This window comes from Ostrinia furnacalis, unplaced genomic scaffold (assembly GCF_004193835.3).
Source record: "Ostrinia furnacalis isolate ACB-3 unplaced genomic scaffold, ASM419383v2 OfSCF0577, whole genome shotgun sequence".
NCBI classification, from domain to species: domain Eukaryota; kingdom Metazoa; phylum Arthropoda; class Insecta; order Lepidoptera; family Crambidae; genus Ostrinia; species Ostrinia furnacalis.
Genome location: NW_021130816.1, coordinates 198,252 through 320,587, shown reverse-complemented (window position 1 = coordinate 320,587; position 122,336 = coordinate 198,252). Strand labels below are relative to the sequence as shown.

Genomic DNA, 122,336 nt, shown 5'->3' with positions numbered 1-122,336 from the left:
TGTATATCACCAGCCCTATAAAATAAACGAGCATTTGTTTTAACAAAATTACAGATTTCAAAAATGTAAAGGCCTGGCAAGGTCAACAGCTTAAGTTCCTTAAAGAAGGAGAGGTCATCTAGAAGTGGTTAGAATTTGGTCTATAGGTCAGACAGGTAGATTTTTGGACGTCAATATCTAAAGAACCGTTTGAGGCATATTTATGAAATTTGAAACTGATGTATATCTTGTAAGTCTCAACACATGAGCCAAATTTGAAGTGTTAATGCACAGTCGTTTTTGAGTGATGAGGATTCAAAAGTGGCTCAAAGTGATTCGTCTAAATATACGCACGGTGTAGTCCCCTCGCTGGAACTAGGCTTAACATGCTCCCGCATGTCTAGAATGATTGCTCAATGTTGATTTAGTCGATTTTCTCCTGATGGGAACATGTAAGACAAAAATAAAATTTCCAATATTACAGACTTTCTAGAGCAGATGCCACGAAAACTATACAATTTATAGAAAAACTTGTCGATCTCATCTGTAGCAAATTGAATATGCTTTTTTTGGTTCAAAGTAGTCATGTCACTAGGACGCATAGTTTCCGAGGATTAAGCGAAAAACCGAAAAGTGGCAAAAAGCGGCTCGCGTTACTTGGTGCGTCAGAACTCTCGGGAGATTACATGCAGGATCCTCAAATGCTGTATACAACATCGTATCAGGTGACGAATCATGGATATACGCGTACGAACCCGAAACAAAAAACCAGTCACGAGTTTGGGTGTTCGAAAATGAATTAAAGCCAACAAAAATTTTTCGTTCACGGAGTGTTGCAAAAAAATGGTGGCCACGTTTGTCTCCAAAACCAGCCATGTTGCGACTATTCCTCTTGGGGGACAAAGAACGGTTAATGCAGATTAGTATGCTAGCATTTGTTTGCCACAGGTCGTTTCTGAACTCCGTAAAGAGAACTGCAACCGCCGCATCATCCTCCATCACGACAATGCGAGTTCTCACACCGCGCACTGAACAAAAGAGTTTTTAGAGCAAGAAAACATTGAATTATTAGTCCATCCGCCGTACAGCCCCGACCTAAGCCCTAATGATTTCTATACATTCCCTAAAATTAAGAATAAATTGCGTGGTCAGAGATTTTCATCACCTGAAGAAGCTGTGGAAGCCTACAAAACGGCCATTTTGGAGACCCAAACTTCCGAATGCAATGGTTGCTTCAATGATTGGTTTCGTGTATGGAAAAATGTGTCAATGTTCGCGGTGAATACTTTAAAAAGCAATAAATACATTTTTAAATAGTAACGTTGTTTCACTTCCTTGATTCCCGAAATTTTCAGTGCCGCCCTCGTATCCTGTTGTAACTAAGCTTTAAGTTTACTAAGGTACCTGCATGCCAAATTTCAAGCGTCTACTTAAGCGGTTTAGATTTTTCATACAAAAGGATTTTCCCGCTAGTTCCCGTTCCGTTAAATATTTTTTCCTGTCTTATTTATACCTGTTGATGAGCTTGTACTCGTAGTTACTATTGTTATGCACATAGATAATATTGCTCAGGTTATGAATTTCTACGAACTATTCGTATGCAATATTGAAATATTTGTCTCATTGAATGAATACATACCTACTTAGGTATATGAATAATACGCATAAATTCATTTTCCCCATTGGTGACTGTTCCTAAAAATCGCACGGCGTGTCGGCTTGTCACCATGGTAGAAATTTGATTGAAGTGAATCACCACATAAACATTAGGACATTATTAGTCTTCACTGCAGGAGTGGAAAACCTTGGGGGAGGCCTTTGTCCAGAAGTTGACGTCATTTGGCTGAAACTAACTAACTAACTGCAGGAGTACTCACTACCTTCTCTAATGGTGTTTTAGTGGTATCCTGAATGCTGTAAAAAAAAATTGTCTGTAATTTTATTTACTAAATAAATGAAAAAAAAAAAACCAGAAGATGTTGGATTTGGCCTATGCAATTGAGGCGCCTCTATGCCAGGGTTTTTATGTTCCTGGTCAGGCTATACATAGGGTGTTCGGCGTCATTTTTTGAGGATAGCTCTCCTGGCGCTTCCATTTTGGTCACCGCAGAATAACAGCGTCATGTTCTGGGTTTTATTTACTACTCCAGAGCATGACACATGCTGAGCGGTGGCCAATTTTGGTTCTAACTTGTTCTTGCTTTTTGTTATCTATGTGTTATATTTTAAGTTGGAACCAAATAAATGTTTCTCTTTCTTACTTTCTTTCATTTTTTTCAGACAATACTTTTTCAGATTTACTCATACCAATGTAAGTCTGCTACATTTTACCTACCTACTTGTTAGCGTGTTTATTCGCACGTCTACGCGAGGTGCTAATTTACAGTTTACACATCACTCGTTACAGCAGATGGGTTGCCTTCGTGACGAATTACACGCGACCAGTCAAGTTCAATGACAAATGTATTTCGGACAAATAGATGGGTTTGAATGTTGTTTTTAGATTCGCAATATTTGATTTTGTAGCTTTTTCGCTCTGATTTTCATTCTGAAACAGAAAAAAAACTGCTCACAAGTCCATAAGGAGTGTTTTTTCTTTTTCAATTTCAGTTTTTTTCTCGAGTTTTATTTTTCTAGCGGCCACCCGCGACTTCGTACGCGTGGGTCCCGTTTTACCCCCTTCATATATCTTACGCGGTTTTGATTTTTTCATACAAATGTTTTTTCCCGCTAACTCCCGTTCCCGTGGGAATTTTGCAATACGAGGGCTGCACTAAAAGTATCGGGAATGGAATAGTTCCACTGTTCCAGTCATATTAAAATCTATTTAATTGCAANCTCCGGTGTTTTTTGTATGGAGTTACATCGCTCCGTGAACGGATTCGATTTTTGATTCGATCAAAAATTGCCACTAGACCTGCAAATTGCCACTGGTCTAGACCTACAGGGCTCTTTATTCATAGTGATTGACCGCGATGGCCTTACGTAATAGCTACGGCAGCCGGAACGGCATGCATCGCGACCGCGACCGTTGGGCGCACGCCAGCGAGCCCAGACGCACGCCGTCACTCGCCTGTATTCTGCAGCATAGCTTCAACGTTATAGGCGATTAGGCGACATGACCTGTTCCAATCCAGACTATGTCAACTATTACCACCCTTTGTAACGTTATGGATGCAACAAATTATTAAGTATACTAGCTTTCCACCCGCGGCTTCGCCTGCGTGGAATTTTGTCTGTCATTGAAAAACTTTATCGCGCTCGTCCCTGTTTCAAAAACCGGGATAAAAACTATCCTATGTCCTTTTCCGGGACTCAAAACTCAAACTATATACCAAATTTCATCAAAATTGGTTTAGTGGTTTAAGCGTGAAAGCGAGACAGACAGACAGAGTTACTTTCGCATTTATAAATTAGTATAGAGTATAGATTCGACAATTATTCGTGTACTTGTACAACATAGGCACATAGCATAGCAACTTCTCTGTAGGTTTTGTTTTACCTTTTTTGCACATAAGTTTTAAAATTAAATCTTCTTCTATTGTCGTCACTCGTCTCTAATCTGCAGCATAGATTCAGCCTTCAGCTTTATGCGAGATAATCTGTTCCAATCCAGACCATGTCATCAATTTGACAATCATTTGTGAGCACAGCAACTTCTCTGTGTTATTATAATACGTTTTGTTTTGTTTTACTATCTCCCTTACGTTTACGAATAAAAATTCAAGGTTTCTTTTCTATGTTAAATTCACATTACGAACAGCTTATTATCGGAAGGTCATATTTGGTACTTCCAATTTGTTGTTAGGTTACCATCTTCTATGCCTATCTCGTCAATATTTTTCCTTGATGTGTCTTTATTTACGATTTGACTGCAAATATTGTATAGCGTTACATATATCCAGTACAAATACTGAGACTCGTACAAATCCCATCAATACATCGCATGGTTAAACATTGCACATTGCAATATTATCGTTCGTTACGCATCCAGCAGGAGTTATTTCAGCGATGCAGTTGCTGTTGCTACGTGGGTGCTGGCTCCAGAGATGTTCTGGGCAGATTTAATGCTGCTACAGTCTACTGCATATAAATCATTTTTGACTACATTTCTTTCTTATCTTTCAGATTTCTCTGTACTTACCATCCCTCATAGTACGAGAGCCCACGACCAAAACCATGTCTCATAGCAATACGGCAAAAACCCTATAAAATCGTTAGATTGTATGATTCTGAACCCGACTAGGTGTGTAGTAACGGTCGAAAGTGTAGCAACTGCGTGGGAGGCCATTTCTGCTGTGTCAAAAAAAAAAGACAGTCTGTATTATAGCAATACGTCTGATAGTGAAAATGTACATAGATTTTATAATTGTATTACGAAAAAGTTGGTTTTCAGACATTTTGCGCGTAGCATATAGCCTGAGCGCATTTTTGAAAATGTCAACAAATTTAGCCGACCTGTATCATAGCAATACGGATAATTATTTTTTTCAACTTTTCGTATTGCTGCCATGATTACCAAAAACCTGTTTTCAGACACTTTAAGTGTATCAAAAAGTTGTATGATAGAGAAGGTGCTACACTTAATTTGTCTGATATAAATTTTTTGCACATGTGGACAACTTATTTTATCATGTCCAACAATTTTCAGACATATTGCTATGATACCGATCGGTAAAATTTGTTAACATTTTCAAAACGGTCTCAAAATTTAATGCGTTCACATTTCCGTCTGAAAATTGTTTTGTTCGCATCAAATAACCAAAATTTACTAATAAAAAAGATTTTCAGACGTATTGCTATGAGACATTTTTTTTGTCTCATTTTTAATTTTTTTAAGTGATTTTACGGGTTTGCGCTACACCACTAACGTCTGAAAATAATGTTTCCGGTATCTCAGAACTATCATTCAACTACAGTCTGCAAATCAGACATATTGCTATGATGCAGTTCGGTAAAATTCTTTGACAATTTTGAAAATTCGGTCAGATCAAACGCTACGCGGAAAATGTCTGATATTGGTATTTTCGAGTTCAGGATAATCGTATCTATCGATTTGATGCGGTTTTGGCCGTATTGCTATGAGACAAAAATTTTGGTCGCGGGCTCTCGTACTATCAATATTATTCCGCGTCACCGAAATATTGTGCAGCTGTAGCCGCCACAGTAACAAATTACTGTTCATTGCTTTGTCTTCTGTTTGATATTTATCTAACGTTATGCTGTCAAAGCCTATTTCAAAATTTTGACAGTTATAAAACATTTATTCTGCAATTTCAATATGTATAGGGCTTTTTTGCAGCTGACTGTATCTTAGATTCAATGCCCAGGCTCGCAGTTTTAACCTATGTAATTTAGCAAAGTTAGCGCGCTGGATAGGGGCTACAGGACTTGTGCTGTCCACCCACGCAAAATGCTCAGCAGGGATAAAACATTGGAATTGCTTCAGAAATTATTGAGCTCTGCTTACTATTGTTGAAACTTGAACTATTGATGAAATGATATACGATATCGAACGAATAACAGAAATATCCTACTTCAAAGTGACCTGATGCCCTGAATCAAAACATCTGATTCACACAAGAATGTTGAAACGACCTTACACCTAACAGAACCAATACTGATTTGAAAACCTGAAAAAATACGCTTCATTTACAAATATACGTATAAAATTTTCCGTACTTCAATATTGCAAACAAATAACGCTCAAAAGCTAACAGTTTAAAACTCACAAGCAAATAATAATCGAAATCATGGCGGAAAACTCGAAAACAATATCGGACGAACTGACATGAAGCCGGCCAATATTAGAAAAGCAAATCGCTTTGGTCTGGTTCCGTCGGGCATCGCATTATCGACGCACAATGGTTCTCGAAATCTCGACTCATATTCAAATTGGACAATATCCAACTGTAACGGACTTCAAAATGAGATAATAGTTAGTCGCTAGGACGCAGCCGCGAGCGCAGACAGATCAGCCAATTTGTGTAATATGGTCTAAGAATCAGTAATTCTAGCTACGTATGGGGCAGTTCCACGGTCACCATATTCATATCCTCACAGAGATAACGAAGACAATTAGAAATAATACGAGTATATTTACGGCTTAAGAAATATATTTTTGGTAGGCATATTTAAACCAGTTAGCGCAAAATTTGAGGAGCTTTAAAGTCCGGAGTCGCTTTTTAAAATTAACACTAAGTACCTATAGTTAAGAGCATCACCTATTGGCATATCATTCGTTGTACTCGTATATTTTTTCTGGAAGATTCGTTTATGTACCAATTTCTTATTTTACGTCGTTATTCTTCACATTTACTATTTAAAGTCTTTGAATTTGAAGTATGCTCAAGTCTAGAGTTTCTGTTTAACAACTGATTTTATCAAACTGTTCTAGCAATAAAATAACGCTACGGCCTGCGGAGTGGATTACTACATTATGCTTACTGCCAATGCCATTTGGCATTATAAAATACGTTTTCTCATTGTAAACAGTATATTTTTATCACGGCACCTCCTCTCCCGAGAAAACAACATGAATCTGTGGTCCAATGTTTTTACGGTATGGTTTATTTTTATTTTGTTTTGATTATTTTTATTTTATAGCCGATTTTGTTTTTTTTAAATCTTCCAATTTAAAATAAGACGTCACTATTATTATTTATCTGTATTTTCTTTTCAGAGAATGGAAATCTCATCGCGATACAGACGAAGGGACGCAAACGAATACGTCGTCAGCTAAGGGATCTAACACGTCAAACGATGTTTGTCTAGAACCTGATACTCCTTTAGTAACCATTGCTCCAGCGAAGGATGAATCTCCAGTGCCAAGTCCTAATCCAGCGAGTCCTGAACCAGCGAGTCCCGAACCAGCGAGTCCCGAACCAGCGAGTCCTGGACCCGCCAGTCCTGAGCCTGCAACCTCTGATGTAGACATCTTTGAGGAAACTGATCCTACTGATCCGGCTGGTGGTGATGGAGAAGAGTGCTGATTATTACATACATTTTTTTAACTTTATATTTATACTTTTTAGCGTTTGTAAGCTCTTGTGAGCGGTTTTGTAATGTCCTATATGATTTTAGTATTAAATTATTGAGTTATTATTAGAGAAGATATTTTTGTTAATGAAAAGTCCTATGCTATGCCAGGGAATCATGATTCTAGTGAAATGAAAATGAAATATGATGAATTAGGAAGGAATGATGGCGAGTCGATTGTTGATAGTTTTAAGACAGAATAGCTGAGGGCCAGGTGCAGCGTCTATTTTGGGACTTGGGAGATACCTACATCCAGTAATGAAGTGAGGCAGGCAAATAATGATAACGGATGAACGTCACGTCAACGTTAAGTCTAGAATCAATACTTAATAAGGGATTTACAATATTTAATTTCAGCCATAGGGCGTCCACTGCTGGACATAGGCTTCCCACAATGATTTCCACATCGCCCGGTTGATAGCGGCCTGCATCCAGCACCTTCCTGTTACCTATATGAGGTTGTCAGTCAACCTTGTGGGTGATCCTGTGGCTGAAAAAATGATGACGATGAATATTTAATTATTTGATTTCTCTAAAACCAACTTGACATTGTTCAACGTAAACAGATATCCGAAGGAGAATTGGCGACAATAACATAAAAATAATGAATACGACTCCGTCTGTTATGCATTATTACCATATGCCCGCTGCATTGAGATCAACAAGACTACATAAACGATATAATGTCAGCTGAATTCACGTCGAATGTAACAATAAACTGAAAAATCATATAGTCCTTAAGAATCGTTTCATGTGATCTAATTTCCAATAGCCATGCCTACTGAAACTAAGGATATTACAGATAATATTGAGCAGGGTTGTCTGTCATCTTGACTTCGTTTTATTGGTAAGTATGATTTCTTTTTCTCTATTTTGAAATTGAAACACATTTACTATTTTATTCTTTAATCTCATACACCAATGAAAATAATCTGAAAGTTAGCTTTTTCTCTACTCATTAATAGATGATGATAGCGATAACTTAATAACTCGAGCCTAATGTGAATAAATCATCAGCACATAAGAGAATACATTTTGAAGTTCTCTATTTTTCAGTTAATCAGAAAAAGATTATTTTATATATAATCTTATTAGATTAAAGATAAGATAAGATTTTATATATATATATATATATATATATATATATATATATATATATATTATTTCTCCTTTCTTAGGTACCTACTATTTTTCTCTGTCTTCGTAGTCGGGCACGTCAGAGTGGTCTTGTTTGCTCTGATGAGGTACATGGGGTGTTCGGTATCATTTCCGAGGATAGCTCTCCTGACACTGTGCTTCTATTTTTTCAGACAGTACTTTTTCAGTTTTACTCATACCAATGTAAGTCTGCTACATTTTACCTACCTACTTGTTAGCGTGTTTATTCGCACGTCTACGCGAGGTGCTAATTTACTTACACATCACTCGTTACAGCGCGTTGGGTTGCCTTCATGACGAATTACGCGACCAGTCAAGTTCAATGACAAATGTATTTCGGACAAATAGATGTTTGAATGTTGTTTTTAGATTCGCAATAGTTGATTTTGTAGCTTTTTCGCTCTGATTTTCGTTCGTGAAAAAAAACTTGCTGACAAGTCCATAAGAGGTGTTTTTTCTTTTTCAATTTCAGTTTGTTTCTCGAGTTTTATTTTTAATTTCGTCCCTAAATAGGAACAGATCTACCAACAAATATTTTTTCCTGCCTGTCTTATTTATACCTGTTGATGAGCTTGTACTCGTAGTTACTATTGTTATGCGCATAGGTAATATTGCTCAGGTTATGAATTTCTACGAACTATTCGTATGCAATACCGAAATATTTGTCTCATTGAATTAATAAATACCTACTTAGGTATATGAATAATACGTATAAATTCATTTTCCCCATTGGTGACTGTTCCTAAAAATCGCACGGCGTGTCACCATGGTAGAAACGTGATTGGAGTGAATTACCACATCAACATTAGGACATTAATTATTTATTAGTCTTCCTTCACTGCAGGAGTACTCACAACCTTCTCTAATGGTTTCTTAGTGGTTTCCTGAATGCCGTCAAAACAAATTGTCTGTAATTTTATTTACTAAATAAATGAAAAAAAATAATACCAGAAGATGTTGGATTCGGCCTACACTCCCCCCCCACGCTGGGCAAAAAAGTTGGGAAGCCTGCTGAGTGCTGGTGTTTGCATTCTTCTTCACCTTTTACAAAAGATATCTGAAAAGATTGAAAATTATTAATTCTCCTCTGCCAAAACTCCTATTATCACTTTAAACCTAAAGAGATTGATGGACTGATAGACAGAACTCCAGATTAGCCGGTTGGTAGCGGTCTGCAAACTGCGCATACCTGCTACCTTTATAGAGTCATCTGACATTGTGGGTGGACGTCCAACGCTGCGGTTGCTGGTACAGTCAGCGTCAAATAGTTCGTGACTCCCAAAGTGGTCAAATTGACCACACACCTTTTTTCAAGACGTGTTGCGAACTGTTTTGTCTACTTTGGGTGTCACAAATTATTTGAGGCTGACTGTACGTGGACTCTCCAGAACCTTGCTGACCTATCGGCCAATCTGGAAATCATTGGGGAAGGCCTATGTTCACCAGTGGACGCCCTGTGGCTGGGATGATGATGGGACAGAACTGTTTTGTTGCATTTTTGAGTGGGCATCCTTTTGTTGCCGCGCAGGACCGGTCGTTTTGGAAATTCTTGGAGGATGCCTTTGTCCAGCACTGGACGTCATTTGGCTGAAACGAACCTTTTGTTGCAGGGGCTACATGCCAAGCCCGGAATACGTGCAGGCGATGGAAGCGCAGCGCGCAGCGGAGGCGGCTAAGGCGCCGGCGGCGGCCCCGCAACCGCCGCCGCCGCCACCGCCGCCGCCGCCTCTGTAACCAACAGCTGTTGGTAGGTATTGTCTGCTTAGATCAGGGTTCCCCAAACTATGGGTCGCGACCCAGTAGGTAGGTCGCGAGCGAACATTGAGTGGGCCCTGCCTGTAGAACGACACACCACCCTACAGATCCGAGTCCTTTATTTAGGCATATTGGTAACGTTTAAATTTCCTTAAGTGGGTCCCGAGTTTGGGGACTTGTATTAGATGAGTCGTAGCCCAGACAACTTTGGGAGCCACTGGCTTAGATGCTTCTTAAGGCGAGAGTGAATAGGCACTTACAAGACAGATATGTACCATCCTAGACTGCATCTAACTTAACACCAGGTGCGATTGCGGTCAAATACCCGCCTTGTTATGCATAAAAAAGATCCCTTCTATGATCTGAGGGTATAATCCAAATAGCTGCTGTATCTGAAGTAGCTGATACGTAAACAGATCTGCTTCTTTCGCAAATGGCAAACGTATGTAATGCAACTAATTCGGTTTTGCATAGCTGATTATGATTTTCACAAATGGGAAGAATACTACATTGACGATAAAGAATTCTGGTAGAAGCGACGATGTAGAACCTTGCGTGATCGCGTCAAGCACAGAGCATGGAATCGTCGATTCCATGCTCTGTGGCGTCAAGCTATTATGTAGAATGGAAAATAGTATAAATAACGCCAGATTTTGTTAAGTCCACCGAAACAACAAGATAATGAAGAATGTTCACTAATTTTGTTTTTTAGCTTTCTGTATTCTCTGTTAAAAATAAAAAATACACGTGAAAGAATTATTTCGATACGTTAATTAGTTTCCAAGATATTGAATTATAAAAGTGCGGGCGGCGGCCGGCCCGCCATTTTATGCGCGTGACGTCATATTACAACGACTGGCTCATATTTGTATGGGTGGAATCTTGCAAACTGAATTATGACCCACTTGCAGGCAACCGATTAAGCTGAAATTTCGCAAACACATGTGATTTGGATGACCATGCAATATTATGATGACATGGAGCTGATCTGATGATGGAGCTGGAAGGTGGCCATAGGAACTCTATAATAAAACGACTTAAATGCATCGAGTTTGGGCTCGTTCGTTTTGTATTGATGAGTATTTTAATTCTATATAGTAATCGGGGTCTAATGATGGAGCTGGAAGGTAATTCGCAATAAAACGACACAATCGCATCAAGTTTGGGTTTGGTTCAATTTTAATTTCTGTGATGGGTCTGGGTGTTAATATGTATAATAAGTTTGTATTTACAAAAAAAATTTTATAGGTCCATGTGTCAGCTGAATTCACGTCGAATGTAGCAATAAACTGAAAAATCATTTAGTCCTTAAGAATCGTTTTATGCTATCTAATTTCCAGTGGCAATGCCTACTGAAACTAATGAAACTGATAAGTATTACAGCCCCCTTAGACAAAACCCACTTTTTGATCGAATCGAAAATCGAATCCGTCAAAACTCCATATAAAAAAGGGGCTTTTCGACCATTTTTCGACTAGTTTGCGATTATAATTTGCACTTTGTCTAGACCCACAGTAGTCCAGTCAATGAATGCCTTAACGACGGTGTAGAGAGAAATCCGTGGAACACAATTTCTGACCTTGGGACTTTATTTAGCCTAGTTAGGTGGTGNTAATTCTCCTCTGCCAAAACTCCTATTATCACTTCAAATCATTGGTTCCCAAACTTATTTGAGACGCGCCCCCTTTTAACCGTACAAAAATTTCCGCGCCCCCCCTCCTCCAGTCAAGATTATTTATTGGTCGTATCGAGCAATCTGGAATGCATTCTCTCAGTGGTCGCAGGTTTTTTATACTTAAGTACACGATGGCCCGCGCACCCCTTTAAAGGTCTTTGCGCCCCCCACTTTCGGACTCAATACTTTAAACCTAAAGACATTGATGGACTGATAGACAGAACTCCAGATTGGCAGGTTGGTAGCGGTCTGCAAACTGCGCCTTCCTGCTACCTTTATAGTCATCTGTCATTGTGGATGGACGTCCAACGCTGCGGTTGCTGGTGGTACAGTCAGCGTCAAATAGTTCGTGGCACCAAAGTGGCCAAAAAGTTGACAACATACCTTTTTCCAGTTGTAACAAAGATGTGTTGCGAACTTTTTGTCTACTTTGGGTGTCACGAACTTGCTATCTTATCGGCCAATCTGGAAATCATTGGGGAAGGCCTATGTTCACCAGTGGACGCCCTGTGGCTGGGATGATGATGGGGCAGAACTGTACTGTTGCATTTTTGAGTGGGCATTCTTTTGTTGGACCTGTCGTTATGCAAATCCTTGGAGGATGCCTTTGCCCAGCAGTGGACGTCATTTGGCTGAAACGAACCTTTTGTTGCAGGGGCTACATGCCAAGCCCGGAATACGTGCAGGCGATGGAAGCGCAGCGCGCGGCGGAGGCGGCTAAGGCGCCGGCGGCGGCACCGCAGCCACCGCCGCCGCCACCGCCGCCGCCGCCTCTGTAACCATCAGCTGTTGGTAGGTATTGTCTGCTTAGATCAGGGTTCCCCAAACTATGGGTCGCGACCCAGTAGGTAGGTCGCGAGCGAACATTGAGTGGGCCCTGCCTGTAGAACGACACACCACCCTACAGATCCGAGTCCTTTATTTAGGCATATTGGTAACGTTTCAATTTCCTTAAGTGGGTCCCGAGTTTGGGGACTTGTATTAGATGAGTCGTAGCCCAGACAACTTTGGGAGTCACTGGCTTAGATGCTTCTTAAGGCTAACTTAACACCAGGTGCGATTGCGGTCAAATACCCGCCTTGTTATGCATAAAAAAGATCCCTTCTATGATCTAGGGGTATATTCCAAATAGCTGCTGTATCTGAAGTAGCTGATACGTAAACAGATCTGCTTCCTTCGCAAATGGCAAACGTATGTAATGCAACTAATTCGGTTTTGCATAGCTGATTATGATTTTCACAAATGGGAAGAATACTACATTGACGATAAAGAATTCTGGTAGAAGCGACGATGTAGAACCTTGCATGATCGCGTCAACGATTCCATGCTCTGTGGCGTCAAGCTATTATGTAGAATGGAAAATAGTATAAATAACGCCAGATTTTGGGTGCAGTCCTGTTGTCCCCCCTGCTTGGCCCCCCTGGGGGAGCCAACAGGATTTCGAAATCCTGTTGTCCCCCCCTGGCTAGGGGAGACAACAGGACTAGATTTTCAATCAAGGATTTGAGGACTGTTGTCCCCCCTGGCAAACATTATTTAAAAGCCATGTATTTTTATAACATAATTTGTGAAATACTGAAGTACTTGACTGAATGTCAAATTCCCAAAATGAGTGAATACCTAAACGTTTGTTAAATAATAATTACCATTTTGATAACGAAAAAAATAAGGTTGGTGCCGGTACTGAGTCTGACACCTACAAACTTGAAATTTAGCAGGTAGGTTCCTTATAGGGTGTAAACATCTGCCAAGAACGAATTTTATTTATCTATTTATTTAAGGATAGGAAATAATACGAAACATATTATTATTTTACGAAATTCCACACATAAGGGGGTAAAACGGAGTCCACGCGTAGGTACGAAGATGCGGGCGGCCGCTAGTTGAATGATGAATCACTGAGCAATTAATTTGTTAAATATTATGACTAATTTCAAATTATGCAGTTTTAGCGTCTTACCTACTAATATTACAAATGGGAGTATGGAATAGTATCGATGTTTGATACTCTTTCACGTAAAAACTACCTAATAAACGGATTTTTAGTCAACTTTACAGAAGACAATATTTTTTATACATGAGAATAAAAAATATTGTCAAGCTTTATACTTAGCTTTTGCCCACGGCTTTGTCCGCGTAAAATTTTGTCTGTCACAGAAAAAAAATATAGAGCGCATTCCTGTTTAAAAAACCGGGACCCGGCACTCAAAAATATCTTTACCAAATATCAAAATCGGTTCAATGGTTTATGCGTGAATTCGTAACAGACAGACAGATAAAATACTGTAGCATTTACGAGTATAATATTATTTAGTAGGGATAATTTAAAAGCAAGAGATCTTGGAATAGTCAGAAATATTACCGGTACCAACAACTTATATTTCTTTCGTTAATAGAATAGAATAGAATAGAATAGAATAGAATAACAAGATGTTAATTATTATTTGACATACGATTAGGTATTTAGTTTGTCAATATGGCATTTAGTCAGGTAGGTACTCCAGTACTTCTTAAATGTTACAAAAATATGTGGCTTCTAAATACCCAATGTTTGCCAGGGGGGACAACAGTCCTCAAATCATTGATTGAACATCTAGTCCTGTTGTCTCCCCTAGCCAGGGGGGACAACAGGATTTCGAAATCCTGTTGGCTCCCCCAGGGGGGCCAAGCAGGGGGGACAACAGGACTGCACCAGATTTTGTCAAGTCCACCGAAACAACAAGATAATTACTGCTATCATAAAAATAACTGAAATGAAACTTCTCAAAACCCCTACATTTTCTTATCATCGGCTTTACCAATGGAACAAAACAAGCTAATTTTATGCTCCTAGAACAATGTGTTACATATTCATCAGTTCTATTACACCTCTGTCCATTCGCGTGGAAGTTCTGAACCATTGGTAAATCACCATAATCAATTGTCCAGTCTTGTTAGTATAGTAACTCACAAACAAGCTGCTTCCATAGAATAATGTAACATAGTTACGACACTTACGACTATAGCCACCAGTGACGCACGCGCATGAGAAGAGGCGCGGCCGCAGAATAAACAATGTTACGAATACGATGATCTATTTTGCCCACAGCGCTCTATAGGCTATGAAAAATTATGGCTCGCAATATTTTCAAGCACGTTTTTGTATATTGTAGTGGGTTAGCTAGGAGTTAAACACTATGGAAACTGTTTGTTTTACTTTGGAGTTAACATGTTATGAAATCACTCCATATTAATTTTAGGCCAAATATTTTGACATACAAATCAATATATGCCTAGGCACAGACCACCGACTTTTAGTTGGCCGATAGTTGAGTCGGGCTCTTAATCAGTATGGAGATGTATGAAAGTGCGCACATTACACCGATTTGGTATCAGCCAATTCTTCATACAAATTAAAATTGGGCCCAACTATATCGACCAACTAAAAATCGGTGATCTGCGCCGGATCTGTGGAATAATTTTGCAAAATGAAAATTTACTTTCTCGATACTTAAATAAATTCGAAGTCAAATCTCATATCCTAAAATCAGCTACTAAAAATGCAATTTAACTGCAATCCATTGTAGATAGAAGTTAATCGAGTCTGCCACCCGTGACTGATAGGGTTTTTGTATGAAACGCAGTCGAGTGTGAACATACTGATGGTTCCGTAACGTAAGGTTGTCAAAAAACGCTTCTGAAAAAAACAAAAAACTGTATGTAAATATTTTGACAAAAGAGTTTATTGAATCGCAGATACTCAGACTCACTACATCTCCGGACTTCTTGCTAGTTATCACTAGGTATATTAAGTAGGAACCTCAGATCATACTGAGGTAGAAACGAAACGAAATAGCAACCAATAACCAACCTGGGCCATGCAATGAACCATTACTTATCTTCTTGGAAATAAATTGCACTCGAAAAGATAGCAGTGGACAGTAAAAGTATAAACAATAGTAAGCAGGCGACAACTTTTAGATTTAACTAAATGTTTTGCAATAAAGCAATTCTGAGGTAGGACCTTCGTAAAAAGGATTCTAAGTATGAAATCCCTTCCAACAGCATTATGATCCAAGAAGGCATTGAAAATGGATTTTTCAATCCAGCCGTTAAATACTGAAGCCTTATAAGTACTTTCCGATGTCGGTGTAAAAACTCACCGAGGAAATGCCTTTGATAATGATAATCTAAAAAAGATCATGGCGTATGTAGCAGAATATAATAATTCTGAAAGCACACAAAAATCTAGTTACGTACGATCAATTGCCTACAAGCTTAATGATACGAGAGTCCTAATAGCAATACAAATGACATTTCCAATTAATTATTTATTGTTATCCTTTTACTTTTCTTTGAACCTGCTTACATATTACAAATACGTTTTACATACTACATTACATTTACATGGTATGGCAGCTTAGATCTTTGATCATTTCCATAGAACTGGCTTCATAAATCCACAGAACCCTAAGTGCCTGCTCTCAAAGGAATCAATAAATTTCAATAGGCTTATTCATTGTCAAAAGCGAATAGGCAATTTTCTGCGACAAGGCCCGGACAGAATCGGATTCCGCGAAACTCGACCGCCGCGACTTACAGCCTTTCCCCGCCCAGATGCAGAATGCGGTTTGGAGATGGCGCAGTTCCATTGCACTTGGAAACAAGAATAATTTGAATTGATAAATATTTTTAGTATAAAATTAACAAATATGATGTTTCTAGGATTCGCCAAATTTTTATTTGTAACTTAACAACTGCACGCTGGAAGATTTAATGAAGACTACTGACAACGCCACTTTTGTGGCGGAGTTTTGGGCTGACCTGACACTGTGTAGGCTTTGTTTTCGACACGACAAAAAGATCAGGTATTAACGCGATAGATAGGAGTATTTAAATCGTGCAACGCCAAATTTTAAAAATAATTCAACACATTTTACTAGTTGGTAATGCTAGTCTAATCTTTTTTAATCACACTAACAGAGACTATAATTATTATTTTTTAAAGATGTAGGAAATTTTAACTTGTATGATTTCAAAAGGATCTCGTAGGTAAATGCCATACAAACTAACCAATCAACATTAAATCATGTTGGTACAGTTACAATTACATCTCACTAAGTAGCTTTTGTTAAGTTTGAGTATAAATTGCCTCCAAACATTTTCCCTTTTAAATACGACCTTGTAGTTTGCCCCTAATGAAAATGGTTGCATAATGATTGTTTATAAACACTGCTAAGATTCCTTGCGATAATGGAGTAGATATTTGGCACGAACACAATTTTGGGCTAGTTACCTACATTATGTTTGCTCCTAATTTAGCACTTCCATAAATAAAATTACAATGAAGTCTGCTCTATCGACGAAAACAAGCGTTGGTAATTTTCAGTATTCTTTCAAGGTTTTGGTTAAATGATCCATTAGATATGTAAATACGTAAATAAATTATGATGGTTGTTAAAATGTTGAGTTGATCAAACTGCTACTCAACATTTTAACAACCATCATAATTTATTATTACATCCAAATCACATTCAGACGCATTTTCAAGAATTATCTTATTCTAACCTGACCAAACTCATCTTGTTTCAAAGCACCATTCTTACCAGTAACTAAATTCTTATTAAAATATTGTATCTACTCACTGTATTCCCCTTTCCCAAACTTCAATCAGAATCAGATTCAAAAACTTATCTGTAACATGTGCCGCATACAGTACCTATGCTTACGAGTATGTCAAGATCACCTACCTCACTTTAATCTCTGCAGCCATCGTTTCCAAACGGCCGGCTCCACTGCTCTCATTACATGTGAAGCATTTTAATCACATTTTAATGGCATGTCAATTTCCGTGGTAGTGTGGAGTCGGACTCGGGTCGTCGGCCGCTGAGTCACGCCTCCTATTACAGCGCTCGGATGTCGCGGCGATTGCTATTCTATAAGCACGGCACTTCCTAAGTGAGTGCACCGAAATGTACTTGCTATGTGCTTTTTGTTTTGGACGCGAGCCCGTCACTCCTGAACTCTAGGTTTCCAGCTATTTATATAATTTTTGATGAAAAGCACAAGACAAAAGTTCTTAAAATCAGTAGTTACGAATGTTACTCCATATACGCGCGCGTATTCACAAACATCTCTTTCACTTCATTATAAAGATCTGTGATCGGCTTACGATAATATTTCTTTGAAGATTTAAACGCAGCTGCCTTGTCTAAAAGATAACTGAGCACTTACAATGCTTAATGGCTGTCAATACATAATTGCATCGAAGGATTTAACGCATTAGTGCATTCTACCAACGGACCGTGCAATATCGCGGCGTCCTGCAAGGAACAGTTTTATGACCAAGACAATTCAACAATTGCTTCGTAAGCCAGGCTTCGAGACGCTAATTTCCTGCCTGTCCTCATATATCCTAGTTAGAATACTCGAGGACTATAGTAAATCACTGCCCTGTTGTGGGTGCCTTTTATCACACGACGAGAGTAATGAAGATTAAAATAAATCAAAAGGAATAATGCTAATTTATTTGAAAACGATTTCATTGTTTTTTTTTACAGTTTTTGTGAATACAAATGCATTTGAAAATATAGTGATTTTTACCATAGTAATACTACTTATTATCGTTTTCACAGGACACAGGAAAGTCTTCGTATGGACGGTCAGCACAGCAAGAGCTAATACTGCAATGCATTTTAGGAGCTCAATCTAAATTGGACTTAAGTCCCTACTTCATCTAGAAAATACAGCAAAGAAGAAGAAATAAAGAAGAGCTAAAATGAAAAAAAAAACCTTTTTTTATTGACTTTATCATATATACATAATGAAATAAATCATGATGTTACACTTACCAAACTTCTTTTACTTGTGAAAGTTTGAAGAAATGTCCTTATTTGAAACTGATTAATATTTGTTTTTCTTCCAAAATGACACATTTGAATGAACTGAGACTTACTATTTAACTTCAAGAAAATAGGAATGGACTCATTTCTATGGCCACACATGTCAACACCTAAAACTACGACAATCATGTCATAAGTTTCATTGAAGATGATTGCGCTAATGAAGTTATAAATCATTTCTTTACATGAATAGCAGTATTTTTGTCTCAAAAGCGTAGTACTGCGCAATTTAAACAGCGATGCCGGATGTGCCCCGCGGAGCCCCGTTGATTGTCCATCCTACAGCAATACNTACAGCAATAGTTCATCACCTGATCTGGATAAAGCTGGCTTACCAGTTAGATAAGAAAATCTTTATTTGAAACAAAAACAAAATAAAACAGTGAACTAAGAAATTGAAAACTATATTTATTCGAGCGAGACATGCGTGCACGCACTGCTTCTGAGTTGATTTTCGGGAGGACAGGGGAGCCATCAATCGAGGGCTGACTCCATCCTTTGTAGGGCCTGTATCCTGCCAGCTCGTCTGCATCTATCGCGTTTACAGTGTTTTAGCTTAACTTAAGAGGTTTGGTACGGACGATAGTTGACCATCAAGTTAAAGTTTAACAACGACCCCCTGGGGGGTCGCGAAGCCTCTATAGGGGGGTCGCGAGAGGTCGTAAAAACTACCTCCTTCTTATAAAGACAGATTAATCCGAAATCTAATTATGCAAATGTTGTATGAATTGAAGTAGGTATTCGGTCCTTACAAACATCTTTACAACATTATAAAATGCATGAAAAAAAACGCGAACGGTCGGGGGGTCGCCAAAAATTTTTTCATACTAGGGGGGTCGTGTCATGAAAAGGTTGAAAAACACCGAGTTAAACTGTAGCATCTTAAGTGACCTTCCTTCTATTTTTGCTTCAGATTTCTGCTATGATATAACTAAATAAGTCATTATTAGTGGGCCGTTCACCGTCCTTAACATTATCAGTCAACACCTTAGTTAGTGCACCAGTTTGCAAAAGGCGTCAAGATAAAGGTAGCCGCGATTAGATAATAACTGTCGCCACTTGTTTGTAGTCAATTGAAATTTCAAATTGTTGCTAAGCTATTTGTCTTACGTGGCTTTTTATCTAATACTAGCGGCCGCCCGCGACTTAGTACGCGTGGACACGGGCGTGGACCCCGTTTTACCCCCTTAGGGGTTGAATTTTGCTCGGAAATTATTCGAATTTTTTCTCGCCGTAAAAACCACCCTTGGACTTCACCGAACATTATGCAATTACCAACACATTTTGCGATTCATTTTTATATTATAGATTTTAGGAGTAGATGTGGCACAGTGTCGCTGATTGGCAAATTGAAAACCGAAGGATGGTCAATGGCTCACGCGATTCCAATACCGCTATCGAAAGCAGCAAATCGATGAAACGAACATCTCGTATTATCTCATCTTTTTTTAACGTTTATTACAATAATAATTTATTGATTGACTGCTATTTCCTACTAACTATAATAAAACTTATCAGAATGATGTTGTCTCCGTATATTTAGGGGTGTTTTCGAGTATACTTTCCCTTTTGTATTTTAGAAAGCTTTTAAGTAAAACTGTATTGCTGAATGAATGGATTATTTAAATCTAAGTATTTTGGTTTATTTATACAATTAAAAAAAGTGATCATAATCTATACTTATAATAAATCTGTAGAGAGGTCAATTCTGTACATGAAATATATTTTCAAAATAACTATCAGGGTGTGATTAGTGATCGATACTGATGCCAAAAATGCAATCAGTAAAATTTTTGTCTGTCTGTCTGTCTGTCTGTCTGTATGTTCCTTATAGAAACAAAAACTACTCGACGGATTTTAACGAAACTTGGTACAATTATTCTTCATACTCCTGGGCAGGTTATAGGATACTTAGGAATTCCCACGGTAACGGGAATCAGCGGGAAAATCCTTTTGTATGAAAAATCTAAACCGCTTAAGTTAGACGCGTGAAATTTGGCATGCAGGTACCTCAGTAAACTTAAAGCTTAGTTACAACAGGATATTGCAAAATTCCCACGGGAACGGGAGTTCGCGGGAAAAAACATTTGTATGAAAAATCTAAACCGCTTAAGTTAGACGCTTGAATTTTGGCATGCAGGTACCTTAGTTAACTTAAAGCTTAGTTACAACAGGATATTGCAAAATTCCCACGGGAACGGGAGTTAGCGGGAAAAAACATTTTTATGAAAAAATCTGAACCGCGTAAGATATATGAAGGGGGCGTAAAACGAGATCCACTCGTACGAAGTCGCGGGCGGCCGCTAGTAAATATTAAAATGTCTCCCAAGCATTAATAAAATTAATTAGAATCGGTCGTTATCTCATTTCAGCGTCAGTTTATGAATGAGAGAGATTTGTCATTATTATGTCTCGGTGGAAAATGAAAACGACCCAATAGGTACATAATGTGGGTAGGAAGGAAATTAATGGATTGCAACTCGAGACTGGCACATTGTAAAGCATCTCATCATATTGATCACAAATGAATAGGGATGATGACTGGGTAATGAAATCGAAATTCTATTTAGTCCGTAAGACAGATAATTAGAAAATATTAGACTCATATTTTTTTATTTTTTCCATAATCGAATAATTTATTACAGTATTATATCGAGTTGAAATGTCGCGTGACGTCAGTTTTGAGTAAAAATTCTACTCAAGCGTGACGTATCGCGCCATTTCAACTCGATGTAGCACTGTTATTATTTAATTATGAAAGAAAATAAAAAATATGAGTCTAATATTTTCTAATTATCTGTCTGACGGACTAATAATTGAAATTTTGTCATCTAGCCTATTGTGATTCACAGTGATAAGAATTGTATAGGTAGTGATGGAACATTGCGAAATCGTTAAAAAACTACAAATGTACCGTCGGATTGATAAAAATTGTCATTCGCTACTTTGATAAGTCCTGCCTTGTACCTGCCTTTATCTTTTGATAAGGATAATCTCGACAACATGGACATGGTAATCTCGATCGTGAAACTTCCACAATGTTTTCATGGGTTTTTAAAGTGATTTCAAGAAGATGGGCACGGTTGTGCTATGTCGTAACAATTTCGCTACTCGTGGGCCTGTCTCTGAACGTTGTCGTCAGTCGGTGAGTTTTTTATCCTTTTTGTGATAAATCGTTTCGTTTCAGGCGGGCAAAATCATATTAGACAGGTGATTCACTATCGCCGAACTGTCAAGATAAAATTAATCATTCGATTTCATTGAATATGGTTAGGGACATTTGTATGAACATTTTTAAATCAAATTAAAAATCGTTCTGTTTCTATCAGCTGTTAAGTATGATGCAAGGGAGCCTTAATAATGGTAGCTACTTATTGTTTTTAGAAATCATATGAAAATATCTGCCTTCCTTAATTTTTCCTTTGCGTTGCAATACTGAGTTCTCTACACATATATGTTTGGTATAATAATCAGTTCGTTGTACGACTGACGACTGTAGGTCATGATTAATTACTTAATGATTCCATAGTCATCATACGTGGAACTCGTAAACAGGTTCGTTGGCTTGAGTCACGCGCGTGAATGGACTCATTCAGTTGGAGTAGCAGGAAAGTTTTAGGATTCAAGTGTACGCCATACTAAAGCTAAATTAAGTAAATTTAATTGTTATGAATGGGAATTATTATGTGCTGTTTATGGCGGGGACTTACTAGTAAACAAGTAGATAACTGTTTCCCTATTTACTGAAGTAGATTTATTGAAGTCTTGCCATTAATGACACACATAGTTAATAGGCATTGTCTGATTCAGTCAGAGCACATTTAAAATAGAAAAATGAATTTATTCTTATGTAGGTACCTACCTACACTTAGAAAATTGCGTGGACCAACGTGTTGCGTTGCGGAGTGATTTTACGTCATTATCATCATCATTCGAACAGAGCCATCCACTGCTGGATATCGGTCTCCCCCAATACGCGCCTTTTTACCATGTCTTAGAAAATCTTAAAAAGGTCATTTCCAGTTCTTTTCTTCTTCCCAGGCGTTATACTCTTTCTTGACAGTCTCATGGTCGTTACGATTTATCTATTGTTTTTTTACGGAACCCCAAAAATACCCACGCCGTTCTTTTTTGTTTGGCGAAGCTCTCCAGAGCATCTGGCAAGTTGTCCCGAGTTGCCTTGAACCGAACTCTGGCGAGGTCTTTCGGCAGCCGGCCATGTTGTGGGTGGCCCGGCCTCCCGTGACAATGACATTGCGACCATCCGTGACGTAACAAGGCTATCTATGGTGAGCAAGGCCAGCCTTCCAAGAGGCCAACGATGCCCCGGTGAATGAGAAAAGTGAATGAAGTACGAGACGAAAGTGGACGAAAATAGCGATTTGGGTGTGGCACTGAAGGAATTTTTGGAAATTGTATTGTTTCGCGTAATCCATTTCAAAATACGCACGAAATTTAGTTTAGGAATTATATCTATTTTCAAATGCCGATACCTACTTATGACTAGCTTATGCCCGCGTCTTCAAATGCAAGGAGTTTGGTCTTTAGTAAAAAAGCTTTACCGCCCATCTCACAATTGTAATATCTACATACTTTTCCAGACAATGTAGTGTTTAAGGAGAGATCTTATTCAATTTAAAACCGATTACAACTTCCATAATTTAAATATCTTTGCAATAATGAAAGGCCAACCCTCGTAGACATAGCATTCATCATTGAAACCATAACGCGCTCCTGTGGACCGTGTAATAGCGTTCTTTGTTCCTGGAATAATGCGTCGTTTCTTCGTCCTACTAGGCATAAATAATCTAGATGAAAGCTGGTATTTGTATTAACATGCGCTTGACAATATGACTGAGTTGTCGAATGAAATAATAGCTAATTCTCCATCATCATCATTAGCAGTAGTTTCAAGATATGGTCCGAAGACATTGTACCATTCGAAATCAAGGCGGTAGCTTATTAGGGGTTCCCTCTGGCGATTAGCCTCATTTCAAAATCTAACGCAGCAAAGCTAAACGAAACTTCTAAAGGGTAAGGAGCGTTTATGATCGTATTTAGTTTTTTTATCACCTTTTCTAAGACATACCAAGCGTCTGGCGCGGGCGCCTCGCAAGTTAGATTTTTTAGGTCAGAGCTTTTAGATCTTGCTCACTGCGGGGTTTTTTCAAAAGTTATAATAGATTTACACTATGATTTATGATTAGGCAAGTTTATAATTTTCTGCGAGAGTTCCAGGGGGCTGCCCTAGTAATTTAATCAATATTTTGTGATTAGCTACAAAACACTTTATCAGACCATAATTTAGTTACCTAATATTTTTAATATTTTGCATCATCCGCTCCAACTTATACTTAGCTATGATGACTCATATTCTAATATGTAAAGCAAGCAGTTTGCCTTGTAAAGGTTATTGTCATTGAGGACTACTATTTTTTAAATTTTCCCTCAGTTGAACTTTGTTAGATATTTCGTTGATATCAAGGTAGATTTAATCAATAAGAACTATCTCCGGTAAAATTGTATCATCATTATCATTTAAATTAACTTCTTGCGTAGCTGTTCTTAGCTCTGAAAATAACTCAGCAAGTAGGTACAACAAAAATAACTTGTTTGATTGTAAGTATTGTAACTTCGTTTCTAGTGCGCTCTTAAGTGAAATTTATGACAAAATCGCCGGAAAGCGCGGGAGCTCCCTTGCTTCGCAGTGACAGGCACTAATGGCACTACGGTAACCGACGTCATCAAAGTGGGAGATTTTTCTCTAATACAGTTCTAATCTACTATAAACCTACCTATCTAAGGCTGAGTTGCACCACCTAACTTTGACCGTAACTTTAACGATAACCGGTGTTTTTTGTATGGATTTTGACATACTTCTGAGGTTTGTCAAAGTTAAAGTAATGGTGCAACCCAGCCTAAGGGTGGATTCGACCAAACAAGAGTAAATATTAATATCAGAATAAATCGTCAGTTTTGATACTGAAACTGTCAATGTGATAGTTTTATACCAGGAGTTATTCTCGGATAAAATTTTGGTTGAATCGGGCCTAATTAGGTAGAATTAATTACCGGCGCAGCACTGCTGTAGATTTTTATCGGAATTCGTGCTTGGCTTATCTAAAAACCATCATTTTTTGTAGACTTAAAGTTGTTTTTCTCATATTCCAAAGTTGGAACTTGCTCACCTGTACCTACTACCACCTCTGAGAGTTTATCCTATTACCTCTGACCGTTACTGCTTTTGCCTTTTTGTCAACTACATAAGGGCTATCGATGATCTTGCCTTATGTATTTAACAGAGATTTGTAATTCCCATTAACCCAGCCGAACGTTTTCGCAACCACTTCGCGATTCGCACTTAATTTCATACGCGATCCGCTAGCCGAAGGCCGCGCTGTCATTGCCAAGGCCCGCACACTCCCACGACCGGTTTTTGTTAACGTGGAGCCAATAATAAATATCATTAAAGACGTAGTTGAGCAGTAGGTCCACTCAACAAAACATCACGGTGAAAATAACTCAGCAGACCTGAGAACAAAGTAGGTATTTTCATTTGAGCTGAAAGTCATTCATTTATTTCTTTTTACATAGTACTTACTTAATCCGGTAAAGTAACTGCGTTTGTAGGTACCAGCGTCTTCTTAGAATTACCACACGATTGTCTCAAAATGATGTGTCATAAAGAGCCCCAAATGCCACCAGACATCCTTATTTTGTAATTGTGTAGTAGGTAAATAATAGTGGTCCATATTCTATTTTTTTTTTTAAATAAGCTCTGTACAATATTATTTTGCAGCAGCTATAAGTACCTACCTACTTGGAGGTAGGTACATAATTCATCGGTGAATCATTAAGATCAAGTTTAACCGAATGAGCATGCTGTTAGGTTTAAAATTAATTTCCTTTATTATCATTTAGTAAGACTACTTTATTGTTCTGTATTGTGATGCTGGGGATCGCAGATATGGAGACATATTCATGCATCGCTGAGCTGGAAAACGGCGGCAGAAGATTGAAAAGAATTAATACCAGCCCTACCTACTTATACTTATAATCATGGTATTAAGTTTGGCCTAGTAAACGGTAAGTCTGGCAGCTAAATACTTAGGTACCTACCTAGCTATGATTGATGGGACCCGCAAAACGTAGGTAGGTATTTCTCCCGATTGCAGAAGACGTATTATGTATTTTAGACTAAAGAATTTATTCATTTAAGAAGAATCAGCCAACTTCAAAGAATATAAAATAAATCTTCTTTCAAGCCTCCAGCGGATCACACATATCATGGTCTTCCTATCCTTTTATTAGGTCACAAGCCACATTTAACTGTCTACATCTGGCAAGTTCAAGTTCACAGGTCGTTACACCGCTGCACCGTCAAGCGGGGTTGCCCGGAGCGTTTTTATGGTTTCCCTCTTATGTAGGTACTCGTCGCCACGCAACCCTGACGAGGGCAAGGACGAACCCGGCCAAGGGCAACCCTACGCGTGCCAAGCACGGCTTTTACTTTTTAATTCAAAGAAATTAGGTCGATGTGCCATTCAACCCCTTGAAACAAAATTTTGGCTAAACCTAAACAGTTTTAACCTCAAATCATAGACTGACCTTCTATGATCTGAGGTTTTAACCAAGGATGGTAAAATTCACCTTTCAAGCTGTAGAGAATTCAATAAATGATTTTCACATACCTAGGTCTTGAAACTCCATATTAAAGCTTGTCTCTTTGGTGCAATAAGGGCACTTAGTTCGGGCCTTTGCTTTTAATAACCTACTTAGGTACAATAAGTAAGAATAATAATTTAAGAATCCATTCCAACAAGGCTCAAGTAGTTAGGACGCAACAATCAAATATTATGCTGTGCCGACTCGCCTGCTGTAATTATGAAGTCTGTAAATCTAAATTATGTAAATACAACGATTAGATAAAATATGACCCTATTTTTAGTTACACAAAGTAAAACATCGCTATGAAAATAGACAATTATCATTATGGATAAGCAGGCCATATCAAAAAATGGTTCAGGGCAGCCAGAGTTATGCAATGAAAGTGAAAAATAACAAACTTGACATTGGCATCGTCGTGATACGGCTTACGTTGATGCGGTCTTGGCCCTGATCCAGACAGAAAAAAGAACCAGCAACACTCTAATTTTAAATTTTCCCACCAAAAATCCTATAACGTTGCGACGCGTGTAAATTAATCTAATCGAAAACAATCGATTATGATTCAAAAAATAAATAAATATTATTAGGAATTTCTAAAACTTAAGAATTATAAAAATACTACATTTACCTATAGTTTTTATAAAACTAAATATTATGTTTTCACAATATGGGAAAATATAAAAATATTTGATAAATTAGTACAATATAATAAATCATAACTTAATAAAATGTAATCAATTTCAAAGATATTGAAAATTAACCTATAGTTTTTAAAACCAATAATCAACTAACGAGTGATAATTTTCTATACCTACCTATGTAAATTATTACATTATCGGTGCTGAGTGTGAACAATGACAATTAATATGATTATTCCTGTGACTGTGATCAATATCTATGCAGTCGTGCCAGGTTTAGTAATTAACTGCATAGCAATAATCCTTGGATCGGCTTCATTTGAAATAGCACTTTGATGATAGTCAAAATCCAAAGTCAATGTGAAAAACTGGCGGGCAGTTTGCCGGCCAGGCGAGCATCACGGCAAGGCCAAGGTTGGCAGAGGAAGGGCTGCGGTGCGGGCGCGGGGCGACGCGGGCTTAACGCTACGAGCGCTCCGGCTCTCAGACCATTCTGCACCTCGCAGTCGACTCTGACGGTTGTTCAAGTGCCAGGTAAGCCTCGGCCACTTTCAATTTTAATCTACCGTCGAAGCACATACGTATCTACCGCCGCTGTCGTGCCCCTGTCACTTTTCCAATCGGTTTTCTATTTGATGTGTGACAACGTAAACCATTCGAGATGTGAAAGATAACGTTAAGTGGTGCATTTCACCTTATCAGTGGTTAGTGGAAGAAATAGGTGCAACATTCAAACATCGCCCGCTAAGGTAACCGGTAGCGCTAGCCGAGGGAAGTTTCCCTCCGAAAAGTTTTAAAGCGGTTCCCGAAGGGCGGGAAGCGTGAGGCGTGCGTGCTGCGTGCCGCGCATCGATCGGCCCGACCCTCGCCCTCACCACTCCCGGCTCCGATACATTCATTTGGACAAAATATCATTCCATCATTGCATTTAGTATTCTCCATTCCTTTTATTTATTTGCAGTAGTTTTTCGTGATTTAGTGCATGTTTTAGGGGCTAGATAAATATAAATCGTATTTGTGAAAATGGGTGGCTGTGCAACGAAAGAAAACAAGGAAAACAAACCGGCAGAGGATGCCGACGGGTGCGTATTGTCTGCGGCCGGCATTTATCTCGCGTGTCGAATGCATAAATTACTTGATTATGACCTCTTAAACCGCTTATTGTAGTTAAAACTGTGTGTGTTACCCATCTTATGACTTACCTTATTCAAAAATTACAAAATGTAATTAAATTATTTCATCTGTGTAAATTGAAAGCTATTGGGTTGCGAACAGCCACATTTTTAGTAATACCTACCTCGTCAAAATATTTTAGTAAGTTTTTATATTTTATCTCAATTATTATGTAGGTATTGATTAGAGTGCTATCGCATTAGGAATAGATTTAAATTCGTGATCTCAGTATTATCTCAGTACACCGAGATTAATTCACACATTAATATGTGAAAATAGTGTGCCTAATGTTGTGCGGTGAATTCATTCAATTTGGTTTTAGAGTATCCTACCCTTGGTCTTGTAAAATTATTAAGTACAATCGCCCATGAATGCACTTTAGTGATTTTCTATACCGGTGTTTTGCATTCATGCTGGTACCTATAGGTACGTTATCATGTTCGGTATCATTCGTGGAACGATAAGTGGATACCGTAAAACCGTAATCCGACGATGGCTAATTATTATTGCAGCACCTTCTCGAATACAAGTTATTGGAAATAAGTAACAAGAAACTCGCGATAACACGTTCGTTCACTGCTAGCGAGTGGGAGGTACGGCTGCGCTCTGTGAAACAGCACCGGTGCGCAGTGAGCTGACACATCCGTTCGACTTGCGCGTGTCGGTCAAGGCGACCTCTGGCTAAATTACGTAATTCCACCACAAATTCAAGTGAATTCTTGGGTGTGTTCGAAAATAATCCCAGAACCAGACAGTCCGCGAAGCACCCTCCTTAGCTATAGCTGTAAAATCCTCCCGTACCCCTAACAAGTGGCATTTGCAATACATTTACTATGAATTATAAACTCAAAGTAACAATCCCAGTGGTCGTTTGCGGTGGCGCTGTTCTTGCATATTACCTCATCAAGAGGTTTGTGAATTAGTTTCTTGCATAAGTGTCTTTTTTTTTTTAATTTAACTAGTTGTTTCAATTTTCTTTATCAAATTATAAAGTACCGTCAATTTTCTAATTGCTTTTTCCATAAATGATTTTTTAATTATTAGGAAAACATTGAATCGAATGTTTCAAATTTTAGTTTATTTTTTTGTTTTTATTTATTTAGTTCGTCGACTCCACAACTCGATTCAGGGAGTGAAGGGTACGTCCCTATTTTTTTCATTTAAAAAAAATATTTACCGTTGACGTAATCGAACGAAACCGCCGCGATTTTGTCGAGTTTTGAAAATTTTTTGTTTATTGCAAGAAGAAAGAAAACTTTCATTCTTTCGAGGAAAATGTGTACCCGAGCAACATGTGCAGCTCTAAAAGCGTTAGAACCAGTTAATAATTAGGTTTAGTGCAGTTTACATAATTGTCAAAATGTTGTGTAACATAAGCCGATTTATTTGCAGGAAAGCCGCAGCAATGGTGGACGCAGCAACCCTCGAGAAGTTGGAGGCTGGCTTCAGCAAGCTGGCCGCCTCTGACTCCAAGTCACTGCTGAAGAAGTACCTGACCAGGGAAGTCTTCGATGCTCTCAAGAACAAGAAGACCTCCTTCGGCTCGACGCTCTTAGACTGCATCCAGTCGGGTAAATATATTTTACATAATATTTAAAAGATGAAATAAGCAACAAATTGGCATAGATATAAAATTATGATAAAATCTAGATACCGGCTACAGTCCATTATTTATCAATTTTTGATAAGACTTGTTATCTGAAATTCAGTCAATTGTTTCATTAGATAGGTTTATATTAGAACAATGAGCTCAAATGAATTTCATTAAACAAAAAATAATTTAAACGGTTCCCCAATAAACTTTATAATGACCGATTCGTTTATCATCTTTCAGGTGTTGAGAACTTGGACTCTGGTGTCGGAATCTACGCCCCTGACGCTGAGGCGTACGTAGTCTTCGCCGACCTGTTCGACCCCATCATCGAGGACTACCACAACGGCTTCAAGAAGACAGACAAGCACCCCGCCAAGAACTGGGGAGACGTCGAGACCCTCGGCAACCTGGACCCCGCCTCCGAGTTCGTGGTCTCAACTCGCGTGCGCTGCGGACGCTCCATGGAGGGCTACCCCTTCAACCCCTGCCTGACCGAGGCCCAGTACAAGGAGATGGAAGACAAAGTCTCCTCCACCCTCTCCGGCCTCGAGGGCGAGCTCAAGGGCACCTTCTACCCGCTCACCGGCATGTCCAAGGAGACCCAGCAGCAGCTCATCGACGACCACTTCCTCTTCAAGGAGGGCGACCGCTTCCTGCAGGCCGCCAACGCCTGCCGCTTCTGGCCCACCGGCCGCGGCATCTACCACAACGAGAACAAGACCTTCCTGGTGTGGTGCAACGAGGAGGACCACCTGCGTCTGATCTCGATGCAGATGGGCGGCGACCTGAAGCAGGTGTACAAGAGGCTGGTGACCGCCGTTAACGATATCGAGAAGAGGATCCCGTTCTCGCACAACGACCGGCTGGGTTTCCTGACCTTCTGCCCGACCAACCTGGGCACGACCGTGCGTGCGTCGGTGCACATCAAGCTTCCCAAGCTGGCGGCCGACAAGGCCAAGCTGGAGGAGGTGGCGTCGAAGTACCACTTGCAGGTGCGCGGCACCCGCGGCGAGCACACCGAGGCCGAGGGCGGCGTGTATGACATCTCCAACAAACGCCGCATGGGACTCACCGAGTACGAGGCCGTCAAGGAAATGTACGACGGCATCGCTGAACTGATCAAAATCGAGAAGTCGTTGTAAGGAGTCTTTCGATCTCGCGCTATCAGTATTTTTTGTATTATTTATCGTTTCATGTAAGGAGTTAAAGTATCGGATGGGAGGGTCGGCGGACTAGTCAGGCGCTCCGCGCGCCCGGGCACGCAGGCGGCCCTATATTATACTGTTTTCGTAAAAGTATTTTCTATAAGGAAATGGAAAATAAAGACAGCTAGCATTAAGACCAATACGGTTTATTATTTTGTAGAAACCTAGTCCCCTAGTTCCTAAAGTCCGATCCTGTAGAACACAGACAGAAGAGTAGGTATTCAAAACTCTTATATTCAAGTATGTATTTCAAATCTAGAGCACCTACAATAAATAATTTATACTGGGTGTGATACATAATTTTGATATTGATGAACATCCTACATCAAGGATTATACCTAAAAGTAATGGACTGTCCTATTCATTACATTAGATCCTATTTTTATGCTATTTTTATTTAAATCTTTGGTGAATCTGCAAAACAATCGACGCACATCCTATTTATATTGCTGGACACCAATAAGTATCACATGATATATTTCACTGTTATAAATACTTTCTTCAATCACTTAACATGATCAGTGGGGTTTGGTTTCCGCCCGGACCACCGCTAGCACCATCTGTGGAAAGCTTTGCGTCAAAGTTTAGAAAACGCTTCTTCTGTGCGTCTAGACAAAGTGCACATTAATCACATTATAAATAATCGCAAACCATATTAACCACTCGAAAGGCCTTTTTTTGTATGGAGTTATGACTGATTCGATTTTCAATTCGATCAAAAAGTGCAACTTGATCAACTTATGTAGGGGGGCTGTTAGATAATAGCAGTTAATATTTATTTATATTAATTATGTTGCAAACACCAGTAATTTACCTGAGTGTTTTTGACGAAAATTAGATTTTTGGGAATAGATGAATGATCAGTCAGTCACAGACACGAATCAAGCAAGATGTTTCAAAAGATGATTAAAAATGCAAATAATTGTGTCATTTGCTACCTATAATGATTTATGGAATCACAATCAAATAGCATCAAAAAGAATAATAAGTTGTATTGTAACAAAAATATTGTACCTGTGATAAATACTAGCCATGAAGTATTAAGTAGCAGTTTATCAAATTGTCACATCACTTCAAGCTGTCAACAATTGACGTTTTGTTTTGATTTGACGGGGGTTGATGTCATTTAAAAAACGTAAACAATAGAAATTCACGATGTCGACGCCGAAAGTTGAAAAAGACTTGCATTTACCATTATCTAGAGTGAAAACTATTATGAAAAGTTCTCCAGATGTTGAAGCTGTTGGTCCTGAACCTTTATATTTAGTTACCAAAGTCACAGTAAGTGTTTTTGGGCCAAACATAACCTAACCTTTTAATTGATGTTTTCGTTACTAAAAACTAATTGGTTTGCATTTAACTCGTCTATTACGATCTGTATTCTCTATTTACACGTTTTCACTGCTTAAACACATCCAATTTTAAATGACCCTAGATTTTTTCAATAATTACGAGTTGTTTCCAGGAACTCTTCGTAACGGATTTAGCTAAGAGAGCATTTAAAAATAGTAAGAACAACTTCTTGGAGTACAAACACATTGCAGAAGTAGTGCAAGAAGACGATACGTTAGATTTTTTACGGGAAATAATGCCTAGAAAGATAACCGTGAGGCAGTTTAAAGAGATGATGGCGAAAAAGGCGGCAAAAGGCGATCTATCTGACGAGGAGTCGAGCGAGCAATCGAGTGAAGAGTACAGCACTGATGAGAGCACGAGTGGGAAGGAGACAAATGATCAAGACTGACGAAGGAGTAGTTTATTTAGGTAATGTTTTGCATGATCTGGAATATGTATGTCAATAATTGTCACTGTTTTTGCCGAAGTTTTGTGTATTTCTTAGACTAGAATACATTGGATCTTTGTCATCATTTTAATGTACATGAGATGTATCTCTATCCATTGTTGATGTATGAATTCTCATTAGTTAAATACTTTGGTGAAATTTTTAAGTGATTGTTTACATTGATGAAGTGAGTATAAATGAAATGATTTGATTCTGTAATATTTAATTAAAACATACTTATGCCCACTCCACATTCATTCTTTATCATTCCAGGTAATTTTTAAGGTAGGTCACTTGCCATTACCCTACTTAAAAGCACTAAACCAAACTTATGATTTATTTATAAAATTGTGAGAGTAGCGATCCAACTAAATATTATTTCGCTTGGTAATCAAAGTTGTTTTTATGTAGTGGATCCATAAAAAGCTTAATGTCTATCATTGCTGGCGCAGTCTGTAGTACTTTAATCAAATGTGACTTTTGTCACTTAGATTTCATGGTACTGTAACAATGAATTTTAAAGGATCTTACGTTTTAAATAAAATTACACATACGAGTACCTACAACATGTTTTCTTCATATTTTTTTAAAAACTCAATGTAATGTTACTTCAAATGTATTTTATTGTATGAAGTACTCCAAATATTATCAATTGTTTAATGAATTATTATTACATGCATTTAAATAAATTTTCTTCTAAACAAAGAAGTTATGCCCATCCTCTTTTTATTATTCAAACAATATCCCTTCACCCGCTTTGTCTGGTAGAATAGTTTAATTGTCTTTAAATACCTACTCTAAATTCTGAAGCTTTATTTAGCTTTTTGTTTTTATTCAGAAATAATAGTTAATTTTTCCTATTAGTAACGACATCTGTTGACATTTTGATGAACTAAGATGGTAGCTCTAGTAAATAACACGACGACTAGATGGCAGCACCTGTGTGATTCATCTATAAATTAAATTACTTTATTTTTAACTAATAATGCTAATTATTTTAAAATCATATTACCTATGATAATCGAGCAATGTATTTATTACTGGCAATAATGTGAATAAATTAAATAACTTTAAAACCATAATGATCGCATCAATACTACTAACAAATTATTACGTTAAGCATTGGTTTAAAATCAGCGCAAAAACATCATGTAGGTAGGTATAATATGAACCATGATAAACAAAAACTGTTTTTGCTTAACATTTTTGTAAACTAACCAGTAATTTGTAAATGTACTGACTACTTTTAGTTAAAAGCAAAAACCTTTGCTGGGTAATAGGTAAATGGGCCATTCTTAAATTTGTGCCAAATTTTTTTTAAAAATTAAAGATTTTTTTTTTAAACTTTTTGCGATGTGTATCGAAAGTATACACCAAAAGCATACTTTTGATGTATATAGACAACCTTAAAGCCCTCGGAAAGGAAACAAATAGCCTACGTAAACACGGCTGTGACACTGCATGACACGGATGTGACAGTTTTACATTTTTACTGTAAATAATAATATTTATGTTGTTTAATTTATATCATAATAGTTTAAATTGATTAACAATAAAATACACTAAATTCGTTTCATCAACAAAGGTGTTATTTGGTAATATGTACTTTTTTCTGAACATCCAAAAATTTAATTAAAATTGAGATCAAAAATACCGTCAGGTAGTTAATATATCTACTAGATAATTAAAAAATAGACTTTTTACTATTGGCACTATCTGATCATGCTTCCGATATGCTACCTACATGGTTTCGATATGATAATATGCTTAACAAATTAGTAAATCTTAAACACAGTAGGTACCTAATTGAGTATCAAATGAGATTTCTGTAGGATTCACATAACAGTTGGTTTTGACAACTTAAACATGTTTCATAGTCACCGTACTACTAAAAATATGGTTAATAGCAATTCCTTTTAAAACAACTCCGACCACCTCTGCAGGGCCTTTACCGGGAGCTGTCTCAGTAAAATTTGATATTATTGCAGAAATGAGAAAGTGCAATAATTTTTCCTTCGTGGCATCTAGAAAATCATACAAGCGAAAAATAAGTACACTTACTAAAAGGCTACTCCTAAAAATTGCACAATACACAAAATATTTTAGCAAAACAACAAAAACTATTAAAATAATAAAAATAGAATGTCACAACCACGCGTTGTAATGTCACGACCATGTACTTAAATAGTTTGCGGTAGTGACACATTTTTAATACCATGGCCGTGACAATTTGGAACGTGTCCGATATATCCAAAAAACTATCTGTGAATTAGCAGATCTTGTGCAATTATCTGAAACTATACTGCATGAGGTACATAATTATGTTTTATACAATAGCGTGACTAGGGCTTGAATACCGGAATTCCGGAATTTCGTAACTCCGGAATTTCGGATACATTTTTTCCGATATTTCAATTCCGGAACTGAAGCCAATATCGTATTCCGATATTGAAATTTTTCATAAATTATTTTAAGTTTTCAAAACGTTTAAGTATCAAAATAGGTTCTAGTCCTTGAGATATGTATTCGCAACTTTATTAGTAATAATATTAAAGAGGCAATAGGGCGAAACCAAAGCTCCAAAATGTTCGCTAGAGACAACTCTAATGGGCGAAGCCAGCTGAAGAGAGCGGATGATAGAGTAAAACCTGTTAATAGCTCAGCCACAGAACAGTTCCGAAACAGCTAAGCTAACTCGACACTATACCGAAGATTAGCCGGACATCAGTCCTTACGTGATTAGGATGGCTCTCAAACAGCTAAAGAACAACAAGGCACCGGGTGATGACGGAATAACCTCGGAGCTTCTGAACGCGGCAGGTGATAAGCCGATACTGAAAGTCCTTCATAGACTGTAAGTCCGTCTTACTCCAGGGAATAATGCCAGAGGCACGGAACAAATGCTTGGTGGTGTTTTTCTTCAAGAAAGGGGTAAAAGCCTTACTAAGGAGAAAGGAGAATTACAGACCCATCTGAGTCATGTCTACAAGCTGTTTTTGAGAGCCATCATGAATAGTCTCGCGCGTAGGTTCGATGACTTAGTCTCTCGAGGAAGCCAGTTATCGAAACGTTTACACTACCATATACCGCATCTATACGCTACGGCAGGTTATACAGAAGACCGAAGAGTCTAACTTGCCTATATGCTTGGCGTTCTTAGACTATGAGAAGGTCTTTGAGCCTGGCTGAACACGAGGGCGATTCCTCTGCAGCGAGCTGTGAGGCAAGGAGATGTAATAATACGTCGAATTCAACTCGGCTGGGCAGCGTTCGGGAAACTACATAACATCTTTTCGTACATAACACTTCAGTGCCTAAAGAAGAAAGTCTACAATCAGTGTGTGTTACCAGTAGTGATGACACACGGTTCGGAAACGTGGCCTCTTACTATCAGGCCTTATAATAAGCTCAAAGTTGCACACCATGGTATGGAGAGTGCTATGCTCGATGTTTCTTTTCGAGATCGAACCAGAGAATGAGGAGATTCGTAAAAGAACTAAAGTTTCCTGACATATAGCGATCTGATTACCAAGCTAAAGTGGCAATGGGCAGGGCACATAGTACGTAGAACAGACGGTCGATGAGGCAAGGTTCTAAAGTGGAGGCCACATACGTGTACGTGTTTGTCGGGAGGCGCTTTCTTTTTTCAACCAACTCCGGAATTAGAACCGGAATTCCGGAGTTGAGTGCCCAATATCGGAACTCAGTTCCGGAGTTGAAAACTATCCGATATTGCAAGCCCTAAGCGTGACATTGATACCTACCTTTAAAAACCGTACACGGGATGGACGTGTTATGGTTGTCCCTTTTTTCAAATAAATAGGAAATAATTTTTTGCGGCTCACTCACTACGTTCAGCCATTTGCAAATCTAATAAGATGTCAATGTTACTGTTCTAAAAAAACTTAGCAAGGGATGTCAATATCAAAGATAGTTTTTTACCGAGTTACGCATATTTAAAGTGGCGCACGTGGTTGTGGTGACACAAAAACTGCTCACACAATGTTTGGTGTTCAAAATCAAAAATGGTAATTATTATTGATATAAAATTTTAACAGACTTATATAACATGTATTAATCTTGCATTATTACTGTAATATTTATCAAAATAACATAACATCTCTTCAAAAAAAATTATTGTATGTCCAAATCCGGGAATCTCACACTACACGGTCCGTGACATTTTGGACTTGTAACTTTTTTTTAATATTCTTCTAATAGTTTTATGATAAAAATGATATTGGGCCTAGATAATAGAGGTATTTTACTAAGTAAATTAATATACAGTGCACTGATTTTCTTTAAAAATATATGCTATTCTTACATCTCACACAAAAATGCGTAAGAATAAGAATGGCCCAAATACGTCGCATTTACATTTTTTACTACGAGGATCCTCTAGACCTTCATCTCAAATGACGGAAATTGATGATCATCAGCTGGAAGCGAGCTTCACCCGGCCGTTATCCTCAACCAAGTGGAACTGGCTATCCTATTATTCTTATTTTATTTAGGCCCCATTGGGAATCGAACCCGGCTCCTCTGGCTCTAAGACAGGACCTCTGTAACATTATTATTATTATACCTCGATCATAATCTTACCACAGATCTTACCATTAAAGCATCATGGTAGGCCTTGACCATATCGTACTGTACTTTAGACTGATGTTAAGTGTTTTTAGTGGGAATGTTAGGGACCGATTACAGATAATATTTTCGACCTGGGTAAATGCTCCGAGAACGGCCACGGGACTAATCCTACCTCTCGTTCCCTCCCACCAATGCAAGACTAAAACTCCTGTATAACCAAGATCTACAGTTTGGCCCCAATAAAGCCTAACCATTAAAAGTTGTTGTCTTTTGTAAACTGCATTAACCAGAACTTCAGAAAGAATATAAGAAGAGTTACAGAATGGGCATATAATGGAGAGGGTCGCGCAAAAAGCTAATGTAACATAGTTACAAAATCTAAATAAAACATGGAAATAATAACCAACTACATAATGTACGATATAATTGCCTAAAATGTTGCAATCCACATAGTAACCCACTGGGCGTATATTTTGGCAATCGCAATTCCACTGACAAACTTCCACCACTTCATTTGAACGTTAGAAGGTGAACGAAACATACATAGAAATGATCTGATTAGAATATGGTACGAATTTAACGTAACTACCTATATCTGTCACCTTTATAACCCATTTTTTTCAAAAAAAATCTTATTATTCACAGGAAGGAGGAACAACCAGGTTATTAACTGCTGCTCAAAGTTAAATCAGTGAAAACTAAGGAAAAAGGCCCGGTTTTCGCCAAAGCGGAAAGAAAAGGAAAGAAGAAGAGATGTGTTTAAAAAACCGATTAGATTTCCGAACCGGTTGAAAGACATGGTGTGGAAATAACTAAATCCGAATGGTTAATTCAAAAACATCTCTCTTCTTCGGTTTGGTGACTGATTTCCACTCCTAATCGCCATCCTTAGCTTTTCAATGAAGCGTGTAGCTTTCCACAAAAGCATCGAATAATCTTAAAAAATCCTTCAGAACGTTTTCCCCATACAAATACCGAGTATTCATGCAGTGTTTGCGTGATTCTTCTGAGCTTTTTCCATTCTCGGTCACACTGCTGGCCAATTCTTTTCTAAGTGATCTTGTTTTTTTCCACTCACCTTGCTACATAGGCTGTTATGTTTTATTTTTACAGGCTTTTATTTAACTTGCAATATTTTTACGTTACCTTACGCGATGATAAAATCATTACCTATTCATCATATTTATGAACTCTCGTACTATGTATGAGTAATTATCGACATGCCCATCAAGGCTTGGTTGAGCAAGTATATATTATGTACTAGGTACATTGAAATGTGCTATCTATATGTTACGGCTAAAGATAGGTGTGAACATAAACTTAAGATTAGCCGGCTAAACTTAAGTTTATCTTCGAAGAGGTGTTAATGCTAGTTTCTTCTATCTTTAGCCGGCTAAACTTAAGTGTAACCGCAGGCCCTTGGCTAAAAATGTAGAAGGAAATGGAAAAGGAAACAATGTAATAATGTTTACTATTTTGACACGAAATTCACGAAAACTTTATTAAAAAATAATCACTTTCATTACACATAGTACTTTTATGTACATAGGTTCATAAATTTTGAATACCTACATAGGTAGGTATTCAAAATTACAATTATTACAATAACAAATATTAATTACTTAGAACAATATCTACCTAATCATTAAAATAAAATAATAAGGTAAACCATTTGGTCATTACAAAATCTTCTGTCGTTATTTAAAATTACAAAACTGCGCACGCGTTGTCTCCCCACCGTCCCCTTAAGCCCTCCGCCGGCCTGGCGCGCCGATCGAATACATTTTTAGCCGTTTCGTTTTGGCTAATGTGCACATTAGCCGGCTAAAGATAGAATATCACGACGCAAACTAACATGTTATCGAACTTTAGCTGCTTCTCGAAGATAAACTTAAGTTTAGCCGGCTAATCTTAAGTTTATGTTCACAACCATCTTTAGCCGTAACATANTATTCATCATATTTATGAACTCTCGTACTATGTATGAGTAATTATCGACATGCCCATCAAGGCTTGGTTGAGCAAGTATATATTATGTACTAGGTACATTGAAATGTGCTATCTATACATCTTTATAACAACCGCTATTGCTCTATTTTCTCTTTAGCTACCTATCAAAGTATGAATGGTTTTCGCAGTTTTTTTGTTAATTAATACAAATATATTCGTTTTTAACAACAATATAAGTCATCATGATTCTCGTTCTCTAATAAGTTTGCCAAAAATAAAAACTAGATGAGCAATGCAGCAATAAATAAAACGAAAAAAATCAATAAAATCTTAGGTAAAAAAGTAATTAATGAACACATAAGATGTTATTGATCTAAAAAAAGGAAAGTTTCTATTTTTAGCCTTTGCCTTCATCAATCAAGCATCGGGAAGTAGGTCAAGTGCGACCTGTGTAAGATTTGATTACTTAACATTTTAATAACAAACAGGCAGCAGACCTGGCCTTTGTTTTACGGCGAAAAGTGCATTGAATTGCATGACCTACCCTGTGGGATCAGGGTAGGTTACATGGGGCTCACCAAGTCAGAAAGATCCCCTTAATAAATTGTTTATTATCCGTGGTGCATATCTTTTCATAAATGTAACTAAACCTTTGTTTGTCACCTGTCATCCGCTTTTCAACGGAGGGAAGTTGAACCTTAACTTCGAACTCCTCCTGTGTTCTTCTGATTAATTTAATTGCGGGTCCAATGACAGTTTAACTGTCCCCCGGGACAAACTTGACCTTCACTGGTTGGCTTTTTATTGGCGGTCAAGCTTGTAGATCATGGCTACACAGGAATTGCCGCGGTGGGAACGAGAGGTGGGAAATTGGGAATAAAGGGATGAGGTACACCCACTAAAAAACCGCGGTGCTCCGTCACTCGCCATAAGTGGGAGGGAACTGTGTCATGATTCCGGACAAAGCCTTCTCTACCACAGCTCAGAGCAGACCTCAGCTATGCCAACAAAAACTTTTTAAAAGTACCAACTTATGTTAACACTTTCATTGGTTGGTTTTAATTGGCTTCGGTCGGTCTTTCCGGTTCCAAGTTCAAGAAAGCCTGCTAAGTATCTACTGGTTGGGCGCCATGCAGTCAAGCTTTAATTAAGTGGTTCTGTCAAACATATCAATGGTTTAAATGATATTTGTTGGATCGTCCAGCGTCTCCTCTCTGTTCAAAGGCTGTTCGCCATTAAAATCATTCGAGGATTCAGAACGATTAGCACTGCTGCTGCAATATCTTTTGCACAGCTCACTCCGCTCCCAGCAAAAGTTGCCATGGTTGCTGACGTGGAAACCTCAAAACTCTCCGGCGTAACATANTATATAAACTATGAACAATAAGTGAAACAACACTGTGGTGAATAAAGTACTGTATAAAGTTATTTACCAAAAATAATATATTCGTGGCGGTTGAGTTCGTTTCAAATTGTGTTACCACTTGTGGGATTGTGACTCTTACTGCGCACAACTTAACTGCTACTATCGAATAAACTCGATATAACGCCCTCTACCGACGCCGAACAATATTACCTGGACATATTTTCAATAATTTATCAATTATGATTGCTATAAGCGACAGTGGTGTCATCTGTTAGAAGCCGACGGAACTAAATGCAAGAATACCACATATGCTTTGACGTGACTTCCTACTGACCACTAAATTCGACCCAACTGTTATTGAGTATCTGGAGCAGTGGCAACAGTACTGATCTAAACCCGGAGACTGGGTGTTCGAATCTCACTACCAGCAGAATTTTTGTTGTTTATATTAGTATCTCGACCATAAAAAAATATTGCAAAAATGAATGACTCCACAAATAACATTACTTTTAGACGATGTCAAATGACGAGAACTAAGTCATTGGAATGTTTGATAAATGATACTAATAATTCTCTAAGCCCTATGTCGTGTGATGAAGTCCTAGGTAGAAGCCTCGACTTGTCAACTAACATGTATCCTACCAATCTGGAGGACATGAAAGCCGATATGAATAAGCTTAAAATGAGCCTGGCAAGCACACAAAAAGAACTAGAAAGTGTAATATTGGAAAACAATGACTTAAAAAAACAAATTACATGTATGAATCAAGAATTAATGGTTCTAAAGCAACTGTGTAAAAGCCCCACTACGTCATTACGTCATAACACATCCACGGGTAGCAAAAGAAAGCCTAGACGTCGTCTGACAGAAAGTTTTCGACTATCGCCACTTAACCTTGATAAAGCTAGTTCCGACACATTTCCTGAACCTCAACAAGTAACCTCGCCCAAACTTGTTCAACACACTACAAAACCAATGAAATCCGCTGAAAAGACATCAAGAAACACACCTAGTAACGCAGGTGTTCATGAAAATAACAAAGACACACGTAGTATACACCAAACAAGAGTAAACTATTGCACGCCTGAACGAAACATTTTAATACTTGGATCACAGGGATGCGCTGGACTAACGAAAAGGTTAATCAAGTCAAGAGCTAATACACAGTACGAGAAATACAAAGTAAGAAGCTGGATGAAGCCGAACGCAACAACTGAAAACATCCTGAAAACTACAGATCATCTGCGCTTAGGTTCTAACGACAAACTTGTCCTCTGTATAGGAGAAAATGACAGTAATCCAACAAAAATGTTAATAGAGTTAAGTGTGTTTTTAAAATCGAATTCGAAACCACAAGTATTTATTTTAAGTGTATCAAACAATCGCTACCTAAATGTAAATAAATTGAATAGTCATATTAAAATGATTTGTAATAACTTCTCGAACTGTAAGTTTGTAAATGTAACATGGAAACACGACATTAATAATAATATGACCTACTCTGATATTTTATGTAATAAAATAAATCATGTAATTGACAGCAAAGATTATAATGACAAATATTTAAAATCTATGAATATGCACCGATTAAGACTAACACATTGTAATAATATTAACTCCTCTAGATCAAAAGACAAAATGCTTAAGCAAAAGACAATGTTGGACTATTTCTCAGTTTCTCAACGTGTCTTATCAACAAAAATAACTTCTAATAATAACAGGGAGAATTCCTTAAAAACAGTTCATGGGAATTACTCGGGAACAGACAGTCGAATAGCACAAAATAATCATTCCTTTCGAGAGTAAACTAACTATGTTTCATCAGAATATAAGTGGTCTAGTAAGTAAAATAGAGCTGTTGGAAGTTTGTCTCGGGGAATTTTACATGAATGGTACCTATATAGATGTTATATGTTTATGTGAGACTTTTTTAAAGTTAGGAGAGATACAAAATGTTAGACTAAAAAACTTTCAGGTTGCCTCCTCATACTGTAGAAGATCGCAAAGGCGAGGAGGAGTTTGTGTTTTATGTAGAGATTATACGGAATACAATGAGTTAACATTTCTAAAGGATATAGCGCATGAAAACGACTTTGAGTGTTGTGGAGTTTATATACCAAAATATAGACTTATAATAATATGTATATATCGTACACCAACGTCCAATATAAATATTTTTTTTGAAAAATTAGAATTTATTTTATTTAAATTTCGAAATGAAAAAAATAAAAAGATAGTTATTACAGGTGACTTCAATGTAAATCTACTCAAACAAACAAAAAACTCCGAACAACTGCAACTTATAATGCAAAACTATAATTTTCACATACACATAAATGAACCGACAAGACGAAATGCATGTTTAGATCTTTTCGTAAGTAATATTAAATCTGCTGAAGGTAAGGTTCATAAATTAGGTTTATCTGATCACGAGACTGGCCAAACCCTACAGTACTCGCTGAATAATAAAAACATTCCAGTCCAACAATGGTTCGTTTGGAAAAGAGACTATAGCAAAGAAAATGTTGACAAATTCAAAGAGTATTTAGGACAACTCACCTGGTCGGAGCTGTNTGGCTACTGGGTAACATCTCGCATTACCTCGGAGCAAAAGAATGGCTACTGGGTAACATCTCGCATTACCTCGGAGCAAAAAATGGCTACTGGTTAACATCGCGCGTTAACTTGGAGCTAAAAATGGGTCAAAGTTACGCGTCGTGTCACAACGCTTATAATAAAAATGTACGAGCACTTACACAAAATAGTTGTTACAACCAACCTTGTGTTGGGTCTAATTCTCGTCACTACACTGCACAACTTAAAATAATTACGTTTTTTGTCGGTAAAAACGTCCTGGTGACGTCACTTAAGCATTTTTCTTATACTGCGTGCGGTCGTTGCGCGTGCGCACAAAGGAATGAGACCGCTCGGACACCGAGCCCACAGCGTGGTAGGGGTGGGGTTGCCCGCTCTTTTGTTTTTTACTACTACTGCGCTGAATATTGTGTGCGGATTGGCTTGTCGTACAGGGGTACTACACGGTAAAATAAATCTCGGAGGCGAAAGTAGGATAATGCTTTATTGACTGGACTATAACTCCATAGAGTAGGTATTTCATACCTATGACGTTTTAAGCAGATAAAATAAAAGAATGTTAATTTTTTGTTTCAAATTCTCGTAAACAATTGAATAAATATTATACAGACAGAATGAAGAAAACAAAGAAAAATGCAAATGCTTCGCCAACTTTGATTAATTACAACCGTATTAACAATAGGTAATCGATTAACAATTGTATGAACAATAATCGATTAATTTCGTAATACACACGAGACTGATTGAACCGCGACATTATCATATCTGTAACTGCCAATTGTTTAATACATAAGTAGAGTAATTGTTACATAATAGAGGTACTTAATTAAAATAGAAATCGATATGCTAATTTAATTATAGCCCTTCAATCCTTCATAAATATTATTATGAATGAGAATATTATTTATCAAAGAGTTCTTGTACCACTTGTACTTTAAAAAAATATTAAACGTAAATTATTTTTATAAATAGAGAAAAAGTAACTAAAACAGTATTAAAGAGGCATTTGTAGAGCCTTTTAAATCTAGGTAAACTAATATAATTAACGCAAACGTTTGTGGGAATGGATGAAAATAATGTTTATGGTATATGTACTTATGCCCGTTTTCACCACCAATCCCTAATTTTTAAGTGATTCCTATGAAAACAAAATGCCTGATAAGTGTTACGATAACACTTAAAAATTAGGGATTGATGGTGAAAACGGGTATTAACTTACACATGTAGGCTTGAAATTAGGCAATGTTTTTGTCGAAAAGTCGCCGGGAAAAAAACTGTAATCTTATTAAATCCGGTTGTATGCCATCCTCAACATCTTTATTAATATCGTGATTTACGTGCAAATGAACAAATGTAGGTATTCTGTATTTATTTAACTCTGCAAATGCTTGGGTCAAGAATGGTCGTAAATAATGCGTAGTTTTCGCACCTGAATAGATTATTATCTAGAAAATATCTATGCAAAACAGGCAAACATTTAACAAGATGGCATCTTATTTGTTACTTTAGTATGTAAATATTGCTAATGTTGAGATGTTTGGAGCTGGTGGTACCTACTTACATCTATTTCATACGTTTTTCATCAGTTTTATTTTTATTTATGAGTTTTAAGCGTTCTAATAAACCAAAAGTAATTCAGCGAGCTATAAAATCGGTCTTAATTTCTTGGCGTAACAACCGCTCGCTATGGTTTTCAATAGTGTAAGTATATGCCGTGTAATTCTAATAGCTGATGATGATAGCATGATAAAACAAATTGATCAGATATATAATTGTCAAACCTATCTTATTCTAAGTTAACTATCAATAAACTTAACTCTACATTACATGCTATCTTCAATGTACCCCCATGGACGCCTTGTGCTCCAATATTTAAGGAACACAAACTACTCACTCTCCCCTGCCTGTACATTTTTGAACTGTGCAAGTTTGTAAAAACGTATCCAAACTTATTCATCAAGTTTGAAGACCAATATAAATTTAGCGACAGACACAAAAACAAACTAGCACACCCCAGGGTGAGAACTGCATTGTACAGTCGGAACTGTTTTGTTATGGCCACAGTCGTATTTAATAAATTACCAGCTCAACTGAGAGAGCTTAATGGAACATTATTTAATAGAAAATTATTTAATTTATTAGTTGACAAATGTTTTTACTCGGTAAAAGATTATCTGACATATAAATTCTAGTGGTTAATACCTATTGTTTTTGTCGTATGTATTCTGTGGTACTAATATGAATCTGACATTAATTAAAATTAATCTTGACTGTATTCGAATAACTGACATAAATATTTACTGACATAATCTTTATTGACATATTGTAATTCAAATAATTTATCTGCTCTTTGTTTGTAGTTGGAAAGTTCTGATTTTTTTTAACTATGCATGGGTCAATAAAAAAAAATGTAATAATCACACACTAGCTTGCTGGTGAGATAAGCTGCACTGTATAACTATTGTAACATCTACCTTGTTGTATTACCTTGTCTCGGTGAATAAATGATCTTTTATCTTTTTATCTTTATCTTTTACGAAACTACCAAAAAGACCTCTTCTTTAATCAATAAAATTATGTACCTACGTATTATGCATATTTTCGTTTCCTTATCTTCACTCTCTTTATTACGCTCTTACATAAATACAATAACATAAGACTTACTTAATTTATTCACCGGCAAATAATAAAAATAAATACGTTATTAAGTTTATTATGGCATCAAATCGATTTTAAATAAAAAACTTACTCACGTCAGACCAAATTACGTTATAAATTGAATTCTTATGCAAATAAAAAACGCGCTGAGAAAAATAAATGTTTTAAACTGTCTTCGTGTTTTGCATTTAAATAGATAAGATTTATTTTAACAAACAGGTTAAATTAAACATATTTCAAAAGTATCTTATTTTCCTGTGCAAGTTCACCCTTCGTCCTACGCAAATTTTGGTTCAAAAAAGTAAACTCAGAATCAAAACATGGTTTAAATAAATGTCTGTTCCTTCAATGAGTGGGTAACTGACTCGAACTTCCATAGGGGTCACATAAAAATTAGGAATTGATAGTGAAAACGGGCATTACGCCCGTATTCACAAACGATGCTTCCNATAACAAAAAAAAAATTTGGAAAAAGTGAAGATTTGTGGCAACACGAGTAAAAAGACCGTCACCTAGAGTAAAATTTTTTGATTTTTTTTAAATGCCCATTATTTTGAAATTATGCCACATAGATTTTTTTTTATATTTTTCTGATAACCAGCATAACTTGCCTCAACACCCAGTTCCGGCTTGACGTTACATTACGGGACACCCTGTATAATCATGCCTATTTCTGATTATATGGGGACATCGCATAGCAGCATTTCCAAGAGTTGTTGATTTGTCAATTTGATACTCTGTCAACAATGATAAATGTCAATTGTGGTTACGTTTCGGTCCACGATCGCCACTTAATAGATTTCAACAATAAAAAGTATCACCTTTAAAATTATTTTTTTAATTGAATAAAAATGCAAGCATTAATTTTTTTTATATGATAAAACTAGAATTATATATAATAGAAACTAAAAATAAACTGTTCTATGTTAAGGCTTGGTATTTCTTCTAAAGTAGGTATTTCACGCTGTCAAAATCTGCGCGCGCAATTCTTCGCCGAAAACAGCGCGTCAAAGAGCTCCCGCCACAATTTCCAGCTACACAGTATAGAAATACGCAGTTGGTTAGGTTAGGTTGACTTCCTTCCCTTCAAGCGTCACACAGTCACACTCACAACACTTTCTAATAGAAATCATATCCAAGTTATACAAATTAAAACACCTTTCAGACTTTTTGGGAATATATTCTAGAATCGAATAAATATAAAATATAACTGCAGAAGTAAACACTGTTCAAAGTGGCCGTGGCGTCNTTTAATCCTCAAGTGTCCGTTACAATCTAATTAATATTTAAGTATTCAAAAAGTAAGAGATTAATTTTGATACTTTACTGCTGTGCCCAGGAATCTGAGGCGGTTTCTGACAATGTCCTTTAGGAGCTGAGTGACAGATTTGAGTAGTGTTTCAGTATTCGGCCGTAAGTCTGCTCAAGCCTGGTCCGTGAGCACGTAGAATCCCGTCCAATGACCCCAAGCTGCCCATCCTTGTCGCTCGCACGTAATTATGTTGCTGTCGCGCTCGCACACTCACTGCGGGCGCGCGTCGCACAGTCGCGACAGCAATATAATTACGCGCGAGCGATAAGGATGGGTAGCTTGGGGTCATTGGACGGGATTCTACGTGCTCACGGACCAGGCTTTACTAATGAGCTTCAGTATTATTGCGGCCAAGTGCTGACAGAGTAGATTAGAACCACACCCACTCTTCCCCAGGATGTCGTAAAAGGTGTTAAGGACAAACGGACCTTCCCATCTGGCCAATTTGGGGTAGAGGCCAAATCCAAATGGTAAATCAGACAGAGTGTGCTCTTCCTATGGAAAATAAATGACCTAATGATGATGATGATGCGCTGCGTTTGATAATTTTTGATTGACTTATGCCCGTTTTCACCATCAACCCCTAATTTTTAAGTGACCCCTTGAAAATAAAATTCATGTTATGTTTTACCATATAGGGGTCAATTAAAAATTAGGGATTGATGGTGAAAACAGGCATTACGGGACAAAGAGCGTCCACAACAGTTCTCCATCGCGTTCGGTCTTGAACTTCGCGTTTGATCTCGCTTCAAGTCTTGCCGATTCTTCGCATTATGTATCTAATCTATTAACATTACAATTCTAACTTGTTTTAAGGAATACGCTGTATGGTATAACTAATTCAGACGAATATCGTTCGTTCGTTCGTTCGTTTCAGCCAAATGACGTCCACTGCTGGACAAAGGCCTCCTCCAAGGTTATCCACAATGCACGGTCCTGCGATGCCCGCATCTAGGCTCTTCCCGCGACCTTTACCAGATCGTCGGTCCACCTAGTAGGAGGCCTGCCCACGCTACGTCCTCCAGCCCGTGGTCGCCACTCAAGAACTTTTCTGCCCCAACGGACATCGTCTCTACGAGATATATGCCACTTGATTTTAGCAATTCTGCGAGCTATGTCGGTCACTTTGGTTCTCCTGCGGATCTCCTCATTTCTGATTCGATCACGCAGGGAAACTCCAAGCATGGCCCGCTCCATCGCCCTTTGGGTGACCTGATTCAGACGAATATACAGAACTAAAACAAAATATGTATAAAAAAATGTTATAGGGTATTGTTGTACACGAGATGACAATCGCTGCCATTAAGATGAGATGAGTAACTTAGATAATCACGGTGTTATTATCATTATACCTTCCACGTGCAGTCAGTAACAAAATAGCCGCACATTCTTTGGGAAAATGAACTGTAATACCTTTGGTTAAAGTTCACGTGATACGTTTTTATATCTAGCGTGCTCTGGTAATTTTCTATCCCACCAAAAACATTCTGTAAAAACTAGCCAAGTCTCGATGGTGCTGCTTGTTTATCTCTAAAAAGTAATGAAATCTAGACAAAGTCGTGCCAAGTCTATAATGGTTCCTTACTGCGATTTCTTTATTATTATAGTTAATGTTGTGTGACTTGGCCGTTGAAGGGTGACAAAACCAGGTGCTCCATGATATCGTTGCACCAATCTGTCGCCAGAACCGCTACCCATTGACGATGGAAAATTGCCACTTGGAAAACGTTGATTCAACTATAACCAGTCAATTGTAGGTTTAATAAAGCTGTNTAAAATAGTATGAATGATTACTCCCTTATTTTATTTCTAACCCCTTAATATTACCCCGTATTTGGGTGCATACTTACAAATATTTCGAATTGAATAAATTAAGAGCATTCACAATAATTCGCCAATGTATAACAAGCCTTATGGCCTTACTATTTCGTTACTACTGTTTCGTTACGTACATTTTTTTTGAGAAATACTCAACTATTAGTTTACATTTTGTTAATATTTAACCATTAGTAGCAAAATTTAACAATTAGTTATTTTAACTATGAATCAAAAAACTGGGCCTTAGGCCCGGTTTAACCATTAACCATTGTTCGAATAACATTTTTTTCAATCAAATTTGACAGATGTCAAATGACAAGTGGTTAAATATCGGAAAAAAATGTTTTTCGAACAATGGTTAGCTTGACTTTTAGTACATTTTTTAACTATCTATTTGTTAACTAACTATGAATCAAAAAACTGGGCCTAAGTGGTTCTGTCAAACATATCAATGGTTTAAATGATAATATTTGTGACAGGTTGGTAATTAGAAGGGATGTTTGCAAGGTTGTCGAATACAACATCAGGTGTGCATGCACTCTATTTGTATGACATTATAAACGTATCTTGATATTAAAATGACATTTTGTATATCGTAAACTATTTGCGTTCTCAATTAACCATCTGGCTCTGTAACCAAATTATTGCAGTTTTCTTGCAAATTCGCACTAAGCAATAGCTGTCTTGCGGTTTCCCAAATTGCTGTGTTATCATCCTAGAACGCAACGTTATATTTTCCCTTGCGTGTTTACGCTCTATTTCTTTGCTAAGATTATGTGTTCTGCGTCTAAGGCTGGGTTGTACAATCTTAATTTGGCTTTAACAAATGTTAGAAGAATTGTTAGAATGTTAGAAGTTTGATAATTTACATACTAGATTTGCTTTTTGCGCGCAAGTTTTGTAAGAAATTGCAACAAAATATTGCGCTAATTTTTTATTGCGCTGATTCTGCTCCATACTGATGTCTGGAGCCTTTAATGGATGGTATTGTTTGTTCACACATACAATGTCACTATTTTGTTGCAATTTCTTACAAAACTTGCGCGCAAAAAGCAAATCTACTACTACATGTCATAGTAAGTTTGGTTTATTACACTATTTTGTATCTAAAAAACATGATTTGGTCGATGGCCGCGCGAAAAAAAAAGACGCCAATTTCCGGCATTGTCTTTTGATGGTGCAACTCAGCCTAAGCATAGTTTCGCAAAGTGCTTTCTGACTGTGACATACCAGTGACAAAATTCCTAATGATACGCACGCAAGTAGTAATGTAGAACTAGGGGATAAGGTGTTTGACTACTAAATTAGATAAGTAACAATATTTAAGTATACTATTTATAAGTACCATACTTAGTAACCACCTGTTGGAATCCAGGTTCGAATTCTACTTTACTTAGGGCAAATTTTTGGTATATCCAGAATATCCGTTATAATGTTTGGTGAAAATCAGAAAAAATAATAAGTTAAAGCCACCAACCAACAAATAAATATCTAAAAAAAATCTAAAGATCCTTTTCTTTCATTTGTAAAAAGCCAGCGTCAGGTATTTAACACGAATAATTTTATGTTTGTTGACAAGTCTTGAAACATTGTTTAAGGTTAGGTACATTTACAGCATTTCAAGTCTACGAGTACGTATTTCACCTTGCACCGCACGCACCGCATTGTCAGACGAGTCAACATTATGTCACTGACCAAACTTCGCACTTCATTAAGATTTTGCATTGGCCCAAATCGGTGCCAAGTGACGATTTTGTTAGCATACATTGCCCGTGTGTTTCTTGTTTTAAAAACGCATACTTATGTGATAAGGCGATTTAAGGACAGCATACTTATCAACCCGAAAAGGGATCGTAACCGTATCAACTCGAGGCGGTCAGTATTCTTTGTATGAAACTCCATACTGCAACGCACAAATTGAACGCCTCGCCTCGCGATTGACAGCGCGCGAAAGGCGAAACGGTGTTGATCCCTTTCCATGTTGATAACGGCCGAATACTGAAACGCCATTTAAATATTTGACGGCTTCTCAAATAGTTAAGCAGCTCCTAAACTTACATTTCGCATACTCAAAACAATATCTGAGCAGTTCTCAATTTTTAAGCACGTCTCAAATTAAGTTGCACTCAAACGCCACTCAAATGAATTTTCGCATACTGAAACGCCATTCAACGCTAAGCATTACTCAAACAACTGTCAAATCTTCTTAAGCAGCTGTTAAATTTGAGAGTGCTTGCGCGGTATCTTAAATCCTATTCTTATACCTAAATCGACCTAAATAGTGGTAAATAATGTGTGTCATCGTTATCATTTCTTTTGAGCCTCGAGGAAATACCTAGATCTAATCGCTGGAACGCAATAAGGCTGAACGCTATTGAAAAATATTATTATAATGACATGCAATTCCGAGCGAGGTTCCGCGTCTCTAAAGAAACGGTGTTGTTTCTGGATTCATAATTTGGAAGCTCTTTGAAACCCCTCACCAAACGCCATACAACCAGTGGACCAAATAATTATTTATAACCCTACTGTTCTACGCAACGGGAAGTTATGAAGGTTATGAACGTGTACTAGGTGATATCTTCCACATCGAACAGCCAACTGTGCATCGTACTAGTGCACAAAGTAACAACCAAAATAGCTGCTATGAAATAGAAGGGGGAGAGTGGCAAGGGACAAATGGACAAAGATTAAAGAACTTGTAGAGAGTCAAGAATTGCGCGCGGTGGAGTGCAATCTGCCGTAGGCAGCCGCAATTCCGCGCGCATCTCTCAAGATTCGGCCACAATAACCGCGAGGTTGGTATGGCCATGGGTGGTGGTGGGATTTGGCCAATTTGGGGTAGAGGCCAAATCCAAATGGTAAATCAGACAGAGTGTGCTCTTCCTATGGTGAATAAATGACCTGATGATGATGATGCGCTGCGTTTGACAATTTTTGACTGACTTATGCCCGTTTTCACCATCAACCCCTAATTTTTAAGTGACCCCTTGAAAATAAAATTCATGTTATGTTTTACCATAGGGGTCACCTAAAAATTAGGGATTGAGTGAAAACGCATTAATGTCCTATGTCCCCTATATGGGACAGAGAGCGTTCACAAGTACCTACCACAACAGTCCTCCATCGCGTTCTCATGAACTTCGCGTTTAGTCTCGCTCTAGTCTTGCCAATTTTCTTCGCATTAAGTATCTAATCTTAAGGAATACTGTATGGTGTAACTAATTCAGACGAATATACAGAACTAAAACAAGAAATGTACAAAAAAATATTGTAGGGTATTGTTGTACACGAGATGACAATCGCTGCCATTAAGATGAGTAATATAGATAATCACAGTGTTATTATCATTATAAAAAAAATACCTACCAAGTACAGCAGTAACAAAATAGCCGCACATTCTTTGGGAAAATGAACTGTAATACCTTTGGTTAAAGTTCACGTGATACGTTTTGATAACTAGCGTGCTCTGGTAATTTTCTATGATCTACGAACGTTGACAAACAATGAAAACGCAGTTTTTGTAATCGCACCCGTTGCGAAGAAAATCTGTGAAGGTCGTTAAAGGTAATTTTGTTAGTTATACATTTATAACTTGGCTAATGTCTACTTAAAATTGCATTAGGGCTACGCTAAGGCCCGTACCTATCCAAAATAAAACGATAAGCTGAGTTTAGATTCAAGCCTGTGATGATTTCAATAGTTAGATCAATCACAGGCCTGAAAGAGCGCGATGGTAGAGTTAGGTTGTACGACTCTTGCTCGGTTTTTTAATTGAAATTTTAACTTGCCGATATGAAAAGATACTTACTAAGATAGGTATTAGAAAAACACATATTCTATTCATAAGTATGATCTTTTTTTCATCGTGGCGCAGTTGGGTAAAAAAATAATTTAATGCAATTCCTATCTTTAGTGGATGGATACATACCACCATAATATATGTATGGTATGAACCGTCGTCAATCAATCTTATTAGACTCTTATTCTTGTATGTCGTTATACTGGTGATTACCACCTCAATCTACAATTTCCACTGACAGATTCATGGTCATGGTCTTTGCACCGTCTTTCTTAACTGTTGCCATGCCATCGAGAAGCTTCCATCAGGCTAAGGTATCAATCAACCGGGTCCATCCAAGTAAGAGTACGAAGCGCAGCGGTCGGTGTCGCAAGCAGCGGAACACGATTTCTATTGCTTCCATCCACGTCTATCGTCTATCAGTTGCGAGACTTCTTGGCATCTACGAAACAGCGTTGATTCAGTTTAGGTCTTTTTTGTGTGTTTTTGCAATCTAATCACGTTTTGGGACACTTTAGAGAGGGCGATTTCCTAACTATAATTTTGTTGGTCTCACCGTCGCGTTGTAAGATTTTTGGAAGTGTTTTCATTCTAATGACGCACAATTGCGTCGCCTATCAAAATGTTTCTATAGCCTGACCAGGAANCTAGATGACGAAAATTTCTGCGTTCTGGTCTTATCCAGAGGGTCTCAAATAGGGGCCTGAAAATGCGGCGAAATGGTTCCAGTAAAGGATGGTACGGCAGTGTTTGCTTCGCGCTCGACTTGGCGGGGGCACTGCCGTGCCCCCAGATGATCTACGAACGTTGACAAACAATGAAAACGCAGTTTTTGTAATCGCCCCCGTTGCGAAGAAAATCTGTGAAGGTCGTTAAAGGTAATTTTGTTAGTTATACATTTATAACTTGGCTAATGTCTACTTAAAATTGCATTGGGGCTACGCTAAGGCCCGTACCTATCCAAAATAAAACGATAAGCAGAGTTTAAATTCAAGCCTGTGATGATTTCAATAGTTAGATCAATCACAGGCCTGAAAGAGCGCGATGGTAGAGTTAGGTTGTACAACTCTTGCTCGGTTTTTGAATTGAAGTTTTAACTTGCCGATATGAAAAGATACTTTCTAAGATAGGTATTAGAAAAACACATATTCTATTCATTAGTATGATCTTTCATTCATCATGGCGCAGTTGGGTAAAAAATTAATTTAATGCCATTCCTATCTTTAGTGGATGGACACATACCACCATATTATAATTATGGTATGAACCGTCGTCAATCGCGTGGTCTTGTATGTCGTTATACTAGTGATTACCACCTCAATCTAAAATTTCCACTGTTAGATTAATGGTCATGGTCCTTGCATCGTCTTTCTTAACTGTTGCCATGCCATCGAGAAGCTTCCATCAGGCTAAAGTATCAATTAACCGGGTCCATCCAAGTAAGAGCACGAAGCGCAGCGGTCGGTGTCGCAAGCAGCGGAACACGATTTCTACTGCTTCCACCGATCCACGTCTATCGTCTATGAGTTGCGAGACTTCTTGGCATCTACGAAACAGCGTTGATTCAGTTTAGGTCTTTTTTGTGGGTTTTTGCAATCTAATCACGTTTTGGGACACTTTAGAGAGGGCGATTTCCTAACTATAATTTTGTTGGTCTCACCGTCGCGTTGTAAGATTTTTGGAAGTGTTTCATTATAATGACACACAATCGCGTCGCCTATCAAAATGTTTCTAAGTTATGAAGTACAAAAAACAATATGACTGCTAAAAATTAATCTAAATTAATAAGACAATGAAATGGTTGCTGTGATTTTCTGAATACATTTTTGTTTCTACGAACTAAAACGTATTCTAAGGCCATTTATTAACAAACAGCAACATAGTACCCTATCACTAAGCGGCTGTAAAGCAATCCCCGGATTGTGGCCATATCCTCTATTTGTTAACTGTTTCATACATTTTAGCGTTACCCAACGAGGGTTACGTAACGCTCGTAAGTACGGTCCTGCTAGTAGAGACAGGTTCGGAATACCACTGGACACAGCCTACACCAGGAATTGATAACATTTTCAGCTATTGTTTTAAAATATAATATTACGAAGGCGAACAAATCCATTTTTTCGCACAATTCGAAGTCCAACTGTGGTAGGAGAGGAAAACAGAACGAAAAATTGTTCATTCTGTGACAAACCATAAACAAAACTTAACATAAAAACGGTAGGCATAATGAGATCGCTTCCTAGTGATAAGATCGCCTAAACTGCCGTGCCGTTACAACTTTTTTGAATGGCAGTTCTTGAGATGTTATTTTAAAGATGTCAAACACCTCCTTCATAAAATATACACTTTTCATACGAAAACATACGAAAAGTAATCTTACTTCTTTGAGAACTCGTAGACGATAGAGCATTAAAATGGTACGTATCCGCTCCTGTAAGATCATTATGTGATGAGAGAGGACAATTAAAAGCAGTATAATAATTTTGAGTCCGATATAATGTAGAGACAAGAGACATAATTATTAAAGTTTATCTTTTACAGGACTGAAATCAAAAAATCTGAATATACTTTTATAACGTACATATTACAAACTAGCTTTCCGCCCGCGGCTTCGCCCGCGTCTTCGCCCGCGTGGAATTTTGTCTGTTACAGAAAAACAATATCGCGCGCGTATTTGCTCACCGTTTAGACCTACCCTGAACTACGACAAACATTTTAAAACCAAAATTAGCTCAATCGGCCCAGCCGTTCTCGAGTTTTAATCAGACTAATGAACATCAATTCATTTTTATTTATATAGATAGAATATCGATAGATGACTTCACAATTAATCTAGCGGTGGAATGGCATAGATACTTCTCGAATCGACAGCCCAAAGATTTCGGCATCAGACCTTTGGGTTATAGTCGCCCAAAACCATTAAATATTAATTAACCAAAAGTAAGTAATCCCTGAACTAGGAAATGCCAGCACCTAATTAATTCTTCGGATAACGTAACAGCGGTAACTATGCTCGTATATAGTCACTTCAGGTTGACTAACAAAACTAGTCTGGGCAGGCAACAACCTGTGCAATCCACCTGTAGTCTAGTCTAGGGTACCTACTTGAGGCATAATATTATTCAGAATCAGAATTTTATTGTATACTTATTGGGTGAGCACAACAAAGTTACAATAATCAACTATTACTGCGTAATTGAATAATGAAGTAAAATTTAGGATAGTTTCATACTTTTTTCTTTCATTGTGGTTTCGTTTGGTGCCTGTAGGCTGGTTTTAATGTCACGCGGACTGTCAGTGCGGATCGCTCCGCACAGCCGATCTGTATGAACTGCTAGGGAGCGGAGCGGTTCCTCCGGAGTTCCGGACCGCATTACTCTAAAGCGCTCCCTACTCGTAGAAGTTCATACATATTGGCCGTGCGGAGCGGGTCCGCACCGGACGGTCCGCGTGACACTAAAACCAGCCGTAGACCTAGGAATTAGGATGCGCGCCGCGAAAAGCGGTTACTACGCCATTTTATCAATTTTGCCCATACATTTTGACGTCAATAAAGTAAATCATGGCGCGCATCTTAGCCCGGCTGGATGAAAAATCGGGAAATCGTGCTTTCGTGCTTCCAGCATACTCATTCTAATACTATGGTCCAGCGGTAGACTGCCGTACTTAGGCTTAATCATTACTATGGCTGAATGATAAAGAGCGAGTTGATGGGACTTAGTATCCTCATTGGTACATGTACACAAGTTTCGTGGAACGCGAGGGTCAAGGTAGAGTTGTTAATATACTTGAGCTAGAGACAGTGTATATTAAATTAAAACTGTCAAAAATATAACTCATGGTACATGCAATTAAGTGCTCTGGGGTTGAGTGAGGTTTTTGTCTATTAGTAACTACGAATACCAAAAATGAAGAATATAAGTATGATATTATGTCCAAGGATATTTAATTACATAAGCTTAATTCATCACAAAATTAAAGCAATAAATGTACATTATAGTCATTGAAAGGATTTACATTTAATACTATATGCGCACAAAGCTTATTATTTCACATAGCATAGGTAGGTATACTCGTATTTAACATAAATGATTATTTCTGTAAGAGGCAAGTCAAATGAATAACAATAAGTCAAAGGTTTTTGCTTTGAGCCTGACAAAGACATACGTAGGTATCTAAATTAAGTACCAAACCAAATTTTCCATGTTTATTATTGTAGGTAGGTATATTATTATTAAATGCATTCTTATTATTATTTAGGCCGCCACCAACCGGCCATTGTGGAGATCATTGGGGAAGGCCTATGTTCAGCAGTGGACGTCCTATGACTGAAATGATGATATTATTTAACTTGTTTAATTTTATTAATGAAATTGTCGAACTATTGTCTTTCACCAGCTTATTCCCAAAGGTCCACAGCTTTATTGTTTTCCAAGAATGTAAGTTCATACTTTGATTCCCAACGGGTCCACGAGTTCCACGTCATTAAAAACAGAAAAGCATTTTCTTTCAAATAAAATAAAATAAAATATTTACATTAATTTTAAAATTTCATGGACCCAGTGGAAAAAGGAGATAAATAGAGTCGTGGACTTGGACGTTTGGGAATAAGCTCTTTCACGGCTCTACACACCGGCCATTATGATTTTATGACTGACTGACTGACATAGTGATCTATCAACGCACAGCCCAAACCACTGGACGGATCGGGCTGAAAGACATGCAGGTAGATTATGTAGGCATCCGCTAAGAAAGGATTTTACGAAACTCCACCCCTAAGAGTAGGCGCACACCGTTGATTTTTCGTCGGCCGATAGTTTAGTCGGGCTGTTGATCAGTATGGGCATGTATGGGAGTGCGCAAACTACGCCGATTCAATTTGGCCGATTCTTCATACAAATTAAAATCGGTCACAACTATCGGCCAACTAAAAATCAACGGTGTGGTGTGCGCCTACTCTAAGGGGGTAAAACGGGATCCACGCGTACAAAGTCGCAGGCGGCCGCTAGTTTATACATAAAAAGCCGCTAGTTTATACACTTTGACAACATATGGTTTTTCATCATTATAAAAGAAGGGGATTATAAACATTTAACATCCTAATTTCACAAAATAGTTTAATTACCTACCTACTATGCTACTACTATTTCAAAATTATAAATTATTAAGTGTTGTTTATTTGGATTTGCTTAATCAAGTCTTTCTTAATAATAAATTACTTAGTGCAATTCCTATTAAATGAAAGAAAAACTCTACTCTAGGAAATATGGAAATGGAAAGAGCACAGTAGCTGTATCTCTAAACACTTACTTGGCTATCTAATCTTACCTAATTAACACTTTAAACTTATAGTTAAATTACCTAAATACACAAATAAATTTAATAGCACAAATTTTACTGACGATCTAGAAAATCAAGGTGAGTGGCTGTAGTGTACCTAGTTGTGCTAGTTGTCAATGAAAAGAAAATGTTGTTCCGCACGCGAACGCTAGTGAGTAGCGAACCGCGCGCGTTTCCGAACGCACGCAATGCAGTAACCGACTGTGTTTTTTAAATTACGAATTCGTATTTTAAATATTACATGCCAGTGTCACAGTTTTATGCATTCTAGTTCTCTCTGGTTCGTGTGTGATTAAAAAAAATGACAATCTACAGCAAAATCGTTCAAATAATACTGGTCAGTGTGTAGCAGGTTTTGGAGGTTCATTGACATAAGGTTAGTTGCAGTTTTTCTTAAAATAGATTGACCATTCTGGTTTAATGTGAAACATGCAGCTGAAATAACGGCAATTCAGCACAATAAACACAACCTTATAAAGAATAAGATCATGTTTTTCAAAATCACACCTTTATGCAATATTATTCTTATTTATGTTTTTGGAACAGCTTACATTAAATCAAATTCTTGCCACTGTACTATCAGTTTCAGAAGCTAAAGAGAAAATAAAAAGCCAACCTTGGCTCGGCATATGTAATACGTTTATAATAATAACCAAATGCAATTTAATTCATAACTTGTCAGTCATATTAAACTTCGTAGCTTTAATGTTTACTATAAATAGTAATGTTCCTATAGTTTTCTTTTCTTCTTAATATTTTTCTTTTACGGTTTTAAATAAAAAATGCTTGGATGGCCTCATAAAATACACTTTAAGTACTTAAACCAAGGTAATAAAATAATGTATGCGTCTGTTATTGCTTCAACATAGCTATTTATGTAGATTGTATATGTCCTATACATGGTCATCGTATAATATCTCCTTTACATGGTCATGGTATAGAATATTAAAAAATACAAGTAATTAAATGATATAAAAATAATGTACAATGTAGTACTTACTTAGTTTAATGTTTCATAAACATAAATCAATTTGCTTGTAGCCAGTGATTGTTATTAAGGGAAGATCCTTCCTATATTAGAGCCTATTTTTTGAGATCAAAAATAACAAATTATAAAGAATACGTTGATGATTCATTGCTTAACCTTATTGATCATTGTTATATTATGTAAAATGCTGTTATTAACCATTAGGTACATAAAAAGTGTCTCTTTTTAAAAAAGAGGGTAGGCTGCCTTTTTAATTTCAATTTGTATTCAAGTTTGGCAAACTTGACATTTTTATGTGTTTTGATGTTTTCACTTTTATTTTTATTGTTACTTTGACTTTTGACTTTGACTTTGGGTGTACCGAAAGGTAAAATATAGGGTTGATGACATCACCTTCAAGTTTTCCTTATCCTGCGTACATTTTCCTTTTGTAGAATACTATGTAAACCTTAAACAAATTATGACATACTTGGAACTTGTGAAATGTAGAGTTTGTGCCCAAAATAGAAGAACGGAAACAGATTAACAATACAAGGTTAAAGTTTATACTAATTTATTTATTTCCTTGCCTCCTGTGCACCACAAAAAATTAGAAAGAAATACTTATACAAGACAGCTAGGGGGCGTCCATTAATTACGTGAGACATTTTTGGCTATTTTTTTATTTTTATTTATTCTGCATTTTTAGTGTTCACTAATTCAGACGGGGGCTTTAGTTCTACATATTTGTTTAGTTAGACGGTTTAGAATAATGTCATTATCATCATAGAAAGTAACATTTTTTTGACGTAAAATAACCCAGTTTTCTGTCAGTTTTATTGCGGAAAAAATTACGTGATATTTCCCGAGACCCCCCCCCCCTCTCCCCCACGTGAGATTTGGTGAGGTTTTTGTTGACCCCCTCCCCCCCTAAAAGTCTTACGTAATTAATGGACGCCCCCCTATTTATCAAAATACGTATGTTTAAAAGTTGCCCTTAAGAACCTTTTAAACTGTCCTTANTTGATAACATTTTCAGCTACTATTTTAAAATATAACATTACGAAGACAAACAAATCCATGTATTTGCACAAATCCAACTGGTAGGAGAGGAAAACAGAACGAATTTTTTTTTAAATTGGTCATTCTGTACCAAACCATAAACAAAACTTAACATAAAAACGGTAGGCATAATGAGATCGCTTCCTAGTGATAAGATCGCCTAAATTGCCGTGCCGTTACAACTTTTTTGAATGGCAGTTCTTGAGATGTTATTTTAAAGATTTCAAAGTGTCAAACTCATCCTTCATAAACAGAATAGTTATTGACACATTAAAAGACACAATACAGAAAAAAAACAACAATAACACAAAATAATACATAAACAATAAGTTAAAGGTAAGAGAAAAAAAAACTGTGCCAATAGACATAGGTACATAGATAAATACTCAATACTTTATTGCTTCACCACTAGCATTAGCATTTAGGTCTTACAATTCAAGCAGATCAATGTGGACCCAGTTAGGGCACAGCAACCTTTTCTGGAACATACGAAAAGTAATCTTACTTCTTTGACAACTCGTAGATGTTAAAGCACTAAAATGGTTACCTGTAGATCATGCCGTGACGCGAGAAGACAATACAAGTGTAAAGCAGTAATGCTATACTTTTAAGTCCGATATAATATTATTAGAGACAAGAGAAGTTNTGTCCTTAGTCACCGCTGGTGATTAATACATTATTATGTTTAAATTGTACACAATACCCATCTCCGGATATTGACTTCGCCCGTTTCACGTCATCGCATGAGTTTATACATATTTATATTTTATATGGTGCCTTTATTGTATTCGGATCTTTCCACATTTTTTTAGAATATTTAGTGATTCAATTCCATAAATGCGTCTGCTGACATTTTGTTTTAAATTTTCCATCACATCTTAAGAGACCCTTTTCGAAGACATAAATATTTTGTACAAAAAATACACTAAGTTTTTTTGCATTAATTAAGAATTTCGGATGGTGACGCGTTGATGTCTTTTTGTTGCAAACTGCTTTAGCGCTTACTTTAGTAAATAACTACATACATCAAGGTAAATAACTATATGCAAATGTACTTATACTTAAATTAAAAAAAAATTGCAAACATCACCACACCTGTAATAATATACATTACATTACAATTGCTAGAATTACATTTAATCATAGTGCAAGGTATCGTTAAATTATCACAAACAATTTATAGTAAAGTATGGCTTTAACCCATTGGCAATTTATAATAATATCGGTAAAGGAAAGGCTTTATAAATTATGTGGAGCAAGTTAGTAATAGTTACCATTCTACAAAGTAATTGTATTTCAGTCGAACGCCGCGCGCCGGTCTGGTTAGAAAATCTTCATAGTATAGGTTAGGTGACCTAGCGTAATGAAATCTATACTAATATTATAAATGAGAAAGTAACTCTGTCTGTCTGTCTATCTTGTTTTCACGCTTAAACCACAGAACCGATTTTGATGAAATTTGGCATAGACATAATTTGAGTCTCGGGAAAGGACATAGGATAGTTTTTATCCCGGTTTTTGAAACAGGGATGCGCGCGATAAAGTTTTACAGTGACAGACAAAATTCCACGCGGGCAAAGGCTCGGGCGGAAAGGTAGCAAAGACTAAATTAATTAAAGCTTTTATTTTTTAGCTACGTCAGGTACTTTTAAAGATAATAAAGATTTTCTAACGGACCCTTCTTATATTTGCGGTCCAGTGTACTTCTTTAACGTATTTATATACGAGTATTTTTTTGTTGACATGTGCCATTCCAATGGCATGCCGCCTGATGATGAGCCATCATGACCGGTCTTTGACATTCCCCAATCTAAATTATAGCGATTCAGGTAGGTATGCTGTGTAAATAGGTTATAGACCGTTTTTTTTTTAACAGAAAATGATTTTCAAGATTTTGACAAGGAAAACTTCTCCGTTTTTATGTCCATAAAAGTTCAGATAACTCATATTATTAAAACACACTAAAAAGGTAATTTTAATGTATAAAACGTCTAGTTTTGCAGATTGAGGTTGAGTTATACCACCAAACTTTAACTGTAACTATAACGATAACTGATGTATTTTGTATGGAGTTTGACAGTTTTTTGACGTTTGTTAAAGTTAAAATAAGATGAAGCAACTCAGCCTAACTAATCTACAATTATTTACCCACATCGCGTGTAACCCGCTTTATTTTCGTTACGTTTGCAACAAATGCAAGCGCATATCTAACTAACTGCATCATAATTTATGTACATTTATTTGTGCATTTTCTTGTAATTCTTGTTGCAACATAAAACAAAAGTATAATACGGTTAATAAAACGGTTGTAATCGCCTTGAGCCTACGAGGTCCCGGGCTAGATTTCTCCCTAGTTGCCCAATTAGTGTGCTTTTGAAGTTAATTGTGACACCACGATAATAAATTTGCTGTTATCAGGCCAATAGATTTATAGTAAACTTTAACATTACTGTAGTTTATGGAATCCTGATCATGGTTTTCCGATACACTAACAACCCAGGCCAGTTCAAACTATCCCGTTAAAAATGCCTTATTAAAATAAACTAGGTTCTTCCAAGCGGCCATTGTGGAAATAAAATAAAATAAAATAATGTTCTTGGAGGCCTAATGGAGGCCTATGTTCAGCAGTGGACGTCCTATGGCTGAAATGATGATGATGATGAAACTACTTATACCATTATAGATGAGCTACCGATAGTCCTGTTAAACTCATCGGTTGATAGATCCTTTGTTTATCCTGGCATACTAACATTACGTAAACTATTTTTACAAAATAGGTATCATGAACTATGCGTCAGAGCTCGTACTAGAGGAAAATAAGCTATTAACTCGCATTGTCGTCATTATTTCAAATTGTACTACTTACGTATGAGTTGCAAAAACAACGTCGCCAACCATTTTGTCCCTGTAATTATTGTCATTAATCATACCATAATAGAATTACTTTAAAACTCTTAAAAAGCTGTATTATTCGCTATAGTGCTTAACTGTTTGCACAACAAATATTTTTATAGCTGGAATGACCTGCACCCATTATCATATCTGGTGTCCTCTGTGTGTGAGGTTATTGGACTATGCAATACCCACTCGTTTTTTAAAAGCCCAGACCACTTAAATCAAAGGGTCGTTTTTATGCAGCCTATAAAAAAGAAACTTATATTAATTTGTTCTTTTTTTTAGTGGCCATTAAGCATGATAAAATATTCATAAAAAAAGTTTTTCCTTGCTGAAAGTTTAGCTAACATTTTCATAGAAAAATAAACAAGTAGTTAACTACATTTTTGTCTTTTTAGGGTTCCGTAGTCCTGACAAGGAACCCTTATAGTTTCGATATGTCTGTCTGTCTGTCCGCGGTTTTGCTTGGAGACTATTGGCACTAGAGAGCTGTAATTTTGTGGAAGTATGTAAATTAATCACGCCGACAAAAAGGGAAAATAAAATTTTGAAAAAAAAATTTTTTTAGAGTTGCTTCCCTACATGTAAAGTGGGAATGAATTTTTTTAGTCCCCCCCCCCCTCTAAAAACTAAACTGTTGGCTTGAAAAATAGTGCTTTTCATGAACTTTCAAGGAAAACTATAACGGTGTTAACGACGGACAACTACGGAACCCTACACTGCGCGTGCCACGACACGCACTTGGCCAATTTTATTTTATAAAAGCTTTTGGGCCGAAGCTTAATGGTTTCGCTCTCCCAGACCGCTTCAAATGGTCGTTTTTAAGCAGCCTATAAACAAAAGAAACTTATTAATTTGTTCTTTTTTTTAGTGGCCAGTAATCATGATAAAATATTCATAAAAAAGTTTTTCTTTGCTGAAAATTTAACTAATATAACATTTTCATAGAAAAATAAACAAGGAGTTAATTACATTTTTGTCTTTTTTTTCTTATTAATTAGCCAGATACAAAATAAGATTCATGAAAGTTAATTTGTGCTTTTTTTTAGTGGCCAGTAAGCATGATAAAATATTCATAAAAAGGTTTTTCCTTACTGAAAGTTTAGCTAACATTTTCATAGAAAAATATTGATATATTCTTGTAACTGTTTCAAAATCACAAAAGCATTAAATGCGATCATTTTTCATTTATTTTTGTCTATGGTCGTGTTTCAAAACCCCGCAACTGGATACTCTTATAAGATCGAAAAAATGAGATTACCTATTGCCGGCAAGTTACGTCACTCAGTTAAGAAATTATTGGGCTACTTAAATACCGTATTACAAATCTATTTATAGTCTCAAATGGCCAGAGCAATATTCGGTAACATAGTCCGTTTTACATTTGTTCTTTCCAAAATAATTGTGAACATAATATTAAAAAAACTGCCTTCAATCCCAACTAATATTATAAATGCGAAAGTAACTCTGTCTGTCTGTCTGTCTGTCTGTCTGTCTGTTACGCTTTCCCGCTTAAACCTCGCAACCGATTTTGATGAAATTTGGCATAGAGATAGTTTGAGTCCCGGGAAAGAACATAGGATAGTTTTTATCCCGGTTTTTGAAACAGGGACGCGCGCGATAAAGTTTTTCTGTGACAGACAAAATTCCACGCGGGCGAAGCCGCGGGCGGAAAGCTAGTATGCCATAATCCTTTCAAGTCTGCAAGTTCTCGCTTGTTAGAGTTTATTCACCTTTGTTACCGGCAGGGTCTGAATTTTGGCAGACAAACAAGTTCAAGGCTTTTTACATTTTTGGTATTTTCTGAAATACAGATTTGAACTTTTTTTTAAACTTTAACGTAACGCAACATGTTTTCTAAAGACACTCGATTAATAGGTTATTGCAAAACAGATTTTTCTGAGCAAACTCTACCTTGCTTTAATTAAACCAGCTGCAGCGACGTATATTTTACAGTTATGTATATTTTAGTTGTTTTAACGATACCCGGACCATAAAGCTATCATGGTATGTCCCGTTAGGAGCAAATGTCAGAGATGAGACCTTTTAAATTATGTGACTGTACTAGCGCCGCGTTAGGCCCAGAACAGACGGTGAAACGCAACTGCAACGAAACTGCAACTTTCTGATGATTCTGATGAATGAAACTGAAAGTTTCAAACTGGTCGCGTCATGTGTGGTCTCTCAACTCTTCTGTAACTAACTAGCAGTTGCAGTTTCGTTGCAGTTGCGTTTCACCGTCTGTTCTGGTTCTGGGCCTTATGGTCATCTAAAAAACCCTTTCCTATCCTATCTTTGGGAAATTGGTATGTATTGTCACGATACTTATTTATATTAGTTTATATTTTATGTTGGGACTTTTCCTTCAATTGTCGATACATAATGTTCTTAAGAAGAGGTCATATTTGACTTATGTATGTGGCTGAAGCTGTGCAAACGCGTAATGACAACAAAGGCGAAGAAAAGTTAACATAAATAAATAGTGGCAAGGATTATTTGCCAATTTTTAGCCTTAACTTAAAAGGTTTGTGGTTTGTGCGTATGCCTACTTTGTTGTATGATTACTTTAGTATGTTAAATAAAAATGTGGAAATAAGGCAACGATTAAACAATGGATGTATACTTACATCAATACAAGATTATATGTCGTTGGTGTATCTTTTTCAATTAATTAATAAACAAATACAGATACCTACTATACACAACAATAAAGATATTTGGTCAAAATGTTTGAGTCCAATTATTATTGAGGCGTGGGTTGCAGAAATATGTAAAAATATAAAAATAGCCAACTTGGATCCAAAGCTTATATTTGGAGCGAACTTTGAACCCAAAGCTAAGGTCAATCCCTACTAATATAAATACGAAAATAACTCTGTTTGTCAAGCTTTCACGCCTAAACCCCTGAACTAATTTTGATTAAATTTGGCATAGAAATAGTTTGGGTCCCGGGAAAGGAGATAAGCTAGTTTTTATCCCGGTTTTTGAAACAGGGACGGGCGCGATAAAGCTTTTCTGTGACAGACAAAATTTTACGCGGGCGAAGCCGCCGGAAAAAGCTAGTATACTATAAATAGCTACAGTTTAAAGTTCCAAGAACAGAGACCAAGATCACGAGAGTGACGCAATTCTCACTTTAACGTCATTGATCGGACCCTAATATCGTAAGGTCCGTCGGTCCACCAGGCCCTCAAGGTGAACTACTATTATAAATTGGCCCTTTAATCATTTGATACACGCACTTTAAAATGGATCTTNTGGATCTAATAATTAAAAGGTCGTTACAGTTACTTCTGGTGTTTTATAACGCAGTTTTAAGTTGAGTTTAGCCAAAGAAACATCATGTGTGAGACTGCAATCTGCACATCTTGGAATGCCGATGTTAAAAAATTAGAAAACACCTAGCTTCGCCCGCAACTTTGTACGCGTGAAAATTGTTCGAATTGTGTATTCCGTTTTCGCAACATTTTTCATAATGCTTCGCTTCTATCGGCCGTAGCGTGATTCTTGGCTTTCCTCAGGAAATGGGCTATCCAACACAAAAATAAGTTTTCATTTCGGACCAGTAGTTCCTTAGATTAGCGCGTTCAAATCAAATAAACAAACAAATCGGCTCTTCTGCATTATAATATTAAAGTATAGATTTATTATCTTAACCACTAAAATATTTCCAAATGCGAGTCATTTAAAATATCACGAACACGGCCTCTATAAATAAATATACTCATGGTTACATAATTCACTCGCCCAAACTATTTAGAAATGTGACAACCTTGTCTCATACTGTGTAAAAGTCTTAAGCACGTACGTTTTTAGTAAACAAGATTAACAGCTGTGACCACAGGAAGGTCAAAAAATTGAATGAAGGTCCCCAAGTTGTATAATAAAGTTGCTATTCCGGTGTTATGTCAATATTAACGAGCCAGTGTGTATTTACGCGTATTACCAACTTCCGAAAACAGGCGTTTTATATTGCCTTTGACCTGAATGAAGTGGTCTGCTATTAACTAAAGTTGAAGTCCTAGGAATACGACCTAGATAAATCAATCAGTTACAAGGTGACTTATCAATTATTTGTATTCTAAGTTCAAATAAAATTGGTCCAGTACATAATACTAGGCCGCCCGCACGGGCTTCACCTAGAGTGAATAAGTATAGACTATTTTTAGCTATTAGACCCACGTCAATTTCGATCTGTTACAGAATGTAGGTATTTATGAATCTATAGCCTATAATGTTCATTAGGGATAATGTAGAATATTAACAGTGAAAGAGTTTTTCAAAACGGTTCAGAAGTTTATTCAATACAAACAAATAAATCAAATCTTTCTTCTTTAATTACTACTTACAAATCTGGAATGTTGAAATGTTAGAATATTTTCAGTAGGGTTAGATAGGGTTCCTTGTCAGGAATACGAAACCCTAGGTATATAGGTGAGCCGTCTCTTACGAAATAATGAAATCTTTGTTTTCGATGTAAATTAGCCTTTAAACCAACTNATAAGAATTGAACTGTGATTTTTAGTAAGTAAGTTTAATAATTGTACTTAAATTAGTGATATAAAGTAAATACACATATGCCTAGTCACAAACATTCGCCTTTATAATAATAGTGTAAATTATGGTTATTTTGTTTTAAATGTAGAAGGTTGATAACCTCCGAATAGAAACGTTTATACTTAAGCAATTTCTTTGTTTTAAAGAATTGAACTGTGATTTTTAATAAGTAAGTTTGTTGAAACTAATTGTACTTAAATTAGTGATATAAAGTAATTTGTTTTGAATTTTTGCAGAATAATTGCTTTTTTAAAGAGAACTACAGGTTTTGTTTTTGTGATAGTAACAAATTGGACTGAAAATTGANTATAAATATGTAGAGTTATGCAATGCAAATAAATACTAATGGACCGCGCGCATTATGTGCACTCACGACATATTGCCAACCAAGGTTTCAAAGTGTCCAAGAACCGTTTTAAATTAATTTATTTATTGTGTTAAAAGTTACTTTGAAAGACTAAAAGAGGGGTGTTATAAAGTTATAGACTGACGTGAGTCAGTTTACTTGTTCCGTTTTGTGAAGAAGGGTTTAAGGAAATATTAGTAGGTAATTTGAAACATTTGAACAAATACCAGTACCTAACTACTAAAATTGTTGCAGAAAGAGTCTAAGCACTATTTAGAAAGCAAGAACTATGCGCAAGTTGTATTGTTTAGTAACGTTGTCTAAATATTATTATTAAGCGTAAATTACCATTGTTTCACAGGCCCTTAACCTACAAAGCCTCTGACCTTTCTAAGCGTTGCCCAACGAAGGGCGGTATCAAATTGCCTTTTTTATTGCTCAAATGTGGAAACAGCAAAGGTTTGGGCCAAATTAAATCGATATAATGTATAAATAGCTAGTTGTGTAATGTATGGCAAGATGTTGGAAAAACTGATTTACATAATAAATATTACAAATTAGCTAGGTCATTCATATAAAAACAATAATATAACTACGTTCGTACGTTTAATAAAATTTTAGTCAATAAGTTAGTGAAACCTGGACCTTCAAATATTTTAGAGTAAATGAAAATTATATTGAATGAATCATGTGAATAGTGTTGCGATAGAGCCTCCTAGACCCCTTACAAACAAAAGAAATACCCACTTAATAATAATGATGATTAAATATGAACTTTAACTTGCGTTTTGGCGGTCTCAATAGGAAAACAGAACTTTCATATGCCCTGTGTCTTATACATACATGCTTTTAGGTTCCCTCCATACTTAGTATAAAAACGTCAAGAAGTAATAAGTACATCCTGAGAAACAGGACAACAGACAAAGGAGACAATAAAACAATACTTGTCACGAGAGTTTCCACCCATTGTCCAATGAAAATGGAGGGTTTTTATACCACTCGCAATTTATTCTTAGGAAAATTAGCAAGCATAACGAATGCATAGCCATTTTGTTGTTAATTTTCACTTGACATAATTTAATTGTCGTCACTTATTTTCGTATTTCAGTAAACCATAAAAACATTATTGACATTTTGTTTAGATAAAATAATAACATAATTTACTTTAGGCGCTTTCAAATTAGTCGTGCGTTTGCAATATTGCACACTAACCGTTAATTGTTGTAATTTTTATTCCAAAGCTGTTGTCATACGATTTTCCGTTTGTGGTACTGCAAACGGACGACTAAACGTCCGTTTCAAAATGCCTAATATCAAAGCGCCCTTTAAGATACTGAATATGGCACCGACCGACGTCATAGTATAATGCCATACGTTACGTAGCAATCCCGATTTTCATAAAAATGTAATTGTTTTTTATTTAACTATGTGTGTGCCTATTTTGTATGAAATCTTATTCGCACATAGCCCAGCTTCCGTTCACAAAAAAACAGGCTCTACAAAAATAGATTACAGCTATTTTTAATTTGAATAATGAAAGCTAAACATATATGAAGGTCATATTATATGGGCATACTGAGAATAACGTTATGGTGAAATATCATGTAACTAATCATATAACCAACTAGCTTACCGCCCGCGGCTTCGCCCGCGTGGAATTTTGTCTGTCACAGAAAAACAATATCGCGCGCGTCCCTGTTTCAAAAACCGGGATAAAAACTATCCTATGTCCTTTCCCGGGACTCAAACTATCTCTATGCCAAATTTCTTCAAAATCGGTTCAGTGGTTTAGGCGTGAAAGCAAGACAGACAGACAGAGTTACTTTCGCATTTATAATTTTAGTATAGATAACTGACCTACCACAATTTCATAACTTTATAATTGAATTTTAAATTAACCGGTTCAAAGTGGTGTGATCATCGCGCATCAACAGAATTTGTGGAAAATTTTATATTTCTTAAGATAACGTAAAAATTGTTTACACCGCCAAAACGTAATATTTCGATACTTACTCTCAAGGGAATCAAATATAGGGTATATTCCGTTGACCTAGAACTGTGAAAGGTAAACAAGTAATACTGTCTTATATTATAAGTAGGTACCTACTAAGTATATCGAAAAATCTTAAAACTATACATTTTAGTTAAATCATAAAAAAATAGGTCTTTAAATGCAACGAATGGCGGTCTAAATTTTGAATTGAGTTAACCGTGACATGGGGTTATCGCATGAAATGGCGTCATTGGCACAAGCTAAAGAGATTTTTAATACTTTTTATGTTGTTATACTTGAAAATCTTAATTTCAGAAACAAACTGTTTACATGCCTACAAGTTTGTACGGAATTCTCGGTGCACGAGTTCGACTCGCACTTGGCCGGGTTTTCTTTACTGCATAATTATCTACAATATTTAGTTTCTAATATTCTTTACATAACTCTTTCTTTTCTATTCAGAAGGTATATACCAAAACACATTAGAATTTGAAAATTATAAATAACTTCAAAATATCGAACTGCCTAAGGTCATTTACAATTTATTCAAGTTATTTATAATTTAATTAAATAACTAATAAACCTTAATTTAAACGTAGATCAATTTTAACAAGGTCAAAAATAGCTCAACATGTTATCAATTTTTATAGGATATGCAAAACATTGCAAAATGTCGATCAAACCGAGGATATTGGAAGGTTCTCGTGCATTCTGTTATTGCACCAGGGTCACCAAATTGGCAAAAAACACGTGTAAATACACGTGTATGGGCGACATGTTTTTTTAAATTTGATTCTCGGTCAAGGTTGTATAAAACCGGCATAATATTTTTATAGTCTGACATAATGTATCGTTACAGAGACACGCTAATTAAAATAAAATTTATTAATTCTTACGACAAACTCTACAGTACGCAATTTCCTTCCTTTCAAGACGTTATTTTGGCTACTGATGTTGCAATATTGAAACCACCCATTATGATAATGAACACGAACAAACTTATTCGAGAATTTTTGTTCTTCTTTTTTCGTTATTATATGTTTTTAAAAAGGATTCATTTTGATGAGCATCACTGCCATTTTTAGGCCCGATTTCCACCAAGGAGAAGCGAAGCGGAGAAGTGTTTCGAATAACCAATAACATTTCATTATACAGGAAACCAGGAAATATGATTGGTAATTCAAGACACTTCCCTGTGCCGCTCTGCTTCTGTGGAAATCGGGCCTTATACGAGTATCTGTATATCTACACTTGTATATTGACAACATAGTACCTACTATGTATACATAAGTATTTATATTGATACCAAGAACAATTGCAGGTAACCTAATCGCATCAAAATCGTATTATTTAGCCGAGTATCGCAAAGATTGTCAGTTACACAGAAGTAGTACGTTGTTAAACACCACCCGATTCCAAGGCAAGCGATTAATAACTCCGACTGCCCATCATTATGCGCCTGCATCGGTGCACGCGAATTGCATTGTGCACCTGATTGAGCCTCTGCCAGCTATTAACGTACTCGGTCTATCATTTGAAACGTCGTTTTGCAGGGATTAGCGATTATGCACAGAAAATGCCTTTGGTATTACACAGTTTGCGACTACTGTGCGTCGTAGGTATCGTGCTACGTTTTTATCTAGCAACAGTACAATAAACTACTGGAACACAACGTTAAAGTCAAAATTTCTTTATTTGTTAAAGTGTGATTCTTTGCGATATAACGAGACGACATGACCGAATATGGGTAGCTGGAACTGTGGCCCCATAGCACATCATGTTGATCTCATCATTTGAGGAAACTAAATCATTTCCTAGGACTCTTCACCTTTTTATTCTGACCAGGAATTATTTTTGATAATTTGGAGATCCGTAAACGAACCAAAGTCGCAGACATAGCCCGACGGATTAGCAAGCTGAAGTGGCAATGGGCAGGGCACATAGTACGCAGAACTGACGGTCGATGGGGCAGAAAGGTTCTGGAATGGACAGGAGGCCGCGTAAAGGAAAACGCAGCGTGGGACGTCCACCTACAAGGTGGACCGACGACATCGTAAAGGTAGCAGGGAAGCACTGGACGCAGGCCGCTACCAATCGATCAACATGGAAAGCATTGGGGGAGACCTATGTTCAGCAGTGGACGTCCTATGGCTGAAATTATGATGATGATGATTATTATTATTTTTGAACTTGGATTGAACGCGACCGTCCTTAAGGTTAGACCAGACCAACGCGTGCAGCCGGCGTGCACGATGACGATGGCGATGGCGACCAGACAGCGTGTATGAATTTGTAGCGATGTGTTCACATCAACGCGTCCTGTCATTGGTCGCGGCGATCTATGCAGCGTCTGCACGCAGCGATCATCGAACATCGCGACATTTGTCACTGTGACGTTTCTGTTTTTTAAAATCGATGTAATAAATAGTAAGTAGGATCTGTTAAAAAGTTTTTACACAATTAAAAATGATTATAATCATAACATACCACTAGTCTGACCTACTTGAATAATAAAAAAGGTTTTAGAATAAAGTATCAATATAGTTCCAAAATACTGAACTGTCCTATGCATGACATTGACAGTGGGGCGCCACCGTCAATACCGGATCGCTAGTTACAATTTTTGCCATGTTGGAAACCAATAGTTGAACGATGGTAGCGTCCCCCTGTCATTGAGTTTGGTGGGACAGTTCAGCGTGGGTCATCTATATCAGAATTTATTTATGAGTAATAAACAAATTATTCTAGTTTTCTCGAGAACCTGCTTCTTCAACTTCATAAATAAAATTGGGATATTATCTGCAGAACAAAATAATTGAGAATGTTCATGTCTGCAGCTTTCTCAAAGGCCCTAGAGCAATTCTAAGTATGCCATAAATAAAAACCTAATTAGAGTCATCAAACGTCTCAGTCATTAATGTAGTGCCACTAGAAAATACCTAGTTGACCAAAACTGATGTCTTTTTGTATTTTTGAGTTATTATTAAAGACAAAAAAGATATTTGGACTATTATGTACTCTGTGGTTTGGGTGCTTAATGTAATTCCTTTGCCTTAAAAAAAGTAAATGTCAAGATGACTGTTGCACCAAAAATGAAAATGAAAATTGATTTTGATAGATGTTTTGTTGAGTTCTGTGTAGTTTTGTGCGATTTAACGATAAGAACGACAATGGTAAAAGGTAATGGGGGCAAATTTTTTCCCTCAAAGAAAAAGATGAATTGGTATTTATATTATAATCTTACTTGCCCACAAGGACACTGTACGAGCACGTCAGCATCGACCACGACTAGCCGACTGGCCCATGGACCCTGAACGAACGTGCACCGTAGGCACTCTACACCGACGGCACATTGGACTGGACACATTGAATTGTGTACATTATGTAAATCTTGTATATAGCAATAGCATAACAGTAAAAAACCAGATATCAACCGTCCGCGTTGTGTTTCATTTCCCCCACTGAGGCCAATAAAGCCTTAGTGCAGTCCTCGTTCCTATCAAACCTTTCTTTAAATCTAATTAAAAGGTATTGTTAGGGCTCTAGGGACTACAAACGAAGCCAGAAATATAGCTTGGTTATGAGTAACCAATACCAATACCTACTACCTATACCGCATGTAATCCTGTCTCATTCTATAATAGGTATATGGCCGCCTGAATAAACTTGAGTGAAAAAGTGTTTCCACTGTCTCAATTGCATCAAAAGCTTCAAACAAATCATTTAATTCAGTTTCTATTTTGCCGAATAGGCGTGATTGACAATAAGCGAAAGTGACAATATGCGTGACAGTTGTGGTGACAGTGACAACCTGCACGCGCAGTGATCGCCATCGCGGTCGCGGCAGTGTGAAACAACTTTTGCACGCGCAGTGGTCGTCATCGCCATCGCCATCGCTGCACGCGTTGGTTTGTCCGAACCTTTACCCGTTTATAGCAAAACTTAACAACTGTGATTTCTTAATTAAAACATACAAATTATTACTTATCAGCAAACTCGAGACAAAAAGACATCAACGCGTCAGTTCCTACATTTGAAACTTTTACGTTTGTTCAAAATTATTTGTTTTCCTTCTAAATACGCAGAATTTCTACTTATTGATTTTATCAATTAAGTAATTTCTTTCAGTATCAAGTACTAGGTACTACTGATTAAAATAGATATTGATTAAAATTCCAAATTACACTGGTATTTCAGTTAGATTTTAAGTAGTGAACTAAAGTATTCGAGTTTTTGTTTGCAATTTTAATCAATATCTATTATCAGTTGCTTTATATTGAAAGAAATTAAGTCTATCCAAATATATATGACTCAAAGGTGACTGACTGACATAGTGATCTATCAACGCACAGCCCAAACCACTGGACGGATCAGGCTGAAATTTGGCATACAGTAGATGTTATGACGTAGGCATCTGCTAAGAAAGGATTTTATGAAACTCCACCCCTAAGGGGGTAAAACGGGATCCACGCGTACGAAGTCGCGGGCGGCCGCTAGTTATTCATAGACTTCGTGAACTGACTTCTGATATAAGTAATCAGAAGATTTACTGGTTTTTAGCACAAGTATTGCACTTGATGTCATTGTAGAAGTTGCATAAAAGCAACCTCTGTTTAATCTAGAAATCTACTGGTCACATTTTACGACCACATTTATGTACTCGTTTGACTAATATTTTTTCGTTTGTGTAATCTTTGCAACATGGAGTATTTACATTTGTCATCTTAAAACTCAGATACTCTGAAGATAAACTATAGCAAGGTTGGCAAGGTTAAGTAAAATAACAGTGAGCAATACTATAAGGTATGGTCATGACATTTTTTCTTCATTCATATGTGTACAGCATTTTTGTGACCGAACATTATTTCGATTTTTTATTACACTAAAAGTGATTCAATGGAAGGGAATTAACTACTGTTATTCTAGTAAATAACGAATTGTTCTTCATAACAATCTCTCCCTACGAATGCAGATCTATGCACAGAGGGAGCTTACCTAGGAAATGCGTGAAAATGTCTTCACGTGACGTGAAGTCTTCAGGGTTGTATTAAAGACACAAAAAAACTTAATCTAGGTTCTTTTAAGACTATACAACCTAACAAAGAATAACTAGTATATTGAATATCGAAATATTAATCACAGAAAGTTGAACTTATTGTTTCGGCTTTATTGCCAACTTTCATGATCGGTAATCTATATTTTTAAGCTTCAGCATCTATATCTTAAAAACAGATGAGAAAAGGAACTCATAAATTCTTTGATGAAGCAGAACATGAGCACATTTCAACATGTAACACCGATATTTAATTATGTATACAATGTTTTAAGCAAATAAATAAATTATCTTGTCTTGTCTTGTCTTGTCTTGTCTTGTCTTGTCTTGTCTTGTCTTGTCTTGTCTTGTCTTGTCTTGTCTTGTCTTGTCTTGTCTTGTCTTGTCTTGTCTTGTCTTGTCTTGTCTTGTCTTGTCTTGTCTTGTCTTGTCTTGTCTTGTCTTGTCTTGTCTTGTCTTGTCTTGTCTTGTCTTGTCTTGTCTTGTCTTGTCTTGTCTTGTCTTGTCTTGTCTTGTCTTGTCTTGTCTTGTCTTGTCTTGTCTTGTCTTGTCTTGTCTTGTCTTGTCTTGTCTTGTCTTGTCTTGTCTTGTCTTGTCTTGTCTTGTCTTGTCTTGTCTTATCTTATCTAAGGCGCGCGCGTATGACTTTATTTCACCGTGACAGTTCACAGAGACAATGTAGTACTTAGGCCGGCAATACACGGACCGCTTGAAGCAGTCAGGGTCGACAGCTTCACACTTGCACAGTGAACTGCAGAGTTCTATGGACGCACATACACGAACCGCTCGAGCAGTTGCAACTGCTCGAGCGGTCCGTGTATATTATCATTGGCTAACTGCTCGAGCTGCCCATGTATGGCGGGCCTTATTCTTATCTAGAGCAGGGTTTCCCAATTTTTTTTTTGCCAAAGAACCCTAATTGATTATACTTTTCCTAGCGGAACCCCCGTACTACTCCGCCCGCACGCCCTGCCCCTCCCTTGTGCGTAAACAAGTCGGTGCGAGCGAACAACGTCGGTCACGAAACGTGGGATAATATTTTTTACGGAACCCTTGCGGCCTTTCCACGGAACCCCAGGGTTCCGCGGACCATCTTTCGGGAACCGCTGATCTAGAGAGACATATTGTCACGGTGACAAAAGTAACGTGTGCGCGCGCGCCTTTATTAGCACCTGCATCTTTTATTTGCTTCAAGTTCGTCGTCTATTTACTTTACTCTGAGGTCGATCACGAGTCAAGTTCACAAACAGTGTCAAGGTAGGGTCAGTTATATGTTCACATTAGTTCAGTTTATTATAAACTTATGTAAAATACGCGCAGTCAACAATATTGCGTAATTCATAACACAAAGCAAATGGTTCCACATTGGTTATGTAATAAACTTCGGGCTCTATGGATGAATACCAGACAACTGATTTTTATAAAAATTACTTGACTATGTACTGACATAAGATATTTCTTTTATAAATACATAGTATTAATATACATCAACACAAACACTTCACTTACAGCAGTATGTCCTAGACTGAATCCCACATAACATCAGGTGCGATTGTGGTCAAATACCTGTAGCCTTATTCACGTAACAAAACTTCAACGACAACAAATCGCTGAATGCGATTCTATCGAGTAATCGTTATATCGAAATGACCCTTGTGAATACGGATTTAGAACTGTTTTTCAATGGGACGACTTTTAAACGTCAGCGAGATCTTGACTGTCAAAATACGTGAATTAGGCCACTGAATTGTTCTGCATAGTATTTGTATGATGCAGGAACCGAACCCGCAACCTCTGGCTAGTATTCCAGTAGGACAGGAACCGGATAGTATATGTCGATCATAGATAGCAAGATAAATCAGTCATTATATTGAACGGTGAATTACCTATAAGGCAATATAATTGAAAATTATAGATATTTTCATAAATTGCAGCTAATTTTTTACTTGTAGCGGTTTAAAAACATTTATCGATAAATGGCAGTAAGTAGATCTAATTGCTAGCTAAGAGTATATGACATAATTATATACTTTGTATCTCTTGCGATCTTCATATAGACGATATTTTATACCTAGAGACTTCCATTGATACATATATGTATTTCTTGTAGTTAATTATACAGGATATCGTGTTCAATGGAAGTCTCTAGGTATAAAATATCGTCTATATGTAGATCGCAAGAGATACATATTTTTCCTTTGTGTACAATCTTTGATGATGCTTAGTGATCAAAGAATAAGTTTTAAAATTGCTTCTTAACAATTATGTAATTCTTAACTTACCTACCTAGTTTCTTTTTTAACAAATACTCCGTATTATGCATTTAAATGCACGTCTACTCTACGGTTTTGATAAAAGGCGGTCTTTATGTAGCATTTAGGTATGCTTAATGCATAAGGTTTATATGATACCAAGGTTCTTCGTAATTGTGATTTCTAATTAGCGATTATCCACTAAACATCGCATAATAACTGTCTGCAAGATATTTTCCTTAACGTGCCTACTCACTTTAAAGGGCCGGTGGATAACCTTCAATGCTTATGTCACGCGAACTATGACTAACTTCGTTCGTTGGTATCGGCCAAATGATGTCCACTGCTGGACAAAAGCCTCCCCCAAAGATTTCCACTACGGCCGGTCCTGCGCCGCCCGCATCCAGGCACCTCCCGCGACCTCCACCAGATCGTCGGTCCACCTAGTGGGAGGCCTGCCCACACTTAGTCTTCCGGCTCATGGTCGCCACTCGAGAACTTTTCTGCCCCAGCGGCCATCTAGGAGCTAGATGTCCCGCCCACTGTCACTGGATTTTAGTTATACTTTATGAAATTATAAGTAGCTACTTTTATACCGAAAAATTCACCTTCAATGCTGAAAAATTTGTTCATAACTTTTGATTGCGAGTATTCAGAGAGTACTCAGTAATATTAGACACTTAGGTATTTGCATATTAATTTGTTTTAACCACAAATACAGTTGTAAAACCAGCCACCATTGTTCTAAACTTAATTTTGATTTGACGGAGTCGTACGTAACGTAAAGGCCTTTAAACCACAAGCATCAGTGTCAGTATGTCAAATAGGAAGGTCAACACTGATAATAAATAAGTAGTAATATTAGGTAAATAAATAAGAAAACGCTCCTTATATTATTAACTAGGTACATATATTAGAAGAAACTGTTTTTATACAAGTGTTTACCAGTTACTTCGAACGAACTTTGGCCCAGTGAACCCGAAACAATACGAAACTCAAATATCGATGACATAATACCTTATTGATATGGACGTTCATATAGGATTAATACATTCACATACAAAAAAGTACTTAAGTGTAAATGATTCAATCAACGACCATACCATAGTCATGTAAACAAGTGGCTACACAATTCCTAGTACTTATAAAATAAATTACTAGTACCTACAAAATAGCACATAACGCATAATTGTCTCTACATGCACATACAGGTTTAAACACTTGTTAGGTAAATAATGAAAATTGCCAATGTCCTTATCGAGATGATACCTACTCGTATGTACTCGTACCTAGATGATATCACATGTTATAGCTTTAATCATGTGTCTTTATTGACTTTGTAAAATCTAAAACCATTGATTGGAATAAAAAACCGACATGATGCTTATTTCGTCGAATGAATATTTCACCGATAAATGAAATAAAAGCATGTATGAAAAAAATTTAAGCCCGGGTACAAGGGCTACATTTTTAAAAGGTGGCGGGCGGCCACCACCAAAGGGAGTGAAACGAAACAATTTTTCCGTAGCTTTCCTTAACTTTTTATCTTTTGTGTATCAAGAAATAGTGTCAGTAGGTACAGCTAATACACCGAAGGTTCATTCTCCCAGGTCACAATGGGAGAGATGGTGGAGGGTGGCGCGTCGCTAGCATGGCGCCTTTTGGCCACGCTGGAGGGCGGCTCCCTGCTGCTTGCCACCTCGGCCCTCCTCGCCTACTCCGCGAGGAAGAAGGTCGCCCGGCTCAAGAGGACACGGAGGCCAGTCCGGAGTGTCTTGGTAAGGAACTGTAATAGTAACGCTAGATAGAACTGATGATGGAGGGAGCGACGCTGCCTGACGCCTGTTAGCTAACTGGAAACTGGACGGCCCCTGCTGCTCTCCACCTCGGCGCTTCTCGCCTACTCCGCGAGGAAGAAGGTCGCTCGGCTCAAGAGGACACGGAGGCCAGTCCGGAGTGTCTTGGTAAGGAACTGTAATAGTAACGCTAGATAGAACTGATGGTGGAGGGAGCGACGCTGGCGTGGTGCCTATTGGCCAACTGGAGGTTCCCTGCTGCTCTCCACCTCGGCACTTCTCGCCTACTCCGCGAGGAAAAAAGTGGCCCGACTCAAGAGGACACGGAGGCCAGTCCGGAGTGTCTTGGTAAGGAACTGTAATAGTAACGCTAGATAGAACTGATGATGGAGGGAGCGACGCTGTCTGGCGCCTGTTAGCCAACTGGAGGTTCCCTGCTGCTTGCCTCGGCCCTCCTTGCCTACTCCGCGAGGAAGAAGGTGGCCAGGTTCAAGAGGACACGGAGGCCAGTCCGGAGTGTCTTGGTAAGGAACTGTAATAGTAACGCTAAATAGAACTGATGGTGGAGGGAGCGTCGCTGGCGTGGTGCCTGTTGGCCAACCGGAGGTTCCCTGCTGCTCTCCACCTCGGCACTTCTCGCCTACTCCGCGAGGAAGAAGGTGGCCCGGCTCAAGAGGACACGGAGGCCAGTCCGGAGTGTCTTGGTAAGGAACTGTAATATTAACGCTAGATAGAACTGATGGTGGAGGGAGCGACGCTGCCTGACGCCTGTTAGCTAACTGGAAACTGGACGGTTCTCTGCTGCTCTCCACCTCGGCGCTTCTCGCCTACTCCGCGAGGAAGAAGGTGGCCTGGCTCAAGAGGACACGGAGGCCAAATCCCACCACCACCCATGGCCATACCAACCTCGTGGTTATTGTGGCCGAATCTTGAGAGATGCGCGCGGAATTGCGGCTGCCTACGGCAGATTGCACTCCACCGCGCGCAATTCTTGACTCTCTACAAGTTCTTTAATCTTTGTCCATTTGTCCCTTGCCACTCTCCCCCTTCTGGGGCATGGACTCTACTGGCACGTTGGCACCATCCGGTGCCTGGCCGCTAGGCGTCTGACCGTTCCGCCTCCTATGCCACGCGTGCGCGAAACCTCGCAGCCGCGCGAAGTTCGCCTCCGAGCTGACTAGATCGGGGTACCACGCAGGACCGTAGCCCTCCGAGAGCGCTATCCCACTCAGCATCTCACACCGCAGGTCTTCATACAGGGGACAGTACCACAGAACGTGGTGCCTGTCCTCCTCACTCTCGCCGCACTCACACATACTCCCCTCTCGCAGCTTCATGTCGCTCAGCCTTTTATTGAAGCACCCGTGTCCAGTGAGTATCTGCGAGGTCACATAGTCCGGTTGGACCCAGCGCATGCTGAGCCTACCAGCCACCTCCGGGAAGAACTGATAGAGCTCACGACCTTTGGTCTCCTGCTCCCAACGCTGCTGCCAAAATACGATCACCGAATCCCGTATATCGCGTTTTCGACTGCTCATCTCGTCCAGGGTCACGATCCAGGACACGGAGGCCAGTCCGGAGTGTCTTGGTAAGGAACTGTATAGTAACGCTAAATAGAACTGATGGTGGAGGGAGCGTCGCTGGCGTGGTGCCTGTTGGCCAACTGGAGGTTCCCTGCTGCTCTCCACCTCGGCACTTCTCGCCTACTCCGCGAGGAAGAAGGTGGCCCGGCTCAAGAGGACACGGAGGCCAATCCGGAGTGTCTTGGTAAGGATCCTAACATCAGATTAAACTAGGTATCAACAGGTCATTTAGTCTGGACTACGCACGACGCTCTCTAATGTACCAGAAGCAAATGAGATTTCACATCACATAGAAACTTCAATTTAGGCGTCATCAGTGTAGGTATTGCCCACAATGCAACAGGGACAGGGTCAGTCGTAAAATAAAATAATATCTGTCTTTAGCTACTCGTATATTTAATAGCAACCACCACGCAATAATTGTGGTGATATTAACCTAAAATGCTCGATTCGTTTCTTCTTTAAACTAAGTGTAAACGACAGTATTAAGTAGGTACTGCTCTACTCAAAAGGTTACTCAAAAGTCAAAAGTACCTACACACCAATATCTAATGGTAAAAATATAAAAAGGAAGATTTGTCAGTCATCATTTTCCTTAATTTACCTATCAATTTTCAAAAACAACAGGAAAAATTGCTCTATAAAGCAAACCTACCTACCGAGTACTTAATTGTACTTTTTTGTTCAATAACGTTATTATAATATTTCATTTTTCTCGTTTCCAGTTAACAAACTCTACAAACGAATTAGGCAAAGAGCTGAAGACACAGCTGGAATTGCGCGGCTGCTACGTCCACACCGCGAGCGACGAGATTGTTCGCCGCGTGTCGAGCGATGCGAGCGCAGCGATCTCTGCGAGCTATCCGAGTGACAACATAAGCGAAACAAAGGTATCCTATAAGACAGTGTTTTTCAACCTTTTTCATGACGCGACCCCCCTAGTATGAAAAAAATTTTTGCGACCCCCTGACCGTTCGCTTTTTTTTCATGCCTTTTACAAAGATGTTGTAGGGACCGAATTCTTCAATCTATACAACATTTATGCATTTGCATAATTAGATTTCGAATAAATCTAGCTTTAAAACTTCTCTGATTTTTACTGAGGTAGTTTTTACGAGCTCTCGCGACCCCCCTAAAGAGGCTACAGGTTGAAAAACACTGCTATAAGATATTATATTATTATTCACCTACGCATTATCTATTATTTGAGTATATTGCGCAATACCTAGCTATCCAGCGAGGAAATGCAGCCAGAATCCTCCGCTTTGCACTGGAGGGCGGTCGATCCTAGCTTCGACTTCGAACCTCCTCCTATAATTTATTGATCCTGGCCTCGGAGAAACATACATCCTTGTTATCAAACAAGGATTTTGTCAGGAATTCTCACTAAACCAAAATGCAAACCAATTTATTTTATTACTTTTTAAATTGACCAGCACAGAAATAAAAAAACTGTATTCTGTATAACAAGGTTATTCATTTCGCTGCGACGTTAATAGGTCGTCTAGATATTAAAGACTAATAAATTGAAACGTTATTTCAAGGTAAACCAGAATTTTTAATTCTTAATTAATTTCTTGAAGGTTTTAATGTTTGTTATTTTATTTTTAAAGGTTGACGCGTTGGTTGTGGTCGGCGCTTTCTCGCAGCCGAAGTTGGGAGGACTACAGGGAATGGCGAAATTAGTCAGTGAAGATGTATACCATAATTTAAAGGTGATTCATTATCATCATTCGTGATATAAACATGACAAATTAATAAAAATATAACAAATCTCAACAAAAATAACCTTAAAACGGAGCCATTAGATAAATGATACCTAAATAGGTACAATGTTCAATACGTGCCCACCTAACTATATTTTAACTAAGGAAATTGTTTATAAACCGCATATTTATTAGCCAGATTTCGCGCAGTTTCGCTAATTGGTGTAATAAAGGTTCAACGGCTTAAATGGCTATACTATGGACTTTGTACCTGCGTTCGAGTAGGTATGGCTTTACTTATTAGTCCATACGTAATAATAGGTAGCCTACCTAAGGTAGGTAAATAATACTTGACCAGCCGAGTGACACGGATTAGGAACTCAGTAGGTAGGTAGTAATCAGTCAGTAGGACCCTAGCTCAAACAGTGTAAAGCCTGACTTGTATTTCGGTACCTTTTTTTTAATTTTTAATTTTAGGTGGTAAAAATGCATTGAGTTGCATACCCGCTGTGGTCAGGCGTCGCGACCCACTAAAAATATACCAATCTCCGTCTTATTGAGCAGAGGCAGGAGCCGGTGTAGCTGAGCCTTATCCTGACCTATCCAACCAATGCTCAACTAGTCCGCATATATGTACAGACTCCGTCTCTACCACATCCTTCGTTTAACAGTATCGGCTTGCTGCCCTGTGCCTGTAGGTTTAGGATGCGCGCCATTATATCGATTTTACGCGACAATATCATACATTTTTTGACATCTAAAATCATCGATAAGATTATCACGGCGCGTATCTTAGCTCGGCTGGTAGTAACTCTCGAATTCTGGAGGTTAAGTATAGAGTATACTTATTAATATTCTGTGGTATATCTGTCTAGACAAAACGCTTTCGTTTCTTTTTCTATAGTACTGTGCGATTTGGTGCCTCTTGCTAACTGACACCTAATAATCCCTATCGAATTTATATTTCATTATCGTGTTTCTCGTAAAATGCCTCGATAGGATTATAAAGTTTCTATCGTCACTCATCGCATGATCGCACCCTTGACATGCTGGCTTTATGATGCTTGTAATTTCAGTTGCTTGAGGGCCTGTCGGCGCTAGTGTCGCGCGGAGGTTGCGTGGCCTGGGCGTGCGCGGGCGCAGCGGCAAGTACGAGCGGCGCTGAAGACGCATTCGACACGGTTCTTAGAGCGAACCTCCATCACGTTGCTAAAACGTACGAAAAATCTACTAAAGACCTATAGTCTGGTCTGCGAGCACGTAGAATTTTGTCCAATGACCTCAAGCTACCCATCCTTATCGCTCGCGCGTAATTATATTACTGTCGCGACTGTACGACGGACGCCCGCAGTGAGTGTGCGAGCGCGACAGCAACATAATTACTCGCGAGCAATAAGGATGGGTAGCTTGGGGTCATTGGACAAAATTCTACGTGCTTACAGACCGGGCTTTAGAAACTTTATGATTATCTCAAAAAATGCGAAGCTGCCAGCGCCTGGTCATAAATCGAATGCAATGACGCATTAAACTAACATTGTACACATTATATTGAAAAAGGACTTATTCCAACTATTCTGTTACACCTCATTTTATTTATTAAGTATTATGGAGCATCACACCCTTCCTAAACCGGTCTGACTGATCTACGGGTGAAGCTGTGAGTAGAAGCAAGTTTAAAATAAGCTTTTTCTAATTTCAGTGCACGTTGCGAAGCGGTGTGGGTAGGCCGATGCGACAGCGCCGCTGCGGCGGCGGAACGCGTAACGGACGCACTGCTGTTTAGCGGCGACGCTACACTTGCCTCTAGATTCTCTATAAGGTAGTATATAGTTATACTATATAAGTCTGTTATTTATAATAAAAATACTTTACTATCAATAAATTACATAATGGTTACAAACTTTTGTCGCCACGTGAAGGAAATTATTAGCCTATAAATCTACTGACTCATTGTCCCATTTTCTTTTACAGAAACGCAGCTAACAAAGCTGGAGAATACGTCGGCCGATGGTTGAAGATCGCCGCTTGATCTACCTCGTAGCCAGTTACCAGTTATAACCAGTTATATTCACAATAAAAGATACTTTAAACACCTACCATGAAAGAGAATCGGAGACTTTACCAAGATCATTGGAGAAGGTTTTTTTACATGCAGAAATTAAATAAATGCAACGAATCTTGCAGGTGACGGGCTCATTAAATAAATATTTAAGTACCTTCTTTCCATGAAAACACCACACCGATTACACCTACCTACAATATTGTAGACATTGTAATAAATAAGTTTCTAGAATAAAATATTAATTATTTTTGTTATGATATTTTGTTTTTATTCCTTTCCCTCCTAGATCCAAACTACTTAACTAAGTACTCCGTAAATAAAACAATCGAGATGTTCGATAGGAACACCAATCGATCAACATGGAAAGCATTGGGGGAGGCCTATGTTCAGCAGTGGACGTCCTATGGCTGAAATGATGATGATGAATAAGTTTTTACAGGACACTGAGCAGTAAATAGTTTTTATAAACTAGACTTACAATACATGTAAACCTTATTGAAAAACAAAATAAATCAATCAAATTAATAACACAATTTAAAATGTATGTTAATTGATCTTCGATACCTGCCACGTGTACTCGGTGTCAGATTCTCTAAATCTAAGGTATCTGCAGCAGTAGAACGCCTACTGGTTTTATGTCGTCAAATTTTAGCAACAGGAGAATGTTGCACTATTCTGACGATTTTTGATAAAATCAAACCAAATTAAAATGCAATTTTTCTGTTAATTCATGAGTATCGATTATTTTGAAATCAATCTGCAATAATCTGCTACTAGCGCGACTACAGCGCCTTTGGATGCTTTGTACACTAGCCTTAGTTTAAACTACCGATTGACTTCTTGGCGGGAATCTGAAGCGTCATGTTAGCGGTTTTGTTTTATTTCCTCAAATTCGTGTTANGTCAATAAATGCATTATTATTAATATTCAAAGAAAAAAAACACAATATCTATTGACATGACGCCAAAAATAAAATTAATATATCTTAAATATTACAAGGTCTTTAAGCCTTGTGCCGCCACAATGTAAGTTTTAATACCAGGTTTACTGACCTTGTACCGAAGGAATGGAAAGTATTAGAAAGTTACTGCCGCAGCAAAGGTGTTAACTGCTCGAGCTGCCCATGTATGGCGGGTCTTATTCTTATCTAGAGAGACATTTGTCACGGTGACAAAAGTAACGTGTGCGCGCGCGCCTTTATTAGCACCTGCATCTTTTATTTGCTTCAAGTTCGTCGTCTATTTACTTTGCTCTGAGGTCGATCACGAGTCAAGTTCACAAACAGTGTCAAGGTAGGGTCAGTTATATGTTCACATTAGTTCAGTTTATTATAAACTTATGTAAAATACGCGCAGTCAACAACATTGCGTAACTCATAACACAAATAAGCAAATTAAATAGTTCGACAGTGGTTATGTAATAAACTTCAGGCCCTATAGATGAATACCAGACAACGGATATTTATAAAAATAAGATATTTCTTTTGTAAATACAAGATATTAATGTACATCAACACAAATACCTAGCACTTCACTTACAGCAGGGTGTCCTAGACTGAATCCCACTTAACATCAGGTGCGATTGTGGTCAAATACCTGTAGCCTTATTCACGTAACAAAACTTCAACGACAACAAATCGCTGAATGCGATTCTATCGAGTAATCGTTATATCGAAATGACCCTTGTGAATACGGATTTAGAACTGTTTTTCAATGGGACGACTTCTAAACGTCAGCGAGATCTTGACTCTCAAAATACGTGAACTAGGCCACTGAATTGTTCTGCATAGTATTTGTATGATGCAGGAACCGAACCCGCAACCTCTGGCTAGTATTCCAGTAGGACAGGAACCGGATAGTATATGTCGATCATAGATAGCAAGATAAATCAGTCATTATATTGAACGGTGAATTACCTATAAGGCAATATAATTGGAAATTATAGATATTTTCATAAATTGCAGCTAATTTTTTACTTGTAGCGGTTTAAAAACATTTATCGATAAATGGCAGTAAGTAGATCTAATTGCTAGCTAAGTGTCTATTTCTTGTAGTTAATTAAGCAGGATATCGTGTTCAATGGAATTCTCTAGGTATAAAATATCGTCTATTATGTAGATCGCAAGAGATAGATCTTTTCCCTTTTTGTACAATCTTTGATGATGCTTAGTGATCAAAGAATAAGTTTTAAAATTGCTTCTTAACAATTATGTAATTCTTAAACATACCTACAGTAGGCGCGCGAGTTCATGTCCATCCTGAGGAATGCGGTAGTATTGTTACCTAACTAATTATGCTAATGTCGATATCGATAATTATTACCAATTAAGTAGGTCAACCGTATCTACTTATTCCATATTTTTTGCAACTTATAAGTAAGTATAAGTATAAGTAATAAGTAATTAAGTAAGGCCCCGATGGACATGAACTCGCGCGCCTACAGTAGTTTCTTTTTTAACAAATACTCCGTATTATGCATTTAAATGCACGTCTACTCTACGGTTTTGATAAAAGGCGGTCTTTATGTAGCATTTAGGTATGCTTAATGCATAAGGTTTATATGATACCAAGGTTCTTCGTAATTGTGATTTCTAATTAACGATTATCCACTACTTAAACATCGCATAACTGTCTGCAAGATATTTTCCTTAACGTGCCTAGTGCCTACTCACTTTAAAGGGCCGGTGGATAACCTTCAATGCTTATGTCACGCGAACTATGACTAACTTTGTTCGTTCGTATCGGCCAAATGTAGTCCACTGCTGGACAAAGGCCTCCCCCAAAGATTTCCACTACGACGGGTCCTACGCCGCCCGCATCAAGGCACCTCCCGCGACCTTCACCAGATCGTCGGTCCACCTAGTGGGAGGCCTGCCCACACTTAGTCTTCCGGCTCATGGTCGCCACTCAAGAACTTTTTTCTCACAGCGGCCATCATCTCTACGAGCTATAAATGTGTCCCGCCCACTGCCATTTGATTTCAGTTATACTTTTAATTAAATACTTTTATACTGAAAAATTCCTTCAATGCTGAACACTTTGTTCAACTTTTGATTGAAGGTTGCGTGTATTCCGAGACACTTAGGTATTTGCATAATAATTTGTTTTAACCACAAATACAGTTGTAAAACCAGCCACCATTGTTCTAAACATAATTTTGATTTGATTTGACAGAGTCTTAACCCCTTAAACTACAAGCATCAATGTCAGTATGTCAAATAGGAAGGTCAACACTGTTAATAAGAAGTATAGATAAGTAGGTAAATAAATAAGAAAACGCTCTCAACTTATATTAGTACCTAGGACCTACCTGTATTACAAGAAACTTTGTTTATACGAGTGTTTACCAGTTACTTTGATTGAACTTTGGCCCAGTGAACCCGAAACAATACGAAACTCAAATATCGATGACATAATACCTTATTGATATGGACGTTCATTAACAGGATTATACATTCACATACAAAAAAGTACCTACTTAAGTATTATATGATTAAATCAAAGACCATATCATAGTCAGTCATGTAAACAAATGATTACATAATCCCTGGTACTCTGCTGGTACTTACAAATATAACTAGTAGTACCTACAAAATAGCACATAACGCATAATTGTCTCTACATGCACATACAGGTTTAAACACTTGTTAGGTTAATAATGGAAATATTTATTGCCAATGTCCTTATCAAGATGATACCTAGGTACTCGTATGTAAGTACCTTGATGATATCACATTTTATAGCTTTAATCATGTGTCTTTATTGACTTTGTAAAATCTAAAACCATTGATCGGAACAAAAAACCAACATGATGCATAAGCATCATGTTGGTTTCGTCGAATTAATATTTCACCGATAAATGAAATAAAACCATGTAGTCATACATAGGCTACATTTTTAAAAGGTGGCGTTCGATAATTTGGTTTTCGATCATTTGTCATTCGATATGGCGTAGGTAACCCGAGTGAAACGAAACAATGTTTCCGTAGCTTTTCTTAACTTTTTATCTTTTGTGTATCAAGAAATAGTGTCAGTAGGTACAGCTAATACACCGAAGGTTCATTCTCCCAGGTCACAATGGGAGAGATGGTGGAGGGTGGCGCGTCGCTAGCATGGCGCCTTTTGGCCACGCTGGAAGGCGGCTCCCTGCTGCTTGCCACCTCGGCCCTCCTCGCCTACTCTGCGAGGAAGAAGGTCGCCCGGCTCAAGAGGACACGGAGGCCAGTCCGGAGTGTCTTGGTAAGGAACTGTAATAGTAACGCCAGATAGAACTGATGGTGGAGGGAGCGTCGCTGGCGTGGTGCCTGTTAGCCAACTGGACGGTTCCCTGCTGTTCTCCACCTCGGCGCTTCTCGCCTACTCCGCGAGGAAGAAGGTGGCCCGGCTCAAGAGGACACGGAGGCTAGTCCGGAGTGTCTTGGTAAGGAACTGTGTAGTAACGCTAGATAGAACTGATGGTGGAGGGAGCGACACTGGAGTGGTGCCTGTTGGCCAACTGGAGGTTCCCTGCTGCTCTCCACCTCGGCACTTCTCGCCTACTCCGCGAGGAAGAAGGTGGCCCGACTCAAGAGGACACGGAGGCCAGTCCGGAGTGTCTTAGTAAGGAACTGTAATTGTAACGCTAGATGGAACACATGGTAGAAGAAGCGTCGCTGGCGTGGAGCCTGCTGGCCAACTGAAGGACGGCTCCCTGCTGCTTGCCTCGGTCCTCCTCGCCAACTCCGCGAGGAAGAAGGTCGCCCGGCTCAAGAGGACACGGAGGCCAGTCCGGAGTGTCTTGGTAAGGAACTGTATACTAATGCTAGATAGAACTGATGGTGGAAGGAGCGACGCTGCGTGGCGCCTGTTGGCCAACTGGACGGTTCCCTGCTGCTTGCCACCTCGGCCCTCCTCACCTACTCCGCGAGGAAGAAGTCTGCACTACGCAAGACCCTCTCTAATATACCAGAAGCAAATGAGATTTCATATTACATAGAAACTTCAATTTAGGCGTCATCAGTGTAGGTATTGCCCACAATGCAACAGGGACAGGGTCAGTCGTAAAACAAAATAATATCTGTCTTTAGCTACTCGTATATTGAATAGCACGCAATAATTGTGGTGATATTAACCTAAAATGCTCGATTCGTTTCTTCTTTCGGAAAACTAAGTGTAAACGACAGTATTAAGTAGGTACCTACTGCTCTACTCAAAAGGTAACTCAAAAAGTCAAAAGTACACACCAATGGTAAAAATATAAAAAGGAAGATTTGTCAGTCATCATTTTCCTTAATTTACCTATCAATTTTCAAAAACAACAGGAAAAATTGCTCTATAAAGCAAACCTACCTACCGAGTACTTAATTGTACTTTTTTGTTCAATAACGTTATTATAATATTTTCATTTTTCTCGTTTCCAGTTAACAAACTCTACAAACGAATTAGGCAAAGAGCTGAAGACACAGCTGGAATTGCGCGGCTGCTACGTCCACACCGCGAGCGACGAGATTGTTCGCCGCGTGTCGAGCGATGCGAGCGCAGCGATCTCTGCGAGCTATCCGAGTGACAACATAAGCGAAACAAAGGTATCCTATAAGATATTATATTATTATTCACCTACGTATTCTATTATTTAAGTATATTGCGCAATACCTAGCAGAATCCTCCGCTTTGCATTGGAGGACGGTCGATCCCTAGCTTCGAACTGATCCTGGCCCCGGAGAAACATACATCCTTGTTATAAAATTTTGTCAGGAATTCTCACTAAACCAAAATGCAAACCAATTTATTTTATTGCTTTTTAAATTGACCTGCACAGAAATAAAAAACTGTATTCTGTATAACAAGGTTATTCATTTCGCTGCGACGTTACTAGGTCGTCTAGATATTAAAGACTAATAAATTGAAACGTTATTTCAGGGTAAACCAGAATTTTTAATTCTTAATTAATTTCTTGAAGGTTTTAATGTTTGTTATTTTATTTTTAAAGGTTGACGCTTTGGTCGTGGTCGGTGCTTTCTCGCAGCCGAAGTTGGGAGGACTACAGGGAATGGCGAAATTAGTCAGTGAAGATGTATACCATAATTTAAAGGTGATTCATCATCATTATTCGTGATATAAACATGACAAATTAATAAAAATATAACAAATCTTAACAAAAATAACCAAAAAGCGGAGCCATTAGATAAATGATACCTAAATAGGTACAATGTTCAATACGTGCCCACCTAACTATATTTTAACTAAGGAAATTGATTAAAAACCGCAGATTTATTAGTCAGATTTCGCGCAGTTTCGCTAATTGGTGTAATAAAGGTTCAACGGCTTAAATGGCTATACTATGGACTTTGTACCTGCGTTCGAGTAGGTATGGCTTTACTTCCTCCTAGTCCATCCCAACTAATATTATAAATGCGAAAGTAACTCTGTCTGTCTGTCTGTCTGTCTGTCTGTCTGTCTGTCTGTCTGTCTGTCTGTCTGTCTGTCTGTTACGCTTTCCCGCTTAAACCTCGCAACCGATTTTGATGAAATTTGGCATAGAGATAGTTTGAGTCCCGGGAAAGAACATAGGATAGTTTTTATCCCGGTTTTTGAAACAGGGACGCGCGCGATAAAGTTTTTCTGTGACAGACAAAATTCCACGCGGGCGAAGCCGCGGGCGGAAAGCTAGTACGTAATAATACGTAGCCTACCTAAGGTAGCTAGGTAAATAATCGGCTAGCCGAGTGACACAGATTAGGAACTCAGTAGGTAGTATCAGTAGGACCCTAGCTCAAAGCCCAACTTGTATTTCGGTACCAGCCCTGGGCCCCAATTACGCTAAAAATTTTCATCTTCAACGTGCCCGGACGTCAGCTGTTTTGACCAATCGCAGAATCGAAGCGTCTGTATTGGAGACGTTAAAAATTAGCGTAATCGGGGCACTGTAGGTCTAGGATGCGCGCCATAATATCGATTTTACGCGACATCATACATTTTTTGACGTCTAAAATCATCGATAGGATTATAGTTCCAAAATACTGGACTGTCCTGTCGATGACATTGACAGTGGGGCGCCACCGTCAATACCGGATCGCTGGTTCAGATTTTTGCCATGTTGGAAACCATATAGTTGAACGATGGTAGCGCCCCCCTGTCATTGAGTTTGGCGGGACAGTTCAGCGTGGGTCATCTATATCACGACACGTATCTTAGCTAGGCTGCCCCCCTAGACAAAACGCACTTTTTGATCGAATCGAAAATCGAATCCGTCAAAACTCCATACAAAAAAGGGGCTTTTCGACCACTTTTCGACTGGTTTGCGATTATAATTTGCACTTTGTCTAGACCCACTGGTACCTTATACTTATTAATATTCTATGGTATATCTGTCTAGACAAAACGCTTTCGTTTCTTTTTTGTATAATAAGTATGTATGTATTTACAAAAAAAAAGTATTTAAGTATGTTTATATATCCGTTGTCTAGTACCTTAAAATGTAAATGTGTTTCTCGTAAAATGCCTCGATAGGATTATAAAGTTTCTATCGTCACTCATCGCATGATCGCACCCTTGACATGCAGGCTTTATAATGCTTGTAATTTCAGTTGCTTGAGGGCCTGTCGGCGCTAGTGTCGCGCGGCGGTTGCGTGGCCTGGGCGTGCGCGGGCGCAGCGGCAAGTACGAGCGGCGCTGAAGACGCATTCGACACGGTTCTTAGAGCGAACCTCCATCACGTCGCTAAAACGTATGAAAAATCTACTAAAGACCCAATAGTCTGGTCTGCGAGCACGTAGAATTTTGTCCAATGACCTCAAGCTACCCATCCTTATCGCTCGCGCGTAATTATATTACTGTCGCGACTGTACGACGGACGCCCGCAGTGAGTGTGCGAGCGCGACAGCAACATAATTACTCGCGAGCAATAAGGATGGGTAGCTTGGGGTCATTGGACAAAATTCTACGTGCTTACAGACCGGGCTTTAGAAACTTTATGATTATCTCAAAAAATGCGAAGCTGCCAGCGCCTGGTCATAAATCTAATGCAATGACGTATTAAACTAACATTGTACACAATATATTGAAAAAGGACTTATTCCAACTTTTCTGTTACACCTCATTTTATTTATTAAGTATTATGGAGCATCACACCCTTCCTAAACCGGTCTGACTGATCTACGGGTGAAGCTGTGAGTAGAAGCAAGTTTAAAATAAGCTTTTTCTAATTTCAGTGCACGTTGCGAAGCGGTGTGGGTAGGCCGATGCGACAGCGCTGCGGCGGCGGCTGAACGTGTGACGGACGCACTGCTATTTAGCGGTGACGCTACACTTGCCTCTAGATTCTCTATAAGGTGTTATTAAAGTCTCATCAATAAAAAAATACTTTACTATTAATAAATTGGGTGTGTAATGTATGATATAACTACATATCATATAATACTTAGAGGATATAACATCAAATTATATAAAATCATTTAATATAATAATTATTTACTATAATAAACGAATAATATAATTTTAAAACGAATAATTTTAAGACAAATAACTATTAACTGATATAAAATGGTTTGATATAATGAATATTTTCTATAAAACTTACAATGTATAAAATTTAAAACAAATAACATTCAAATCATATAAAAATAAAGTGTCGAACAATCAAATGAGATAAAATTCTTTTCCTGTAAAACTTAAATCATATATCAATAATAATTTTATATAAAGTTTAATTGTTATAATAAACATTGCATGCAGCAAGCAAGCAAGCAAACAAGCAAGCTAGCAAACGAGCAAGCAAGCAAGCGAGCAAGCAAGCAGGCAAGCAAGCAAGCAGGCAAGCAAGCAAGCAAGCAGGCAAGCAAGCAAGCAGGCATGCAGCATGCAAATTTGACTNTCTAAACATAAACTGTCACGCACCCTAATAAATTACAGTGTAATTTTAATTGTAACTTAGTGTAATTATTACACAAACTTTTGTCGCCATGTGAAGGAAATTATTAGCCTATAAATCTACTGACACATTGTCCCATTTTCTTTTACAGAAATGCAGCTAACAAAGCTGGAGAATACGTCGGCCGATGGTTGAAGATCGCCACTTGATCTACCTCATAGCCAGTTACCAGTCATAACCAGTTATATTCACAATAAAAGATACTTTAAACACCTACCATGAAAAAAAATCCGAAAGACTTTACCAAGATCATTGGAGAAGGTTTTTTTACATGCAGAAATTAAATAAATGCAACGAATCTTGCAGGTGACGGGCTCATTAAATAAATATTTAAGTACCTTCTTTCCATGAAAACACCACACCGATTACACCTACCTACAATATTGTAGACATTGTAATAAATAAGTTTCTAGAATAAAATAATAATTATTTTTGTTATGATATTTTGTTTTTATTCCTTTCCCTCCTAGATCCAAACTACTTTACTACTCCGTAAATAAAACAATCGAGATGTTCGATAGGATCACCAATCGATCAACATGGAAAGCATTGGGGGAGGCCTATGTTCAGCAGTGGACGTCCTATGGCTGAAATGATGATGATGATGATGAATAAGTTTTTACAGGACACTGAGCAGTAAATAGTTTTTATAAACAAGACTTACATATAAACCTTATTGAAAAACAAAATAAATCAATGATTAAGAACACAATATTTTAAAATGTATTATAATCGATATTCGATACCTGCCACGTCGTGTACTCGGTGTCAGATTCTCTAAATCTAAGGTATCTGCAGCAGTAGAACGCCTACTGGTTTTATGTCGTCAAATTTTAGCAACAGGAGAATGTTGCACTATTCTGACGATTTTTGATAAAATCAAACCAAATTAAAATGCAATTTTTCTGTTATTTCATAAGTATCGATTATATTTTCAAATCAATCTGCAATAATCTGCTACTAGCGCGACTACAGCGCCTTTGGATGCTTTGTACACTAGCCTTAGTTTAAACTACCGATTGACTTCTTGGCGGGAATCTGAAGCGTCCATGTTAGCGGTTTTGTTTTATTTCCTCAAATTCGTGTTTAGGCGACTATTAATGTGTAATAATGGTGGATTATTAACCATTGAATGTTCGTGAACGTGCATGAGTGTGGGCAAGTGAAGCAAAACAGTGCATCGTGATTCTTCGGGTTCTCTCAAGTTGTCCATAGGAGGTCTCAGTAAAGCACCACAACTTTACTGAGACTCAGAGGGTGGGAAGGGGTATCATCTATCATCCTTCATTATATCATTACTTGATCTCATTTTGTATAGCCTGACCAGGAACATAAAAACCCTCGCCATGTTGCGGAAAACTAATGGTACTAATTTCTTTTAATGGCAACAATAACTAAAAACTTCATTGACATGTCACCTTGCATGTCAGTCTATTGCTGTCAAAGTGTAAACAAACTTTATTTTAAATGTGCGCAATTGATTTTGTGAATGAAATTGCTAAAATCTTTTTATAGTCGTGAAAGAAAAGTGGTTCACAATGTGTTCAAGTATTTGTCGAAGAGAAATACCAAGGGTTCGGACAATATTTTCATTGAATAATGTTTCCAACAAAGGTTGTCAAATTGACTGACATGTTTATCGTATAGTACAGTCCACTATGAAAATTAGCTGTGGTTTGTTTCAACTACCCATTTTAAAGCTTTTTGTCACTTTCTAAGTGTTGAATTTTATGGAATTGGGAAAGAAGTACCGAGTTTGAAGCGTTCATGAGCAGACATTGCAGTTGAATATTCAAGTTCTGAATTTGATTATTGATGAATAATAAAATAAATCCTACTAGCTCGATTGATGGTTTCATTTAATTTATTTAAACCAGGTTACCTATAATAATTTGTTTTCGTTAATTTATGAAAATATCAAATTAGCCCGTAATCCTGAATCCTGAAACATAAAGTTAGCCTATTAATTTAACACAGGTACGACTGTACTCAGTGTTGCACTATCAAATGCAATTGATGCGCCTCTATGCCAGGGTTTTTATGTTCCTGGTCAGGCTATAACTCGTATCACATAAATACTTGAAAATGGCACAAATCAAGTCGACCTCGACGTGTATTGCCAACATCATCAAAAAAGAAGAAGAAACTACCGATTAAAAATACCGGTATGAGCGACTTCCCTACTACGAACATTAAATTAAAAAATAAACTGTCAAATGTGATAGGTTTTAGTGTATTACTTTTCTCTATGGGTTTTAGTTTCGAGATGGAGTGATGGACGTGTCCGTAAATAATAAATCCTTTTTTTAGTTACTTGTAATGTATTCAGCACTCTAATATTGGCTCTATATACCAATTACGATTATGTTAATTTCGCGTAAAATTCTGCTTTGTTTAAATTTACTGCGGAAACATGGAAGAGGTGAGTTCTAGGTTAACCATATTTTTGTTGTGTCACAATAAAGTGTTGGTGTTGCATGGTAATTTTGTAATCGTGTGGTTTTAGGAGCCTAACGAACATGAGCTAGAGGAGAGGCTGTATGCTATGCTGCATCATGTGGACGAAACGCAGACGCAAGGGAATGTAAGCACTGACAGACAAAATGACGCTGCACGTTTTATCGAGAATGCACCTCGGAGCACCGTGCGCCGTTATTGGCGCACCAGCGCCGACTACTCCACCCAGCACCAAAAGACCGCGTCCAAAGAAACCGCGCCGCCTCCCGCAAACAGAAACCCCACAACAACAAACACTAATAACAACACAAAACCCAAGCAAGAGAAATGTATGGAACCAACATCATCTATCGATCTGTCACTCTTTCAATCACCGCCGCAGATCGTGAAAAAAACCATTGAAATACTGGAAGTGGAACCATACAGTGTTGAACTTGAAAGTAGCGATGAAGATGAGGTTATTGAAGTAGAGCTGCCGCCTAAACCGACCATCACTATTGAAAGCTCTGATGAAGACGAAGTCTGCATTGTCTCACAACCTGAAATTTCATCCAATACAAATAAGAAAAACAATACAGCACCAGAAAATAATGCTCCTACAGCTGACAGGGCAGTGTCAGCGAGCCCTGTCCCATCTGTCGTGTCTTCTGTGTCTGATGAATTCATCCGGAGTGACTGCATAGCTTTGAATATATCCTCTCGGCATACTGACAACCACAGCTTTGACTTTAGCCTTCACGGATCTGACCTACTCGGACAAACCACGCCTTCTAAGAAGAAGAAAAAGAAGAAATCCAAAGAGGCTGCCACTTCTACTCCTGTGCCTGCGGCTGCAGATAAAACCTCTACCACCACACCAGAAACATGCTTTGCAACACCTAAAAGCAAAGCTAAGAATAAAAAACAAAAGACAAAGTCGTACACTGTGTCAGAGAAGAGTGTACCAAGTGCAGATGTATACGATTCAGACAGCAATCAGTCAGTAATAGAGACTGGCAAGGGAACATATGTTGTAACAGAGAAAAGTCTACCAAGTGCTGATGTTTATGAATCAGATTCAAGCTATTCTGAAAATGTTAACAAAAGCAAATCTGTGTCTGGAAAGGCCACTGAAAATTCAGATAGTAGTGTTTCAGACAAGCAACAAGACAAAAACGAAACAAATAACACCAAGCAAAGTGACACAAGTCTGCCCTACACAACTGCAAATTCTATTGTGGATCTAACTGACAGTGAGCAGTTTATGACTCTGGACAGCACAGGCATAACTGATGATAACATTATTATGGCAAATGTATCAGGATTCCAAGAGCCGAATAATGAGGAATGGTCCTATAATGCTCCTAAACTTGGATCTACCAAAGTCCCACAAATATTATTTGACAACCTCGACTTTGACAATCTTAAGGGCAAGGACACAGTATGCAAACGTAGACGGTACTCTCTTACAACTCTACGAGCTGAAATGGAAAAATTCTACAATGAAAGCTGGGGTGGAGAGGATTTCAATCATCGGGAGATACAAAAATACATGTCACGTAAGTTGGAATTCATTTATGCATATTTACGTCTGGTCATTAGTAATTTCGCCATTAAAATTGCAATTAGTAATTACGATTACGTTATATTCATTTAAATGAATACAATTATCTACATTTAATTGTAGATAATTACTTTGGTTATTAAATTATTTGTCTAATTATTTCAGGAGACAAGAGTTTGTGGGTAATAGACCCCAAAGACAGAATGCCAGCTTTGTCAAAGAGAAAAATAACGTAAGTAATTTAGCATAGTAATTTATGTTAGTTAATCTATTATATAAAAGAAAGTCGTGTTAGTTACTCCACTTATAACTCAAGAACGGCTGAACTGATTTAGCTGAAAATTGTCAGGGAGGTAGTTTAGAGCCAGGAGAAGGACATAGGATACTTTTTGTCCCGTTATTTATTGCCATTAAGGCGGAACAAAGTTCGCCGGGTCAGCTAGTTACTGATAAATCTATTATTACTGGGATTTATGAGAAAAACAAGTTAAATATAGTTTTGAGTTATAATCACCTATTCTTTTTGTCGATGAATTACAATTAAATGACAGAGTACAATGACGTAGTAGTACTAAAATTATGTTTACTTAATATCATATCCCTATTCCAGTATACCATTACTACACGTCTTTATTTAATGATGTTCATCGTATTTAGTTTGAGAAGCGACTCTAGTTGCTAAGAAATTTTAATGATGTTCATTGTATTCGCCCAGATGGGCCAGGAAAATATTTTAATACCATAGCTACACTGGAAGTTCAAAGTACAAAGAAATTAGGTACTTATCACTAAATGGATTGGGTCGGTAATTGATTGCAGATGCAACTACTGCAACCGGCCGGGCCACCGCGACGACAACTGCCGCATGAAGCCGCCGGTGTGCTTCATGTGCGGCAACACCGGCCACTACGAGCCGCGATGCCCGAGCAAGATCTGTGTCAATGTGAGTTCGATTCTATTGTCATACTTCCAGTGTCTATTTTAGAACTACCAGCGCCCTGGGAGAGATCTCTCTGGCATCCCTAGCTGCTGTTCAAACCTAAATTCTGTTTTGACTTAATAACTATCTGATATAAAGTTTTATTTATTTATTGAAAAAAGATACACCAACAACATACAATTTTAAATGCACAATACACCAATTAATGTCTTCGCATACAATAACTGAGATAATGTTTACTAATTTAAATTAATTTATTCTTACGCTGCAAACTTAACAATAGAGCTAGGTCAGGGAACCAACTCAAACCACTGCTTTGCCATAGTTATTTTAAAATCGAATGCTTTGGAGTTGAACAGGTCTAGCTCATGATCATTGACGAGCCCATTCACCTGGGCTGCTGCTCGCACAAGAAAGATGTTCTGTCTACAGGGTGTTAGGTAAATGGGTATATGAGCCGACCCTAGCCCATGTTAACATGGACATATAAATGGTATGGTGAAGTCAGAAATTAATATCATTTTATTTTTTTAAATTTTCATACAAAATAAATTTTATAAAATCCGATTTGTATGAATGTTAAAATGAAGATATCAATTTTCTGACTTCACCATACCATTTATATGCCCATGTTAACATGGGCTAGTGTCGGCTCATATACCCATTTACCTAACACCCTGTACAATGGTTGTATGCGATATGTCGGCAGTGCGGCTCGCCCAACCACATGTACTCGACGATGTGCCGCAACTGCGCGTCGTGGGGCCGCGTGACGTGCGCCGAGTGCGGCCAGGCCGGACACCCCGCCAGCCACTGTCCGGACGTGTGGCGCCGGTACCACAACACGGTAAGATTATATTTATAGTTAAACTAAAGCCTGGTCTGTGAGCACGTAGAATTTTGTCCAATAACCCCAAGCTACCCATCCTTATCGCTCGCGCGTAATTATATTGCTGTCGCGACTGTGCCACGGGCGCCCGCACAGTGTGTTATGGGACTGTATAAACGGACATTCTCATTGATTTGATGAAACGTATAGAGCTCAGTTATACAAACATGATAGTAAAACTCCCGTTTGAAAATTCCAAGTAGTTTTCGCGGTATAAAAATTCAAAGTTACCTATTTTTTTACTTCAAAATTATGCAAAAATATTCTCACTCGTTAACTAATAACATTTAATTCAGAATTGTTACAATACTTCATAGAGATCTTAAAACTACACGTAATAAGCGTATTAAGTGCTTCGTAAACGCATTCAGTTAATTAGGAAAAATGATTTTTGTGATTTTTGTTTTTATTTTNAAACGTAGAAGGTACTCTCTTACAACTCTACGGGCTGAAATGGAAAAATTCTACAATGAAAGCTGGGGTGGAGAGGATTTCAATCATCGGGAGATACAAAAATACATGTCACGTAAGTTGGAATTCATTTACGTCTGGTCATTAGTAATTTCGCCATTAAAATTGCAATTAGTAAATGGAAAGTAATCTTGTGATTACGTTATATTCATTTAATTATAATCAGTAATTACTTTGTTAATAAAAATATTTGTCTAATTATTTCAGGAGACAAGAGTTTGTGGGTAATAGACCCCAAAGACAGAATGCCAGCTTTGTCAAAGAGAAAAACAACGTAAGTAATTTAACGTAATAATTTATGTTAGTTAATCTATCTATATATATAAAAATGAAACCCGTTTCGCGTTGTCACGGCATCACGTGTGAACGGCTGAACCGATTTCGATAATTCTTTTTTTTAAATGTTTGTGGAAGTCCAAGGATGGTTCTTACGGAAAAAAATATTAAGAAAATCTCTACGCTAAGGCGGTACGAAGTTCGCCGGGTCAGCTAGTTACTGATAAATCTATTATTACTGGGATTTGTGAGAAAAACAAGTTAAATATAGTTTTGAGTTATAATGACCTATTCTTTTTGTCGATGAATTACAATTAAATGACAGAGTACAATGATGTAGTAGTACTAAAATTATGTTTACTTCATATCATATCCCTATTCCAGTATACCATTACTACGCTTTTTTCAATGATTCATTGCATTCTCCAGAAAAAAATATTTTTATACCGTAGCACCCTGGAAGTTCAAAGTACAAAGAAATTAGGTACTTATCACTAAATGGATTGGGTCGGTAATTGATTGCAGATGCAACTACTGCAACCGGCCAGGCCACCGCGACGACAACTGCCGCATGAAGCCGCCGGTGTGCTTTATGTGCGGCAACACCGGCCACTACGAGCCGCGATGCCCGAGCAAGATCTGTGTCAATGTGAGTTCGATTCTATTGTCATACTTCCAGTGTCGATTTTAGTACTACCAGCGCCCTGGGAGAGATTTCTAGGGTGACCCAACTGCTGTTCAAAACTTTTCGAATATTCGTAATTGAAATTGAATTGGATTGAATTCACATGGAATCCTCAGCAATATGACCACCAAGGCGGAGCAGAGCAGAGAAGTTTTTTTGATAACCAATCAGATTCATGCAAATAGCACATAATATCCACTCTGCTTCGCTTCGGTGGAAATGGATCAAGCGGAGAAGTGTCGGGCGCATTTGTCTATATATATAAAAATGAAACCCGTTTCGCGTTGTCACGGCATCACGTGTGAACGGCTGAACCGATTTCGATAATTCTTTTTTTTAAATGTTTGTGGAAGTCCAAGGATGGTTCTTACGGAAAAAAATATTAAGAAAATCTCTACGCTAAGGCGGTACGAAGTTCGCCGGGTCAGCTAGTTTTTCTATAAAATTTGACAGCGGTGGCGCGGCGAATTATGCACAGCTCACACTTCTCTCGTCTCCGCTCTTCTCCGCTCCGCTTTGGAGGAAATAGCCTGCCAGCTTCCAGCCTGAGACAGCCCAGCCGCGCGGTTACCGCGCGTGTCTGAACAAGGCCTTAGCTGCGTTGATCCACTTTATTGGTTTTATGTTCTTCTGATTAATGTCGTTGCGGGTGTTGTCAATGTCAATGACAGTAACTTTCTCCGGGACAAACTTGACCTTCGCTGGTTGGGTTTTGATCGAGCTGTAGATACTGGTTACACAGGAGTTGCAGCGGTGGGAAGTCCCGTTATAATGGTTGTATGCGATATGTTGGCAGTGCGGCTCGCCCAACCACATGTACTCGACGATGTGCCGCAACTGCGCGTCGTGGGGCCGCGTGACGTGCGCCGAGTGCGGCCAGGCCGGCCACCCCGCCAGCCACTGTCCGGACGTGTGGCGCCGGTACCACAACACGGTGAGTAGAACGCTTGTGGAGTTGTGCTCAAGGAAAATAGTATAAGTTCGTTCGTTCGTTCGTTTCAGCCGAAAGACGTCCACTGCTGGACAAAAGCCTCCCCCAAAGATTTCCTCAAAGACCGGTCCTGCGCCCCTCGCATCCAGGCACCTCCCGCGACCTTTACCAGATCGTCGGTCCACTTAGTGGGAGGCCTGCCCACGCTACGTTTTCCGGCTCGAGGTCGCCACTCAAGAACTTTCCTGCCCCAGCGGCCATCAGCTCTACGAGCTACGTGCCCCGCCCACTGCCACTTGATTGTAGCGATTCTGCGGGCTATGTTAGTCACTCTGGTTCTCCTACGGATCTCCCCAATATAAGTAGAACTAGACAAATGTAAAAGCTCCTAAATCAACTATTTCAGAAAGAGTGGTAATAATTTCAGTATTTAAAATGCATTCGAAAAATATGCATATTTTGTTTGAAGAGTGGAAAGCATGTGTCTTTCATAAAAGCGTCGTCATAGTTTAGTAACTCCTTGAATTGCCTCGTCTCATTAGCTGGATTTGATATCCAGTTGGCTGAACTTAATCACATAAAGATCAATTACTTTAATCGTGCTAGAATACAGCATCAACAATGAAATTATACATGTCTTGAAATTATGTATATGTGTCTCATTCTTGCATATTCATGTCAACCTTGCTCTATCCCCAGCTCGACACCAACATGCCGCTGGTGGAGAACCGCCAGCTGAAGAAGAACCACCAGCTGTACTGCAGCGGCTGCACGCGGCGCGGACACCTCGTGCACTCCTGCCGCCTCACGCTGCCCTTCTCCGGGCTGCCCATCAACTCGCCCTACGTGGCGCTCTACCGCCCCGTCTATCCGCCCCAGCCCCACCCTCCCCCGCGGACCGAAAACAAAAACAAACGCCACTCCAAGTCCCCCACCGTCCACGAGACGCACCTCAACAAAAAGAAGAACATGATGGTCACCGATATCGAAGAAACACCCGAAAAAACCGACGAGCGCCCCAGGAAAAACTCCCAGAGCAAGAATCAGGACGACCCCAAAACGCCGAAGACCGTCGAACCCCCGAAGGAGAAAGCCGAGCCCGCGCCCGATTTCATTCCGATCGCGTCGGTGACGAACCGCGACAAGCGCGGGCACATCATCCAGGACAACGAGGTCACCGACACCAGCGACGTCGTCACGTCCGCCCGCATCGCCGTCTCCGACGAAATCGTCGCGCGGCTCAAGGCGCCCGACGGCGCGGCCTGGCTCGAGGAGAACTTGAGGAAGTGCAACATCACCATGCAGAACGCTGAAATCGCTTCGTTCCTGAACATCAGGGGGAAAATCGCCGATCAGGAGGCTTTCCACACGGAACTCAGGGGGTGGTTGAATCACGGCTCCAACAAAGAAAATGTTAATTCTGATATCGAGGAGGAAATCGCGCACGACATTGATGAAAATCCTCAGAATAACATACCCAAGAACCGAAATAACCTGCTTCGTAAACTGACCAAAGCGTTCGAATCTCTCAACGACGATCTGGGAGATCCCAAAGCCATTTGGAACGAGTTGAACTACTTACAAAACCGACATGAGTTACTTCTCAAGCAGAAATCTGTCAGCGCTACACAGTTGAGCAACAACCGAACCCACATCAATGAAATGCTCAAGAAACTGAACATGGTCCTTTTGGGCCAGGCAGGCCTCGCCGACGGACCGAAACATTTGAGCGAGCTTCAATCGCTTCATGAGAAAGTAACAAACTTCAGGCAGAAGAATGTTTCGATAGACTTACGCAAAGTGATAGGGCAACATTATCATACTATTTTCACTGCTATCCCCAGAAACGACTACGCCGAGCTCCTGAAAAAGTATTATGTAACCAAAAAACAATTGAAACCGAAAAAAAATAAGATGCAGAAGCCACAAGTTGGTGGAAAGAAAAGGAAGAAAAGTAGGAGAGGCTTGATGGGGCCTCCTCAAACTGGTCCTAATTCCGAGACAAATGCAAATGAAGGTGGCAATTTTGTTACTATTAACAACGCTCATTCCAAAAATCCAAATTCCGTGATCGGGGAGCTGGCCCTCTGTCACAAAAAGTTAATAAAAACGCGGCCAGTGGATGCAATCCTCAAAAAGCAGCGAGGAGAGTTGTGCAGAAAATTACATAGCTACATCAGTTCATGTACTATGAGAGGGCAGATTTCTTCTAAAACTTTGAAAAAAGTGAGGAAGATTCATCATCAAGCTCAGGTATTCCTGGGCCATGTATAAAATTAAGAATAAGATGAAAGCACTTTATTATGCGGTGGGACTTTCGAGTCTGCGACCGCGGCGACGTACTGGCGAGTTATCTATGTATAATCCCACATTGTGGGCGATTTATGTTTTTCTCACTTGCCGGTCATGTGTAATAGCACTTCAATGTGCATGTGAATTAAATAAAACTTCTTAGTGTAAAGCATCTACAACGTAATTTCATTTGAACAGAACCCTAAGTTTTTTCCTTTTTCTTCCATAATGATACATCCAATCTTGGGACATCGTGGTTAAACATAGACATGATTATTACAGGAAGAGCACATCATCAGACTGCAATCATGTTGCAAAACAATACCTATCCATTATTCTATCACAACTAAATAAGATGCCGCAATGTTTCGCATGATGTGCTATCGTTTGTACAATGCCTCAAAACGATTGGCTACATTACATACTCCTGAAAAAAGTGGAAATCTCATTCCCGTGTTGGGTTGGGGTTCGTGTCAGTTGTTCAATTTGCTATAACGTTACCGTTATTAATGTCCCAACCCTACACTGTCATTAAACTTTTCGCCATCACTCGTTCACCGAGCGTGATACGTCATCAAGCAAACGTCATCGTGATAAAAATTGATAAGCGGGGGAATACTTGTTGATCTAAATAAAATCATTAATACATCAGTTAGCCACGCGAATCGTCGATCAATAACCAATTCGCAAGCTTTTTTTCACTTGAAGAATGAAAAGCACAAGCGTTTTTGTACAAATAATTAAATTGCTTGTAGTGTCGTGGTCCTCAATAGAATACACTTGTGCGCGTAGAGTAAGTGTTTTTTTATCAGTAAATATTTTCTAAAAACGTTGGGAAAGCGTTGAATAATTTTATTAATTACTCAGGTACAGTATCCAGAAGATGGTTATTACGGAAACAACTTTTTTGACGCACAGTCATTGGATTCTAAAGTAAATGCAGCATTGCAGAGGCTTGAACACAGTGAGTAAATATTAGTTTTTGTATTTACGCCGAGAGAACGAACTACCAACAGAATGTTAAATATAAAAGCAAACTTTGAAAAAGTTTATGCAATCATTGCTTGGAAAAATATAAAATAATGTAGATAGTAATGTAATCTTAAACAAATTCCAATTATTTCATGCATATTCACATGTTTGTTTGGTTTTCTGGCATAAAAATTAATTGAAAATATTTATTGACTATCTGTTAGTTATGAAAAAATAATTTACACATTTTCCAGAAGCACATGAAAATTTCATGATATAATAATAACTTAAATAACATTTCATTTTTAGCACCAAAATGGGTAAAAGACTGGCCGGATCCATCAGTCCAAATGGGTCAGGTGTCTGGGCTGGCTCTAGACACGGATGGACACCTGCTGGTGTTCCATCGAGACAACAATGTTTGGGACGAACGGACATTTACACCTCGAAATGTTTATCAGGGTATAGGCGAGCCTCCTATTTCGAGACCTACAATTCTAAAGTTCAACGATACCGGGGAGTTGATTGACTCATGGGGAGAGAACCTGTAAGTATTATTTATTTATTCATTAATTCAGTTAAGAGTTACATTTTTTTTATTGCTTTTTTATGTTATCTTTAGTGTTTAACACATTGAATGCCAAATTACGTAGTTGGCCCCTAGCATCACTAGTGCCTATGCAATATTGCATAGTTGGCATTCAATGTGTTAACAACTTATCTTTAAGATAACAGTGAAGAGTTTAGCTCATTTCAGGTTTCAATACCAAAGATGCACCTCAATCTTCTGACTTCAAACCTTTGCTTCATGCTACTCTTCTGATCAGCTCTGCATTGAATTGCCTGTGCCTGTAACAAAGCTATGTGCAACCAAAAAATATTACCTTTTTTTTTCTAACTGTATTTTCAAAGCTATTATTTCATGTTTTCTAATTTCTTTACATAATTTCCAGGTTTTACATACCTCATGGTATAACAGTGGACAGAGAAGGAAATGTGTGGCTGACGGACGTAGCTATGCACCAAGTGTTCAAATTCACACCTGATCAGAGGCAGAAACCCGCACTTGTATTGGGCGAGAAGTAAGGCTTACCTCACTATGATATTTATCGAATAAGGAAAAATAACTAAGATATTGTTTGAGTATAATTATTATGATGGTTATGTCAGAGTTAATATTTGTATAAGCTAGAACCATTAAAACGTCATTGGTTTTCAACAGTATCTTCACAGCATAAAGTTCAAATTGATGTGGGCTGTGTATACCACAGCCTGGTTAAGGCTGCTCGATAAAGCTTGTACATTTTTAATTACAATACTGTTATTGAATTATACATGAGCAGTGACAGACACCATCAAATACATGCTTATAGAATAGAAACCATCTACAGTAATCAACATCTACATATCCAAATAAGGGTTTAATGCCGACCATCCCTATTTCTTCATAGATTCATCCCTGGAAATGATGACCAGCACTTCTGCAAGCCGACCTCGGTGGCTGTGATGTCTAACGGTGACTTCTTCGTGGCAGACGGCTACTGTAACCACAGGATACTGAAGTACTCCCCTAAAGGGGAAATCATACTGCAGTGGGGGAAAGGTAAAATCTATACTTCTATACTTATCTATCTATATAAATAAAAATGAATTGATGTTCGTTAGTCTGATTAAAACTCGAGAACGGCTGGGCCGATTGAGCTGATTTTGGTTTTAAAATGTTTGTCGTAGTCCAGGGTAGGTCTAAACGGTGAGCAAATACGCGCGCGATATTGTTTATCTGTGACAGTCAAAATTCCATGCGGGCGAAGCCGCGGGCGGAAAGCTAGTAATATTATAAAGCTGAAGATTTTGTTAGTTTGTTTGTTTACTTGAACGCTCTAATTTCAGGAACTACTGGTCCGATTTGAAAAATTATGTCAGTGTTAGATAGTCCATTTATCGAGGAAGGCTATACAACATCACGCTACGATGAATAGGAGCAGAGCAACAATGAAAAATGTTGCGAAAAAAGGGTTTTCACGCGAACGAAGTCGCGAGCACAGCTATTAATTTGATACAACTGTTCTTAACTCTTATGTAATGTGAAAACTTGGAGACAAATATCTAGGTTGTATTAGGTAATCAAAACAGTTTAAGTAATTGGTTCCGACTATGTCTTAGACACATAATAATATGCAAATTATTGACCTGCCCCAGATAAAATACATACATTAAGTGATATTTTCCTGAGATATGATTTATCTTCTTATAGTAGCGAAACAGTGATCGTATTTGTATTACACGGAAGGGCGAGGGAGACGAAGTTGCTAATGACCTTCCCTATCCCCGTGGCGTGGAACAGACCAGAGTGGAAATGCTTATTATGCGCCATATTAGTTCATCATCATCATTCATCATAGCTTCAGCCACCGGACGTCCACTGCTGAACATAGGTCTCCCCTAACTTCTTAGTTAACACTTTGGTGGACAGTACAAGTTAAGAATTACTTCCCAGTTCCCAATACTACTACTGCCTATGGGAGTAGTGTCAATGAAAACGAAGTAAAACTATGACGTCGGCGTTCTGTCGTATTATCCTTTACTACCTGAAGCTCGGGTAGCCGTTAAGGTCCTGAACGCCCGTGGACGTTACTGTCCATTAATGTGTTAATTAAGGCCATCTTAGGTGAGGGTGAGGTAAGGGTGTGAGGAATAAAATAAAATAAAAATATCTTTTACTTGCTCACGTAGCTCACGGCAGAGACAACTTCGTATTCAACGTGCCTCACGCGTTGACTCTGGCCGAAGACCGCGGGCTGCTGTGCGCCGGCGACCGCGAGCGCGGCCGCGTGGCCTGCTTCCGCAGCGACAACGGCACATTCGCACACAACTTCGCTTCTTGGCTCATCGGCTCGCGGCTCTTCAGCGTCGCCTACTCGCCGGCGCAGGGTGCGTGACACTACACTCCTATAGCGGCCGGCGCGATGTCACATCACTTCGACTGCTTCCGCAGCGACAACGGCACATTCGCACACAACTTCGCTTCCTGGCTCATCGGCTCGCGGCTCTTCAGCGTCGCCTACTCGCCGGCGCAGGGTGCGTGACTACACTCCTATAGCGGCCGGCGCGATGTCTCATCACTTCGACTGCTTCCGCAGCGACAACGGCACATTCGCACACAATTTCGCCAGCTGGCTCATAGTATTATTTTGAGTTGAACTAGATTTATTTAGGATGTTTTAAACTTTCATTTCAAAGCTACTAAGAATATAATCATACAGTTAACAGGGGTTATCAGGACTAATAAAGTCTTTTTGAAGAAGTGTGGTAATCCGATCTATCACCAAAAACGAGATTCAAACAACAAAATGTACACAAGGTGTTCGATTCCCGCCTTAGGCAGTTCGATTTTTTCAAGTTATTCATTTATAATGTACACAGGTGGCCGCCTCTACGTGGTGAACGGTCCGTACGGCACCTCCCCGGTGCCCGTCCGGGGCTACGTCATCGACTTCACGTCCGGCGCACTGTCCGGCACCTTCGCGCCGGACGGCGGGCTCCACAACCCGCACGACGTGGTCGCCACGCCGGACGGCGGCGCGGTCTACGTCGCCGAAATCAATCCGTACAGGGTGCACAAGTTCGTCGATGATACCATCCAGAAAGCGGCTGACGTCACTCATGCGAAGGTGGCGGTGAAACCGACGGCGACGGTCGGTAAGTGATTTTAACCAGTCAGCAGACCTTAGAATACGCGCCACGATTTTCTTTTTCTTTTAACTTTTACGCGATATGCACATACATTTTTCGCCTAAAATTATCGATAGATAGAAGATTTTATCGCGTCTTAGGCCTACAGCCTGACTAAGATGCGCACCGTGATAAAATCTTATCGATGAATGACGACAAACGTATGAACTTATCGCGTACAATCGACATAATAGTTTATCGTGGCGCACATCCTAGGCCTACAAGTGTATGTTGAAAACATAATCTTTTTAGTTCCCGGATTAAGAATATTCATTAGATTATATGTATAGGCCAGGGCTTGAGGGTGGAACCTAGGTTCATTTTATATTATCTATGCCCTTTTAACTGATAAATTAAAATGTATGTAAAAAATGTTATGGTTTAATTCATTCCCAAATAAAATTTTGCTCATTTGCGTTTGTTTATTTTAATATTTTATGTTCCCATGATTTTCATTTGTCACTTATCCCCATTGATACAAGAAGATTGTAGGTACACTCGTTATTTAAGAATATACGAAACCTCAATAGGTAAAAATATAATTCATATTAGCTACATATTGTGGAGGCAAATTATTATTATCATACACTCTATTCAAATAACACACGAGACATCAAATTATGTACAAGTTAAGATTCCATCTAAATTCGTTCAGGGGCAAGCTTTTCAAAGTAACACAGACAGATTTAATTAAAAATTATAGACACAGGACTATAACGGTTGTATGTCGCTGCACTAGACAGGCAGTAGATTGAGTTTGTTGCGTTTCTTCTCAGCACTTGCAAAATATTGGCCTCGTAGCGCTGCTAGTGCAAAAAGATTGTGAGATACGTTCATAAAACATTATGTAAAGGGTTTTATTTTGACGATTTGTAAGTACTCTCACATACAATTTTTATCTATTTTAAAAATTTGTATTTTTGTATCTCAAAGTCAAATTAGGTTTTTTTTTAATTTTTGGTAAATATCTACCCGTACGAAGCCGGAGCGGGCCGCTAGTAGTATACAGGGTGGAATTTTGTATTGCCACATGGAGTGAAAGTACTTTTAATACTGTAGGTAGAAAATTTTACAAAAAAAATCATACTTTTATTTTTTTAAAGAAAGAGAACTGCATTCAAAGATTTCTGACTGCATTAAGCCTAGGCGCAGACCACCGATTTTTAGTTGGCCGATAGTAGGGCCCGATTCTAATTTGTACGAAGGATCGGCCGATACCAAATCGGTGTCCACCAAATACCAAATAGGACAAAAACTACAAGTATGTTTGGGTGAAATACGGACGTGTTTATCTGAGAAAGGTGTAATGTGCGCACTTTCATACATCTCCGTAGCTAGTGATTAACAGCCCGACCCAACTGTCGGCCAACAAAAAGTCGGTGGTCTGCGCCTAGGTTAAACGAATAAAGACATTTTTGACATCGAATATTGCAAATTCCCCGTGGTTCACGAGGAATGATGAAATACACGAGTACTTGAACATTGAAACCGTGGCCACAGAAATAGAGCGCTACAAGAAACGGCACATCGAACGTCTTACTCATCACCCCAATCCACTCGCCTATGGATTACTGGAGAATGACAACGTGGTTAAAAGGCTAAAAAGAAACCACGTAATTTAAAAAGACAGCTTAGGCATAGGCCAGCTGCTCTTTAACAATAACATGGCACTCAACATATCTGATTATAGTCTGGTGACTGATGGCAGAAATCATTAACACAAAAAAAAAAAAATTTTTTTTATCCACAACGAGGAAGCTCTTGGCCTGTATCTCACCTGATGGTAAGTGACGATCAGGCCGAAGGTGGGAGCGAGCTTCACCCGGAATCCTCAACCACGGAGGAACTGGCTATCTTACCTCTAACTGTCGGAACACAATAATGCTGTTAACATTGTTGTTATGGCGACAGACTTAGGTAAGATGGTGGTAGCTAGCCNCCCTGCATAACCCCGTTACTCCCAAAACCCCTTCATAACCCCGTAACCCTACAAAAACCCTGAATAACCCCCGAATCCCCGCAAAAACCCTGTAACCGCCAAAACCCTGCAATAACCCCGTAACCCCCAAAAACCCAGCAATAACCCCGTAACCCCAAAACCCTGTTATAACCCCGTAACCCCACAGATACGTCCACGGCTGCCTGCAGTCCTGCAACGATGCGGACGCTTGCAACAGCGCGCCGCGTTTCAAACCGCCGCCGGACGGGAAGCCAGTCGTCTATGTGTCGCTCGCGTACGTACTTGCACAGGCGCAGCTGATAATGTTCAGGAGATAACAGAGCTAGTTTTAGCTAAGGGTGACTAAAGTTTATTTACGTTTAAGTTTATTATGCTTGAACCACACCAATGCGTGCAGATCGCCATCGCAGGCGCGATCATAGGGATGTCGCGCGAACTGTCATCCGCACGACCTGTCATTGGTCTTTGATCGCGCCGCGGCGATGGCGATCTGTGGGTCTAGACAAAGTGCAAATTATAATCGCAAACCAGTCGAAAAGTGGTCGAAAAGCCCCTTTTTTGTATGGAGTTTTGACGGATTCGATTTTCGATCAAAAAGTGCGTTTTGTCTAGGGGGCTGCACGCGTTGGTGTGGTTGAAGCTTTACTTTGTGCCACTGCATTATTTGAAAGTCTACTGACTGTAAAACCAAAATCTTCGTTAGAAAAGAAAAATCAACTTTGCTTATGAAAAAAGAAGAAAGAGAAATAGGTATTTATTTGGTTTAACGTAAGTACCTATGTTAAGCCTAATTCCGCTCATGGCCTGAAAAGACCTCATGTTTACCATACATGAGGTAAGTACTTTTAGCCCATCAATTACGTACACAGAAGAGTAAAATCAACCGATCGAGATTTGACCGCAATGAGGGCTATCGTTTTAGCGCTCACCAGTTGGCGCCACTGTTGAGTAAGGTCTTGTCACTTGCTAGTAGCGAAGACAGTGGCGCCAACTTGTGAGCGCTAAAGTGGTAGGAGAACTATCGCATTTGCACTCATCAATATGGCGCCACTGTAGAGTAAAGTCCTGTCAATCGCCAGTGGTGCCAACTGTTAAGTATAAATAGGTACGATAGCCCTCATTGCACGGTGATGATAAGTGAGATGCTGTCTAGGATCGAAACTCTCTCTATTGTAGGTATTGACAAATTGTTATGGGTGACTGACGCATTCACAAACATTCCTATGAGGTCTCACAGTGCGCGTGGACGCACAGACACATGAACCAATCACAGAGCTCTATTCAACACTGTGCGTTCGATTTGCTGCTTAACTTTAGCAAGTATAGTTTGTGAATACGGGCGTGAGTATCTTTAGGTACTACTACGCACCAGCCGATATGTTTTAAGATACGTGTATTTAACCCTTAACAGGGCCTACCTACATGAAAAAATATTTTTTTAATTTTATTAGCCTATTTGAAGATAGAAAAGATTCTCAAAGATTGCGGTGGCACATGAAATAATTTACGATTGCTAACTTTAGTTTTAATACTTGCATTTATTTACATTTTCCGGTGGGCATTGATAAGCTAGAATAACGTTCCTTTTTCTTTAGACAAGGTTTTTTTTTACCTTATTTGAAGATAAATCATTATTGTTATGATTATTAATAAGTATTCTCAATTTGTGCTACAAAATATAACGGAAAAATTGCAAACTATCACAAGTTAAGAATAAACGTGTAAAGAGCAATTGTAGAGCGATTTAACAAAAATAGCACCGATTGAAATTGAAATGATTCTTGTTTAAGTTTGTATAAAATTTATATAAAGGAATGTTAAGGGAATGACCAATTAATAGGCAGATCTGTTCGTCAAAAGCTGCTTGAATTTATTAGAGAACGCGTAGATAGATAATTTCATTAGCTACCTACTTCAATATGATCAACATTATTCAGGATTTTTTTTCTGGAGCTAAAGCCTGGTCCGTGAGCACGTAGAATTTTGTCCAATGACCCCAAGCTACCCATCCTTATCGCTCGCGCCTAATTATGTTGCTGTCGCGCTCGCACACTCACTGCGGGCGCGCGTCGCATAGTCGCGACAGCAATATAATTACGCGCGAGCGATAAGGATGGGTAGATAGGGGTCATTGGACAAAATTCTACGTGCTCACGGACTAGGCATTAAACACATTATTTTTTAATAAAAAAACTTAATTTTAAAATGGAATTGTCTAACGCGTGCTGTATTGTTTTATTGATAAGAATAACTATTTCTTTTTCTTTAATTTTTATGAAAACTTTTACCGACATTTTATTAAAATCAGTTTGTACTGCAATCGAATTTTTTTTTGTTTGCTGTTTTTAAAACTATAAGTTGTTCTTATCAATAATTGGAGAGTGAAATGTCCATTAAATAATAATAATTAACGAAATTATAGGACGTAAGAATATTTCAATTGACACACGAATAAATTTTGTAGACGCATTTAGGATTAGGTCGAATATTTACTGGTTAACGGGGATTATTGACTGACGCAGTTATTTTGTGAAATAAAATTAGAATCTGTAAAGTAAAAATCGTCATCAGGTCATTTAGTCTTCACTGCAGGACCACGACCCTCTATAATTTACCAGAGGAAAATGGAGGATTTGGCTTACACTCCCCACACTGGCCAGACGGGTTGGGGTTCCTCTTCCCTCTCGGATCGCTCACCGAGCGCACGTCTCCATAAGTTCCTCTCGAATTTTTAAATAAAAAGCATAAAAAATCACTACAAAATCGAAATAATTACGGCATAGGAAAATAGGAGTGAATAAAAGTGAAGGAGGTCGCGCGAATTGCATCTACGAGCGCTACGACGACTTCACCTAAACTGCACCAAACTCCGCCCACCGTGCGCTGCTACGAGAGAAGTGCTACGACATTTGCTACGGAACGAGTCTTCGGCATTGCTTTCGCCCTGGTACTCGCCGCCTGCGCTACAAGGTACTGTGATTACTCACTGCTACGACTCACGTTTCTACGATATCGATTGCTGTGGTATCTTGCAACTTATAGTTCCCTAGTACAATGAGCCGCGAAGCCGATATGTCTGTTTGCGAGGATGCGTCACGTGCGGACGAGACGACGCCGCCGAACTACGTATTTGAACGGCGTAGCAAAGCCGTAACGACGGGTGACTTACACAGCTTTAAAGAAGAAATCAAGGACATGATTAAGTCTCTAAGGGCTGCCCAGCAACAGGAGTTTAAAAATATTACGCCAACTATAATGGAGATTAAACAGACTAACACCAATATCGAAAGTTCGATCGCGTTACTTATGAGCCAAAACCAAGAATTGAGCAATAGAATCTTACAGCTGGAAAACAAGTCAAAAGAAGATAGAGAATATATAACGCTATTAGAGGAAAAGGTTGAAAATCTCCAAATGGGAAGTCGCAAGTCAAACTTCGAAATAAAGAACGTTCCTAAAAAAACCGCCGAAACAAAGGACGAATTGGTTCAGATGGCCCTTAGTTTGTCCTCCTCTATTGGAGGGAACTTATGTAAAACCGACATCAAAGATATTTACAGAGTTCATGGTAAAAAGGACTCGCAGACTTCCGCAATCATAGTGGAAACCTCATCAACACTAGTAAAGAATGACATACTAAGGCTATGTAAAGCTTTTAATGTAAAGACTAAAGCTAAATTGTGTGCAAAGCACTTGGGCCTCCGCTCCAAAGAGGATACGCCGATTTTTGTGTCTGAGCAACTAACTGCAAAGGGCTCCCGCCTGCACTTTCTAGCGAGAGATCTGGCAAAATCAAAGCAATACAAATTCTGCTGGACTGCCTATGGCAAAGTCTACGTGCGAAAGGCAGATAGCTCGCCGATCATATTGATTAAATCGGAGGCTCAGATTCAGCAACTTATGAACACGGACTGACTAGTCGGGGACTGTTTTGAAAAATTTAATACTGAGCATAATTTTGCCACCGTTAACTATGTATCCAATACGATGTTTTTCTGTGACAGACTAGGTATTTTGTATAATTTTTGCGGACTGTTTATCATATACTGTGAAAATCTATTTATATTTTGTCATTTATATTTCTCAGTGAACACACCACTCCTCACCCGGCACGACACTAACACGTACATACTAACACACACATTATTCATATCCAAACACAATCATGAACAAAAACAAACTCACACGTACACTCACTACCACCAACAATTTCAAACTCACCCACACATACACTTTCAACTTCCAACACAACTTAAACTTTACACGCATCTACACTTTCACCTATACAAACATGCTTTCCCGAAATTACTACATACATTATTACTTTCACATAATGCTTTTCAAGTTACACCATTATTGCCTCAATCTTTTAGTAATGAGTGACGTTGTTAACACAATAATAGATATTGATCAGACTGAAGTTGCAAAATCTGTCAAATGTGATATTGAGGAATTGTCTGATTTGTTTTGTGTGAGAGATAGTGATTTTACACTAATAACGCAAAACATAAGAAGCGTTTACTGTAATTTCAATGACTTCTTAATAACTATCACAAACCTCAAATTTAGTCCGGATATAATCATACTTACCGAGTGCTGGCTCTCTAAGGATAAATCTATTCCAATTCTAGCTGACTATAGAATGTACTCATCTACCCGATATTTGAACCAAAATGACGGTGTAACAGTTTACATTAAAAATAGAATCTCGGCGAGTGTCAATGAAATTTACCTACATGATGCTTCATGTGTACAAATTAAGCTAAATCATAATTTGATTTTAGCGATATATAGATCACCTTCAAATACAAATGCGGGTAACTTTATCAATTCTTTAAACGCCCATCTAGAATCAATAAAAACACATAGACTCATCACAATAGCAGGAGACATTAATATAAATACCATTCCAAGGGACAATGAGCAATCTTATGAACGTAATAATAGATTTAATTACTTAAATATGCTCGCAGCTCATAGTATTTCAATGGGACATTGTTTCCCTACCAGGGAATCTAGCTCATTGGACCATATCATGCTTAAAGGAGATAGAAATAGTGAATTTCAGATAGCTGTTCTTAACACGACAGTAACGGATCATGCTTTAGTTCTTTTGCACAATCCCATGAAAAACAAAGGAAATAGTAACTGTAGGAAAACAAGGGTGCTTACTGATTATGATGGTGCAGTGCACAGCTTGAGAGAGAAAAATTTGGCTGCGCTTTTGAATTGTAGTGATCCCGAGGTAGTAACGCGGGAATTGATAAATCGTATAACTGACTCTCTGAAAGAAAATACAAAGGAGGTATGCATTCGCAAAAAAGACCGAGTAATCAAACCGTGGATAACACCTGGAATTTTACGATGCATTAGACATAGGAACAAATTGCAATATAGGCTGCAGAGTCATCCACATGACGAAATTCTCAAAGTCACATATAGACGATATCGGAACTTCTGCAATAACTTAGTCAAAAAACTGAAGCGAAATTACGAGAGACAGCTTTTGCAGGACTCAACCGGTAACCCTAAAAGTTTATGGAAAAACATACGCAAAATCACATATCTAAATCAGACTAAATCAGATAATACAAAGCTATTAAGTATTAGGTCATCTCCAAATGATTCGGTTGCTCACGTAAACAATTTTTTCGGTAACATTGGAAAAAACTTAGCGGATGCCATAGATCAGCCTCCTTCTAGCAATTATTATTCTCTTAATCTGCACAGTCCATCTCAGCTAAATTCCTTTGCTCTTATTGATACTGATGAGGACGAAGTTCACACTATACTGATGAACTTAAAATCGGACAGTGCTCCTGGTTGGGACAATATCCCGACTAGCTTTCTCAAGCTTGCTAGAAGCGAGGTGATTCCGGTTATTACCTATTTAATTAACCTCTGCTTTGGTAGTGGTATATTCCCAACACTCCTAAAAGAGTCTATTATAACACCAGTATACAAGGGTGGAGATGGAGACGATGTTAATAACTACAGGCCAATCTCGGTGCTAACTTCACTATCAAAATTGGTTGAAAAAATTATTAACAAAAGACTTCTTAACTATCTTGATNAAATTGACCCATAAAGCCTCAGGGGATTCAAGGAAAAGGTTTATTATCAAACTTCTGGCCTCGATTTTGAAATAAGATGTTGTTTATTCTTACTCCGATTCCTTAAACCTGATTAAATTACGCGATTATTGATAAATATGATACATTTACTTCCTACTTATTTTTAGTCTGAGATCTATCTCTCTATTCAAATTCAAAGTCAAAGCTTTTATTGGCTCTTTTCAGGGCGTTTATACACGTCCCAAATATAGCTTGCCAGTAATAACGTACAAAGTACAAAATGTGGCATCATTAGTAGTTGGAATATAAATTTTCAATTTTTCAACAAAAAATGAACCGTAGTATGTGAACGAATCTTTTATGAGATACAATCNATCTTGATAAAAATAACATTCTATCATCTTTTCAATATGGATTTCGTGCAGGAAAATGTACTGAAGATGCTATTAGTGCATTGACGTCAGAAATAATAAATAAGCTGGATAATAAGAAAAAATGTCTATCAGTATTTCTAGACCTAAAAAAAGCATTTGACACCGTCTCCATCTCGATCCTCCTTAAGAAACTTGAACTGGTCGGTATCAGAGGAATCCCTCTTAATTTGTTTAAAAGCTACCTGCAGGACCGAAAACAAAGAGTAAAAATAGATCAAACCATAAGCGACAAAACAGTAGTGGAATACGGTGTACCCCAGGGAAGTGTCCTGGGCCCAACCCTATTTTTAGTCTATATTAACGACTTGTGTAACATGCAGATCGAGAATTGCAAAATCTTGTCTTATGCAGACGACACTGCCGTAATTTTTACTGGTGACTCGTGGTATAACATCAAAACTGCTGCGGAGCTTGGTCTGTCTAGAATAAACGATTGGCTCAAGTGTAACCTCCTNGCGTTCTGGTCTTATCCAGAGGTTCTCAAATAGGGGCCTGAAAATGCGGCGAAATGGTTCCAGTAAAGGATGGTACGGCAGTGTTTGCTTCGCGCTCGACTTGGCGGGGGCACTGCCGTGCCCCCAGATTCCTGCTAGATTCCATTGCATTTTATCATTGAAATCGTAATGTTAAATCCAAATCTAATCAAAATTAAATGTCTATTGCTTAAATGACGAAAAGCATAATCAAACTGTTACCACAGAATGCTGTTACTAAAATAGAATAGAGCGATAAATTGGTCTGTGTCCTCTATAATTTCCACCTATTTATGTTGGCACAATATTCGCAAAGCCATTATCGATAACACTAACCGAATCGATTCAGCAAACATAATTTCTGTAACGTATCAGTTCGCACATTGCTCATAGTCTCCGCAAACATTACTCTTCGGTAAGCATATTGCATTACCGAGGAGCTACGGTTCTCAACATGTTTGATGTTGTCTTTTGAAGCTACATTACCCCCAATATGAACAAACATGGTTAGGTTTTCGACGTACCTATATCTAAAAATGTATCAGTATTGTAATCATAAGAACTAATAGGCAATATTATACGAAATGAGACAAAAAGCTCTTTGTAAGATCCTTCATTGATGGAATAGACTTTTATTTATTCATATTCCATTATTGATATTGTATTATTTATAATGTAGCTACACTAGCTACATGTATAGAAGAAACATAAAAGGAAATTAAGTACGTAGTACAAAATGATCTATTTTTACATGACCCAATAGCCAACCGTGAACTGTGTAACAAGCAACGCGATTTAGGCTGGGTTGCACCATCTTACTTTAACTTTGACAAACGTCAAAAATCTGTTAAACCCCATACAAAAAACACCGATTATCGTCATATTTACGGTTAAAGCAACTCAGCCTTAGTGTTGTGAAGAAACTGCGCGAAAGTTACAATATGAACTAAAGAGCCGCTAATAGCTTAATTTTTTTAGTTAGTTATTTATTTTCATTTTACTGACTGCCAGATTTCACCCATGGATGAACGAAGGAAATATCTATGTCACATTTTGAAGAGAGACTATTGCAGGCTTACTCAAATGCATTCTTATATTTACTTATGATTGAGAAGCGATGCCATACTCTAATTTAATGACTCCGATCAAGCTCATACAATTGAATTGCGTGGCTTGAACAGATTTCATACACACGAGCTTCATCAAATAGAAAACATTGGAAGAAGTTTAGTCAGGTATTGATTGATTTAGGAAAATTAAGAGGCTTTAGAAGTTTAGACGTATGTTCTCTATGAAATTCAAACTCAACCGTTCACGGGCTCTATACAGGTTGTCCCTGTAAGTTGGTATTTATAAAAAGGATTGATTCTACTACTGTAAATGCTACATCTTTCCCAAAGAAACAAATAATCAAATTGTCAAAAAAAAATTGACGTTCCCATATTAAATGACTGATTACTGAAGACAAATAGTAGTATGAAAAGGTTTTTTTTTTGGAAGATTTGAATTATTCTTCCGTCTCTCAGGGAAAGTTGCATTTGAGCCGTAGAATCAATCCTGTTTAATTGATCCATACTTACAAGGACACCCTGTATACCCAAGCTTTAGAGTGAATTGAGTTTTGACTTTACAATATGGGTCACAAACCCTTACTCGAACCTTGCTCAAAGTCGTCGCCACACTATTGTTGACTAATTGCGTGAAGTCACCGATCGCTGCGGTCCGCGCGCCATTAATCACAGCAGGTGCGCCAAACATAATCATATTAATTAAATTTGGCTCAAACCTGAGACGTATGGCTCGTTAGCGTCTTGGCAAAAACCATTGGGTTTACATTATGTATTGATTCAATGATATTATGGGGAATTAGTGAGCTGTGTTATGATAATAAGATGATGAACAATGTGGATGCCAGGGCAAACTAACTTTAAAAATCGTAATTCCAGCTATAGGTAGAGTTAGTAGCACAAAATATTTGGGAANAACCTCCTAACATTAAATACTTTAAAAACCAATTATATGTGTTTCTCTGTCTATAGCAGGACGCAACCTGATGATGCTTTTGAAATTAAAATACATTCATGTAGGCAAACTCAAACTATTTGCGGCTGTCCAGCTATAGGTAGAGTTAGTAGCACAAAATATTTGGGAGTTATGATAGACCAGCGTCTCTCGTGGCAGTCACATATTGATTTGGTAGCGTGTAGAATAAGAAAAATGATATGGATTTTTAAATCACTTAGACACGTAGCAACCAAGCGACTTCTAAATCAGGTTTACACTTCCTTAGTCCAGTCTATCATAATTTACTGCATAACAGTATGGGGTGGAGCGCCAAAAACTAAATTTATAGATGTCGAAAGAGCACAGAGAGCTTTATTAAAAGTTATGTTTTTCAAGCAAAAAAAATTTTCAACTACGCTACTTTATGACTTAGTGGACTTACTCACAATTAGGAAACTTTACATCTTACATGCTATATTAAAAAGACATAAGTCATTGGCCTACAATCCTATTATAACACAAAAAAGAAGAAAACATAAGGNTTCATTTTCATTTTCATTTTCACAGCGTGACACGTGTCTTAGTACAATATTGTGTAATCGACATTACTTTTTATGAGGTATCAAAAGGTTTTTGTAATAATTGTAAAATTATTATTTTTTTGCTTAAAATGATAACTTTTGTAAATTGTAATACTGTAAAGTAACATTAATTTATTTTAATAGGATGATATTTTCATTATTTATATTTTAAAATCAATTGTTTCAGATGCGCGCTATTGTTCGTCCGCTATTTTTAGGCAGCAGACCCACAAAAATATTTTACGATTTTCTCACTTTAATAACGACTCGTGTAGCTATGACTTATGCAACTGTACCCTTCGTATTGTTGCAGCTAGGCCCCAGTCTCGCTTTTTACGGGTAGGTTATTTTTCTACTTTGAAACATTAAAGTTTCTTGTTTATGTTTTTACTTTATAATCTGTGTTATTTTTTCAGAAAACTTTATTATTCTCTGCACTTCATCGCAGTAGGAGCTTTATTGTTACCTGGAAAGAGTAAACGTTCTTCCTCCGTACAAAGTCATGAACATCCTAATATATCTTTGAAAACTGCTTCTGACTGCATGCCAAAGGAAAATGGCGAAACCAGCAATAAACTAAAAATATCTTAGAAATAATGTATTTTTTGTGGAAAGAAAGGGATTAATTTGATGTTTGGTGATAGTTGAGTAACGGGTTGTCACATAATTATAGTGTCATTTAATTTTAAGGCATTAGATGAGGCTTCTATTAGCTGATGGGCGATTATTGTTTTATTGCATTTACATTTGATTGGATAAAAAAATAATTAAACCTTTAATAAAAAATATTATGATAAAACCTATCGAATAATAAGTTTAAAATGCTTGTAACCTGAATTCTAAAGTATTCTTATATTTGATTAATGTGATTTAAATGTTTGCTTGTATGATGCCTATCGCTCATGGGAAAACAGCAGCTCATCGGTGAGTTGCTATTTTTTTATCATAGTTTTAAAATTTCATTATCATGGCATGAGTCTACTACCTACTACTTACACAGTTTATGTTTATTTATAACTAGCATTACTTAAACCATATTTTCTTAATATTATGCTGTAGGATGGTAACATGTCCACATCGGGCGCACCAATAGAAACCCATTAAGGCTTTTAAAATGTACCTACCTATTAATTCCAATCACTATGGTAATATTTGCGATCATTTTTTTTCTGAACTACATAATATTACACAGTAATTTTCAAAGTTCCCATTACTATCACGATTACGAAAAATAAGAAATTGTTACATATTTGTAAAAAGAAAAATTAATGGCTTCTATATGTTTTTGTGTCCACTTGTGTTTCTGATGAATACCTATTATTTTTTTGCATCAATTACCTACTTTACTTGTTTTTTTTATGTGTGTTAGAAAGCAACTTTAATTGTTAGTGCACTACAAAGTTTCAAGTGAATGGTTAGTTATGAATAAATGAGATATGATAACGTCTTCCACGTTTCCTTAGAACATTAACACTTTAAAGTACAAAATAGGTACTATACACTTAATATACTTAGGTCGCGCAGCGAGAGTTGAGGTGTGGTTGAGGCGATATACAAGGTGTGGTTTTGTAAAACAACGCCCATCTCAGGGGTGGTAGTATACACGTCACTGATGCCAAAACAAATATATTTTAAATTTTCATGGAAAAATTCATGAAATTAGAAAAAAAAAATGTTTTATTACGCGGGCGAGCTATCGGTCAGTCTCCCCGCTCTCCCGGGGCGGCGCGGCTAGGGTTTGTACCCGGGTTTTCCCGGAACCGAAAGAACCGGGAAAACCCGGGTTTTTTCGACAGCTTAAGAACCGGGTTTTAAAAATTCAAAACCCGGTTCTTTCGGTACTTTCGGGTTTTGCATAGTTGTCTAAAATATGTTATAGGTATTAGGCATGAGTCGTCAAAAGAAAATAGAGAACCTAAAGATATCAGATTAGCTACTAATAACGGTTAGGTACCTACTTATTGGTTTTGTACTTTGTTTTTTTTTATGAGATATGTAAATATTTTAAGCATTTTTCTTACAATTTTTTTAAATCACTGGCACATTTTTGTTTGCGCTTACGTTGCGACAGGTTATACAGAAGATTGAGGACTATAACTTGCCACTATGCTTGGCGTTCGTAGACTATTAGAAGGTCTTCGATTCGATCGGGTCTTGGGCAGTGTTTACAGTCTCTTCAGCGGTGCCGTATTGACTATCGGTATATCGAGGTGCTGAAGTGCTTGTATAAAAACGCCACCATGTCGGTCCGAGTACAGGAGCAGAGCACGAGGACGATTCCTCTGCAGTGAGGCGTAAGGCAGGGAGATGTTATATCTCCTAAACTGTTCACCACTGCATTGGAAGACGCTTTCAAACTCCTTGAATGGAAAGGATTCGGCATAAACATTAATGGCGAGTACATCACTCACCTTCGGTTTGCCCACGATACTGATTGTGGTCATGGCAGAATCGTTGTAAGATC

General features: G+C 38.2%; 7 protein-coding genes and 1 long non-coding RNA gene across 12 annotated transcripts; all 8 read left to right on the top strand.

Moving 5' to 3' along the window:
• The first annotated feature begins 6,442 nt into the window (after positions 1-6,442).
• Positions 6,443-7,016, top strand: LOC114366191 (4-O-methyl-glucuronoyl methylesterase 1-like). The gene is made up of 2 exons (XM_028322972.1): positions 6,443-6,541; positions 6,662-7,016. The coding sequence occupies exons 1-2, from the start codon at positions 6,531-6,533 to the stop codon at positions 6,969-6,971; spliced, it is 321 nt and encodes a 106-aa protein (XP_028178773.1). The 5' UTR covers positions 6,443-6,530; the 3' UTR covers positions 6,972-7,016.
• A 20,189-nt stretch (positions 7,017-27,205) lies between these two features.
• AK (arginine kinase) lies at positions 27,206-30,904 on the top strand. 2 transcript variants are annotated; one of them, XM_028322990.1, is made up of 3 exons: positions 27,206-27,326; positions 29,358-29,536; positions 29,800-30,904. In XM_028322990.1, the coding sequence occupies exons 2-3, from the start codon at positions 29,371-29,373 to the stop codon at positions 30,699-30,701; spliced, it is 1,068 nt and encodes a 355-aa protein (XP_028178791.1). In that variant the 5' UTR covers positions 27,206-27,326; positions 29,358-29,370; the 3' UTR covers positions 30,702-30,904. The 2 variants fall into 2 exon arrangements, with proteins under 2 accessions (XP_028178791.1, XP_028178790.1); XM_028322989.1 differs by lacking the exon at positions 27,206-27,326 and adding an exon at positions 28,541-28,875.
• Positions 30,905-31,871: 967 nt separating this feature from the next.
• On the top strand, positions 31,872-33,128 carry Chrac-16 (chromatin accessibility complex protein 1). Its single transcript, XM_028322978.1, has 2 exons — positions 31,872-32,045; positions 32,230-33,128. Exons 1-2 carry the CDS (start codon positions 31,920-31,922, stop codon positions 32,506-32,508), a joined length of 405 nt encoding a protein of 134 aa, XP_028178779.1. The 5' UTR covers positions 31,872-31,919; the 3' UTR covers positions 32,509-33,128.
• Positions 33,129-58,115: 24,987 nt separating this feature from the next.
• Positions 58,116-93,596, top strand: LOC114366199 (uncharacterized). 4 transcript variants are annotated; one of them, XM_028322983.1, is made up of 7 exons: positions 58,116-58,355; positions 78,715-78,882; positions 81,209-81,373; positions 82,097-82,198; positions 83,266-83,405; positions 83,889-84,008; positions 93,250-93,596. In XM_028322983.1, exons 2-7 carry the CDS (start codon positions 78,721-78,723, stop codon positions 93,305-93,307), a joined length of 747 nt encoding a protein of 248 aa, XP_028178784.1. In that variant the 5' UTR covers positions 58,116-58,355; positions 78,715-78,720; the 3' UTR covers positions 93,308-93,596. The 4 variants fall into 4 exon arrangements, with proteins under 4 accessions (XP_028178784.1, XP_028178783.1, XP_028178781.1 ...); XM_028322982.1 differs by lacking the exon at positions 93,250-93,596 and adding an exon at positions 84,161-84,424; XM_028322980.1 differs by lacking the exons at positions 83,266-83,405; positions 83,889-84,008 and adding exons at positions 91,816-91,955; positions 92,440-92,559 and having other exon boundaries at positions 58,120-58,355; positions 93,250-93,515.
• A 1,791-nt stretch (positions 93,597-95,387) lies between these two features.
• Zcchc7 (Zinc finger CCHC-type containing 7) lies at positions 95,388-103,818 on the top strand. Its single transcript, XM_028322973.1, has 6 exons — positions 95,388-95,580; positions 95,665-97,153; positions 97,324-97,390; positions 97,978-98,101; positions 98,808-98,945; positions 102,050-103,818. The coding sequence occupies exons 1-6, from the start codon at positions 95,572-95,574 to the stop codon at positions 103,622-103,624; spliced, it is 3,402 nt and encodes a 1,133-aa protein (XP_028178774.1). The 5' UTR covers positions 95,388-95,571; the 3' UTR covers positions 103,625-103,818.
• Positions 103,819-104,206: 388 nt separating this feature from the next.
• On the top strand, positions 104,207-108,690 carry LOC114366202 (Peptidyl-alpha-hydroxyglycine-alpha-amidating lyase 1). The gene is made up of 7 exons (XM_028322986.1): positions 104,207-104,435; positions 104,510-104,606; positions 104,924-105,161; positions 105,568-105,696; positions 106,066-106,217; positions 107,348-107,545; positions 108,038-108,690. Exons 1-7 carry the CDS (start codon positions 104,352-104,354, stop codon positions 108,319-108,321), a joined length of 1,182 nt encoding a protein of 393 aa, XP_028178787.1. The 5' UTR covers positions 104,207-104,351; the 3' UTR covers positions 108,322-108,690.
• A 4,595-nt stretch (positions 108,691-113,285) lies between these two features.
• LOC114366201 (uncharacterized) lies at positions 113,286-116,379 on the top strand. Its single transcript, XM_028322984.1, has one exon. The coding sequence runs from the start codon at positions 113,361-113,363 to the stop codon at positions 114,219-114,221; it is 861 nt and encodes a 286-aa protein (XP_028178785.1). The 5' UTR covers positions 113,286-113,360; the 3' UTR covers positions 114,222-116,379.
• Positions 116,380-120,038: 3,659 nt separating this feature from the next.
• On the top strand, positions 120,039-121,344 carry LOC114366196 (uncharacterized). The gene is made up of 2 exons (XR_003657010.1): positions 120,039-120,211; positions 120,289-121,344. It is a non-coding gene; the product is annotated as an uncharacterized LOC114366196 (long non-coding RNA).
• The last annotated feature ends 992 nt before the right edge of the window (positions 121,345-122,336 follow it).

Excerpts from the sequence above, each read along its gene's own strand:
- AK (XM_028322989.1), top strand. The coding sequence starts at position 28,799 with ATGAATTATAAACTCAAAGTAACAATCCCAGTGGTCGTTTGCGGTGGC. Across the intron at positions 28,876-29,357 it reads GCATATTACCTCATCAAGAG|GAAAGCCGCAGCAATGGTGG; the intron begins GTTTGTGAATTA and ends ATTTATTTGCAG. Across the intron at positions 29,537-29,799 it reads CTTAGACTGCATCCAGTCGG|GTGTTGAGAACTTGGACTCT; the intron begins GTAAATATATTT and ends ATCATCTTTCAG.
- Chrac-16 (XM_028322978.1), top strand. The coding sequence starts at position 31,920 with ATGTCGACGCCGAAAGTTGAAAAAGACTTGCATTTACCATTATCTAGA. Across the intron at positions 32,046-32,229 it reads ATTTAGTTACCAAAGTCACA|GAACTCTTCGTAACGGATTT; the intron begins GTAAGTGTTTTT and ends AGTTGTTTCCAG.
- LOC114366199 (XM_028322983.1), top strand. The coding sequence starts at position 78,721 with ATGGGAGAGATGGTGGAGGGTGGCGCGTCGCTAGCATGGCGCCTTTTG. Across the intron at positions 81,374-82,096 it reads ACAACATAAGCGAAACAAAG|GTTGACGCGTTGGTTGTGGT; the intron begins GTATCCTATAAG and ends TTATTTTTAAAG. Across the intron at positions 82,199-83,265 it reads ATGTATACCATAATTTAAAG|TTGCTTGAGGGCCTGTCGGC; the intron begins GTGATTCATTAT and ends TTGTAATTTCAG.
- Zcchc7 (XM_028322973.1), top strand. Across the intron at positions 97,391-97,977 it reads TTGTCAAAGAGAAAAATAAC|ATGCAACTACTGCAACCGGC; the intron begins GTAAGTAATTTA and ends AATTGATTGCAG. Across the intron at positions 98,102-98,807 it reads CGAGCAAGATCTGTGTCAAT|TGCGGCTCGCCCAACCACAT; the intron begins GTGAGTTCGATT and ends ATATGTCGGCAG.
- LOC114366202 (XM_028322986.1), top strand. The coding sequence starts at position 104,352 with ATGAAAAGCACAAGCGTTTTTGTACAAATAATTAAATTGCTTGTAGTG. Across the intron at positions 104,436-104,509 it reads AATACACTTGTGCGCGTAGA|GTACAGTATCCAGAAGATGG; the intron begins GTAAGTGTTTTT and ends TTAATTACTCAG. Across the intron at positions 105,162-105,567 it reads GACTCATGGGGAGAGAACCT|GTTTTACATACCTCATGGTA; the intron begins GTAAGTATTATT and ends CATAATTTCCAG.
- LOC114366201 (XM_028322984.1), top strand. The coding sequence starts at position 113,361 with ATGAGCCGCGAAGCCGATATGTCTGTTTGCGAGGATGCGTCACGTGCG.